We start from the raw sequence: 129,988 nt of genomic DNA, 5'->3' as shown, positions 1-129,988 counted from the left end.
GAATAAGAATAGTTCCTATAGGCTCATATATTTGAATACATATGTGATCCTCAGTTGCTTGCGTTGTTTGGATTAGGGGATGTGCCTTTGTGAAGAGGTGTGTTACTTGGGGCGAGTTGGAAGTCTCAGAAGCCTGCGCCATTCCCAGCCAGCTCTCTCTACCTCTTAGCTACTGCTCTTAGCGCCTGCCTGCTCCCATGACCTGGCCATGGTGACCATGGACTCTCTCTAGAACCATAAGCCCCAATAAATGATTTTAGTAAATTGCACAGGCCATGGTGCTTGGTCACAGGATTAGAAGAGTAACTGAGACAGTTTTCAATGACTCATCATTTCTTTTAGCTTGGAAATCACCAGATCAAAATTTATTGACTTAACACTGACCAACTTGGAAAATCAAAACATTCTAAGAGATGAAACCCCACTCCCACTCCTCGACTCCAGGCAAGGTTTCTCTGTAGCTTTGGAGCCTGTCCTGAAACTCTCTCTGTAGACCAGGCTGGCCTCGAATTTACAGAGATCCACCTGCCTCTGCGTTCTGAGTACTGGGATTAAAGGCATGCACCATCACCGCCCAACTTGGATTTTTAAGTAGATTTATAAAGTTTAACTTTTACACTGAAGGATTTTTTTATTTTCTCAGTAAATTGCTTTCTAAGCTTTAATTTTTAAAATATTTATTCATGTGCAGAGGTGTTTTGCCTGCATGTATATGTTGCTGCTGAGGTACCTGCATTATATGTTGCCGCTAGAAGCCACAATAGGTTGGATCTTCTGGAACTGGAGTTACAGACAGTTGTGAGGCACCATGCAAGCATCTCGAATCCAACCCCAGAGCCTTTGAAGAGCTGCTAGGTGCTCTTAACCACCGAGCCACCTCTCCAGTCCCTTACTACATTTTTATTGAAAATTCATCTTTCCTCACTAATTCATTAAGACTCTCTTTATGAAAAGCAAACCCTGTGATACAGTTTCTACTTGTCAAGAGCCCAAGTAGAAATCCTTATCTCTTTCCTAATAAGAATTTCATCAAGTCCCTTTGAACACCTTCCATCTGGCTATATGATCAATAAGAATTTTGTTAATCTTTTCCCTTCCCTTCTCCTCTCCTCCCCTTCCTATCACCCCATCTTCCCTTCTCTCCTCTCTCATCCTTTTTAAAAATTGCAAATAGATCTTTTAAACAATATATCTGGTTACAGTTTTAACTCCTCCCAAGTCCCCTCCCCCCCATCCACACTGTTTCTTTAGAAAGCAGATGGCTGGGTAGTGGTGGCCCATGCCTTTAATCCCAGCACAGGGGAGGCAGAGACAGGGATATCTGTAAACTCGAGGCCAGCCTGGTCTACAAAGCAAGTTCCAGGTCAGCCAGGAATATTTCTTGGATTCAGGCTTGATTTGTCTATGTCCTGTAACCAAAGTCTGTCATGTCTTCAGCAATAGTGCCTTGCTATCCAATTACAGTGGCCCTGATAGCAGTAGTCTGTGTTCTTTGGGGGCGATTTATAGAGTGCCCCCAACAGCTGATAGGGAAGTTATCCCACACCTGGCACTGAATCTTCACTTAAAAACCTGTCTTTTGGAGAAAGCATTTTCCACTCGTGCAGATTTTGTCTTTTGAGACAGGGTTTCTCTGTGTCCTGGCTGTCCTGGAACTCACTCTGTAGACCAGGCTGGCCTCCAACTCAGAGATCTGCCTGCCTCTTCCTTGTAAATACTGGGTTTAAACATGTGCACTACCACTGCTTGGCTAATATCATGTTTTAATTAGCTTATAAAATAGCAATCCTCCATAAGGTTTTTCATAAATTCTTCGTTTGGTTTAACTTATTCCATACTTTACTCTTCCTTGTCCCCATCCCCAGCAATATAAACTTTTTAAGATTTATTTTTCGTTTCTGCGTTTGTTTTGAGTGCATGCCATGTGTGTATGGGTGTTCATGGAGGCCAGAACAGTGCTGGAGCTACAGGTATTCCTAAACTGATGGGGGGCTGGAAGCTCAACTCTGGTTCTCTGCAAGAGCAGCAAGTGGTCTTAAGCGCTGAACTATCTCTCCAGCCCCCAATCCTCCATTTTAATGAAAGCATTTTACCAGACGGAATTTGGAAGTCTGGCAGATTACCGGAAGAAGTGGTGGGGACAGGGGGGGAAAGCAAGCTGACAGGTGACTGCACAATTAAAGTTCTGGGACTCACTTGTGCTCTCTTAAGGTGTGGCAGGAAGATCAGGAATTGACTCTCAATCTGGGCTACATGGACAGTTCAACGTCAGTTTATATATAATGAGACTTTGTGTCAGAAAACGAAACCAGCCAAAACAGCAAAACCCCACAGCCTTAATTCTCTTCTCTGTCACATAATGACGTATGGGGGCTGAACCCACGTTCTTGCACAGGTAAGCAAGAACTTAGCACTGACCCAGCTCTGACACCCACGACCTTTAGAGAGTACCCAATTTCCCCATATTCTGTCCAGAATTTACTAGGGTAATATGAGAAGACTGACATTAAATGAAGTGAAATTCAAAATGGGATTCAACATGAACTGGTAATTGTTGAAGTTGGGAGATGGTGCAGGAGTTTTAGTGTATATATTCTTAATTTGTGTTAAAATAGTTTTACCAAGAAGGCCCTGGGTTTGATTTCTAGTGATAGACAGACAGACAGACAGCTTTCACTTCGCCCTACTCTTCTCTTCTTGTATATCACAAACCTTGAAGTGGATTTAGAGGTCAGATCTCATAGACATTCTGCATAGCTGTGCATGAATAGCCATGAAGGTACCCGATGTGGATACCTTCAAATGTCCTACTAAAATTCAAACTTTGAATACAAAATTAACCTCGTAAAGAAGGTAGACCCAAGTAAATTTACACCCCTCTTTAATACAGAAAAGGAGATGTAACCAGGAGCATGTGATATTTGGTTTTAATTGTCAACTTAGGACAATCCTGAATCATTCAGGAAGAGGGTCTCAATAAGGAATTGCTTGGTTTGGGTTAGCCTGTGAAGGATTTTCTTTTTCATCATGTGTATGGGTTTTTGCCTGAATGTATGTCTGTGTGCCATGTGTGCCTGGTGCCCTAGGCCACTGGACCCCCTTGAACTGAAGTTCTGTGGTTATGAACTGAAGTGTGCAAAATGAGTTCTCTATCTAGCCCTAGCGAGGACGTTTCTTAATTGGGGTTGAGTTGGGAAGATCCACCCTGGATGTGGGCAGCACCTTTTCATGGCTGTGTCTGGACTGAGTGAAAAGGAGAGAGGCAGTTGAGCATGGGCGAGCATGAACGCATCTTCCCTTCTCTTGGCTGTGAATGTGACTAGCTGCTTCAAGTTCCCGCCACCCCGACTACCCCGCTCTGATGACCTGCAGCTGGGAATTGAGAGCCTAAGTCACGTTTGTCCGGGTACATTTTTTTTTTAATCACAGAAACTGTCAAGTAAAGCAGGGCAACACTGTCAATGTGTGCATATCCCTTAAAATTGAAGATAATGTAACAACTTAGGAGACTCTGTGCCTCAATAATAGTCCCACCACTTTGTGTACTTCTCATTATTTTTCACAGAGATCTCATAAAGGAGGAAGTTTGGGGTTAAATAAGGGACAAGGATTTAGTAATTTAATCATGACAGTTTACAGCTGGGCTTAGCTACGGGTCACCAGTCTCATGGCCTCAGAGCACAAGGACCTATGCATGAGCTCAGTGGTGGTGGTCTTGTCTTGCATGACTATGGTTTTGGGTTTGACAGAGTTCAGGAAGGTGGAGCACAGGAAGGGCAGACAGAAGTGTAGACCTAGCATTTCTGTGTCCTGGTTACTTAATACAAAGGCGACCTACAGTCAATGATGTTTCATTTATCCCTAATTCTTTAGTTGTGCTCACTTTATTATCCCTGGTCCTTGATTGACTTCAGTTTTTTCAAGGACAGAAAGCTATCCTGTATTTTCCTAGGAGTCAGGTCCAGCTGCAGCACTCAAAACTGGCTAACTATGGATTTGAGTCAGACTCATTGTCTTTCATGGAACAAGAGACAACACCATCCTCGGCACACTAGGAACCATTTAAGATTCATACTGGAGAGGGGGAACGGTGAGGGAAGTAATTTTTCTATTGGTGTGGACTTGAGATAAACGGTAGTAACAAATTACCATTACCCATCTGACAGCTACTTGTCCTTAATTCCATAGTGCCTTTAAATGGTTGGAAATTATGCATATCCTCTGTTTTCTAAATGTATTGGTGGAAGGTAAGGGCCATGTTTAGTTTCCCTTTATACTCTGAGCGTCTATACTAGGCCTCCTTTCCTCTTCAAGGTGATGTACCAGGAAGAAAAAGAAGTGGCTGAAGGCATGTGTGGACAATTTCCTGCGGCAATAAAAGAATGAAAGGCTTCTAAACCCTAATATATAATTAACTAGATGCCCCAAGGACCAGGTGCCCAAAGAAACGGACTGACCCTCATGTCTGCCATTAGAGCTCATATTCCGACTCAGTGAACGAAGAGGCTACTTACCATTCTGAAGGTGAATACATTCACAATTAGCTTCGGGTTCACTTAGATTTTTTTAAAAACTTATGTATTTGAGGGTTTTGCCTGCAAGTATGTATGTGCACTCCATCTGTGCCTGGTGCCTGTGAAGGTGAGAAAGGCATCAGATTCAACAGGACTGGAATATGGAGAAGCAAACCAGGGCCCTCTGTGAGAACAAGTGCTCCTAACTGTTGCACTGTCTCTCCAGCCCAGTCTGAGGGCCATTTAATCCCATTCAAAATAGCAGGATTTTTTTTAAAAAGTTAAAATCATAAATACTCATGAACTCACCACCACAAAAAAAGACCAATAACATCACCCTTGCTGCCTCCTCTTGCTCATCTTCCCACACATTTAAGTAATGACAATCTTTTTGTTCATAAACTTAAGACTGATATTTTCACTCAGCGTTAAATTCTTTCTACCTTCAACATTCAAAATTTCCTTTTTTTATATTTATTTATCATGTATACAATATTCTGTCTGTATGCCTGAAGGCCAGAAGAGGGCGCCAGACCTCTTTACAGATGTTTGTGAGCCACCATGTGGTTGCTGGGAATTGAAATCAGGACCTTTGGAAGAGCAGGCAATGCTCTTAACCACTGACCCATCCCTCCAGCCCCTCAAAATTGCCTTTTTATAAAAAGATTTGTGCAAATGTGCACTCTCTCTCTCTCTCTCTCTCTCTCACCCACCCACCCACCCATAGAACATATAGAGGTCAGAGGACTTCAGTTCTTTCCTTCTACAAACCCAGTTTGTCAAGCTTGGCAGCAGAAAGTTACCTACCGAGTCATCTTGCTAGCTAGCCCTACCTAAACAAATGTTGAATTCAGTATTATTAACTCTACATGAGTATATAGGTGGGCATGCATGCCTATGGTGGATGTGTGGGGGTCAGAGACAACTCTGTGGAACTCTGAGTGTCAGGGATCACATTCAGGTTGCTAGGCTTGCTCAGCCAATGTCTTTCCTCTGAACCATCATGCTGGCCCAAGTTCACCTCTATCCATGTTTTTACTCACCTTGGGAACTTTCTTAAGTACAAGGCTACTTTGCTGCTCCAGTTTTACTTCTAGTAAAAGTACAGCGAGAAGCTGCAACTACTGTAGCAGTAGGAAACCTTGTGTGAGATCCTGTCTGCCTGGAGACTGCCCCATTACTGGGCGTGGTGGCACACGTCCTTGGATAGGTATGAAATGTCCTCTCTGGGTTTTTCTTTCTCTCTAAAGACTAAGTGAAAGGGCATGTAATTTTGACTTAGATTCCACCCATTTTTCGATTGCAGATCTTCTGTAGTGAACAGTGCTAAGGCAGGTATTCCAAACCAGCAAATCAGCACTTCCAAGTTCCCATTCTGCACAATACTTCACATGTAGAGAACAGTATATATATATATATATATATATATATATATATATATATATATATATACACACACACACTGGGCGGCAGAAGTTGATGTATGTGGTGGCCACATCAAATCTCACTTTTAGATCCTGGCTCTGCTGCTTCCTAGCTGCACACCTTAGATAAATCATTGATCCTTTCTGCTTGTTTATTTGCAACACAAGGGCAATAGTATATACATCATTAAGTTGTGAAGAGTACTAAGCTACTGTGCAAAAAGTCAAGCAGTGTCGTCAAATACACGCGTATCATTCTAAGCATTTACGTATCAGTAGAAGCTAATTCTACCTTGTGGAAGCACCTTGGTCGCTGGTTGGTTGTACTATTTTCCTTAAAATCTAAAAAGATGAATATAGAGTTGGGGCATTTTTCATTCATCAGGACACATCTAATGGTCTTCGGCCACAGGAGCCCAATGTTAGACCAGGAGTAAGTGTGTATAATGTGCATACAACCTAACAATCTGGTATTCTGGGACCATGTGCAGAAGCAGCTAAGATACAAATTCCTGAGACTTTTTTCTCAGTCTCATGATGGAGGAAGGTCATTGGTTAAGTAATAAAGAAACTGCTTGGGCTCATAGGTTAAAACATAGGTGGGAGGAGTAAACAGAACAGAATGCTGGGAGGAAGAGGAAGTGAGCTCAGACTCGACAGCTCTGCTCTCTGGAGCAGAGACACCATGCTCCCCTCTCCCGGTCAGATGCAGGTGAAGCGCCGACCCAGGATGGACGTAGCCCAGAATCTTCCTGGTAAGACCGGTGCTACACAGATGATTAGAAACGGGCTAAATTAATATGTGAGAATTAGCCTAGAAGAGGCTAGATAGAAATGGGCCAAGCAGTGTTTAAATGAATACAATTTGTGTGTTATTTCGGAGCATAAGCTAGCCAGGCGGCCAGGGTGCTGGGGACGCAGCCCCGCCGCTTTCTATTACTACAGAATGGCACCCAGACATGTGGACAGCTGAATCCACTGAAAGCCTGAGAAAGCTTGGTAAAGAGTAAAGCGTGTTTTCTTGGTAGCAGCAATTTCTCGGGTCTGCTCTGCTTGCTAGAAGCAAGCAAGCGCTCTCATCTAAGAGAGGCTTCCTGACTCAGCTTCAGCTGCAAAACCCTGCAGCTCTTAAGAGGTCCTGCCACGAAACATTTAAATGGTGTTGATGAAAAGCCGACTGAATGCTTGTTTGTTTTCAGCTGTAGCAGGAAAAAAGTTGTGCTGTTTTAAATGCCGGCTTTCTGGGCCATCCTGCCAGGGCAAACTCTGACTATTTGAGGCAGGAGGGCCGACTACAGAGAGAGGACTTGTGTGTTGTCTGTGGACATAATGCTGCAACTTACTTGCTGGCAGGAACCTTGAAATGCCATAGAGTTGTGGCAGTAAACATGGCTACAGCCAGTACCTCAGCCATGAGGCTGGAAAGCTAAGGAATGGGCTGGATCTAGCCGTCAAAGCCACGGATTTAGTCCTACTGATATTGCTTGGTAAATTAAAGACTCATGTGGTCAGAAAAAGAGAGATAGACAGTAAAGAGAGATTCAAAGACAAAGAAAATTTCTAAATGGTTTACAGTGTGTTAAAAAATATATGCAAGCTAAAAGTTAAAAGTTCTTAAAAGTAAAAAAAAAAGGAAGAAAGAGGATAGTTGGGTGTGGTAGTACACACCTTTAATCCCAACACTTGGGAGGCAGAGGGAGATTGACCTCTGTGACTTCAAGGTGTGGTAGCATACACCTTTAATCCCAATGCCTGGGAGGCAGAGACAGGCAGATCTCTGAGAGTTCAAGGACAGCCTGGTCTACAGAGTTATTCCAGGTCAAAGATACAGAGAACCTGTCTCAAAAAGCAAAAAATAAAAGTAAAAATAAACAAAATAGAGATTAAAATAAAGCACACAAAGATGGAAAATACACAGAGACTTTTGATACTGTATGCTATATGCTCTCTTTGAAATATTTGAATGCTGAGAAAAGAGCAACAGCTGCTAAAAGATATTTGTTTATAAATGCTGCTGAACTAATCCAACATAGATAATTTGAAAATGCTTTGACTTTGAAATTTGGATCTAACGACATGAGATGCTTTGGAAAGGAGTTTCTTATTTTGTTTTCACAGAGGGTGAGAGTCTGTGGATTGCTTCTATTCCAGTATGGTATGATGGACCACGCCCTCCTGAAGGGTTGCTGTGAACATCTTCAGAAAATTGCTTCGCTCAACTGCCAACTGAGATGAAACTAGCACACAGGTCATACCATGAAAGACCTAATTAACGATGCCCCCATTCAGCAGGAAGCAGTTTGGAGAGAAAAAACTGCACCCATGTTCCCAAATATGGTTTATAAATGTTCTTTTACATTTAAAGGGGGGAATATGATAGATATGAATAATTTGCATTATTATAGATTCTGCTTTATTGATAGAGATTTAAGGTCAATTTTGTTATATGTATATGTATTTCTGATCTTGATTAAGGTATTGTGATTGTGTAGTTCACTTAAAAATGTAATGTATATAGGTTATTAATGGATAATCAAGCTTGTAGTCATGTTAGTTAAGATTTTCTAGATGTACATAGATATATTTTAGATAGGTATTCTTCATATTTTTCAAAGGTTATAGAATATGGCATTTTAAATGTTTTAATAACTTAGGACTTTTCATGACAATGAGACACTCTGCTCCTGGCAGCACCAATCTACTTCAAGAGGAAGATGGGCATCGAAGAAGATCCTTATGGAGTTGGTTAGCCATTTCGGCAAGAAACTGCTCTTGCCTGGACTATTGCATAAACTGGACACAGAGAACCCACAGAGAGAGGACTACTGAATTTGCCTAAAGGTGAGATGATCTTTCGGGGTTCCTGATTCATGAAAGAGTCTGCGAGACATTCTGCAGGACACAATAGATAGTGACTGAACTGCCTTTGAAATTTCCTGCTTCATGGAAATGTCTGCTGGAAACTATGGGCCTGTAGGCCGAAGATGGATGCCCCAATGGTACAGAGGAACTTTGGGTGACTGTCCAGGCAGCAAGATGTCTCTGTCATTTCTAGAGTTTGAAAGGTGCTTATTTGTTTGCTTAGGTAATATTGCATCTTTCTGGAGTCTTTGATGGAGTTAAGAATAGTTAGTTATGGTTATAGTTTTCCTTAGTTATGATAAAGATTATTATAATTTTTACTTGATAACTGTTTTGTTATATGTAATTTTGCTATGTTAAAGTTAAAGCCTTTCCTTTTTGTTTAAACAGAAAAAGGGGAAATGATGGAGGAAGGTCATTGGTTAAGTAATAAAGAAACTGCTTGGGCTCATAGGTTAAAACATAGGTGGGAGGAGTAAACAGAACAGAATGCTGGGAGGAAGAGGAAGTGAGCTCAGACTCCACAGCTCTCCTCTCAGGAGTAGACGCCTCAGAGAGAGGCCATGCTTCCAGCTCCCAGGCAGACGTACGCGATGAAGCTCCGACCCAGGATGGACATAGGCTAGAATCTTCCCGGTAAGCTTACCTAGGGGCGCTACACAGATGATTAGAAATGGGCTAAATTAATATGTGAGAATTAGCCTAGAAGAGGCTAGATAGAAATGGGCCAAGCAGTGTTTAAATGAATACAATTTGTGTGTTGTTATTTCAGGGCATAAGCTAGCTAGGCGGCCCGGGTGCCGGGGACGCAGCCCCGCTGCTCCTATTACAACAGTCTCATCCTCTGCAGCACATGGTGACATCACGCACAAGCTTGGACTGGGTATTTAGTGCTGGGAAGAATGTCTGGAGCCCTCCAATCTGTTTCACTTAGGGCTGCATTGTTTCTTAGCCAATAAAAAACCACCCAAACAAGAAAAAGGTGGGCATATGGCTCCTGTCCTATAATCTAGCACCCAAAGGTTCAAGGCAGGAAGGGCATACCAAGTGAGCCCGGAATGGGTTCAAAGAGATTCTGCCTCAAAAACAAAACCCCACAATAGTAATAACCAGATGAACACACACAGGCCTGAAAACATTCTCCCAAGGATCAGACAACACAAGGGCTACAGGCCATGGATATGCACTTTATCTTCTCATCATTAGAAACAGAGACAGGACACTGAGAAACTAGCTCTATAAACTATTCGGAAGGAAGCTACATAGTAGGAGGGGATTATGAACCCGTATTGGAAAACGGGTTTCACCCAAATACCTCCAAAGAACAGCAATGTAAACGTACACATTCACTTCATTTTTAAACAGTAGTGTCAGGAAAGGAGCTGTGCAAGGGGAATTCTGAGTGCTTGTGTGAAAATTCCGAGAAAACAAGTCTCACGACCTCTGTTTCTTCAAAAACACAGACCCGTTCTTGGAATGTGGTTTCATACTCCTCCCAGGTGTGGTGGGTAAGAGTTTAGATTATTCAATACAACTGGATATCGTTGTTTATATGATGCTGCGGAAAATGTTTTTGCCACATGTGGTCTGTCCTTGTGATGTACATTTTACTCAGGTGAGTCTTCTTAACCCTCAGAGTATAAACTGTCTGGTGCTCTGAATGAAATTGGTACTGTATGGTACTTAGTCTATCTCATTTTTAGGCTTCATTCTCCCATCTCCAAGCTCCAGTTAGAGTGGTAAACACAGTAGGGCATGTACCCAAAGGGAAGCAGCACTAAGAACCATGGCAGGGATTGGACAAAGTGGCCTTAGCCTCTGACTCCAAAGACTGGATGCAGTTGCCTCTAATGGCACACACCAGGAAACACATTGTACCCCCACTCCAAGGGGATGCAGTGAAGTCCCAGAGTTCTGCCTCTGCCTTCTAGAAATGGAGCATGATAGTAACCAGCTCACAAACACTCCACGGACATTCTTAGGTGATCTGCACATGCCTAGCACAAAGACAAGCCTTTCAATAGCAGAAAATGAGCAAACTGCCATTGGAAAATCACTGAGACAGAGACACTAGTTAAAACATTATGTCACTACACAGGTGGGGTCATTTATCACCAGTAGTGTAAAGTAATTATAACCAAAACATAAACTGGAATAATGGGGTTAGTAAAATAACTGGAAATCAGGGTAGAATTACTGTTTCACGAAAATAAAGTTAGGAGAAAGGGAGTCATTCAAACAGTCTGTGGTTCCATCCTGGGTTCTGAGAAGGGAGACACGGTCCAAAAACTGTCTTATTCTCTACTGCTATGATAAAACATTGACCAACAGCATCTTGGGCAGGAAAGGGTTTATTTGGCTTACACTTCCACATTACAGTCCATCACTGAGTGATGTCAAGGCAGGAGCTCAAGGCTGGAACCTGGAGGTAGGAACTGAAGGAGAACCAGAGGACCAGTGCTTATTGGATTGCTTCTTTAAACAGCCCAGGACCACCTGACTAGGCATGGACCTGCTCAGTCAGCTGGTCCTTCCCCATATCAATCATTAATCAAGAAAACGCCCCATCAGACTAGTCTCCAGACCAGTCTGCTGGGGGTATTTTCTCAGTTGAGGTTCCTTCTTTCCAGATGATTTTAGCTGGCTTCTTTTGGCACTTGCACTCATGCACACATACACTCACTCATACACCCAGACAAACAGCAATAAAAATATGTTCAAGTTCTATAGGATTTAAAAAATTCAAGCACTTTTAAACTCCAAAATCTCTTTAAATTGTCCAAAATCTCATTAAGTGGATTCCTGTAAAATCAAAATACAAGTTACATACACTTCAAGAGAGCAGAACCAGGGCATAGTCACAAACAAACCAAATTAAACCCAATTTGAATAGTTAAATAACCGTCCAACATTTGGGACTCATGATCTTCTGGGCTCCAAAGGGCTTACACAGCTTCGCCTCTCTGGTTCCACCTTATGCAGCACAAACTCATCTGACAGGCCCACATCTGCTGGTGGACCTGCTGACCATCCTATAGTCCCATCATCGCCAGTATGCCGGGCTCTCCACTGCAACTGGCCACACCTCTCTTCAGGGACTGTGTGGCTACTACAGGACGCCAAATCTCAGCTTCTCGCCATGACCCCTTTAACCTTGTTCATGCAGTCAAACCAAGTACCACATGGGAGATGTTTACACATTACCAAGTTTTGCTACTAGCTTGAGATGCAGGATTGGCCTCCTCTGGACCACAGTCTCTCTGTGCAGACCTGGAGGAAATACTTCCCAGAAGATTTTGCCTCAACAGGGCTAGCCTGTTGTTAATCAGCTGATCTTCACCCCAGTTGACCAGTATCGACTGTCCCAATAAAGCAAAGGTTTCATGTCAGTGGTGCTGGCCTCTTGCTCACAGCCAATTCTTCAGCCCCAGCTGTCCAGAAATCACACATTCTTTTTGTGGTTTTTTTTTAAGATAGGGTTTCTCTGTGTAACAGTATCGGCTGGATGTCCTGGAACTTGCTTTGTAGACCAGACTGGAAAACCACACATTCTTAATTCAAGCGTATCACACAAATGACCCCAATAGTCTTTGCTTCTCTGCAGCTTCACAAGTCGGGTCTCTATCATCTGCGTTTCTCTCAACACTCTTATTTTCTGAGACCCCGCAGCCCATTATACTTTTAATATTCAATGGCTTTTCCAAACCAAAGTTCCAAACACTTCCACAGTCCTTCCCAAAACAAGGCCGGGACTATCACAGCATTTTCATCAGCCTCGTAACAATTTCTCTCAGCTTCTCTGCTGCTGTGATAGACGCGGACCAAAAGCACCTCGGGGAGAAACGGGTTTATTTGGCTTACACTTCTACATCAAAGCCCATCACTGAGAAAAGCGGTTCTCTAAATCCTATCCATAGTCTTCATCAATTCAGTCATGTGTAAAAACCAACAAAAGTGTAAAACACAGGAGGAGGAATCTGGTTTTTATTCTGGGAAACAGCAATACTTCTCATTACATCTCACAATCTGCAAGGGAAGGGAAAGTGTAGTAGAGACCATGAACACACTGTCTCTCTCTGTAAGGGCATGGGAAATGGTAAGGACACCTGGCTTTGATGGACAGGAATTGACAAGTCGACAAGATCCTGTGTGCCTGGGGTAGGATTACAGCCAACAGCACTTGTGGTCTCAGTCCACTTCCTCAAGGGGAGGTCTCCATGGAATGACCGTGATTCCCCACATGACCAGAAAACCCATCAATCCCACTCATAGGGCAGATGATCAAAGGAGCTGCGCTCTTCCCTCCCGAGTAACTGAGGCTGAAGTAGGGCCGGACTGGCCCACAGAAGGTAGCATGAGAGAAAGTAAAGGTATGACATCTCTCTGTCACATTGTAGAAGGAGACCTCACCAGCATCATAGTCCAAGAAAATCCCTACCCGCTGAAGAGGGGTCCGAAGGGGGAGGGCAGTCATCGGGGAGGTAAGAGCCCAGTATTCTTTCCCATACCACAATGACACTGCCCAGAATCCATTCTGGGGCGCTGAGGTCACCCCACCTTTTCTGCACACCGAGTCTTCACAGACACCTATGGTCCACTTGGCTTTATCTCCCACCTCTACCTCCCAGTAATGTCTCCCAGCGATGAAACATGGAGAGCCCAAGACACAGGGAAACAGATTGAACCGCTCAGGGTTGTCTGGTAGATCCTGCTGAAGGTAACTGTACCGCACTTGACGAAGATTATCAGAAAGGATCAGGCTGGGGTAGGCTGTGTCTGGGTCCAGGGTCACATCCACTGTAGAAACAAAGAGGGATGGTCAGCTGAAGGTCGGAGACACTTGAGCCCACCTGGCATTTCACCTACTTCCCTGGAACACAGCAGAGATGCCCACTAGAGGCTGCACTCATTTTATGATCAAACACATTATAAGCTGCATAGTTCAAAAATTACTGTTGGACCCAGGCATGGTGGCACACCAAGGAGACAGAGGCAGAAGTATCTTCACGAGTTTCAGACCAGCCTAGGTCACATAGCCAGTGCTATACAACAAGACCCGGTACCAAAACCTAAAAATTTATCATTACATTAGCTAATTACCCTCTCTGTGGCTAACAATAAAACTAATACAATTTTACTCCCACTCTTCTCCCACATCTAAGGCTCAGTCCCCACTGACTGCATCTGAGATTTCTGTACATATGTCTAAGTCCTGAATTTGAAAATTCTGGCATCAATAGAAGTGATGGAAAATATACATAGTCACATTAGAACAGATAGAGGCTCCTGGTCACAAAAAGTTGCTAGATTTTTTAAAAAACATTATTTATTTATTATATACACAGCATTCTGCCTATAAGTATGTCCACACAAGAAGACGGCACCAGATCTCATCAAAGATGGTTGTGAGCCACCATGTGGTTGCTGGGAATTGAACTCAGGACCTCTGAAAGAGCTGCCAGTGAGTGTTTTTAACCTGAGTAATGTCTCCAGCGCCAGGAGTTGCTATTTTTATTAATTTACTGAATAACATACAACAAAATTTTAGTTTACAGACATTTTGGAGTTCAGAATTTTTGTTAAAGAAAGGCCCAACTTGCCATCTTTCAAACCATTCTTTCATTTCTGAGATTGTCTTGCATATCTACTCTCTATTCATGTTTTCCCCTTCCCCCTTTGAGACAATCTATGTAGATCAGATACCTTAGCCTCAAACAATGTGGCAAAACATAACCTTAAGATCCTGATTCTTCCTGCTTCAGCTTCCCAACTGCTGGAGCTACAAGCATAAACACTATCATATCTGGCCTCTGCATAGAATTTTTTTTTTTTTTTTTAAGACAAGATCTCTCTACATAGTACTGGCTTCCCTGGAACTCACTCTGTAGACGAGACTGGCCTTGAACTCAGAAGTTCACCTGTCTCTGCCTCCCAAGTGCTGTGATTAAAGGTGTGCACCACCTCACCTGGCTGCCTGGTTTGTCTTGAACTCATTACTCCATTACTCCTCAACTTTTAATTGAACATTGTGGATAATTCGCGTCACCCCTGGGTAGTTGGATATGAAGTGTTTAAGAAAGCAGACTGGGCTCAGTGGTAGAGTGTTTGCCTAGCAAGCACAAGGCCCTGGGTTCAGTCTTCAGCTCGGGGGGGGGGGGGGGGGGGGAACAGACTGAACAAGCCATGTCTAGTCAGTAAGCAGCTTTCCTTCATGGCCTCTACATCAATTTCTGCCCTGACTGTCCTCAGTGATGGACAAAGTGCAAAAGAAATAAACCCCTTCTTCTGCAAGTTATTTATGGTCATGGTTGTTTCATCCCAACAACAGAAACCTTAACAAAGGCAGAAATTAGTAACAGAAGCGGGAAATTGCTATACAGTCTGACCATGTGTTCTTGGAGGACTGTGACTGCATTTGAACTTGAGGCTGGAAAAGCCTTTGGGTATTCACAGCTCAGTAGGCTCTTCTGTTTGCACTGGGAAAGCAAGAGTGTTCAGAGAAATGCAAATGATGGGGGCCTGGCTTGTGAAGCTGCCGGAAGAGGCAAAGACTCTCCTGTGGTCGTCTGTGTGGTATTTTTGTGTTAGGAATGAGTGATGTCTGGTCAGCTGGAGCTGAAGAAACAGCTATGATTAACCAGAACCCAGTACCGATGGAGTAAAACCTTTACTTTGCCAGGACAGACATCTCCTTTCTCCATACCTATTCAGTATAGTACTTGATGTCTTAGCTAGAGGACTAGAACAACCAAAGGAAGTCAAGGGGATACAAATAGGAAAGGAAGAATTCATCATATTCTTATCTGAAGAAGACATAATGTTTTAAGCATAAAAGACCCTGAAGAGTATATCAGGAAACTTCTACAGCTCATAAACACGTCAGCAATGTAGCACGATATAAAATTAACACACAAAAAAAGTAGTCTTTCTATATACAAACAACAAACATACTTAGAAAGAAATCAAGGAAATAATCCCATTACTATAGCATTAATAAATTGTTTTTAGCTGGGTGGTGGTAGTGCAAGCCTTTAATCCCAACAATTGAGAGGTAGAGACTGGCGGGTCTCTGAGTTTAAGGCCAGCTAGGTCTACAGAGTGAGTTACAGGACAGTAAGGGCTACACACAGAAAGAAACCCTACCCCTCCCTCCACCCCCAAAATCAATGAAAACAAAACAAAAAGGGGGAAATTAGGAGAATTAAATGGCATAGGCGATGGGAGTGAAGGGTATAAAGGGTTACATGGGGAAAAGACAGCATTAAAGTCGTTAGGAAAGTCACATGGAAACCTAATACTCTAGAAGCTTCCTAATACACACATACACACACACACAAAATTAATTTAAATGAAGTTACCATATAGTGGGATTCTGGGGACAATATCCCAACTAAACAAGAGAAACTACCAAATGACCTCCTCCCAGGACCATGAATGGGGCACATAATTGTTTGAGTTGTTGCCCAATGGTGTCTCAGACACTACCCATCCCTTCACATTACAGGCCATTGCCAACACTATTGGCTATGCTCAACTATCTGATGTAAGTCCCTGTTGCTGAAGACACCACATAGTTATATCACAGAAGAGGAAGAAACTGAGTTGACACTCAACGTGGAAGCTTCACCCAACCTGCTAGTTTAAAGGAGCTATACCTGCTACTGGAGGAGAAAAGTCATCATCAATCTCACTCAACTCAGAGTCCTGTGAACTGCCTGGAAGACACGCCCACTAGTTCAACGGCAGCACACATGTCATGAGAGTAACCAACCACTTTATAGTTTTGGCCTGCTACACAAGATGGAACCCATACTTGACGATGTCAGTAAGATTAAGAATCTGAGGCTATATAGGTCAGAGGTCCTAGGGAACAGTTATTCTGCTAAATAAACAGTCCAATAGAGTGACTACTAATACCATATGCTATATGCATAGATAAGTGCATTGTTTAACCCTTATTGAGGAGTTTCTTTTTGCATTACAACTGTAATTAACACAGTGTAGACTTTGGAATGCTTAGTCTTAAATGGGATGTCTGTATAACACTCCTCCTCTCGAGGCCTAGGAGTCTACTATGCAGAAGAAGGGGTGGAAAGATTTTACAAGCTGGAAGTGGTAGATGACTTCAACAGGGCAGATGCACATATGAACACACCTACAATGTGATAGCATGTACAAAGTCCTGCACAAGCTCAAACCAGATGCATGGAAGAGGGAAAGTGGGCCCAAAGTGTCACCCCTAGAAGAGAAGCTATTCACAAAAGACAGCTGCTTGGAAAGGGAAAATCAGTTTTCTTCAACAGAGTGATACTGGGCATATCAACCACATTCCAGGGTGGCTCCATGCACAGTTATCAGCCAACACAAATTGGATCCCATGGTTTTTGCTGCTGTTGTTTTTTTCTTTGTTGTTGTTTGTTATTTTTAAGAGAAAGAACATGTAGTAGGATGGGTAGGGATGTAAAAGAGTATGTGGGAGGAGATGGAGCAGGGGAAAGACAATATCAAAATATTGAATAAAATTCTCAAAGAATGAATAAACATTAAAAAAATTCATGATAGGTAACAGGTGAGATGATCCTTGTTTTCAACTATCTGTGCACAATAGTCACCTACTCTCACCCACTTTCTTTTAGTGCTATGGATCTAACAAAGGACCCTACCCATACACAAAGTCTACTCACCCTGCCGATGAGCTATATATCCAGCCCCAACTTGTCTTTCTTGTGCCATGGGTATACTTCCAACCAGTCTGTAAATTCCAGGGGCATAGTACTGCTTTCTAAAGCATCTTACGTGTGACATACTCAGCCAATATTAAAAGAACCAAATATCAAAGGCAAGAGAGATGGCTCAGCAGCTGAGAGCCACTGCTGCCTTTGCCTAAGACCTGGGCTTTGTTCCCAGCACCTACATGGCGGCTCACAACCGCCTGTGACTCTAGATTAGGGAAACCTAACCCCATTTTTTGGCCTTTGTGAGCAGCAGACATGTATGTGGTACATATATATATATATATATATATATATATATATATATATATATTCCAAACACTTAAAATGTTTAAATAAATAAACATTGATAACAGCCTTTGTCCCAATTAAGGAAGACCTAATAACTAAAGGCTGGAAGTAAGTAAACATACCTCAGATTTGGGTTTCCTGGAATCAGACTGACTCCGTCTCTGAATCATAACTTAAAGATGGATGTCTAGGGTTTGTTAAATTTTTGCCCAGAGCATACCATTGAAAAGTTAAGAACCCCAGACTCAACAACACAGGGGGAAAAAAAAAAAAGCTGATTAAACCATTTCTGTTGGGGCAAACAAATAGTACACTGCCCCAGATACTGGTGGGAAGGTGCGTCCTAGAGGGGATTTTCTGCTTCTGGGGAACCATGTGTCCATAGAAACTACCAGAGGCTTCTGGGGAACCATGTGTCTATAGAAACAACCAGAGGCTTCTGGGGAATCATGTGTCTATAGAAACAACCAGAGGCTTCTGGGGAACCATGTGTCCATAGAAACAACCAGAGGCTTCTGGGGAACCATGTGTCTATAGAAACAACCAGAGGCTTCTGGCTGTATGTTATTTTGCATATATGCAATCAAAGGATCCAAACTCAGGCAGCCTCGAACCACTTCTAATAGTGGTTAGATTTATAGGGCTTTTACCCCTTTCTTCAACATTGTTCGTCTTCTAGCACGTACCTGAGTATAACTGAGCCTCTCTCAATTCTGAAAGAACAAGAAAGAAAAGTTACTCAACCTCTGTGTCTTTCTAGGAAGCACGTTAAGTGAATTTAATTTGGTTAAAAATCATAAAGCAGTGGAATCTATTGGCATTCCAGAACCCTTACGTCAACGGGGCACTGATTTATTTCTAAGTTCACTGTTAGAACTCCATATCTGTTTATTTACCCAGTAATTTTTTCCTTCTCTCTCTTTCTTTTTCATTTTTTTAAGACAGGGTTTCTCTGTGTAACAGCTCTGGCTGTCCTGGAACTTGCTTTGTAGACCAGGATGGCATAAAATTCAGAGATCCACCTGCCTCTGCCTCCAAGTGCAGGGATTAAAGACATGCCTGGCTCTTCTATTTTTTATTTTATTTTTTTTTAAAAGACAGTCTTACAATGTAACCCAGGCTGACCTGAAACTCACTATTTGGCCAAGGATGGTTTCGAATTCATGACAGTTGTCCCTGATCAGCTGCCCAAGTATCAGGTTTATAAGCATGGCTATTATACTTTGCTCATGGAAGGATTTTTAGGGCTAGAGGGCTTGAAAACCCTGGCATCATCTTGGTAGAACGTAGTATCAGACTGGGTCACAATCAAGAATCCACCTTCCATAGCAGGACTTGACTCTGCAAAAGCTAAAAGTTCAAATGCACGACATACATATTTACAACTCTTAATTTGTACAAATCGTCTGGTGCAGAGGCTGAGTGGCTCAAATGACACCCATCATTAATTTATGGGGGATTTCACACAAGAGTCCTTGAAGTGGCAAAGGAAGAGGAAGAGAAATAAACAAGAATCAAACTGAGGAAAGCCACTTCTGCACTATCCACTGAACTAAATGTCGTTGTGGAGGGCAGCTATGGCACATTTTCAATCTCAGAATTGAAGCTGAGGCAGCAGCCTGGTGAGTTAAGGCTAGACCGGGCTATATATCAAGACTGTCTCAACAAAACCCAAACTCAAACAACAATAATAATGTAAACAGGAAAGTCTGTGCATGATGTAAGTGTGTGTGTGAGGGGGTCACATATCACACTGCACATTTCGGTTCTCACCTTACCACGTCTCAAACACAGGTCAGCAGGTCTGCACAACAAGGCACAGCACTTACTGAGCCATTCTGCTGACCCTCCTGAGCTCTCAATACACTCAGCTGCTCCCCAAGAAACTTAGAACATCAAGAGTCCAGAAAATAGGCAAATTTACCTTGAATTTTCTCCATATCTAACTGCATTTTTTCTAAGGATAAAAGAGAAGAGATTCAGTTTGTATTACTCTGACTGGAAAATGCATCCGCAGATAGATGATCACAGCATACAGACATCAGAATACTAACCCACTTCCTCTCCTCATATTACCTGTGAACTGCTTCAGACTTTCTGTCAAGAACAGACATTTTTGGGCAAAAATATGGATTTTCTCTTGTAGATCTGGAGGTGTGATCCAGGGCTCAGGGATCCTGATTCTTTCAGCCCTAAAATAAAACAACAAACCGCATGTGATTACCTTCTGCAACCTTCTGAGGCCTAGGCTAGGGCTTGACTAACCTGTCTAACACTAGTGGGCAGGCAGTCTTTAAAACTGGCTACCACAAGTTTCCACAACTTCCTTCTAAATCACCTTTAGAAGTGAAAGTGAGAGATAACCTTGCTCATTTTCATCTCTCCCAAAGCACCAGCTCATGGTTTTGTGAACAGTAAGCCCTCAGTGGGGACACTGCTCCTCCCTGCAATTCCAGTCCTCAGGAGGCAAGAACATGAGGATCACTGCTTGCTTCAGAGCTACAAAGTGAGATCTTGTCTTAAAACTTCTAACACCTGCCGGGCAATGGTGGCGCATGTCTTTAATCCCAGCACTCCGGAGGCAGAGGCAGGCGGATCTCTGTGAGTTCGAGACCAGCCTGGTCTACAGAGCTAGTTCCAGGACAGGCTCCAAAGCCACAGAGAAAGCCTGTCCCAAAAAACCAAAAAAAAAAAACCAAAAACAAACAAACAAAAAAAAACCTTCTAACACCTTTATCCCCAGCACTGGGGAGGCAGAGGCAGGTGGAACTAAGTTCGAAGCCAGCCTGGTCAAATGAGTGAGTTACAGAACAGCCAGGGCTATAGAAAAAACCTGCCTCGAAAAACCAAATTGAAAAAAAAAATAAAAAAAGGTATGTTATTTATGTGTGTCTGTGTGATGTCACATATCCGAATGCTTTTGGATCTGAAGTAAGAGACAAACTTCAGTCTCTGGAAGAGTCAGCAAGAGCTCTTAATTGCTAAACTATATTTCTGTGGACCCCAAAACTAATCTTTACAGATTTCTAGGGTCTGAGACAGTGACTCTCATGCAAGGTTGATGGTTTGCCATCCCAGCCCTGCATCAGAAACCAGAAAATAGAGTAGGGCATATCGAGTGCTGAAGGCCGGGGTTCAGTATCTGGTACTGCAGAACAGGGAAAAACCAAACCAAACCCCACAAAAACTCCAAACAAAGAAAACACAAAATTGGGCATTGCAGCCCAATTACTGCCTATAATTTCAGTGTAAGAAACTGAAGCAGGAACACCAGCCCAGCCCATTATAGAAGAACTTATCTCAAAACCAAACCAAACCAAACCCAAATCTGGCAGACATAGCTTTACTTAACTGACCACCCAACTGTGAATGTTACAACTTCCAATTTCTCTTCATCTCAGCAGCTCTGGGGACCAGTCATCTATACACATCTCCTAGCCAGCCCATCAAACTGTATTTTCCTTTGAAGGATTTTAATCACAATTCAGCTTTGCCAAAGTCAAAGTCACTCTCATCCTGTAGTTCTCCCACAGAAAACCTCATCCTTCCAAAGCCTAAACACCTACAGTTACAACTGTCTTGTCTTCCTTTTTTTTTTTTTTTTTTTTTTGAGACAGGGTTTCTTTGTGTAGCTCTGGAGCCCATCCCAGTACTAGATCTGTAGATCAGGCTGGTCTCAAACTCACAAGTGTTGGGATTAAAGGCATGTGCCACCACCATCATCTGGCCCTGTCCTGTCTTCTTTGTCCTGTCTTCTTGCCTGTTCCAAATTCTCCCTTTCTTTAGGTCTGGTCTTTCCCTCCTCTCTTCCCTTCCTTTCTAGTGTGAGCGATCAAACTGTAGGCTTGTTTACGGCAAACACACGTCACACCACTGAGCTACACTCACTTTTCACAGGAGACAAACGACCAGAGCCAGAATCCATGTGAGCGCTCAGTAATTAAATAACTCCAAGCCAGTCACATCTTCCTTAGAGGCCTTATTTCCCTTTATAAAAAATGAGATAAGGAAATGGAAAAAACTCTGAAATTTGCAGACCCAAGAGTCATTAATGTGCTCTTTTCAAGGTCTGGAAGTACCCTCACACTTAAACCACAATATCCCTCAAGTGACTCTTTCACTTCAACGTCAATTTGTCAAAAGTTCCAAAGTGGTTTTTTAAATTAATTATGACAGAGTCTCACTATGTAGCTCTGGTTGTCCTGGAACTCACTATGTTGACCATGCTGGCCTTGAACTCACAGAACTCATAAAGATCTGTCTGCCTCTGCTTAGAAAGTGTTGTGATTAAAGGTGTGAGCCATTGGACTCAGCCAAGTTCTAAAGTTCTCTGGGCAATAAGACTCTTCAGTGAGAGACAGAAACTCAATAAGCTTCTTCTAAGGTGATAGTCTCCAATTCGGATTTATAGATGTGAGCCCAGTCTTGGTTTACAACACAAGGACAGAAAAGTGTACCTGCTCAGTGTGTCTCCAATGTCCTGCAAGAGAAAAGAAAAGGAAAATCATGAGACACTGCACTCCTTGAGTTTTCTTCCAGATGTTCACTGGAAACCAGCTATGTGCCCACTTTCTCAGAGACACTATAGACAAGGTTAACTGGGATATAATTTAACCTCAAAGACCTAGAAATCAGGAAGAGGAAGAAGCAAGGATTCACTAACTCAGGCATCTTACTCTTGGTCCTTAGCTGCCTAAATGTGCAGTTACTTAAAAAAAAACCCAAAAAACCTGAAATAACCATAAATAAACAGAACAGCCATGCATACGATGAACTCCTGTTTCTTTCCTCGTTTACTATCCTTCGTTCCTTTTCTGTATCTCTTACACACAGTGCATATAATGGCATAAGCATCTTCAGTACTTTGTAAAGCTGTTGTTTACCATTTATCTTTTCCAGAACTGCATCTTCCTGCCCAACTTCAGGTGTCATAAAGTTTGGGAAGCTGGGCAATCGTGGTGCACACTTTCAATCCCAGTACTTGGGAGAGAGAGGCAGGCGGAGTTTGGGGACTGCGTGGTCTATATAGTGAGTTCCAAGACAGTCAGGGCTTCACAGAAAAATTCTGCCTCCAAAACCCAAATAATAAAGTTGGGAATCTTAATCTCAATCATTAAACATTAATCTCAATCACAGTCCATACTCCAATTAACTGACTTAAGATTCTTCACAGTCATGGCAGTTAGTCCTACCCTAGGTTATACAGAACATGCACTGGTTACCGTGACATGGAGTCCCAATAGAGCAAATGGTGATACAGACTGTGACCACTTACTATTTTCCCATTAGTAAGTAATGCATTTGTGATACTTTCAGTTCTTATCAAACATTCTCCGTAAGGTTTAACATCCACTGACAAGTTTGTTTTTGTTTTTAAAAGAAACCCCAAAGCTAGGAATTAAACTCAAGGCCTTGCATAATAAGTCACACCTCACAATAATTCTTGTCTAAATTTTTGACTTGATAGCTGCAAAAAGTTATTTTTAACTTTAAAATCCCTTCCATATGACTTAAACACAGAGCTTGAAGAATCTCTCCCTCAATAGTATGGATTTTTCTACTTTTTAAAAATTTTGCTATTTCTTGTATAGGCTAGTTTTGCTTACATGTATGTGTGATTCCTAGAGAGAGAGACCAGATGAGGGCACGTAATCTCAGATTTATAGCTGGCTATGAGCTGCCATGTGGGAGCTGGGAGTCAAACCTGAGTCCTCAGGAAGAGCAGCCAGGACATCTCTTCAGCTCCATCCCACCCCCTTTTTAAGACAGCACCTCATTATATAACCGTGACTGGTCTGAAACTTGAAGATCCACCTATCTCTAGAAATTATAGATTATTTTATTCAATGGGCTGTAACCCATTGCTGCTTTTATTTATTTTGGTTTAAAAACAAAAATCTAATAATTTATTCTCAAGTCCTTGTCACTCCTCCTGACCCCTATTTTATTTCCCCATTCTCCATGATTTTGTTTTCTTTGTGAAACTAGCTCATACATGTAATCTCCAATCTCTCGTTCTTACCCACAAAGTCTGGCACTCTACTATTAAGATCTGTGTGTGAGCTGGGCGGTGGTGGCACATGCCTTTAGCCCCAGCACTTGGGAGGCAGAGGCAGGGGGATCTCTGTGAGTTTGAGGCCAGCCTGGTCTACAGAGCTAGTTCCAGGACAGGCTCCAAAGCCACAGAGAAACCCTGTCTCGGAAAACAGAACAAAACAACAATAAAAAAATAGTGTGTGTGTCTGTGTGTGTGTGTGTGTGTGTGCGCGCACGCGCGCAAAGAGCCTCGAAGAACTAACTGGATCCCTTGAAGCTGGAGTTATAGGCAGCTGTGAGTCACCTGATGTTAGTGCTAGGAGCTGAACTCAGGTCTCCTAGAAAAGCAGGAAACACTCTTAACCACTGAGCTGTCTCCCCAGCCCCCACACTTACTTTACATTTTGATTTCTTCACCCATATCAGCTTACAGGTACCATCCCTGTCCTGTCCTCAACCCCTCTTAAAACAGGACCTGACTATGTACCAGCCCTGGCTGACCTGAAACTGTTCATACCGACCAGGCTGGCTTCAATATTGCATTAATTCTCCTACCTTGGCCTAGGTATGCACTACTACTTCAGGCTCCTCAGTTACCATTTTTTTTTTTTTTAAGTTGCATGACATTCTGCTGGGCATGTGTTTAGCTGACTAAATCAATGTTTTAAGTTTGGAACTTAGTCTATTTCCAGGACTTACACACAATGTTGAGGTAAACCATCTTGCTATATATTTTAATACTTGGGTCTAACAACATCCCAAACACTTGCTATTCTAACTGAACCCAACATCCCAAACACTTGCTATTCTAACTGATAAGGGGCACCTGAGTGTAGTTTTAGTTGGCATTACTCCTCTAATGGTGCCGGTATATTTGCTTACATTCGTGGGCCAATCTTATGCTTCCACAGCTTGTCTGTGACTTCTGCCCATTTTCCTATAGAATATTCCTTCACCCTTCTTTCTCCCTCAGATAGGGTCTCATGTACCCAAGAAGATTCAAATTCCTGATCCTCCTACTTTTACTTCCCAAATGACAGAGTCCCTCTGTTGCCTAGCTCAGCCTTGAACTCATAGCTCTTCTTCTGACTCAGTGTTGGGAAGACAGGTATGAACTACACCAGTTCCCCACCCCAACTATGTGGTCTCTTGTCTAATTCAACTGGTTAAAATTGCCAATAAAGTTTTAAACAGCATGCAACTGTAGCACTTGGGAAACGAGGTAGAAGGTAAATGCGAGGTCAGCCTGGGTTATATGAGACCCATCTCACAAAACCAAACAATGAACAGAAGTAGAGAGTGCACATTCTGCCTTTTGTCCCCTGACCCCTGACGTTTGCTATTTCAAAGGCTTAAACTCTAGACAGTTCTGGAGAGCTGTCAGATTTTTCTTCCTTACTGGATCCATGAACACACACCCTTTGCACACTCCCATTATCCATCTTCAATTTCATGATTCATATAGTAAAAAATATTTTCATATGCTGAGTGTAGCCATGTTGGAATGAAATCATAGCATTTTGGTAATATGCACGTTTTTTCTTAACTATTTTTATTTGTTTGCTTGTTGGAGGTGGGTAGGAATGCAGGCCTAAGACAGTACAAGTGTGTAGATCGGAGAACGACTTGCAAGAGTTGGTTCCCTCCTTCCAGCATGTTGGGTACCAGGGATAGAACCCCGGTCCTCAGGTTTGGCAACAAATGCCTTTACCCTCTGAGCCATCTCACCAAGAAATCATAGCATTTTGGAGGTCAAAGCAGGAACATTCGAGTTTGAGGCCAGCTTAGGCAACACAGCAAAACTTTGTCTCAAATAAGCAAACTAAAACAAAAGGCCATTATGATTCCCCAAAACATGCTGGATGTGGGTGCACACGTATAATTCCATATCTCTGTAAATTCGAGGACAGTCAGGGATACACTGTGAAACCTTGTCTAAAAAAGAATAGGATAAGGGCCTAGAGAGATGGCTCAGTGGTTAAGAGCACTGGCTACTCTTCCAGAACAACCAGGTTCAATTCCCAGCACACATCTGTCTGTAACTCCAGTTCCAGGAGATCTGACACCCTCAAACAGACATACAAGCAGGCAAAACACTAATGAACATAAAATATATATATATATATATATATTTGCCAGGCACACATGTCTTTAATACCAGCACTCGGGAAGCAGAGGTAGGTGAATCTCTGACGAGTAGATTATACTCACAATGAAATATCATTAAGCTATAAAAATATTAATCCATTCCACAATGAGGATGAATACTGAAAAAATTATGCTGAGTAAAAGAAGCCAGAATTAAAAAGTCCACATACTATATGATTTTACTGAACACCCAAAATGTAAAAGCCCAGATACAGGGACTAGAGGTAGAAAGGAATGAAAGGGACTGCTTAATGAAATGGGGTTTCTTTTGGGAGGTAATGAAAGTGCTCTGATCTAAACAGTAAGCTGAAAATTGAATTCACTATTTTAAAATGCTATATTTGTGCTACAGAAATGACATTTTGAAATGGTGAGATTTATGTTTTCCAAGCCAAAAAAAAAAAAAAGAAAAAGAAAATCCTGTCCAAAAAGGCCCAATTGTTTCTCAGTGCTTACATGAGAGCAGTGAAGACCCAAGAAAGCAAGGCAGCCAACATCACCCACAAAGAGCAGAATAGTCCAATAAATGAATTGTCACTGGGGGCCAGTGGGTAAGAGCACCTACCTTGCAAGCCTGACAACCTGAGTTCAATCTCTAGAACCCACATAAAGGTAGAAGGAAAGGACGGAACCCAGGTAGCTGTCCTCTGACTGTCACATGTGTATCATGGCACATACATGCCCCCACCATCACAAGTTCATATCTATCATCAGTCATCATCAAATTGTCACTAAGCTACAATCCTACCGTGCCTCAGAGAGCAGAGGCTTGCCCAGACATTGCAACAGTTTCTTCCCAAACAACCAAGGACCTTCTGCGAGCTAATGTGCTACTCTACCCCCAACCCTTTTAGTAGCATAGACTTCTCATGTCCACCTGATCTCTACCATAGACACCCTCCCCCCACTTTTAAATGTTTAGTTTCTTCAAGTAGTCCCTCCAGATAAAGGCATATTAGTCTCCTTGTCTCTAGGAATCTTCTCCATCGTCATCCTTCAAACAGTCTCTACTGACAGTTTCTATTCACCTAACCTGGTCACTTTTCAACTCTGACATGGTTCCTGCTCAAAATTATTTCTGTGACAATTCTACGTGAAGTCATCAGTCATTTTAAGAGCTCTGCTATTGCTGGGCATCAACTACATCCAGACTGTCATCTACTCCCACCATCCTGGTCATTCTGCCTCACAGGCCAATAGCCCCCTTTTCAAACTCCCCCTTCTCTCTCTAGCAATAAAACAATGACCTTCATCAAGGCTTAAGCTGTCTGCCCTTCTTGTGCTAAAACAGGTTAGGAAATTTTTCCCTGAAGCGTTAGATGGTAAACAGTTTATGTTTCAGTATCTACATAAATACTCAGTCCTACTGACGTACTAGAAAGCAGGGATGAATTTTATGTGTATGAACGAGCATGGCTATGGAAATTGATAGACACTGAACCTCAATTTCATACAGTTTCACCTACGATGAAAAACATTCTCACCTTTCCCAAACATCTTAAAATAAAAAAACCTTAGTTCCAAGCACCAACAGAAACAAAAGGCAGGCCATAATTTGCTCACTATCGTACTATCCTATGACATGTTTTAAAAGGCACTTGCTGTAGGAAGTCTTACAGCCAGTGGTTACCAGCCCACTGGGACGTGGCCTCTTATACTATATATGCTGATGTAGAGCCTGGGTCCAGTCTCTCTTTTCCAGCTGCGGGATTTGGTTTCTGATCTCCGTTTCAGCAGAGGATTTTGCTTTGTGAGTCTACCCCTAAATAAATGTCTATTTCTCAATTCTGAGCTAGTGTGGGATTTCTTTTAAGCATCCTTCTTCAGGCACTTATTAACATATGTGATAACCATTTACACATAACAACTTACTGTCTGAACGTCAAACTAAAACATAATTAAGGAAAGTTTATTTACCTATCACTTAATTCCAGTGCCCACCATAGTGCCTGTATCAATGGGAGACAAGACAGGAAGGCAGGCAGTGGATCATCTACTGTGGTCCTGTCCTGGGAGCACACTGGCTCTTCTCAGCTACACGAGCAGAGGCAAACCACAGCAATGCTCAGGTGAACTGCACCTGTTCTCTACCCCATGTCCTCTGGCTGTGGTAATATACACATATATTTTAAAATTTCAGGATAATGAAAGGGCCTTGAAAGAGATGTGGTGCAAATTCTTTATTATAATTGATCCTGAGCAAATGAGATGCATCAATGAAGCCCCAACAGAGTCAAGGGATGGGCCCACAATCAGATACTGCAGGAGGGGCCCAATGACTATGTTTTCCTTTTGCCCTTTCCATGATGCACTGCAACTGAAGAACTGACTGAGTTGTGTCAGTCACAACTTCTAGCCGGGCGATGGTGGCGCACGCCTTTAATCCCAGCACTCGGGAGACAGAGGCAGGCAGATCTCTGTGAGTTCGAGGCCAGCTGGTCTACAAGAGCTAGTTCCAGGAAAGGCTCCAAAGCTACAGAGAAACCCTATCTTGAAAAAACAAAACACAAAGAAAAAAAAAACCCAAAAACCTAAAAAAACAACTTCTAGTATACAGTTTTCCTTCCAAAATGCCCAACAACTTAAGCAGTTACAAAGGACAAAGGGCATCATGAACACTGCCTGGCAATGGTAAAGCTGCCCTGCAGGGCTTTCCTGCTTACCTGTAAGAGTTCCCTGGTGGGCTGTTGCTGCTTCTCTTCCAGTTGGGCAATTAGGCCACTGAGGTGAGAGATGTTGCAGGAGAACTGAGTGATGGCACCATTGATGCTGTTGTAGATGGCTAAGTCTAGCTCCTCAAGGCGAGCTAACAGGCGATACTCGTGCTCCTTCAAGGAGTGATACAGCTGCTCAAACTCCCAAACGATTTTTTCCCTCTCCATCTGGGTCAGGCTCTGTACATGACATGCAATAGTAGTGAATAGGAAATGGTCACTTCTAGAACTCTTGTAAATCTTCCCAATGACTTAACCCCGAGACCTCATTTCATACTATAACAGCTTCTCTCTCTCCCTCACTCCCTCCCTCCCTGTCTCCAGTCTTTATACACCATGAACTGAATTACTCCAATGGTAATTAAGAAATAGTCCCTACCGTAAAAGACTCAGTCAAGTGATAGTAAGGTTCACGAGACACCGTCATGATGGGTAAAGACAATGGGAGAAGTTCAACAGTCTCCCCAAAATCCATGTTCACACAGGATCCTGTAGAATGCCATGTAGGCATGAGTTAGATAAGCTTTTTAGGCTGAGCAAATGGCACAGGCATTTAAAGAGGAGAGAAGACAAGGTTGGTTCTATATGCCTAGAGTCCATGAGCACTGAAGGACAAGATCAGATCATACCCTGCCTGGTAGAGTCACGAAACACAGCCATACAGAAGTGGCAGGGTTAGCTGTGTACCCTGTGGAGGTGATCCGGAATGATCACGCACACTTTCCTAGACTTGCTTACTTGGTCCCTTTATGTGATCCTTTATGATTTTGGGGGAGTGCTTATGGGTTTGGCATTGAAGCTGTCCTACACAATGTGGCTATTACAGTTTGTCTATCTTTTCCTCTCTACCCAATTCCTCGACTGCCAAGAAGCTGTAGAGGCAGGTGTGCCAGTACATTCCTGGATTCCTAGCACTCGGAAGGCAGGGACGGGAAGATTGGGACTTTAACTAATGAATTCAAGATCAGCTTGTGTTATGGAAGACCTCATCTCAAAAAAACAAGCGTTCTACCTAAGGGATTACAAGTGTGGCAGGGCATACCTGTAATCCCAGCATCTGGGGAAACCAAGCAAAGAATATTCAGAGTTTAAGACATTCCTGAACAACACAGTTAAATTATTTCTAAATAAATAACAAATGGTCAGCAAATGACTCGAGAGCACGCAAGAAACATTTTCCTTGAATCCAGCCACACCCACTCATATATTAGACATGGCTGATTTTGAGACACAGTAACTGAGCTGTTTAGTTGTGATTTGGCTGAGTAAACCCACAAAGCTAGCAATACTACTGGCCCTTTTTTGACCTGAACTTAGCTGTCCCAAGAACCCCCACCCCATCACACCTCTAACCTTAGGCACTCACTGGGCATCTTTGTAGCACACTTGTGTGCACATGCACACACACACCTTGGCTTACCGACACTTTTCCTAAGCTCATACCTCTTCTCAGTTGGGTAAGTCTTTCAAAGGCATAAAGCATACAATACAATCTTAGATGTACAAAATTAAAGCTAAAAGAAACCTTAAAGATCAGTGTTTCCAAAGGGGTGTGACTCACATCCTGGCAGGAACAATTTGCCGGCACAGGTCTGTTTCTCGCTATAAAACACTTACCAACCTTGTCCCATCTTCCCACTCGATCTTTGACTCGGCCCCAAACCAACCATTTACCATTTGAAGGGCAGAAAGAGCAGCACCACAGCTTTCACCCGACCTCTCTATCTAACAAAGAAATTAAGGCCGAGAGAGGCTGCACCACCTTCTCCATTTAAATTGGCAAGAGCCAGAGCCAAGAGGCAAACCCAAGATTCTGGATTCCTAGAGGCTGTCTCTCTCTGGACAAACCTCCCAGAGCTGACACCTCTGTTCGAAGTTTTTCACTGTACCCTGACCAACACTGAGTTTTCTCAAGGACTATAAAAGACTATCAGAAGGTTACTATCCAGATGCAATGTTCTGCAGGCTGGAGAATGGGACTCTTACCAAGAGCTCAGCTCTCGCCTGCTCCCCCTGCGCCTGCCGTCTCTTCTTCAAATCCTTCACTCTTCTTAGATGGTCCAGCCGATTCTGGATTTGTTCCTAAAGAAAGCAAACAGTTGGTCAGTTCAAGACGTTACTCTGCTTATCACACAGGAACCCAAACTACAGATGCCAAGGTCCAGATGGACTGTCCTCAGACCGCAATGCCATTCCTGGGAAGAGCCCAAAGCTTAGGGGTCGGCACAGCTCTGCTGGAGCGGTTTGTTATTTGAACTCTGAGCCACCTACTAGTTCTGCCTAAGTTATGAGGCATCTGGGTAAGGAGGCTCAAAAGCTGAGGAACACAAAGTTCCTTGGAGGAGCACAGAGACAATGACTTATTTTCCTCAGGCACAGAATCAGTAAACATCACTTTCCCATACTACAACCCCTCACTGGAGAGTGAACGGATACAGGTGTCAGCTACATAAACACAACTGACATTTGGATGAGCTCACATTTAAACAAATATAATTCGGGGTGTCTGTATCCCTGCAGTCCTCAAAATAGACTCCTTGCCACTTTAGAGCTCCTTTATAAGCAACGTTTTTGCACTACTGTGTAGCCACGCCAGTGTTTATTCAACAGTCCACAAAAGCCTCTTCAGGGCTTGTGAGTTCACTTTTCATAATAACTGTCCTCTCCCGAGTCTCAGAGTGGCTAAATGATTTACTCAAGCAGGAAAGAGCTGTTCATTTCCATTAGCGTCTAAAACAGGTTACAGGGAAGAGCTGGGGACACAGATTAAGTGATAGGCATTGCTTGACGTGAATTCGCCGGCCAGCAGCGACTGTCTAGTTTGCTATCCCGGGCCGGGTGGAGTTCGAGGTCTCCAAAGCCTATCAAAGTGGACGTGGCTTGATGTGCAACTCCTTTGTCAAATGGGAGGGTCTCCTCGCGCCGTCCGTGCCCCGCACGCGTTGAGGCAGTTAACAGGGGTGGCCCTGGGAGGAAAAGCCTGGGGTGGGGACGCTTCTGGCCCCGCCAGCTACAGGTTCTCCTTCCGAGTCTGAGTGCGGAGGTTCCGGAGCCGACAGGGAGGAAATGACGGCGCCGGGCCCCACGTCCGCCTCGCCATTTTCTCGGCGGCAGGCCCCGGGAAGCCCCCGGCTTCGCCCCTTTGTCCGCCCGGCCCGGCCCTACCTTAAAGCCCTCCACCGCCTCCTCGAGGGGCAGCACGCTGTGGCCACGGTGCTCCCGCGAGCGGTCGCACACCACGCAGATGGGCATCTGGTCCTGCTCACAGTACAGCTTCAGCGGCTCGCGGTGCTTCTCGCACACGCCCATCTCGCCGCCGGGCCCCGACGGCCGCTCGGTGCGCAGCTGCTTCACCAGCTGGGTCACGTTGGCCAGGTGCCGGTTGGGCCGCATGTGGCGCTGCGGGAAGGTCTCCCGGCACTGCGGGCACGACACGTTCGTCTCCGCCGCACCCCAGCAGCGGGCCAGGCAGGCGCAACAGATGTTGTGGCCACAGTCGAGCATCATGGGCTCCGCGAAGTACTGAAGACACACGGGGCAGGTGGTCTCCTGCTGCAGGCACTCGGCCACGCTCCCGGAGGCCATGTCGCGGGCAGGCTGGGCCGCAGGGCATGAGCCCGGAGCCGAGCTCTGGCTGAGCCCGGCGCGCTCGCTCGGCTTCTCCTCTCCGGAGCGGGGCGGGGCCTCCAAGGCCGGGATGGCGGAGGAGCGCCGAGCTCTCCGGCGGCCGGACCAATCCCCGCACCGCTGCACCCCGCCGAGAGCGCGGGAAGGCCTGGATTCCGGAGCCCGGCCGGGGGCCGAGCAGAGGGGCGTCGGGGACCCGGCGCCGCCGGCTGGCTCACAGGGCAACGTGGCCGTGTCGGAACGGATCCCCGGGCCGCGCAGACTCCACGGGCCAAACGGAAGAGGTGGGCCGGGGGCGGGGCCTGGCTTCGCGCGCCGCTCTCTTTTAGGCGAGCGGGCGGGTTTCCTCGGCGTTGTCCTGGAGACCCCGGAGCTGGAGTCCCGGTACCCAGCTTAGGGGTCGGTGGTGGCCGCCCAGTGTACTGTGCGCAGCGTGGCCCTGGCCGTGGGGTCCGGACACTCCAGGCGTCTGTGGATCCGTAGTCTTTTGTTGGGTTTCCTCTTAGTGTCTAGGCCTCGTCTCCTTTAAAAGTAAGATGGCTTTGTAGAAGTCCCGGGAAGCCGGGCGGAGAGACCGCATAAGCTCCTCCCTGTGTGTGAAGCACTAAGAAACACACCCAACTGCCGGCGATTCCCACTGCCTGAAAAAGGTTGAATTATCAGCAACTTTTCTGAATGGCAGAAACGGAGAAGCCCAGGTCTACTTCCGCCCTGGAGTAAGTTGGTTTACCGTTGCGAGCCTCATTTTCTTCTCGTGTGAAATGGGGTTTGGTAGAGTTCAGAGCAGAGTGCGGATGGTCGGAGCCCGATACCCACTGAAGTCTTCCCCTTTCTCCCTAGCGTTACAGCTACTGGGGGGCCGTCCCACCGAGAGCCCGCCTTTGAGTCTGACTTCTCAACAGGCTAAGAGCCCAAACTTCTCACTTCCCCAAGTGAGGCTGCCAGACCAGGCGTCTCAAAGGGCTCCCTCTCCTTCTCCGCCACCTGCTGTGGAATCAGCGGTTTCCTAGGAGACCCTCTAAGAAAGGACCAGGATTCTGCCAGGATTCTGTCATTTGAGCCTCGTTCTCGGACCCCACTCCCCACCCCCACCGGAGCCTGCTCTCTAAGTCGCTGGGGCCTGAAATTCTGAGTGTCCCTCCGTACTGTGGTCCCTCCGAGCGCGGCGTTAATAATTCTTCTAGTAAGTTCTTACACCTAACAACCCACTTCAGTGTCCCCCTTGAGCCTGTGTGTGTGTGTGTGTGTGTTTTCAGGGATATACTCCAGCAAGGAGTTAGACTTGGTTTTCTTTTTTAACTGTTTGAGCCATAAAGGGGCCTGTGGGAGCCAGCCATGATAAGCTAAATAGAAACAGGCCACCCAAAGGAAGTTCTTTACTTCCACCATTATCACGGGCCAGAGTAGGACTCAGCCATCGATAAATTTAATAGAGGCCTGAATCTCAGTAGGTTGCTGACAAACTAAGATTACCTGAGCACCACCCAAGAACAGACCATCCAAAAGAAATGCCTTACGCCTTACATTCCAACCACTGTAGATAGGACCACCTTCCAGCACACACTCACCAGGACACCTCTAGACAAATAAATGTCAGTCAATCAGGGGTCCTGAACCTCAGAAATCCCGCATTCCCACCTTTACTACTATAAAAACCCAACTCTAACTGAGCTCGGGGCTTTCCGTTTGTTCCAATGCATTGGACATGGGGAGAGGCGGAGTTTGCAAACTTGCATAAAACAAAGGCTCTTTGCTTTTACATATGGGACTCAGTCTCCTTGCTGGTTTTCGGGGGACTTCGTAGATCTGGACATAACAATGCTCACCCATCAGTTTAAGTAAAATACCGTGTACATTGGATGGCGTTGAGTAGAACCTAAAACTTGCTTGTTTTTGCTCTATTGAGAATCCCACGATGACCCGAGGTCTTGTAGCCCTGGAATGTCCATTCTCTTGTCACAGAATAGTGTTGCAGCCTGCATGCTGTCACCTCTACCGAGGCATTTCCCGCTTTCTTTTGGAACTGTCTCGGTGTTGCGCTTGTACTTGAGCAACAGGGGCTTCTGCATCCAGAGCATTACCTTAGAGGATTTTACTCAAATCTTCATCGTGGGACACGAAATTCGAGGTACTAACAGGTCTTGCCAAACCAAGCCTCCTTTCTCCAACCTGCCCTTTTGAAACTCCAGGCCCAAATATCAAGAGCATTCCCAGTAAAAGGTCCAATATTTGGCCTAGGTCACACCAGAGTCTGCTCTGGTTCAAAGGAATTAAAAATTCCACTCTTTTTCTCCAGAAGGAAGAAACAAGTTTTGCAAGCCAGTGTGTAAATAGGATATGCAGATGGCAGACACGTGTCCTTAGGTCATCTGCGCAGGCCTAGAGTTTAGCCTTGTCATTCAGGGCTGATGTGGCCTCTGCTTTCTTAACCTTTGGAGACAGATGGCCTGGAGCGGGAGGCAGGCAAACTGGCCTGTTGGGTGAGGTGGGGGTGGGGGAATGGAAGCTTTCTCTTCTGGGATTCCTACTGACCCCCTCCTTTCCCAAATGATGGTTGTTTTCTCCTTATCCACGAAATTTAGTAGAGTTGTCATTTGCTTTATTGCTTAATTTGTCTACTCATTTCCACGTTCCCGGTGTTGGAGATCAAACTCAGGGCCTTGTGCTAGGCAAGTGCTCTTCTACAATTCCATCCACGCCATTTGAATTTTCATTAATCCACCTTGACCTAAATTGTTGCAGTTCTCTATCAGTTTGCAAATGAGTTTGAAATGAACTGATAGAAAGATGAATGAAACTGCTGCCAATCTTTCTTTCCCAGCTATTTCCATACCACTTCCAGGAAGAGTCCTAAAATTCTCCATGTTTGTTTTCATTTTGTCAAATTCTTAAGGACTTTTTTGAGTTAAGTTTTTGCCCTCCCTTGTCCATTATGGCCTTTTCATAATATATGTCGCTGTACTTTCCTCATGTTAGGTACCCAGTACTATCTGTGTGTATTGCTAAATCTAGATTCTGCATATGAGAGAAGCTGTGATGTGACGTTAAAGGTTTTTTTTTTCTTAACCATTTTTTTATTTGTTCATTTCTCGCATTTGAAGTACTCTTTGATGACATCCTTAGCCAGAGATCATTTGCCGTCCTCTTTAACTACTAAACAATAGCAACCAGTCACTTTACAGGGTTTCTTTCCCCTCTCAGTCAGTATTACAGAGGCCCACCCATTGCTTCAGTTTCTCATCACCAACCTTAATTAGATTTATTTGGCACTTGGTGAAGGGGCTTTGCTGTCTTAACCTCGTCAGAGCGGTAGGGCTTTAAGCTTCTATCAGTTAGGCTCCCAAGGCCGAAGCTTGGGGGGTTCTGCTCTCCCAGATAATGACTCTGTTGCTGCCTAAAGGTAGAGTTAACTCAGTCTCAATTGTTCTAATAAAACCGAAGATTCAAAGGCTAGGGTGAAAACCTGTGAGCTCAAAGAGTTAGAGTAGCAACTGACCAACTTTCTTTCTTAGCTGGCTTTCCGGGAAGCCTTTCTCCTTCACAGGGCCCCAACCGAAAATCCATGCTGCGCTCCTACCTATTTCGTGTCGGCGAGCTCCGACCCCACCTCTCTGCACCCAGGTTCATTTTATTTAATTAATGCAAATGCAACACATCTTTACTCAGTTAAACAAATGCAGCATGAACAAATGTAACACGTCTTTGCCTAGTTAAATTCCACAACAAGGCTTCCACCAAGTTGGCATACACAGGCTCATTGCAATTAGATGCAACAACACAAAGATGGATTTGGCATATGTCTAAAGCTTTGGCCACTTTGGGAATTTCATGTACCAAGTCATCATGAATGAGGACAGTCTTCAGCATCTCTTGTAAAGCAGTGTTAAGGACCAGTACACACTGAGCAGCAATGCCTTGCTCAGGCCTTCAGCTGGCGGCATGGGAAAAGTGTGTTCTTTCTCTCTTTCCCCCTCTCTCTTCTCTCTACCTCCTCTCTTCTGTTGTAGGGTATTTTGTTCACACTCTGACACTCCTGAGACTTGCTAATAAAGTTAAATCTTGAATCAGGGCAGAGCCAGCAACTAGCTGACTGGAATTGGCCATAGAAAAGTCAACAGTTTGGATAGCCAGGAAGAACAGGAAGGAAGGAGCAGGTTTAGTGCTTTCCTTTTTGGTTCTGAGACAAGGGAAGAGGCGTGTCTCTTTGCAGTGTCTCCGGCCAAAAAGCAAGGTCAGCTATTTGCCACCCAACCTCTCTGATCTGGTAGGTTTTTGCCCCAGCCTTTGAGTCCCGAGTCTTATGGATAAATAGAACAAAGACTGAATTTAAACCTACATATCATGGTCATAATAGAGCAGCCATGGGACCTGCCAGGATGCATCCTGAGTGGCCGATGACTGACTGAGGGGCCATGGGGTGGCAGATGATAATGAAAGTATCAGTAGATTCATGTGCAGCTGCTAAACCGACAGAAAACATCACTCTTCCTCTTCCCTCATCTTCCTTTCTTCCCCACCTCCTCCCCTCCCTCCCCTTCCCCTCTCCTTTTCATTCTCTCCCTGTCTCCTATCTCCTCTCCTCCTCCTCCTCCTCCTCCTTTCCCCTCCGTTTTCCTCTACCGATCTTGTGGATTTTTTTGAGACAGGGTCTCTGTACACAGCCCTAGCTGTCCTGGAGCTCACAGGGATCTGCCTGATTCTGCCTCCTTGGTACTGGAATTAAAGGTATTTTCTCATGTCTGTTCTTATTTATTTATTTATTTTGCTTTCAAGACATTGCTCAAACCCTTTAAAACACAGGACAAAGATATTAAAACACAACCACATATGGGGTACATGCTTTCAATTCCAGTACTCAGAAGGCAAAGACAGGTAGATCTCTGAGTTCAAGTTCCAGGACAGCCAGGACTATACAGCCATATTCTTTCTCAAAAACCACGCAAGCAAAAATGTTATTAAACTATCACTTATTATGTATTTTGTTTTGTTGAGAGTCTCCCTAAGTAACCCAAGATGGCCTAGTACTTGACAATCATCCTTTCTCAGTATCTTGGCTGCCAAGATTACAGGTATGTACCAACACTTATAATTACAGCGTTTTTTTTAATAAAATGTTTTGTTGTAAAATAAATTCCTATTTGTTGTCTTTATTCTACCTACTCTAAGGAGACCAATGGCTTAGTCTAAAATCTGCCAGGCTTTCACATCTCAGAGGCATTTGCGTCTGGTGACTCCCCTTTATCGGATCCTTCATACAGGCTGCGTAGAACCCAAGAGGCACAGAGTTCTGTTTCCTCTCCTTTTCTCTGCCCTTGACCAAGAAAATTTTCAGAGTTAGTGTGTGTCTTAGTTAGGATTTCTATTGTTGGAAAGAGGCACCACGACCACAGCAACTCTTATTAAGGAAAACATTTATTTGGGACTGGCCTACAGTTCAGAAGTTTAGTCCATTATCATCTTGGTGGGAAGCATGTTGGCATGGTGCTGGAGTGATAGCTGGGAGTTCTACATCCAGATCCGCAGGCAGTGGTCCTAGCTTGAGCTTCTGAGACCTCAAAGCCCACCCCCAATGACACACTTTGTAACAGGTCTTTCTTTGGACTACCAACTCCTGAATAACAACACAAAGGCTTTCTACTAATTATGAAAGCTTGGCCTTAGCTTAGGCTTGTTCCCAATTAGCTCTTAAAACATAAATTAACCCACTTATATTAGTCTATGTTTTCCCACATGGCTCGTTCCCTCTCCTTAGTACTGTATGTCCAACTTCCTCTGCACCTGGCTGGTAAATCTCCTTTCCCAGAGTTCCTGTAAAAGTGTGTGTGCTCATAAAATTACTCCCTGGAAGTAATAGAACCAATGACTCCAGAGGCTGGGTATGCAGCCAAATGCCTTGGGTTTGATCCTAGCACTGAAGAAAACAAAGTTCATCTGTATATATACTCACAGAGATACACATATGCACATATCAAATCAGGCCTATAAGCCTAGTTACTTGAGAGGCTGAGGCAGAAGGATCAAAAGTTTGAGACCAACCTGGACAACAGAATGAGTTTTAGGCCAGTCTGGACAACTTGGTAAGACCCTAGAAGGAAAGGAAGAAGAAGGGGAGGGAGGAGAATGGAGAGAAAGGGAGATTGAACACATGCTGAGGTTACAATTTAGTGATAGATGTGCTTAGCTTGTGAAAGAGCCTATGTCCAAATTTCCAGCACTATGGCTAAGTGTGTGTGTGTGTAAATGAGAGCATGGAGAGTGAGTGGACTTGATTTGGGTACCATTTTCTCCCCCTTTAAAGATTTGTTTATTTTCTGTGTGTGGCTATTCTGCCAGCATGTGTGAATGTTCACATGAATCCTCTGGAACTGGAATTACAGAGTTTTATAAGCCATATGGGTACTGGGAATCAAACCTGGGTCCTATGGAAGAGCAGGCAGTGCTTCTAACCATTCATCTCTCCATTCTTTTCATAGTACTTTTGAAATATTAAAATTATATGCAGACATTCATCAGTAGTTTCCAGGATTGAGGCAGAGAGTGGAAAGCAATACCTGTAGCTTTGCAAGGATGGTGTGGTGATTTGAAAGAAAATGGTCCCCAAAGGGAGCAGCAGTATTAGGAGGTGTGGCCTTGTTGGAGGAAGTGTGTCATTGCGGGGGCAGGCTTTGAGGTCTCTTTTGCTCAAGCTTTGCTCAGTGTGACACTCAGATCACTTCCTGCTGTCTGCGAGATGTAGGACTCTTCAGGTATTTCTCCAGTACCATGTCTGCCTGCACACTGCCATGTCCCACCATGGTGAAAATGAACTGAACTTCTGCACTGTAAGTGAGCCACCCCAGTTAAATGTTTTCTTTATTAAGAGTTGCCTTGGCCACAGTGTCTTTTTTTTTAGTTAGAAACCCTACCTAAAGCAGGCGGCATGGAATTCTTTGGGCTGGCACAGTTTTGCATCTAGAATGAAGATCGTTCACATAATGTCTATGTGTGAACTCAAAATAACAGAGCAAAATTGAAATGATACAAGTCTTTAAACTGTTAAGGCCAATCTCTAGTGATGTACCTTCTCCAACAAGGTCACACCTCTTTCCCCAAACAGTCCCACCAACACAAGACCAAGTATTCAGATGTTTATGGGAAACATCTCACTTAAGCCAACACACAAATAAAAATTTTAAAAAAGATGTATCATTGGGAGGAAGTAAAGGGTGTACTTGATCTTTCAAAGTCTCTCTCTCCCTCCCTCTCTCTCTCTCTCCTCCAGGACCATAGGTGTGAGCCACATGTGATCCACCACTGTATTGTACAATTAGCCTTAATATGAGTTTTGTGACATTATCTCAAGGTCATAAGTTTGAGGTAATATGTCAATTTCATTTTCCCACTTAGAAATATCTGTAGAGAGTTGAGTGGAGCGCACCTGAGGGTGCTGGCCCCCGCTCTCCGCAATCCCTAAAGCGAGTGCTCTCTATGATAATCAATTATCACGCAATGATTATCAGCTGCCTGCATATGCGTGAGCCTATGGGCAGTGCCCACCTGGCAATCGGGGTTGGTAGCCCATGCCTTTTTAAGGGCTGGGAGAGGTTTGCCCAGAAAGAGAGGGGAAGAGGAGAGGAAGAGAGGGGAAGAGAGAGAGAAAGTGAATAAAGTCCTGGAATAAACTGCTAGTGAGAAGAGCTCCAGGTGTCGCGTCATCCTTGCGGGTCGAGGGTGGCCGCGACAAATATCATCTCTGAGACCTCATTATAAAAAAATGTAAAGATTTATTTTACCTTTTTTTCTTATTGTTTATTTACTTTATTTTATGTACACAGGTGTGAAGGTGTTAGATCCCCTGGAACTGGATCTTCAGACAGTTGTGAGCTGCCATGTGGGTGCTGGGAACTAAACCCGGGTCCTCTGGAAGAGCGGTCAGTGCTCTTAACCACTGAGCCATCTCTCCAGCCCCTATTTTCCCTTTTTTTATCTTTATTTATATCTATTTGTGTGTCTGTGTGGGTGTGTGCACAAGAGTGTATATATCCTTGGAAGTCGGAAGAAGGTGTGGGATACCCTGAAGCTAGAATTACCAGCAGTATGAGCGACCGAACTTGGGTGCTGGGAACTGAATTTGTGGCGCTTCGAAGAGAAGCGACTCTTCTTAACTGCTGATCCATTCTTTTATCTAACAACAATCAAAGAAAAGGAGGCCATGAGATGAGAGAGAGCAGGGGAAGAGGAGCACATGGCAGGAAAGGAAAGGCAGATGGTGCAGTTATCATCACAAAAAATAAAACATAAAAATATATGCGTATATCAGTATTTGTGTGTGTCTGGGGGGGGGGGGGGTCAGTGACAAATCACAAGATTCCTGGTCCTCCTGCCTGTGGATCTCAGTCAGGTTGGGTAGCAATGCTTCTCGACCTGCCAAGTCTTCCTGAAGGCCGCTAGCTTACCTGTGGATACTGAACACGTGAGAACTTGTCCCTATGATTGTAGACCTAACAGACTGAGTATGAACTTTCGGGCAGAATTTCTAACTGGAAAGAATAGGGGCCAAAGAACAGGATCAATCCAGCTTTCCAGAAACTCAGTTTCCTACAGACCTGGAAAAGTGCAGCCATTTTATTGAGTTGTTGCAGGGGTAAGGTTTATTAGTCATGAGAATGTTTTTTTTTTCTCTCTCCCCTCACCCCCTACTCCGGGAAATTTCTTATAATTTAAAGAGATTTTCCCATTTAAGATGCAGATTAATGGCCTGTTTGTTCCCAGATATATCCCAATATTACCCTGTATGTGGTGGGTTCTTGTCTTGTGGTAAGAAGAGAATAAAAAGTACTGGGGAAGGGGAACTCATTGGGTAACAGGTTCCTGGGATTAAAGATGTGAGAATCTGTTGTCTCCTGTTCCATGTGTGTTCTTCTGTTGTGTTACCCTCTCTTCTGTCATAGACTGGCTTCTCTCTACCCTGGAAACTCAGCAAGCCTTGGAAGATCTCTTTTTACTTCTTTGTTGTGAGAACGTCACTATTTATGGGATTTCACATGCTTTTATTAAGTCATGTTTGCTAGGACAATTCTCCAGAAACTTCCTGAGAGAGAGGACGTGGGACATAAAATGTTTGGAGTCATGTAAATCCCACCCCCTCGTTTAGGGTTGTAAAGCGACTCTGTGGTGAACGTGCTTGCTCCCAGGCCCGAGTCTGACGCCTGGGTCCCACAGGGCCAGACGGGAGCATTGACTCTGCAAGTTGTCCTTTGACCTCCGCATGCACACCACGCCATCTGCCCTTCCTGGATAAACAAAGGCAATGAAAATAAATGTCTATGTACGCGGTTGTCAGTAGGTCAGTAGTCTGGCTGACTCACCTTGTCTGCTTCGGAGGATGATGTCACGAGTTTAAGGAGTGACTGAGTAACAGCTCCAAGCTTGACTGCACTCCATCAGGAGAAGACCTACTTTGGATTTTTTATTTTTTGTTTAATCTTACAAGTCATTGACTTCTGTCTTATAGCTTTCAGTTATACCGGGTTTAAAAAAGGGCAGCATTCTGAATCCGGATCCTTTATCACTATCTTGCATTTGTCTTTCTTTTTTGCAGACTATCCACGTCGGATAGACAGAAAAGCTGGCCTCGATGTGGGGCGTTTGATGGGTGGTCCCATCAGGCGATCTGAAGTCTTCGTTCTGCTAAACTCTCTGTCTCCTTTCTGTCATTTCCACCTTTTCCTTCCCAGGATGCCCCAGGGAGTGAGAGTACATCTTCTACCATACTTTATAAAAGAGGTTTGTTGATCATCTCCGATTTTCTATACCCCACCCACTTTCTAGGAGATTTCTTCAACTTTGTTTCGTAACTTCAAAAAAAATTCTGTCACTAAACTATTGAAGAATTTTTCTCTTCTTTTACCTCCGGAAGGAGTTTATTATAATAAAACAAATACAAAACTCCAAGTTCGTGTTGTATTTGTCCCCCCCCCCCCCACGCACCTTAGGTCCTCTCAGACCTCCTATTATATTTTATTTTTCTTTATTGTAAAAATATTTCACAAGTACCTGATTTTCCTTGGTTGTTATTCATACTTAAGATTAGAAATTAAAACTGATTTTGGATACTGTGTAGCCTAGAGATTCTTCGGGATTAAACCAAGACCCAGCTATTTGTTTGGAATAACTCAAATGTCAGTGTCTGTTGTTACTATGGTACCATTTTCCAGAGACGGGACAGTTTCGCCTGTTCCTTAAGAAGCACCAGCGGTCTGCTCTGCAAGTCTGCGGAGCAAAGGATGTGGGATTTGTGCTCTGTACCGACATTTCGGTCTCACTCTGACTGTTCCCTTCCAAAGTTCCTACCCTTTAATTCTTGATCTTCCGTCTTCCTCTTAGACCTGCCGTCAGTTTTCACACACACTGCAGCCAGTGTTTCTAGCCTTTCTGTCCATCAACCGGGAGCTAGAGGACACCTTCTGGGAACAGAGCCTGAGCTGTGAGTCCCGGGGTGACGCGGATGAATGGTTCTGAGCCAGACCTGAGCTTGCAGAATCTTTGAGATTTCCAACTCCGCTGCACTCTAGAAGGGCGGCACCCAAGGGCCGATAAACGCTGAATTGCAAACAGGATTGGAAGCAAAAAACCTCGAGAGTTTATTATTTATTTATTTATTTATTTTTGTCTAAGTTCCTGACTAGACAGAGAAAAAGAGTTTACCTTATAGGGATTTGTATTTCTACGTCTACAAACAATTGCATACACATTCATTATCATTGAAAGATTCATTAATTGACAACTTATTGCGGTGTCAGGGTGGCCGAGTGGTCTAAGGCGCCAGACTCAAGCTCAGCTTCCCTGGATGGGGTTTCTGGTCTCCGTATGGAGGCGTGGGTTCGAATCCCACTCCTGACACATAGTCTTTTACTCGTTTTCAATTACTTTCACAGACTGTTTGTCTTCTTTCCTTTTTATTTTCTGTCTTAGTCGGCTTGGGACCTTCACGACGTGTTTTATTAATCACAAAGCGCGCTGAGTCCTGTGCTTTTCCACCAGCGGGAAAACATCTCCGTTTAGGAAACGTGCACAAACTCCATAGTGACACAAATGACAGTTGGGTGTGGAGTTGACAGGGTCAAATATACCTTTTTCACTGCAAGGGCCGTATAGAACCAAATGCTGGAATGCAAAAGGAGCTATTCATTGCATGGAATTCAATGAAACTATGTTCCATCAAAAATATCCCTAGGATTAAGGTTCCACCGAGATTTGAACTCGGATCGCTGGATTCAGAGTCCAGAGTGCTAACCATTACACCATGGAACCAACCCACTATCGCTAGCGCTTCAACGTGTATCTCTGGACACTGATTAAAAAAAAAAAAAAAACTAGAACCATCCCACGGGTGTTCTTTAAAATTTTGTTACAAATTTAGTTTGTTTCAAAGTGACTTATTGTTACCTTCTCGTGAATTTCTCAGCTGTATCCTTGGTCCTTTTATTTATTTAGTTTCCTGTTAGAGTGTTTGCTGTTCTCTTAATCTTTTTTTTTTTGTTAGCATACTAGTAAATGAGTCCAATTGTGACATTTTCAAATATATAAGTTAGTAAACTTTGCTCTTATCCCGAACATCCTTCCCCGTCTCCCTTCTCTTCTGGCTCTCCCCCTGCCCCCAGTCTACTTTCACAGCACAGCTGTCCTTGTGCTCTTTGTAAGCGCAGGTTTGGTACGCAGATGAAGGGGAGTACGACCTTAAATGAAATGTTTATCTCTTATCTCTGCCTCTTGATGTTCCTAATAGTATTTTTATCGGAGGAATTAACTTTTTAAGTGGAAAATCTTCGTCTTCAGTGTCTGGACTACAGAAATGGTCCGGCGCCACGTGGTGTGCACCACACCTCCCGTGTGTTCTTCTGCATCTCGGGGTCTGGCAGCATTCAGAGCAGTTCCTGCTGTTTGTGCGTTTTCCCCCAGCACAAAAAGCAAAGTGACTACTAGTCCTATCGTTAGAAATTGTTCAAAGACATATATAGCCCCTCCTTCCCCCTGCTTCATTTACTCGATACGCGGCATCTGCAGACTGGTCAGGAGCAACTACTATGCATGCCCTCAGCTGCAGTCGTGAACTGCTGCGGCTTGTTAATGGTTAATGCTTTTCCCTTATCACCAGGCAGCTGGTGCCAAGGCGGAGTCTTTCTACCTCTTCTACAGCCCCAGGATCCGCCAAAGTTCACTCGGTGCGTGCAGCGTGAACGTAGAAACCAACACAGTGGGCTCCAGGAAGAACAAAGGAAGGTTCAGTCCTGTCAGTACCATAGAGCAGTTTTAGACTTGCGGGGTCTCTTTTTGTCTTCACAGGCTCAATTCAATGAGCTAAGAAAGTCAATTTCTCCGTCTTTCCCTTTCCCTCCCTTCCCCTTTCCTTTCTTCCTCCCCCACTCCCGGGTTCCCCTCTTCCTGGGGGACAGGCACCCTCTCTCTTTTTCTGTCAGTGTCGCTGAGTTGATAGGAGACCCAGGACAGCCTTCAGGAGAAGATAATTTCTGAGTTGAGGCCCAAGACGGAGGAGCAGGAAGTCCCAAGGGGTCTCTAGCTGGAGGATAAGAGGCAGTGGCGAGGCAAGGCATTTATTTTATTATTTACAAATTTACTTTTATTAACTTTTTCATACAGTATATTTAGATCATGGTTGTTCCCTCCCGCTTTGTTTTTTTTTTTTTCCTTTTGCAAGGTATTAAGTGTCTTACAGCTCAGATGATCTTGGTTCGGGTACAAATGAAATGCTGAGGGCAGGCTTTCAGTCTTCGGGATGGAAAGGAATTCACTTCTTCAGCGGCAGAGGCCCGATTTGGTTGGAAGTCGACTCAGGGAAAGGGAAAGTTTCACACTCGTTCTTCATTCATCGACCAACGTAGCAAGAAAGAAGTGTGGAGTCTTCACGCCCTAGCTCACAGTCGGTGCGTTATAATATTTTTTAACATGAGTGAATTAAAGAAAAACTTGTTATCTGTTGGCAGGTCCTTTTGGCCGGTGAAAAGGAAGAGATTAGGGAAATAAAGGTCACACATTAAGTGCTTATTGACTGTTAATTGAAGTAAATAGTTGAAGGCAAATCCTCTCCCGGGACTGCTGTGGGTGTGGTATGTAGGAGTACGATTTGTAACCCGAGGAAACAGAAAGCAGGAGGGGAAAATCTTAGCCGGTGAGAAAAATATTCTTTGGTCTGAATTGGAAGCGTAAGAAAAAAAATAATGGCAGCGGTGGGATTCGAACCCACGCCCCCGAAGAGACTGGAGCCTTAATCCAGCGCCTTAGACCGCTCGGCCACGCTACCTCTGTGGTTGGGCCGCCTTGTCTTGTCGTCTGGAGTAATTGCACACTTTCGGGCTCCTTTCCCGCAGTTCCTTGCGCACGGCCCCCTGCGGCGGGCTCCCGTTCGGCCGTCTCTATGGTTTTTTTAGCGCAGCCGCGGAGGCTCGTGGGCACAGGGGCACAGCAGGCTCGGTTTCTGCTTTGTGCCTCGAGCTTCCGTAACAGCAGCTGTTTGAAGAGCGATCGTAGCTGTAAAGACTTTTCATGAAGATGACCACAGGTACCTGTTCGTACAACCGTGTCCACAGGCGCCTCCTTAGCGCAGTAGGCAGCGCGTCAGTCTCATAATCTGAAGGTCCTGAGTTCGAACCTCAGAGGGGGCAGCCGTAATGTTTTCTTACTTCGGAGAAGAGACTTGAGCTCGAGTGTGTAGGTGGGCATCTCTCTCTGTCTCTGTCTTTCTCTCTCCCTCTCAAACCATAAAAAGTACAATGTTCTTTGTTTTCGCAAAAAGAAACCCAAACACTATTTAATGAAACTGAACAGGTAATTTTCTGTTTGTGTAATGTAATGGTCGGTTACAAAGTTATAAGATAGTGATTTTTTAATTTTTTCTTACGTATTAAACACTCGACAAACGTGGTGAAGCATGCCTATGATATTTCAACAGCCGAGAGGCAGAGGCGGGTGAATCTCTACATGGCTAGTTCCAGGGCTCTTTCTTAAAAACAAACAAACAAACAACATAAACATTAAACATGTAATCATCATTGACTCCAATTGGAGCCAGGAGAATTTCAGGTGCCTTTGAGATATATTTGGCAATTGTTCATGTTAACACACCATGACCAGAAAATTCCCCAGGCCAGAATGTAACAGAGAGGGAGGTGGGGGTGCAACTGTGACGGGGTAACCGACGTTTAAGGTGTAAAATGTGTGTAATTGTTGGTTTGCTTCTCTTTAACCATTCTTCTGGGATTGCTTACTATCGGGGTCACTCCATTCCACCCATGATCCTCTATGTCAAAGATGACACAAAACGAAAATACAAAAATAAATAAAAACAAAACACAAACGTTCCTCTACAGTCTCACCACGTTGTACCTTTGCTCTTGACAGAATTTCTAAGTTATTCAAACTTCAAGAAAAAAACTCTAAAGGAGAAATAAGTAAAGCAAGCAAGGAAGACAAATGTTCAGGGTTAAGACTGTATTTTGCATCCAGCTTTAGCAGCTCTGTAGAGCCGGGAGAGACGCCTCACAAGTGTGTATGTTTGTCCCCTACCCTCACGTCGTGCGGCCACTGTCTAAATCCGCGTCCCCGTCCATCCATCCCGTCTCAGGCCCGGATCTGCCGGCCGGCGTCTCAGGCTTTCTCTTAAAGTCGGTCAAAAGAGGAGTCAGAGAAATTGGCAGGCAGGAGGAAGGAGGCCGACTTGGGGTCTGAGTTTTTCTTAAACTCTCGAATTGTCCCAACCTCCGTTCTCTTCTTGGGGTCCCAGGACATCTCATTATAGCAGTTACCAGCGGCTGGAGTAGCACACCTGCTCCCCTTCCCCTTTCCTGAGCTCAAAGGGGTGAAGGTTTAACAGTGAGCATCCAGGAAATGCTCTCCGGTAGTTTTCATTTTAGTGGTGAATGACGGATAATAGATTTTTAAATCAGCTGACCAAATAAAATATTAAAAATAATTAAAAAAAAAAAAAGGTAAAACAGATAGTAACACCATGTATCTTTATTCACTCTCGAAAGAGTAAGAGGTAAGAGCCCGGATAGCTCAGTCGGTAGAGCATCAGACTTTTAATCTGAGGGTCCAGGGTTCAAGTCCCTGTTCGGGCGCTAATCTTTTTTTCCTCCCACTTAGATGCCTTAGTAGTAGCATCTAAATTTCTGGGGTTACAGACTGGGTTGTAGTAAGGTTGTGTTTATCAATAACCAAACCGATGTTTTAGAAGTCCTGGCAATTTTTCAGAGCTCTATTTAACGAGACTGAAAACCTAGGTTACATCATGTATCCAGGACGTGGTGGTAAGGAAGCTTCGTATGTGTTCCAAGGACTTCCAGGCATGCATTCCTTCTTTCAAATAAATTTTAGGGTAGAATGCAGTATGAAGAAGGGCCTTGGGAAAATCGCTCCTGTCAACTGGAAAAAGAAGCTACTTGCACAGCAATTAGACAGTTTTGAGTTTTTAAACCACATAATACATTTTTTTTTTAATTAAGAGAAAAGATAGTGCCCCCTCTGAGGTTCGAACTCAGGACCTTCAGATTATGAGACTGACGCGCTGCCTACTGCGCTAAGGAGGCACGTGGCAAGTGGTCTCTGATATATTATTTTAGTAACAAATTATTCTTTGCCTACATTAGCCCAGCCAGTGTTCTTAAATGAGTTTGTTTGTTTGTTTTCTCATTCCTGGAAATACCTGGAAGATTCAACATCTTCCCCAAACTGAAAAGATAAAAAGAGTCTCCCTGTTCTTCTGCTCTTCCTCGGACATACACAAGAGTTTGTAATCTTAATAAAAGCATTTCATCTCACTATCTCACTTCCTTCGTTGCAAGTCAGATTTGCAAGGTCGTCTTCCCAAGTCCCATCGACTTTTCTGCTGTCTCCTTATTACCCCTCGATCCCCAGGAGTCCAAAAGGGACGTAAGAGATCTCAAAGCCTAAAGGATAAATTGTTCTTTACACAAACTCTCGGGAATCTGATAGTGTGAGAACAGGAAGAGGTGAAAACCCGATTTACCTAGACTCTCCCGGGAGTGCCTCTGGTTCCACACTGGAATTTCCCGTTCTTAGCGTTTGCCTGGGATTTATAAAACCATTGAGTGTTTGGTTTTTCGCGTTAAGTGTGGAAGTGAGAGAAAATGCAGAAACCTTTTAAATTACGACCCCCACCTCCACCCCGACCCGCCGCGCGCCAGAAAACAAACTGGTTTGCCAGCTGTCTCTGCCAGCTGCTGCTGAGTTAGTCCCTGGCTTTGATAGTAAGACCCCAGTGTTGCAAGTGACCCAGCCACGGGGCTTCAGTGTATGGTAGTGTGTGTAGTCCTGAGTCTGTCTTCACCCGTGTAAAAGTAGATTAACCGCTGAGACAGTGCTACTTCGCATCAAGGTTTATGATGGTTTATTTTTGAACACGGTAAATATCATGACCATATTTTCCAAGAGTTCGGATAATGAAAATGAGAAAGATTATCAGGCAAATGCCAACACCACCTAGACGTCAGCGGATAACTCTAAGTGATGTCCAATTAAAAAAAAAAATGGAAGGACACACAACTGGATTGCGGAATAGATCGATGATCAAAACAGAGCAAACTGCGGAGCATGGAAAGAAGAATTTAGATGTAGCCATGCATAGGGAGTGTATTAGTCAGGGTCCTCTAGAGGAACAGAACCGATTGAAGGAAGTCTTTATTAGTGTGGCTTGCAGGCTGTGGTCCAGTTAGTTCAACAACGGCTGTCGACCACTGGAAAGCCCAGGAATCCAGTAAGTTGTTCAATCCACACGGTTGGATATCTGAGTTGGTCTTTAGTATAAGCTGGAATCCTAAGAAGGCTCAAATGGCAGGGAAGGAAGGAATTTGCTGGGGAGAGCGAGCAGCCCAAGAGAGAGCAAGCTTCCTTCTTCTAAGCCTTTTATATAAACTGCCACAGAAGGTCTAGCCCTGATTAAAGGTGGATCTTTTCCCCTCAAAGGCTGAGTGAGTCTTTCCACCCTATCAAGACAAGAATCTGTCACAGGCGTATCCAGATGCTTGGGTTTTAGCTAATTCCAGATTTAGTCAAGTTGATAGTTATGAAGAGCCATCACAACAAGACTAAACTCACAAGGCTGCAATGAATTGGATAGTAAAAGTTAGACAGTAAAGAATTTCCAAACAGTACCAATGCTGAGTTTAAAACATCATTGGGCATTAGTAGTTGAAAGCAGATGCTGTTTTGTGACTTCCCTTAGTTAGCTTTCGGTTATTGTGAAAAACACCGCAAAAACAACTTCAGTAAGAAAGGGTTCATTTCACCTGACGGCTGTAGTCCATTATCCAGGGAAGTCAGGGCAGGAACTCTAGGCAGACAGCTGGGGGCAGGAACTGAAACAGAGGCCGTGGAGGGGTGCTGCTTACTGGCTTGCTTCCCCGTGGCTTGTTCAGCGGCTTCTACACCCCAGGACCACCTACGAGGGGTGGTGCCATCTGAAATGCACTGGGCCCTCTACGGCACTCATTAATCAAGGCAATGTCCTACAGACCTGTCTATAAGGGCACTCATTAATCAAGGCAATGTCCTACAGACCTGTCTATAGGGCACTCATTAATCAAGGCAATGTCCTACAGACCTGTCTATAGGCAAGCTGATGGAAACCATTTCCCAGTCCATGTTTTCTTCCCAGGAAACTCTAGCCTGTGTCAAGTTGACAAGGAAAAAACCAAAGCAACAAAACAACCCCGACATAGCTCCTTGGGTTACTATCTAGATTAAGAAATTAGAACAGTTTGGGGGGAGAAAACCGCAGGAAATCTTAATGCCCTGTGCTAGCCCCATTGAAGAAGCTATTCTGACCCTGCTCTCTATCAGGTCATGTATCAAATCAAAACCACCAAAATGCTTTCCCTGGATCTTAAGTTTGGAATATAGCCTTGAAAATCATCTTGACTAGTATGGACACTTAATGAAGCCTCATGTGCCAGTTCATTCCTCTGTCAGCTTGACGGATTTAGCATGCTCAGAGATGGCGCACCTCCAGCATGTCTGTCCTTCCGCAGATAGTTAGCCGATGAAGAAACACCTGCCCTGAATGACGACAGCTGGACTGAGAGAGAAGGGAAAACCCAGGTTCATCATTTTTCTGCTTGCTGGGGACTCCGTGAGACCCCGCGTCTGTGTCTTCCTGCACAATGGACGGCACCCCCACACTGGAAGCTCTTAGTAAGCTGCTTGTTTCCGCTATTTGGACTCAGTGATTGACAAAAGTACCATCCCGTCCAGGAAATGTGACAAAGGGTTTTTGATACTTGGTCAATACTCACTCATATTGTACAAATAGAAATTTCCACAATTCCATTCAGACTCTAAACTTATTACAGAAAGTGAAGAAAATCTTCCTTAGACTCTTTTTTTGCGGGGAGGGGAGTTGTTGAAACCTGGCTTCCTTACGTATCCTTGGCTGGCCTAAAACTCACTGTATAGACCAGGCTAGTCTCCAACTCATAAGATCTGCCTGCCTCTGTCTCTTGGGTGCTGAGATTAAAGGCAAGTGACACCATGCCAATCTTACATTACTTACTCCCTTGATGTCCGCGCATCCTACGCTGTTGCACAAGGTTAGTTAGGACAGTAAGGCTGTTTTCCTTGGCTTTGGCTTACAGCTTTTAGGTTAACGTCATGGGTATAAAGAAGAGAGAGATAGATTTGGAGAAGAAAACAGATACGTCGGAGAAACAGAAGTACGTCAGCTCAAAACAAAAGGGAAGATAGTAAAGTACTGTACAGAAGCATGTTTCATTAAAACAAAAGGAGTAGTCTTGTGTTGCCGAAACCCGGGATCGAACCAGGGACCTTTAGATCTTCAGTCTAACGCTCTCCCAACTGAGCTATTTCGGCCACGCCCTGCATGTACTACATTCTAAGTTCTAATAACTTTGTCACTTAGGTCCTCGTTATGCCAAAGAATTGACAAGGGAACCCAAGATTAAGAATTTTGATATTTGAACATCTTTCAGTATTATAAAGAGAAAAGCAAGAAAACAGTTTAGATTACTCTTTTAAACTTGCCTCAGTGCTGGGAGTTTTGGTGCACGTCCTTAAACCTAGCTTTGGGGAGGCAGAGGCAGGAGGATCTTTTTACTAGCCTTCAGTTCAGGGCTGAGACACTATCTCAAAATAGAAATATGACTTTGTTAAATGCTACAGGATATTTTGGGTCAATTCACACATTTAGGCAGGAGTACCAACCATACACTTTCGAGCCTTTTTAATTTGGTTGACTGGGATTTATAATTAGTTCGGTCAGCTGTAACACAGTAACTGATTCAGTTCACATATCCTACAAAGAGACCTCTCGGCAACTTCCCTGGTGGTCTAGTGGTTAGGATTCGGCGCTCTCACCGCCGCGGCCCGGGTTCGATTCCCGGTCAGGGAAAGTATCTTTTGACTTTTCATATAGCAGCTTTCTGCTTTGTGTCCAATTTACTTTGGGTATTAGAACTGTACATTTTCAAATGATGTCACCATTTAAAAAATTTACTGATAATTATTTTATCTCTTGATATTATGTGATGGACCAAGCGCTCTTGCTAGAGGACGTAGTTTCGGTTGTCAGCACCGACGGGTCAGCCCACAATTGCCGATTACCCCATTTCCTAAGGCATCCGAAGCTCTGCTTCTTGGACACCAGACATCCACGTGGCACAGTGCCGTACGCAAAGGCGAAACACTCACTTATGTATTAAAATATAAACAAAGAAATCCTATTAAGTTTATTTGCAGTGTTCGTGCCTGAGTATACCACGTGCCCGCACAGGCTGGAGTTAGGGGCAGTCGCGAGCTGCCTTGTTGGGAGTTGAGCCTGGAACTCAATCCTCTGGAATAGCAGCAACTGCTCCTTCTTGTCGGGCCCTTTCCCTTCCTTCTCCCCACCTCTCTCTGGGCTTTAGCATTCAACAACTCATGCTGTAGGGTGATTCAGCGAGAGCTGGCTGGGGTTCGCACAGCCCTTTTAAAGATGCTTGTGAAGCAGTTAATTGGGAGTTCTCGGTGCTTCCCATGGACTGGGAAGTTTCGGGGTGAAAAGGGGAGGGGCTTAAAATTTTTCGGTTCTACTGGAACAAGAGAACCACACACAATGTTTTAAATTAGCTTGTGTAAAGAGAGGGCACATTAAATTCTCAGTGCGTCGATTTAACTAGGATTCTAAAACATCGTAAGGCGGGGGACCTGAATTGACCGCAAGCACCAGAGAACCTGACGGAGAAGTTGCCCCGTGAAGGACATCAACCCCCTAAAGGAGAGATTCATGGGTATCAGCTTGCTCCCCTCAGTGATACTGTCTACAACTTCCCTTGCAGAAGGAGAACAGAGAGAACAGTGAGAGCATGGTCTGAGCTGTTCTGAGAACGATGCATACCCCCAAACCTTCTTTCATATAGCACATCATTCACAAAGTTCCCGTTTGCCCTTTGATTATGAACGTGGAATCGTCCAACTCAGTTATCTGCTTTCCAGTGTGGCCTCCTAGATTAAATGCCACTTTTTTTTTTTTTTGGTGACATTTGTAACACAATTTGTGCTCTTCACAAATCCTCTCTGGCATGTGAGACACGGCGGTTGATTCTCGTTTGTTGTCGGGACTCTAGGGGCCAGAACTTAATTAAAAAGTCCAGCAACATACTTGTAACTGCATAATAAATATTTGCTATTGCCGTTCAACTTGACACACTTACGGGCTCCTGACTGGGTTAGGACCAGGTGCAAGGCAGTCCAGGCGGTGGCCAGGCTTCTTCCAGGCATTAGTTCACTGATCATTAGTCCTTGATGTTCAGTTGCTTATATGATCTTATTCTCTGAAATTCTTTCTTCATTTTTCTACTTGTAGTCTACTTTGCCAAAAATAAATAAACAAAATGCAGATACTAGAGAGAAAATCAGTTCCTGGATGGACGTTTTTACAGACAAGAAGCGTTGAAACAAATAACACCAGAAGGGGGCGCCCCTACTCCAGCTCGGTCCCTCAAGGTTTACTTTCAAGCCTTGCAACCTTGCCCTTAGAATCAATCATACAGGGCACTAATTGTGGCGAGATCACCCTTGATAGGAAGAAAAGAGATTGACAGTCAGGTAGAGAACTCAGAGTCAGTCACACAACAGGTGAAAATACAAGGCTTTGGATTAACGGACGGGCAAAAGGAGTGGGGAACCGTGTTGGTTTGGCTTTTTTAGGATTATCTCTCTCCTTTCCTCCCTCTCTCCCTCCCTCCCTTCCTCCTTTTCTTTCACTTATTTTTCTGTTTTTACATCCCTACCGAAGTTTCCCCTCCCTCCTCTCTCCCAAGTCCCTCCCATCTCCCCGCCCTTTGCACTCCTCCGTCTCTCTTTAGAAAACGGCAGGCCTATCATGGATATAAATCAGCCACAGTATACCAACGTGCAGCAAAACTAGGCATCTCCTCTCCAATTAAGCTGGATGGGGCAACCTGGAAGGAGGAAAGGGCCCCAAGAGCAGGCAACAGAACCAGAGACAGCCCGGGATCCCACTGTTAAGGAGTCCCACAAGAAGACCAAGCTACACAGATGTAAGGCGGAGGGCCTAGGTCAGTCCCATGCTGGCTCCCTGGTTGTTAGCTCAGTCTCTGTGAGCCCCTACGAGCCCAGCCTTGTTGACACTGCGGGTTATCCTGCGGTGTCCTTGACCCCGCTGGCTCCCACAATCCCCCTCACTCTCTCTTCCGCAGGAGGAATCCTTTCTCTTCCTGTCTCTGTCTCTGTCTGTCTCTCTGTCTCTCTCTCTTAGTCATTATCTTCATTTCCCCAGGAAATAACAACTACCCAGTGCTGAGAAGGGAGCCCGGGGGTCAGATGCTACCGAGTCAGCCAGTCTGCTCCTACAGAAGGCCTCACGAAGACAAAGCATGCGGAAGATGAACTTGAAGGAACTTTCTTTACCGAATTCTTTTTCCTGTTATGACTCACCTTTTCATTTTATATATATTCCCTAACTGAGTGCCTTAGATTCCTTTCACTGACTCAAGCCTTTCTCCCCGACCCAGAAACGTGGAGGTGGGGGCTGAGGGGAAGGTAGAACTTTACTAACACAGATTATGTCGTAATAGCAGCTGCTCTTTAACGCGTTTGAATCCTGGCCTGTCAAAGTGAGCGGCCTTTTCGCCTGGGGACAGTTTGGTGGGAAGTCCTCTGTGTGCTGTCTCTCTGTGACAGCTGGGCCTCATACTGTAGCGGAGTGGGCAGGTGTGGGACATGAGGACTTTTATCTCACAGATTACAGGCTCACAGGTCAGTGAGGTGTCTTCATGCCTCCCTCCCCTTCCTGGGTGATTAGGGGAATGGAGGCTTTTGGTGTTCTCCACCGCACTGGTCAAATTGGGAAGGGGATAGCACTGAGGGGGCCCTCAAGGGCCCAAAGTTGCACATGGGGGGAAACACAGAGGAAACACTCATGTAGGAGTGTCCAGGCCATCTAAGGTGCCGGGTTTAGGTTTGTATCTGGGAGGAATCACATCACTGCTAAGGATTTTCCTCCTTAACAATGTACCCTAAACTCCCTAGGTTCCACTCAATGTTTTTATGGCAAATACTTCTGCCTTAGTAGCGTTTATATTGCGGTGACAGGACACTGTGAACAAGGTAACTGATGAGAGAAAGCATTTAATTTGGGGCTCATGGTTCCAGGGGGTTAGAATCCATGACGGCAATGGCAGTAAGCATAGCTAGAGCAGGAGCTGAGAGCTCACATCTCCACCCACAAGCACAAGGGGAGAGAGAGAAGAGAAAGAGAGCCTATCCTCAGTGACATTAGTGACACACCTCCTCTTAATCCTTCCCAAAGGGTTCCCCCAATTGGGGACAAAGTGCATATGAGCCTATGGGGTCCATTCTCCTTTAAACTGCCACTCTTCCTAATCAAAAATTAGAGGATGAAGTCGTTCATTTCAACAGTAATTGATGGAAATCGACTTTTTATCTAGTACATAAGTGCATGCTATCATTAACCATTAATATTAGTTCTAACACCTTTACTCTGATCAGAGTATATCTAGAACTGCTAATCTGTAAATTCTGTACAGCGGTTTCCTTCTGTGTGGTTCCTTTTATAGTTTCTTCAGTGTAACTTTGGAACTGGGAGAAGGATAATGGGGGGGGGCTCTCAGAAGGCGCCAGCTTCCTAAGTGTGGGCAGCAAACTGCCCAGAGCAGAGGGCACCATCCAGTCAGAGGGAGATAGGACCCAGAGTGCTCAGGTCTGGGGTTCTGGGGGATGTGGGATGTCAGGCAATCACAAGGCACCACACAGGTGCTTTTCCTAAGGTCACCCCTTTGAGTCCCATCAGACGCTAGCGAGTCGGCTAATAAAAGTGTTTTAGCTGTGCATTATGGGTGAAGAATCTGGGCAGCATTGGTAATGAGGAAAATCCTTGGCAGTGCTGGGATTCAAACCCACATCCCTAAAGAGGCTGAAACCTTAATCCAGTACTCTAGAACATAGAGTGATATCTTCTTTGTGTTTTATTAATAGAGTTTGCCTGAAAATCGGAGTGCAAAGCTAGCCACACTAGTCAGTCATAGAGGACAGGCAGTGGTGGCACACACCTTTAATCCCAGCAGCCACACTAGTGAGCCATAGTGGCTGGGTGGTGGTGGTGAATGCCTTTAATCCCAGCCCTAGCGAGGAATACAAGACTGGAGGAGACAGGAGCTCAGAGTCTCAGTCTGCAGTCTGTTGTCACGGTGAGGACAGGGTCATCCAGCTATGGTAGAGGTAAGACTTCTTTGGTGGTTGGCTGCTTTGCTTCTCTGATCTTCAGCTGGAGCCCCCCTCCATATCTGTCTCTGGGTTTTTATTACTCATGCTACAAAACCACTTGACCACACTGCCACATCTGCAGGTTTTCCTTCTATTTGTAGCTGTGAGCTCCTGCAGGCCTTCCCCCAGGTCTCCCCAACCTCCTCCATCAGACACCTCATTTGTCAAGTGCAGGAGAACACCAGCAGGATGTTAAAGGGGTGGTGTTCAGACACCCCACTAGGTTGTGAGCTGCCTGTATCTCAGTTTTTCTTTGTATTCTATACAGTTTTTACTGATCAACAATCACTTTTTGATCCACCATGTGTGGCGACTGGATGTTCAAGGATTCAGCTCTCACAGTAGACATTAATCCCCACCCCAGAGATTAAGGGGGAGGGGGCTCAAGAAGCCAGTGATAGACTTCATCTTCTCCATTTCTAGCTGATTGGCTATAAGTTGGGGGTTCCCACCAGCCCTCCCCAGATTTGATGTTGTTCTGGAATGCCCTATAGAGCTCAGAAACTCACTTATATTTACCAGACAATACAAAGGGTACAACCACCCAGGAGCAGCAAATGTAAGAGGCAGAATGAGGTGCCTGGGACAGAATCTGCTTCGGTATCCTCTTCAGGATGGGCCTCCCTCTCAGCACTTCGGTCCACTCTCCAGTCCGGAAACTCTGAACGCTTCATTTAGAGATTGTTAGAAAGATTTGATCACCTCAACCACAGCAGCTTTATTAACTCAGACTCCAGCCCCTTCTTCTTCCCTATAGCTGAAGGGTATGGCTGAAAGAATGGGCTGAACCCAAGGCTTGGGCAGTTCCGGTAGCAAGCTCTTGCCTCTAAGCCAATAAGAATAAGAGGCTCTCATTACCAGGAGACTCCATGGTCACCCAGAAAAAATGATAAAAAAAATGTTTAAAAAAACCCCACAAAACATGCAGGAAATCTGGGACATTATGGAAAGACCAAACCTACAAATAATAGGTATAGAGGAATGAAAAGAAACCCAGGTAAAAAAAAAGGCACAGGAAATATTTTAGCAAAATCATAGAAAAAAATTTCTCAATTTAAAGAAAGAGATGTTTATTAAGGCATAGAAGATATACACCAAATAGACAGGACCAAAAAGGAAATTCCCTGTGACACAATAAAAACACTAATTGCACAAAATGAAGAAAGGATTGAAAAGCTTCAAGGGAAAAGGACTATGTTACATATAAAGCCAGGCTCATTGTAACAGTACCCAGCTTTTCAATGGAGACTCTAAAAGGCAGAAGGGCCTGGACAGATATTTTACAAACTCTCAGATAGCACAGATGCCAGCTCAGACTATAAAACTCAACAAAAGTATCAATTACAATAGATGAATAAAGAAAAACCATTTAGCAATTAAAATTTTAAACAATTTCTGTTCATCAGCCTAGAGCTATAGAAAAAACTAGAAAAATCTTTAGTTTGAATAAAAGGCTAACTATACCCAATTGGGGTCATGGGGACCATGGGAGAGGGTTGAAGGGGAAGGGAGAGGCAGGGAGGGGAGCAGAGAAAAATGTAGAACTCAAAAAAAAAAATCTAAGTTCATTCTTTTACCAGTGGACATTCAGTTTTTCCAGTACTATTTGTTTAGTATTCTTTTCCCCAGTGTATATTTTTGGAATATTCATCAAATATCAGATGGCTGTAATTACATGTACTAATGTTTGTTTTTTTTTAATTTTGTTCCACTGGTTTACATATGTATTTTTTTTGCCAGTACCATATTGTTTTATTATTACAGCGCTATAATATACTTGAGATCTATAATATGTGTGGTCTGGAATGGTAATCTCTCCCACATTGATATTTTTGCTCAGGATTGTTTTGGCTTTCTGTGAAACTTGTGGTTCCATATGAATTTTAGAATAGTTTTTCTAATTCTGTGAAAAATGAGATGGGGATTTTCATTGGGATTGTGTTTAATCTGCAATGGCTTTTGGTAGAATGGTTATCTTCACAACATTAATTCTACCATCTTCCTTATCTCTTTCTTCAAGATTTAAAGTTTATATTTTTGACATATCTTACCTGCTTGATTTATGCCTAGATATCTCATTTTCTTCAAGGCTATTGTGACTAGGAGCATGTCCATTATCTATTTCTTACCTCAATTGGTGGTGGTGTATAGAAAAGTTACTGATTTTTGTAAGTTGACTCGGTATACTCCCATTTTCCATAAATTGTTGGCCATTTCTAGACGTATTTTTGTCAGATTTTTTGGACCTTTTATGTATAATATGTACCAATAAGAGTAGTTTGACTACCTCTTTTCCTATTTGTATCCCTTTAATTTCCTTCTCTTGTTTTACTGCTCTAACTAGCTCACTGAGATAGTGGACAAGTCTGTCTCAATTCTGATTTCACTGGCATTCCTTCAAGTTTTTATTCACTTAGGATGATGCTGGCTATGGGTTTCTCATATATACCTTTGATTATGTTGAGATATAGTCCCTGTAGTCCCATGCAGCATTTTAATCAGAACAGTATGTTGAATTTAGTTAAAGGCTTTCTCCGTATCCGTTGAGTTGACCAATTGATTTTTGTGTTTGAATCCACCTATGTGATTTATTACATTTGACTTGCATATGTTCAATGATCCTTGCATAATTCCACATTATTATATGGAATAAATCCAGCATGCTCATGGTGGTAATCTTTTTGATGTGTGTCTGCATTCAGTTTCAAGTTTTTTTGTTTTGTTTATTTTTAGACAGGATTTCTCTGTGTAGCTTTGAAGCCTGTCCTGGAACTCACTATGTAAGGTTTCAAATATTTGATTGAGGCATTGAACCTATGTTCTTCAGGAATATTGGCCTTTAGTTTCTTTGTTGTTGTTGTTGATGTGTATGTATCTAGTTTTGGTATTAGAATAATACTGGCTTCATATAAAGAGTCTGGGATTATTCCCTTTCTTTCTGTTTTTTTGTTTTTTTTTTTTTAATAATTCAAGACATATTGATTGTAGATCTTTGGATGTCTGGTAGAATTCTGCTGTAAATCAATCTGGCCTTGGATTTTGTTTTTTATCTGGAAGGCTTTTTATTACTATTTCAGTCTATTTACTTGTTATAGGTCTCTTTAGGTTGATGATTTCTTAATTAAACGTGGTGGTTTAGTTAAATCTAGAAATTCATTAATTTCTTTTAGATTTTCCAACTTAATAGAGTAAACATTTTTAAATTATTCCCTTATATTTCTCTGAATTTCTTTGGTGTCTCTTCTGCTGTTTCCCTGTTCCTTTCTGACTCTGCTAATTTTGGTCTTTATTATTTATTTTACTTAGTCTGGCTAAGGGCCTGCCAACCTCATTTATCTTCTCAAAGAGCTGGCTCTTAGTCTTAGACCTGTGGATTCTTTGTGTTGTTTTTCTTATTTTTAGCTTTAAGATTTCTGCTCAGATTTTTAATATTCCTTGCCACCTACTGGGTTTGTATGTAATGTATCTTTCTCTGTCCCACCAGCCAGCTTCCAAATCATGAGATGGAGACTTAGTATTAATTATGAAAGCTCAGCTGATAGCTTAGGCTTGTTTTTAGTTAGCTCTTATAACTTAAATTTACCCATTTCCACTAATCTACACGCTTCCTTGAAACTTGTTTTCCTCATCTATGTACTGTCTGTCCATTCTGCTTTCCTGTTACCTCCATGTCTCTTTACCCCCCCCCCCTTCTTCCCAGCATTCTCTGCGCCTGGAAATCTTGCCTAGCTATTGACCATTCAGTTTTTTATTAAACCAACCAGAGTGACACTTCTTCACAGTGTACAAAAGGATTATTTCACAACATATCCCCTGTCTTCCACTGAAGTCTAAACTTCAGTCCCATGGAGGCTCCACAGCTGTCTGTCTGGAGTTCATGAGTTTCCACGAGCTTGGTTCAGCTATCTCTGTAGACTTCTCTATCACAATCTTGACCTCCCTTGCTCATATATTTTCTCTTCCCTCTCTCTGATTACATTCCCAGAGCTCGGCCAGGTGCTTGGTTGTGGATCTCAGCTTGTGGTTCCATTAGTTACTGGATGAAGGCTCCATGATGATAGTTGGGGTATTCACCAATCTGATTACAGGGGAAGGCTAGTTTGGGCTCCCTCTCCACTGTTGCTAGGAGTCTTAGCTGGGGTCATCCTTGCTGACTCTTGGGAACTTCCCTAGCACCAGGTTTCTCCATAGCCCCATGGTGGCTCTCTCTATCAAGATCTCTCTTTTATTGCTTTCCCATCCATCCCTCTCCTCCCTTGAACATTCTGTTCTCTCATGTTCTCATCTCCCCTCCTCTCCCCTTTACCACCCCCAACCCCAGTTTAACCAGGAGATCTTATCTAATTCCTCTTCCCAGGATGATCCATATGTCCCTAATTTTCTGAGAAATCGCCACACTGACATCCAAAGGGGTGGTACCAGCTTGCATTCCCACTAGCAATGCACAAGTGTTTCCTTTTCCCAACAACTTCTCCAGCAGAAGTTTCTTTATAAAAAAATCAGGTGTTTGAAGATGTGTGGATTGATATCTGTGTCTTCTATCTGGTTCCATTGGTCCTCCTGTCCGTTCTTATGCCAATATCAGCCTGTTTTCAGTACTGTAGCTCTGTAGTAGAGTTTGAAGTCAGGGATTTGATGCCTCCAGAAGTTCTTATATTGTACAGGATTGTTTGACTGTGTTTAGTTTTTTGCTATTCCATATGATGTTGAGTACTGTTCTTTCAAGGTCTTTGAAGAATTTTGCTGGGCATTGCTTTGAATCTGTAGATTGCTTTTGATAAGATTACCATTTTTACTATGTTAATTCTGCTTATCCAAGAGCATGTGAGATCTTTCCACTTTCTGGTGTCTTCTTCAATTTTTTTCTTCCAAGATTTAAAGTTCTTGTCAAACAAGTCTTCTACTTGTTTGGTTAGAGTTACCCCGAGATATTTTATGCTATTTGTGGCTATTGTGAAGGGTGATGTTTCTCTGATTTCTTCCCCAGCCCTTTTATCCTCTGTGTACAGGAGGGCTACTGATTTTTTTTAGTTAATCTTGTATCATGCTACATTACTGAAAGTGTTTATGAGTTGTAGAAGTTCCTTGGTAGAATTTTTGGGATCACTTTTGTAGACTATCATATCATCAGCAAACAGTAATTTCCAATTTGTATCCCCTTGCACTCCTTTTGGTGTCTTATTGCTCTAGCTAGGACCTTAAGAACTATATTGAATAGATGTGGAGAGAGTGGACAACCTTCTCTTGTTCCTGATTTTAGTGGAATCCCTGGGAGTTTCTCTCCATTAAGTTTGATGTTGTCTGTTGATTTGCTGTGTACTGCCTTAATTATGTTTAGGTATGTTCCTTGTATTCCTGCTCTCTCCAAGACCTTTATCATGAAGGGATGTTATATTTTGTCAAAAGCTTTTTTGGCATTTAATGAGATGATGATGTGGTTTTTATTTTTCAGCCTGTTTATATGGTGGAGTACGTTGACAAATTTTCATATGTTGAACCATCCCTGCATCTGTGGGATGAAGCTGACTTGATCATGGTGGATGATGGTTCTGATGTGTTCTTGGAATTGATTTGCTAGTATTTTATTTAGTATTTTTGCATCAATGTTTATGAGTGAGATTGGTTTATAATTCTCTTTCTTAGTAATGTCTTTCTATGGTTTGGGTATCAGGGTAATTGTAGCATCATAGAAAGAGTTTGGCAATGTTCTTTCTGTTTCTAACGTGTGGAATAGTTTAAGGAGTATTGGTATTAGTTCTTTGAAAATCTTGTAGAATTCTGAGCTGAAACCATCTGGTCCTGCGCTTTTTTTGACAACTGTTTCTATTTCTTCAGCAGTTATAGGTCTGTTTAATTTGCTTATCTGGTCTTGATTTAAAATTGGTGATATTTATCCAGAAAGTTGTCTATTTCCTTTAAGTTTTCCAATTTTGTGGAGTACAGATTTTCTGTGCTGCTGTGCTGCAGAGTTTGTAGATCAGAAGAATACTCTCTATGTAATAAGTGTAGGACAAATTGATAAAATTTCCTTGGGAAAAATGACTTGAAAAGTTTACTACTAGCTTATTCCATAATCCAGCAGTTCCTATAGTAGACACAAATACACAAGACTTTGACTATATGTTCAGTGATCATTATGTAATCATTATGGAACCATTCACATAAGCTGAAAATCATCATGCGTGAATGTCTTTTAGCACTGGAATCTATAATAATAACATGCTTACACAATGGACTGTGAATGACAGGTGGATACAGTGTAATGAATAAATCATATAAAAATGTCAAGCAAAAGACGAAAATCCCCCAAAGTGGCATATTTTCTTTGCTTAAATTAAAAGCAAATAAGTCTAATAACACATGTTATTTAAACACTCCCACATGAATGTAGGGTAAGAAATATTTTAATTTTTAAAGTGAGTGTGTAATGAACATGATTCATTACCATGACTCCCTTTGAGTCAGATAGGCATGGGAGAAGAGTGGGAAGGCAGAAGTCTCCAATCTATTGCTAAGTTTCCAGTCCTCAAATTGGGGATAGCCTCAATAATTTTTCACCTGTTACTTTAATTCATTAAACAAGGATGATAAAATTCATGCACTAATGATTATGATTACTTCATAAATATGTTAAGAGACGAACTATTTTCTGTTCCATAGATGAAACACTTAGATAAGTTCTTCAGTCTGATATCCATTTCAAAGTCAATCAAAAGACATTTCAAATATTCTTAATTTTTAGAGGTAATGTAATACTTCTAATTTTTAATATGGGCTTAATACAATACTAAGTAAGTAAACCTATAAAACCAACTTCTTATAATTAATAAAATTTATTTTGGCATACTAAAATTATAATTAAAATGATAATTAGATATAAAATATAAATTTATAGTAAAATTAATAAAATTTTATTTTATTAATAAAAATCTAAAACAAAATTAAGAGATGAAACCATTGTCTTAAGGGAACCCCTTTATAAAATTGGAATTTGGACGGGATTCTGACTATAGTTACAGATTTCCTTAATCACCTCTGTGCAACACCATTCCCCTTGGGCCTAAACCACACCAACACAGTAAGTAGCCTTTAGAGTTGTACACAAGTACTTCTTCACTATAGTTAAGTAGCCTTGGAACACAAAGCAAACAACACAGTGCCCTCATGCAAAATGTAAGGTGTAATTATGAATAAGAAAATGCAGTAAACAATTTCAAATATTGAACCAAAATATGGTGAGCCAAAACTGATTTACTCATTTTTTATTTTTTCATATCTAATTTTAATCCAACATTCAAATTAAAAGATATTATTACTATTACATCTTAGTCCAACTATTACCTTTAAGTATGACTAGGTTTGTGGGATGGATATAAAGAAAGCTGGTAGCTAAGCCAATTTTGTGCCAATTTTGGCTCTTTCACATCTTTCTGCACAAGAACTTTCTCTGCATTATTAATGAAAGGAGAGATCATCGTAGTGGGCTCACGGGCACATTTGTCTAGAGAAAAGCATGACAACTTCAAGTGCTTCCTGCCTGGAATCTTATTCTAACCATCCTGTCCTCTGGTGAGTATTGCCTACTGCATCCAACAGAAGACCCAGAACCAGATCACAGACAGTGTGGGCCTCAGCTGAACATACAAACACAATTCTGAAAGGTGTAGCATATATACATAATATGGACACATTGGAGACCTCTTAGGAGAGAGGACAAAAACTTAAGGTCAAGAGTTTGTGTGTTTTGATGTTTCTGAATGGTCTTCAGGCATCAAGAACCTTGATAAGTATTCTAGATTTTTCTGTCACTTAAGCCTCCTCCAAGCATTGAATAAAGCAGGTGCCATTTGAATAGCAGCAGGTGAAGAAACCAAGAGCTACAAAATTCGATAGCCTGATGAAGTTCACACGGTAAAGCAGAGGCAGAGACCGTGGCAGGAGATAGGTTTTCTGAAGCCAGGATCTTAACTCTTTTGACCTGATCCTTTTCTGTTTGGACTTCATATGACAGCAATATACATCTTGGTTTATCATTAATAAATGAACATGTTTTATTAAGATGGTATCTATCTATCTATCTATCTATCTATCTATCTATCTATCTATCTATGCCCAGATATGCTTAGTTAATTTATCTTAAAAACTATTGACTATTGTTCCATTAGTAATTGAAACAATATGTTAAATTACTGGAAACTGAAATATGCCAATGACAAATCAGCTTTGTTTTAAATTGTAGCTGCCACTTTTGACCACCTATGTTTTCAAGTACAGTATTCTAAGCCTTATTTTTAATATTATACTCACTTTTATTAGTTAAATGATGCCCCAAATTTGAGGCCAAAGGCTGACACTGACAAACAGAATGGTTAAAATATGAATGATGCTATGTTTAGGTTACAACATGAAATTACAAAGAGCATTTCTGATGTGGCATTTATACTAAGAATGCCCAGGGTCTTAAGTGATCCAAACTTTATGAAAATCCAGTAAGATTTACATCTGAAAATACTGACATATGTTTAAGAAAGGTATCCGGATCACAGATGTTTCCAGTTTTCTTCCATAATGTTGAATTTCTACGATGTTGCTCTCGTCTTTGACTTCATGAATTTGAGGCATGGGTGAATCATGATAGCCCCTGGACAGGGACAAAACAAACTTGAAAATTCAGGTCAGGCAGCTGAAGGAACATGTGATAAAGTGCTCTTCCTGTAAAGAGAAATATAAGGGTTTATTTGAAAATAACTTCTAAAGCTAAAAGAAACAAGATGTATTTAATGCATCTATCTATCTATCTATCTATCTATCTATCTAATGTATTTATCTATGAATCTGTCTCTGTGTGTGTGATGCACATATTGGTCAAGGAACAACTACTGGAAGTTACTGCTCTCCTTTCACCCTTATGTGGGTTCTATCATGGAATTCAGTCCTCAGACTCACACGATGAGGGCCTTTTAACTGCTGAACCATATTTCTGGACTTCCAATTTTTGATAAGTCAAATGATCCAATACACACTTAGTTACTAGACTGGTTATCTACTCAGCATCTTCCTTATTTTGTCATTGTATCTGTCTTATTTATTAATTAAACCACATTAGATGGGAAGCTATGGTGATTAGACCACTTCTGGTGTTTCTTGTGAGATTAAAAGAAAGAGCTAGTGCCTAGGCTTCACCAAAAAGGAGATTTTGTGCTCAGTGTAAGAGGCACCACTTAAAGGGAAAGCCGATTTCCCTGTCCCTGAGCTGTTGACTGTTCTTTGGAAAGAACATCTGTGCTGCAGACAGCTGGAGTCAGAACTTCTGAGGTCCGTTTCTACCTTAGAAACCGTGGCATTTTAGTTCTGAACATTCTCCACTTTAAGAAACCCAATGAGCACATATAATTTGTAATGACAGCATTTTGGGAGCTGATGCCAGCTCCTGATCCTGCGGTTTCTCTGAACAGAACATGTCTCATACTACAGTTGTGCATACTTTTGTGCACAGAAGAGAAGCACATTTGTACATTTTAGAAGCCAGGTTTAAAAAAGCAAGACATTTGAGTTTAGCTCTAAACCATGATGTAAAACAAGTAGCACAGAAGTGAAAGGGTCAGGGAGAATAGTGCTTATCTGAAGTGTGGGTAGTCTGTCTTTTAAAAATTAAACCTAAGCTCAGATTCCAGAACTTTCATGAGTATTAATGTTCATAACGTCACACTGAAGAAGGGAATAGTATATTCACTTCACATATGAAGATCTTAGTACTCAAACAGGTAAAATTACTGCTCAAGAGTACAGCTTATGCACAGTTTACGACTGGGATTTAATGTCATGTACATGCTTGGAATTTATCAGGGGTGGTGGCACATGCCTGCAACCCCACACTTGCAGCACTTGGGAAGTAAAGGCAGAGGGATCCTGAATTCAAGGTCAGCTTGGGCTATAAGAAACTGTCTCAAAAAGCATCCCCCATCAAAAGAAAAAGAAAAAAAGTTTATCTAATTACTATATTTGACTTCCTATTGATATAAAAATATCCTACTAATACAAAAACTTGATATTCAGCTAAATTTTTGTACTAAGAAAACTACATCTTCACTCCATATAATCTGTGAATAAAACTTCATTTTTTATAATTAAAATATTTTCATGCTCTAAGGTTTATATAACAATGATTTACTTGAGATAATTTATCATCATCTTATTTGAATGAAAATGAGGTTTTATTTTCATACCCATAAGAAACTCTAGAACTGCATGATCAGAGTTCACTGACAAAGGAGATGCTGAATGACTATACTTTGCATGTGTGTAAGGATATGTCACACTATCCAGAAATAGCAAGGCTTATGAAAGTATTATTCCTTATCTCTTCTCTTTTAGAGGTAACCAGGTGATGGTAGCCAGAAAAATCCCCTTGCTACTGAATTTGATAAGGACAGTCATTCTACAGCTTGTCGTATGAACTGTCTCTTGCTGAATCTCTATCCTCTTCTGTGGAATGGGTGAGGGACCAGAAGCTGACAGTGGCTGATACCAGATGGTATCAGTAGCTGATATCAGATGTTATCTGATAATTTATTTATTATTATTTATTATTTATTATGTACACAATATTCTGTCTGTGTGTATATCTGCAGGCCAGAAGAGGGCACCAGACCTCATTACAGATGGTTATGAGCCACCATGTGGTTGCTGGGAATTGAACTCAGGACCTTTGGAAGAGCAGGCAATGCTCTTAACCACTTGAGCCATCTCTCCAGCCCTTCTGAAACTAGTTCAATGTTTAACCCTGAAATAGATCCATAAAATTGAGCAGACTATGTAGCATTTTAAAGGTATTCAAAGTGTCACAAAACACATAAAGGGTTATTTCTTGAGAAACAAAGACATACCATCAATGACAACAACAAAAAAGTGTAGCTGTAAACCCTAAAATAGACACAGAAAGCATAATGCCTAAGATGCTGAATAGAGAAAAACTCATAGGAGAAGGAAGAGGTGATGGTGGTGTGACTATGGTACTTAGAACAGCTGGGAAGTAGGTGTTTGTAACTGAACACACACACAAAAAGGATTATGCTGTCAAGTGGTGGAGCATATAAAAAGTTAAAAACTTTTTGCTTGAAGTTTAGCTCCTTTGATAAAGGAATGCTTTATTATAATCAAGTGATAAATGTCATAGTTCCAGGGGAAAATTTCAAGATCTTTTCCATTCAAGGCCAGCACAGGTAACACTGCAAAGCTCGGAGTCATATATACACACCCACACATGCATACACACACACACATATGTACAGCATATGATATCACTTTTATAGTTATTATGGCTTTAACACACAATCAAAACACACAGAACTATGGGTGAGGTGATACTGAATATTCTTGCTTTTCAGTGATTTCTAATGCACAGGGACTGAGTTCAGTTTAGCACATTGTAGAATCATTTGGATATAAGTAAGCAAGGAGAAGCTCTGGTCATTGACAAATATTTTTAAATATGCTACAATAAGAAGACACACACAAATGGATGGAGTTTAGATACTCATGACAAAAGCCAGAGATTTTCCACGTTTGGTTATGATAGTATTGTTTCCTAGCCTTTTCTGAGGAGCAATGGAAATGAACAGCTCTGGAGAAGACTTCATCCTTCTGGGATTTTCCAGTCTACCCCAACTGGAGCACATCATCTCTGTCCTTGTCTTCATCTTCTATATTGTGACTCTGGTAGGAAACACGACTATCATTCTAGTGTCCTATCTGGACTCTCAGCTCCATACTCCCATGTATTTCTTCTTATCTAATTTGTCCTTTGTGGACCTCTGTTATACGACGAGCATTGTCCCACAGATGCTGGTAAATCTATGGGGTCCAAAGAAGTCTATCACATACGGAGGGTGTGCACTCCAGTTCTTCTTTGCCCTGGACCTGGGAGCCACAGAATGTCTTCTCTTGGCTGTGATGGCCTATGACCGCTATGCTGCTGTCTGTCAACCTCTTCACTATACAGTTATAATGCACCCTGTTCTTTGCCAGAAGATGGTGCTGTCAGCCTGGCTCGGTGGTCTTGGCAGTGCCTTAATTCTTTGCTCCTTGACTTTGAAGTTGCCAAGGTGTGGGCACCGGGAAGTGGATAACTTTTTCTGTGAAATGCCAGCATTGATCAAGATGGCTTGTGTCTATTCCAGAGTAATTGAGGTTGTTGTGTTTACCCTTGGAGTTATATTTCTTCTAGTACCTCTATCACTAATTCTCATCTCCTATGGAGTCATTACTCAGGCTGTGATGAAGATCAAGGCAGCAGCAAGGTGGAAAAAGGTCCTGAATACATGTGGTTCCCACCTCACAGTAGTAACCCTGTTTTATGGAACACTCATTTATATGTACATGAAGCCGCAGAATACCATATCCCATGAGGAAGGACAGTTTTTTACTCTTTTTTACACCATTGTCACCCCCAGTCTTAACCCTTTGATCTACACCTTAAGAAACAAAGATGTAAAAAGTGCAGTGAAGCGAATTCTAGGAACAGACAAGCATTCTGCCAAAATGTGAGACCAGTGGGAAAAAAAATCCAGCCACAATGTGGAGAGCTAAAGAAATAACGGTCCTTGTCGCCGGCAGCTTAATCAGTTGATTCAAGACCATCTCTCTGGAAGTCACTTAGTAGCTAGAATTTTGTTTGGCATGATGTTAACTTTCACGATGTTTAAGTTCATGACTATGGATGCAATGTGACCAGCTACCTCCTGTTCCTACTGTGATGGAGTGTGCATGTTGAAACTGGGAGCCAAAGTAAACCCTTCCTTCCTTAAGCTGCTTTTGTCAGTAATTTTATTAGATCAATGAGAAAAGCAGTTATTATAAGGCAATATGGAAGTGAGAGAGAGACAGAGAGAGAGAGACAGATGCACATACAGAGAGAGAGAGAATGAGAGACAGACACACAGACACATAGGAGGAGGTGGCTATGAATGAATATTAAAGCTTTCAACCCTTTCAAAAGAATGCAAGTGCACATAGTGGCCACATGAAAACAAAAAATCATGTCTTATGTTCTTGTTTGTTAACTGGGCTATCCAAAGACGGCACACATACATCCATTTTTATTGTTGTTACAGAAGGGACACTACCCTACTGGAGCATGGCTCTGGCAGGCCTTGCCCTTCTCCCTCATTCCCTCTGCCTTGCTAAAAACTGTTAGATTACATTCCTAAAGCTAGCCACCAAGGTCTATTCCCTCATTTGGCCACTTCCTCTCCCTGAGGCTGACTACCATGTTCCAGCATTCAGAAGTTCCTTTGCCTCACCTAATTCACATGCACAATTAAAATGAAACACTTCATCCTAACATGGGGTTTCCCTCTTTACCTTTGTAAGCTACTATTTATCTTTGTGATGCATTCATCTTCTCTCTATCCAGAGGCAGTCCTTTGTCCCTCTGGGACAAATACTCCTGCCCCTTTCCCTTGACTGCCCCTTCTCTCTCAACCCATGTCCTTTACTACTGCATCCTAGCCCATTCTAACACAGACCTCCCCTTCTTCTCCTCTTAAGAATTATACCTGCAATGACATTTGTTGCTGTTTTTCTGCCTGACCCAGAAAGCAGCCACTTTAACTTTTCTTCCCTGTTTAATAAAGGATCTCTTTGTGAAAGCAGGTATTTAGATGTAATTTGTGTTTAATCCAAGGTCCCCTTCAGTTATTGTTCTACTAATCCATCATCCCAGGCTTTTAGTACAAAGATAACAGTGGTTCTCAGTCTATGGGTTGCAACCCCTTTGTGAGTCCCCTATCAGATATTTACATTATGATTCATAACAGTAGCAAAATTACAGTTGTGAAGTAGTAATGAAATAACTTTATAGTTGGGGGTCACCACATTACGAGAAACTGTGGGCTGGAGAGATGGCTCAGAGGTTAAGAGCATTGCCTGCTCTTCCAAAGGTCCTGAGTTCAATTCCTGGCAACCACATGGTGGCTCACAACCATCTGTAAAAAGGTCTGGTGCCCTCTTACGGCCTGCAGGCATACACACAGACAGAATATACATAATAAATAAATAAAATAAATATTGAAAAAAATACGAGGAACTGTATTAAAGGGTCACAGCATTAGGAAGAGGGTCTATACTTTAGGTCCCTCTTCTTGAAAATTCTCTAAATTTTAAGTTCTAAATGTGAGTTTATGTCAGTTAATCTAAGACACAGCGCATTGCTGAGACTTGTCCTCATTAGCACAACACCATGGCTGTAGTCCAGGACCTCAGTGCCAACAGTACACTCCATGAGAACAAATCACATCAGGTCTCTGCCTGGCCCATAGCTGTCCTTGTAAGAAGGCTGTTACCTTCTGTCCCTATTTGTAGTTTTTGAATCTCCGAGATACAGTTTGGTCTGAGTGACTGCTTTTAGAGTTGTTAGGGTAAGAGCCTGGGCACTGGTTCAGTCATTAATTGATCAATTAAAGAAACAACAGTGAAAAGCAGAAGATTTCTATGATCTGAAGTGAAAGCACAGAGTCTGAAGCAGCAATCTAATGAGTCTGCATGGGTCGCTGGCTCTATTGCCTGCTCCTGAGACCCTTTTCCTCCTGCCAGATTGCCTTGTCCAACCCTGATTTTTTTTGACTACTCTTATTGCATGTTATTATGCTGAGTTCTGTTGATATCCCTGGGAGGCCTGCTGTTTTCTGAAGGGAAGTGAAGGAGGAGGAGATCTGGGGGAGAGGGAAACGGAGGAATTGGGAGAAGAGGAGGGTGGGGGAACTGCACTTGGGGTGCATTATATGAAAGATTAAAAAAAAAAGAAACAGTAGTGCAAAGCAGGTAAAGCAGATTCAATATGACCACACTAGGAAATGAAACAAAGTGACAACCACCCATGCCTATCTTTCTGTCAGTAGTGTGGGGTTTAGTTTTAAATAGAGGGCTAGTGGCATGCATAACTAAAGCAGTCCTGGTCAGGGTGTGGTACCATCCAACTTTATTGCCACTGCTTTCTCTTACAGTCATTTAGACAAAAAATAAACAGAGAAACATCAGAATTAAATGATATCATATGTTGAAAAAAACTTAACAGATATATTCAAAATATTCCACCCAAACACGAACATACAAACACACACACCATAACAAATTCAGAAAATTGAAACAATTTTCGGTATTATATTTGATCAAATGCAATAAAACTTAAAAATAAATAGCAAAAAATGCCTAATAAGTTCACAAACTTCTGAAAATTAAATAACTCATCACTAAATGATGAACGTGTTAAAGACAAAACCAAGAAGGAAAATAAAATTTCCTGAAAATAAACAAAAATGAAAATACAACACAACCAAACCTCTGGATCACACTAAAATCAGGGAAATTCATAGTTCTAAGTACCTACATTGAAACATCAGAAAGAGTGTAGATAAATGAATTAATAATTTAATTCAAGAATTTGGAAAAACCAAGAACAAGCCAAACCAAATTCAGTAGATGGCAAAAAATAATAAAAATCAGAACATAACTGAATGAAATGGAAACAAAGAAAACAATACAAAGAATCAACAAATCTAAGAGCTGGTTTTTTGAGAAGATAAATAAGATCTTGGCCCATCTAACAAAAATAGAGAAAGAGGGGATTCAATGAACAGAATCAGAAATGAACAAGGTAATAGTACAGCAGACACCAAAGAAATTTAGAATATTATGAATGAATACTTAAAAAACCTGTTCTTGGGGCTGGAGAGATGGCTCAATGGTTAAGAGCACTGACTGCTCTTCCAGAGGTCCTGAGTTCAATTCCCAGTGGTTACAGGGTGGCTCACAACCATCGGTAATGAGATCTGGTGCCCTCTTCTGTGCGCAAGCATATATGCAGGCAGAATGCTGTATACATAACTAACTAAATAAACAAATCTTAAAAAGAAAAACTCCATTAAAAAAAAAAACACCTGTTCTCCATTAAGTTGGAGAACCTAAAAGAAATTATATTATTCTTGTTATTCTAACTTGGCACAAGCTAGGGGCTTTTAGGAAGGAGGAATCCTGATTGAGAAAATGCTTCCATAACCCTGACCTGTAGGCAAGTCTGTAGTGCATTTTCTTGGTTGATGATTGGTGTGGGAGAACCCAGCTCACTGTGGGTGATGTCACCACTGGACAGGACATTCTAGAAAATATAAGAATACGAACTGAGGGAGGCAGGAGGAGCAAGCCAGTAAGCACCACTCTTCCTTAGCCTCTACTCAATTCCTGCCTCCAGGTTCCAGACCTGAGTCCCTGCCTTGACTTCCTTTAATGATGAACTGTGATGTGGAAGTGTAAGCCAAAAATAAACATTTTCCTCACCAAGTTGCTTTTGATCATGATGTTTTATCATACCAATAGAAACCCTAATAGAAATTGATACCAGACTATGGGATTTTGGTGTGAAAGACATGTGATCATGTAATCTTTTGGAGATTTATGGTAGCATTTGAACTTTGGTCTGGAAAAACCATTCAATGCTCAGATCTCAGAGGGCTATTCTATGGGAGCTTGGAAGATAAGGCTATTGAGACTGATGTCTGGTTTTTTTTTTATTTTAATTTATTTATTTATTAAGGATTTCTGCCTCGTCCCCACAACCGCTTCCCAATTCCCTCCCCCTCCCCCGATCAAGTCCCCCCCCTCATCTGCTCGAAGAGCAATCAGGGTTCCCTGACCTGTGGGAAGCCCAAGGACTGCCCACCTCTATCCAGGTCTCGTAAGGTGAGCATTCAAACTGCCTAGGCTCCCACAAAGCCAGTACGTGCAGTAGGATCAAAAACCCACTGCAATTGTTCTTGAATTCTCAGTATTCCTCATTGTCTGCTATGTTCAGCTAGTCCGGATTTATCCCATGCTTTTTCAGACCTAGGCCAGCTGGCCTTGGTGAGATCCCAATAGAACATCCCCATTGTCTTAGTGTGTGGGTGCACCCCTCGTGGTCCTGAGTTCCTTGCTCGTGCTCCATCTCCTTCTGCTCCTGATTTGGACCTTGAGATTTCTGTCTGGTGCTCCCGTGTGGGTCTCTGTCTCTGTCTCCTTTCATCGCCTGATGAAGGTTAATATTCCTGAGGATGCCTATGTGTTTGTCTTTGGATTCACCTTATTTAGCTTCTCTAGGAACATGAATTATAGGCTCAATGTCCTTTATTTATGGCTAGAAACCAAATATGAGTGAGTACATCCCATGTTCCTCTTTTTGGGTCTGGCTTACCTCACTCAGGATAGTGTTTTCTATTTCCATCCATTTGTATGCAAAATTCAAGAAGTCCTTGTTTTTTACTGCTGAGTAATACTCTAATATGTATATATTCCATACTTTCTTCATCCATTCTTCCGTTGAAGGGCATCTAGGTTGTTTCCAGGTTCTGGCTATTACAAACAATGCTGCCATGAACATAGTTGAGCATATACTTTTGTTGTATGATAGGGCCTCTCTTGGGTATATTCCCAAGAGTGGTATTGCTGGATCCAGGGGTAGGTTGATCCCGAATTTCCTGAGAAACCGAAACACTGCTTTCCAGAGTGGTTGCACAAGTTTGCATTCCCACCAGCAATGGGTGAGTGTACCCCTTTCTCCACAACCTCTCCAGCAAAGGCTATCATTGGTGTTTTTTATTTTAGCCATTCTGACAGGTGTAAGGTGGTATCTTAAAGTTGTCTTGGTTTGCATTTCCCTGATCGCTAAGGAAGTTGAGCATGACCTTAAGTGTCTTTTGGCCATTTGAAGTTCTTCTGTTGAGAATTCTCTGTTCAGATCAGTGCCCCATTTTATAATTTTGTTGATTAGCCTTTTACGGTCTAGTTTCTTGAGTTCTTTATATATTTTGGAGATCAAACCTTTGTCAGTTGCAGGGTTGGTGAAGATCTTCTCCCAGTCAGTGGGTTGTCTTTTTGTCTTAGTGACAGTGTCCTTTGCTTTACAGAAGCTTCTCAGCCTCAGGAAGTCCCATTTATTCAATGATGCCCTTAGTGTCTGTGCTGCTGGGGTTATACATAGGAAGTGGTCTCCTGTGCCCATGTGCTGTAGAGTACTTCCCACTTTCTCTTCTATCAGGTTCAGTGTGTTCGGACTGATATTGAGGTCTTTAATCCATTTGGATTTGAGTTTTGTGCATGGTGATAGATTTGGATCTATTTTCATTCTTCTACAGATTGACATCCAGTTTTGCCAGCACCATTTGTTGAAGATGCTCTCTTTTTTCCATTGTATACTTTTAGCTCCTTTATCGAAGATCAGGTGTTCATAGGTTTGTGGGTTAATGTCAGGGTCTTCTATTCGATTCCATTGGTCGACTTCTCTGTTTTTATGCCAATACCAAGCTGTTTTCAATACTGTAGCTCTGTAATAGAGTTTGAAGTCAGGGATGGTAATGCCTCCAGACAAACCTTTATTGTATAAGATTGTTTTGGCTATCCTGGGTTTTTTGTTTTTCCATATAAAGTTGATTATTGTCTTCTCCAGATCTGTGAAGAATTTTGATGGGATTTTGATGGGGATTGCATTGAATCTATAGATTGCTTTTGGTAGAATTGCCATTTTTACTATGTTGGTCCTCCCAATCCAAGAGCAAGGGAGGTCTTTCCATTTTCTGGTGTCTTCTTCAATTTCTTTCTTCAAAGACTTATAGTTCTTGTCAAGTAGATCTTTCACTTCCTTGGTCAGGGTTACCCCAAGGTATTTTATGCTATTTGTGGCTATCGTGAAAGGTGATGCTTCTCTGATTTCCCTCTCTGCTTCCTTATCCTTGGTGTATAGGAAGGCAACTGATTTTTTGGAGTTGATCTTGTATCCTGCCACGTTACTAAAGCTGTTTATCAGCTGTAGGAGTTCTTTGGTAGAATTTTTGGGGTCGCTTATGTACACTATCATATCATCTGCAAATAACGAAAGCTTAACTTCTTCCTTTCCAATACGAATCCCCTTGATCTCCTTATGTTGTCTTATTGCTATTGCTAGAATTTCAAGCACTATATTGAAGAGGTATGGCGAGAGTGGACATCCTTGTCGTGTTCCTGATTTTAGTGGGATGGCTTTGAGTTTTTCTCCGTTTAATTTAATGTTAGCTGTTGGCTTGCTGTAAATAGCTTTTATTATATTTAGGTAGGACCCTTGTATCCCTATTCTCTCCAAGACCTTTATCATAAAGGGGTGTTGAATTTTGTCGATGATGTCTGGTTTTTGAAGTTTCAGAGGGAAGCAATGACTCTATCGTGGCCATATGTCTGATATTTTGAATTAACAGTCTGCTGTTGTGGTCAGGTGTGATTCTTTAAGAATCAGCCAGGATTAACAAGGGCAGAACCAATAAAGTGAAGCTTTTACTTTGCTGGTACAATTGATGCTGGGTAGCTAGAGCTGATAAATTAGCAGTGATTAAGAAGACACCAGTGCCATTGAAGTGAAATTTTCTGGGACGTATTTCCTCAGGTCAGTGCACAGAAGCTGTTTGAAGGGGCAGAGGCTGAATCCTATGCCAGAAGTCAAACTTGATAATCGGCAAGAATCTCCCAGATGGTACTGGTTTTGAAGGCATGACGTGGTCATGGAGAGAAGCTGAGGTTGGTGCCATGAGAGGTTAGGAGAGGACATGGTTGAATATGCAGTCTCAGTTGAGGTAGTTGCCCCAGGACTGAAGAGGTCATGGGGAGAAGTTGAGGCTTGGTGCCATGTAGCAATGTCAGACTCCCTAAAGAGAATCCAGAAAAGGCCATTGGTGAAGATGCAGTGTAGTTCTAGTGGCAAACCCAACATTTTGGAGATGCCAGTAACATAAGACAACCACCAAGGACAGCGGCAACTGTTGAATGGAACTAGTTTGAGCCTAGGAGACTAGGTGTGTGATATTAATGGCAGAGCTGGAGAAATGGAGCCCTTTGGAGATGAGAAAATGGCGAGTCTTCTGCCTGACACTAAACTTTATGCTTTGGGACTCTGGTTTTGCTTTGATTTGGATATACTGTGCCCTGGTTTTTATCTCTTGGAACAAGAAAGTATTTAACTTGTTATTTTGATTTTACAGAAGTCCACAGTTAGAATACACTGAACTGTTAGAGAAATTTTTGGATTTTTAGATAGACTTTGGATATATTGGAGAGACTTTGAACTTTGAAAGAGGTTTTGGATCTTTTTTTAAGGTATTGAACTTTTAAAGTGTTTGGATTTTTAAAGACTTTAAAAGTTGGACTGTTTCATATGGTTATATTGATATTAATGAGACATTGGGGATAAGCAGGCAGGGAACAGTTGTTGTTTAATAGCATTGCATTGGTGTGCCAAATTGACAGGGGTCTGTCATACTTAGGGTCTCTGCTACTGTGATAAAATACCATGACCAAAAGCAACTGGGAGGTGAAATTTTTTATTTCACATTTACTTCTAGTTAATAGTCCATCAGTAAGGAAACACAGGGCAGAAACCTGGAGGGAGGGATTGAAGCAGAGGCTATGGAGGAACACTGCTTACTAGTTCATTCATCTATGCCTTGCTTATTTTGTTTTCTTTTGCCACCTTGGACCACCTGCACGGGGGTGATACCACCCTTAGTCAGCAGTCAACTTTCCCATGAATTGTTAATCAAGGAAATGTGCTACAGACTTGCTTTCAGGCAGATCTTAAGTAGGTATTTTCTCAGTTAAGAGTTCCTCTTCCCAAATGACTATACTTTGTGTCAAGATGACATAAAACTAGCCAGCATAACTGACTCCTTATCTCCTTGATACATGAACATACCACCTACTAATCCATCACCTTTTCTTTCTTTGTAATCCCCAAGATCTCATATTCATACCAACATCACGAGATAAAATACTCCAATGTTTTATTAAAGTCTCACAGTCTTTAAAATCCAAAAATTTAATGTGTTCAGTCTCTTTAAAATATTCAGTCTCTCTAAATTTTCTAATATCTTTCCTAAATTTCAGTCTTTCTAAATTTCAAAACTACCTTTAAAAATCTGCAAAATCTTTCTAAACTATTCAAGGTCTGTGGACCATGGTAAAATAAAAAAAGTTACATTTTGTTACTTGAAGAAGGAAGAGTCAGGGCACAGTCACAATCTGAAAAATCAAAAGCAAACTCTGTGTGTAAATAACCTAGTGTCCAATATCTCAGATGAACTCATGATCTCCTAGCCTCCAAAGGGCTTGGGCAGTCACAGACCCCTCTCTCTGTTGTGCACAGCACACACAGGTCATCCTGGAGGTTCAGGATGCTTCCATTCCACAGCTGCTGCTATTCGTCTGCTGCTACTGGCATCTGCAAAATGCTGGCATCTCTATTGAAACTGTGCTGCACTTCACCAATACTCCCTCTTGGCCTCTCTGATCACGTTTAGTTAAAACTATTTGTTTTAGTTTAGGGTTACTATTGCTATAATGAAACACCATGACTTAAGCAACTTGGGGATGAAGGTTTTTTTTTCCCCCTTGTTTATACTAACAGTTCCGCATAACAAATAATTATCAGAAGGAGTGAAGGCAGGAACTCAAGCAGGGCAAGAACTTGGAGGCAGGAGCTGATGCAGAGGTCATGGGGGGATGCTGCTTACTGGTTTGCTTCTCATGGCTTGTTCAACCTGCTTTCTTATAGAACACAGGTCTGCCAGACCAGGAGGACAATGGCTGGGCCCTACCATATTGATCACTAATTAGAAAATGCCTTACAGCTGAATCTTATAGAAGCATTTTCTCAATTGGGGCTCCTTTCTCTCTGATGACTCTAGCTTGCGTCTACTTCAGTTCCTGCCTCCAGGTTCTTGTGTTCATTTCCACTGATGATGAACTTCGATGTTGAAGGGTAGCTGAAGGAAACTTTTTCTCTCCAATTTGCTTTTATCATGATATTTAATTACATCAACAGAAACCCTAATATAAAAATGGATGAGTTTTTAGAGTCATCCAAACCAGTGAAATTAAACCAAGAAGAGATAACAAAGTAAATAGATCTGTAACTAATGCGGAGATTGAAACAAGAATAAAGATCCTTTTGACTAAAAAAAGGTTATGCCCAGAAAGATTTGCCACAGAAGTCTACCAGACTTTAAAGGAAGATCTACTGCCAACCTTTCCTAAATTTAAAAAAGGAAAAGAAAAAGAAACAAGAGTAATCCCAAACTCCTTCAATGAAGTATTTCTCTTATACCAAGACCAAGTAAAATGAAAAACAGCAAAAGAAGAAAGCTAAGGGCCAATATTATGGATGAATATAGGTTCAAATTTCTCAATAAAATACTTGTAAGTGTAATATAAACATACATAGAAAAAGATTACCCACTATAACTACATTGGCTTTATAGTGGAAATGCATGTATGGTTTAACATGCTCAAGTCAATAAATGTGATAAATCACACAAGTGGACTTAAAAACAACGATCACATGATCACCTCAATAGAGGAGAATAAAACCTCTTTGACAAAATCCAATATACCTTCATGATAAAAGTTCTTGGGTGTGTAGGTCTGGAGGTAATATACATCAACACGATAAAGGCTATATATGGCAAACCCCATAGCCAATACTATAAGAATGGAGAAAAACTTGAAGTCATAACATTAAAATCAGGAATGAGACCTGAACATCCATGTCCCCCACTCCTGGAGCAATTAGGGAAGAGAAGAAAATTGAAGAGATAATAATAGGAAAATAAGAAGCAAAACTCTTTATTTGCTGGTGAGAAAACCACAAAGGGCATCTTGGTCATGGTGGATAACATTTTGATATATGCTCATGTTTGATTTTCAAATATTTTATTGAGGATTTTTTATTCTGTGTTCACCATGGATATTGGTCTGTACTTTCCTTCCCTTCCTTCCTTTTTTTTTCTTATGTTTCAGCTGGTTTTGATATAGCCAAAGCAATCCCAAGTAAAAAGAACAGTATGAGGTATTACAACGACAGAATGTAAGATATATTGCAGATCTAAAGTAAAAACCAGTATAGTACAGGCTCAAAAACAGACTCATAGACAACAGGAACAAAATAGATCACATAAATACATGTAACTATAGCCATCTGATGTTTGCCAAAGATACCCGAAACATACACTGGAGAAAAGACAGACTCTTACGGAAATGATGCTAGGAAAACTAGTTGTTCACATGTAGAAGATGTGATGTATCTATTATTTTGCACAAAAACTAATTTCGTGTTGTTTTGATATCACGAGTGAAGCTTCACTGTCATTTCTGGGACAAACAACCTCACAGGGGTTTTCCTGGTTCTCTGGCTTTAAGTCTTTCTACCCCATCTTCCATGCTATTCCCTGAGCCTTAGTTGAAGAATTTGTCATATATATATATATATATATATATATATATATATATATATATATATATGTGACACTCCACACTTACTTGTTCTCTGTGTTTTGATCATTATTGATTGATGATCTCTGTCTCTTTTTTTTTTTGTTGTTGCAAAGGGAAGTGACTGAGGAAACCTACAGTTTTCTGTGGGATGATATTTAAAAGTACGGTGCCAGGGCTTTGCATAGCCCAAGGGAGCGACTTGACTGTAGTAACTGTGGCACCATAGAAACTCAGTTTGTTTATTGTACACAGTTGAACAAAGAGATGAGATTATTGCAAACAGCTGACAAAAGAGGCAGGGTTTATACATGAAGATAAGCAAGGAAGCAGGTTATTATTTACAGTTGAACAAGGAGATAGGATTAGTTAATTCCAAAAGGAGATGTCACTGTAGGGGAGCAGTCTTCAGATCATAAATATCCAGGGGGTGGGAGAGAAAGCTATAGTAGACATATTCTGCACACATTCTCAGCATCTATACACAGACCTCTGATAAGGGCTTTTCCATCACTGTGAGCCTCATCTTAAGGGGGAAGGCTTTGCTATTTTCCCATGGGTTGAAGCTTTGGAGTCCTTGACATGAGTGTAGCCATGTCACAACATACACCCATTCCAGACTTCACACACTCAGGGCTTTCCCTGCTTTCTACAGTACAATACCAAAAGACATGCTAACACAGAAGGGAAAAGTATCATGGGGCCCCACTCCTAAACAAAGAACTACAGAAAAGCAAGGAATATTGGGAGCAGGAGAAATATTCCTTCCCAAGGATGAGCCATGCAATTAGCTATCCAATAGCAAATGATCAGCCCTGAACTTAAAAGTAACTCTATGGGTTCTCCTTATTTAGCTTCTCTAGGATCACTAATTATAGGCTCAATGTCCTTTGTTTATGGCTAGCATGTATGAAGCCTTAGGTTCAATCCAGAGTACCACACAGACTGGGTGTGGTGGCACATGCCTATAACATGGACTTGGTGTGGTGGCACACACCTATAATACCAGCATTTGAGAGGCTGAGGCAGGAAGGACTAGAAGCTCATGGTCATCCTTAGCTACATAAGTCATTCATGATCGTCTTGGTTTCACGAAAACCTGTCTCAAAAATAGACAGACAAACAAGTGAGCACTTCTTATAATTTGTATATGATTATTTAATTAAAACATACAATGGACATAAAATCATTTGGGTCATTTTGGAATATAGGAGCATTAATACAAAAATACAGAATGAGACAACAGTTTCCATGGGACTGTGAAATAAGTTAAAGTTTACGCTTAGAGCCTATTTGTGTTACATTTTAGCAAACAGATTCTTAGGGACAGGTATTCCCTGAGAATATGCCAATGGTTAGAAACCAAAAGATCTGCTTGATGATGCTCACGTTGTTTGCATCCTTTCAAGTTCTGTACAAAAGAATGACTTCAACCATTGATCTCTATAAGCAAAGATCATTACTTATTCAACCCTAAATGAGATAAATTACTTCATTGCTTTGTCCTCTCTAATACGTTTCCATGACTCCTAGTTTCTCCTTACTTCTGTGAATCTTTGGTAAAACCTCATGAGTTTCTTCAGCGCATCTTTCATGTCTCTGTTCCTTAGGGTGTAAATGAGGGGGTTGAGGCTTGGGGTGATGATGGTGTAAAAGAGGGTGAGGAACTTGCCCTGGTCCTTGGAGGCCTTGTTACCTGGTTGTAAGTACATGTAGATAATAGTTCCGTAGAATATAGAGACCACAGTGAGATGAGATCCACAGGTATTCATTGCTTTTTTTTGGCCTGCCTTTGACTTCATGTTGAGCACAGTTTTGGCTATGTAGCCATAGGAAATAAGAATAAGGATGAGGGGCATAAGGACAATAACAATGCCTAGGGCAAAAACAGACATTTCGACTTTTGTGGTGTCTACACAAGCTATCTTGACCATGGCTGGCAACTCACACAAGAAATGATCCAGAAGGTTGTGTCCACAGCGAGGCAAATTCACGGTGAGTGTGCATAATACTACAGAGTTGGCCAAACTAATACTCCAGACCATGACGATCATCTTGACACACAGTCGTGGATTCATGATTACAAAATAGTGCAATGGCTTGCAGATAGCTGTGAAACGGTCATAGGACATGACAGCCAAGAGAAGACACTCAATAGAGCCTAGCCACATGTACACATAGAGCTGAACCACACAACCCACAGAGCTGATGGTCTTTTCAGGTCCCCACAGGTTAACCAGCATCTGGGGGACAATGCTGGTTGTGAAGCACAAATCCAGGAAAGATAAATTCCTGAGGAAAAAGTACATTGGTGTGTGGAGATGGGGATCCAGGAGGGATGCAAGAATGATAGCTGTGTTACCCACCAACGTAATAATGTAGAAGAAGGTGACGACTCCAGAGAGGATCATTTCCAGTTGAGGGTGGTCAGAGAAGCCAAGCAGGACAAAAACATGTAGGGCACTGCAATTTCCTGGGTCCATAGCCTTTCAGTGTTTATATTCTACAGTGTAGGAAGAGTTGCAGAGGGAGGTAGAGGGGAGGTAGTGGGTAGGGTGACCAAGGGAAACAAGAAAGAGTTTGTCAGTGTAGACAGTGAAAGTCAGTTGTAGAATACTGAATTAAGTGCAGACAACAGTTAGGCTAACAAATGAAGGAATTAGTGGATACGTGTTGCCTACTATAGTCAGCTTGTCTTGATCCTGTTGAGGATTGTTCGATGACAAATGAGTTTAATATTTGGTTTTTCTTTTTGTCTAGATGGCCTTGAAGTGTTGACTCTTATCTCAGGGTCTGAATTCTTCACACATTTATTTGGAAATTTGGAGAAGACAGAGTTGAAAAATAATGTAATTCTTTGGTTTCTTATGATGGATGTTAACATGTAGGGAAGATAGAGTTTTACCTGCCCAGTGAAGTTGTGCATAAATTTAGGTATTTTGTTAATGTCTGATCAAAAGCAAAAGTTTTCTTTTTGTTTTACCTTTTCTATGAGAGCTTTGATCATCTAGCTTTTATGTAAGTATTCCAGAAGTTTTCTCAGGCTCCTTTATCTTTTTTATATACTCAGCCTTTCTTCTAACTAAATCTGATATATGTGAGTATAAAATATGCATTGTATCTCTCCCTTTAAAAAATTTAATCCACTGTCGTCCTAATCTAAACCATTATGGTGTCTTGTCTTGAGTCTTGTCTTACACCTTTATACAATTACAAGGTTCATCAAAATCTTGTCACCCATAAACTTAACCTGTGTCTTCTGAATTTATAAGACTGCCTTCATACACCTTCATGCCTTGTTACCTGTGTAAACCTTATTATTCTTGCCTTTCATACCAGTTTTCATATTCACTGTCGGTTTTATCTCTTTTCAAACATTTCAAAGGTCATGCCTGTCTCAAGTCCTGCTTCCTCTTTTTTCTTTTGAAAAATTTTACTGTTATTTTTATTTATCTGTTAATGTTTGGCATGGTAACCAGACACATGTGAGAACTCAGACATGCATTCTTCTTGTATTGGTCGTGTACACAGAACTCTTCCAGAGAGCCATTATGACACAGAGCTAAAGATCCTGTGTTTGAATTCCAGAAGAAAAGACATTGATTGGGTGACAGAGAAAACTGCACAGAATCTTACCTTGGGACAAGCCAGGCAAGGTGAGTCTGTGGTAGCTGCTGTTTAGGCAAGGTTTCCTCCCCTGCTAGGTTCTGTATTCAACCTTGTTCTGAAGGTTGTGAGGCTGAAGCTTCTGGTGTTTCAGCTGAGCATGGATTACTTGATCTGCTTTACATGCACTTCACGGCCCTGTGATCAGTGACGTCTCTGGCCCTCTTCTCAGTGTGAATTTGCAGTATGATTGCATAAAACCTTAAAGCAGAAGAAGGACACAAGTTGTTCTCTGAATTCCAAGCTCTAACCATCCATTTCTGTGCCCTTTAATCTGGTGTATTGAATCTGCTTTGTATATATTTACACATCTCCCCCTACTGTATAGGGTGGAGGAAAAACTGATTTCTGAAGAACTTTACTATGCTCATAATTGTTTTATAAATATTATTTTCACAACCTGATTGCATACAGAACTTGTAATACAATTTTAACCCCGAGCTGTAAAACTGTAGGGGGCTGCTCACCTTTAGACAATGCTTCAAAGAGCAGAATTCTCTGTTTGCCACTATTTCTTCTCTCCTAAGCACAGTAAGACTAATTTTCACTCTTAAAACGAACCTTTTATTTATGTCTCATCTCTCCCTGTCATTTACTGTGTGATATCAGAAAAAAATTAAAAAAAAAACCCTACTGAGTTCAGTTTTCCATAACTTTTTTTTTTGGGGGGGGGGGAACAATGGAAACACCTATTGTTGGCATTAAAAGTCAAATGAGCAAAATTCATAAATGGCTTAAAATAATTCAGGGTCCACAGAATTGGTATAAAAGTGATTTATAATCATGAAAATGTGGATTAAGATTGTTTAATATTCATGGATCTACATAGGAAGGTAAAAAAACAAGATCTCCTAAGTAAATTGGGAGTGCGGAGGTCATGGGAGAGTGTAGGAGGGGAGAAGGAGGATGGGAGGGCTATGGAGAAAAATGTAAAAAGCTCAACCAAAACATTCAAAAGTTAAAATGAAAAAAAGAGACTGCTTAGTATTCTCCCAAATACTAGTAAAACTCTAAGAAAACAGACATGATTTCCAAGGTTATTTTCTCTATCCACTATATTGCTACATGCCCCCAGTAAATTTATCTATGAATTTTACCGAATGAAAACACACACTAGTAGGAGTACAAGGAGGAAACTGTGGTTGGGATATATTGTAGGAGAGAAGAACCTCTGTTCAATGTAACCCCACACACTGTTAATAACAGTAGAAAGTCTTATACAGTTATTATATTTTTCCATGAAAATTTAGGCTTATATTTTGTAACATTACTTAAGTGAGGTGATAGCAAGTAGTAATCAATTAGAAAATAGTTTTATCTAGATAACACTTATTCAGCTTCCTGAAAATAATCTATAACAGTCATCTCTACTTAAAGGATCAATGAGTTCAACACAACTTAATAGTATTTGTACATAGAGTTCCTTAGATACCCATGGATGCCTAAGAACTGCCAACATGTAAAATATTCTATTAAAAATAATCCCAGCTAAATATAAAACTGGTACCTCTAAGTGCGTTCTTGAGTGCCCCTCTGCATAGATGTGATACAAAAGCTCTGTGTTTTGTTAGCTATGACCTTTCAAATATTTTCATGAGAATTATGAGGAAATTACTTTAAAATTTGGCCCTTATTCAAAAATATGCACATTAGTGGGGGGGGGAAGAGGGAGGGGAGTGGGGGGAGGGGCGATGGGTGCGAGGAGGGGGAGGGAAATGGGAAATTTTTTTTTGCAACAACTAAAAAAATAAAATAAACAAAAAAAAACCAAAAAAAAATACGCACATTCATTAAACTAACTGCCGTAGTGCTTGAAACGTTATTTTGAGAGAGTCATTTCAAGATTTCTTTGGCAACAGTTTCTCACAGTTAACTGAGCCTGAATTCTGCTATTGATCAACCTGCACAGGAAGAAAAATGATTATCTGAGACGTGTTATAGCCCAAAATGTCCAAGCAGAGGAACAAATGGTCTGTGCACATTGATTTTGACTGAAACACTTGTCAGAAATAATGAAAATTCTTTTAAAATTGACGGCAATCTCATGCCGTTAATTCTTTAATAAATGTCACTTTCACTACAACTCAGAGATTAATTTAGGAAAGAATAAAAATCCTTCCTCCCTGTAAGATATACAAAAAGCCCCCATCAAACAACTTTTAATATTCCGTATCAGGAGATGTACAAATGGGTTAAAAAGATTCTGAATCTTTGTCTAACTCCATTTTTTAAGAACAAAATATATCAGTTCCTCATTTTAATTTAATCCACATTACTTGTTTACACCTCTGCTGTGCCCAAATGTATGAGATAAAAAAATAAGATGCAATTTTGTGCTCTCTTCTTATAATATTGAATAAATTCATTTTCTCCTGCATAACATAGACAAGGGGGAACAATTTTTCTGCAGAGATTTAACATATCTTAAACTTCTGGGCAGAAGCTCGAAGAGTCCCCTGTGACAATTTAAGCTCTTTTACTTCTCACATGTTTTGGGCAATGAAGGAAAACTATTTTCCAGGGATAATATTAAGCTTGGCCTCCCTGTACTCAAGAAGCCCCCATTCCCAATGTCTTACCTCTCCCTTGCTGGGTCCAGAATGCTGAACGCAGGACTGCTGTAGTGTTCCCTCTGCAGGGCTGCGGCTGTCTCACCATCTCCAGGTAGCATCTCTGTGAGGAAGCTCTTTCTCATGAGGTTGCTTCAGAGCCTCTGCACAGGCGACTCCAGCCCATGGTTGCAGCTGTCATGGGCTCGCTCTGCTTCCTTTCCCTCTAGATGAACATGTAAACATGCCTGGATTGTAGAGAAATGTGAAAACCAACCATAAAATCCAGCATAAATGCTGAGCAAAATCCACCAGTATGGTCTGAAAGCTGAGAAACCCAGCCTTCAATTGACTTCCCTGAGGGGCTGTGGACACACCAGACAGTGAAACACTGGCACAATCACCTTGATGTTTCCTTAAGACAGCACTAAGAGGTGAAAACTTGCACAGCATGCAGGGAAACTGAAGGACAGAGGAGTAAACAATGTGTATTTTTCTTGGCTATTAATGCATTACAAATAAAAAGTGTTCTCTTCATGTATATTTTGTAAACTAAGGTTATGGCGACAAAACCCACTGCAGAAAAATACCACTCAGAGATGAAGGTGTAATAAATTTGCTTTGAGCAGATCATTTTAAACAAGCTACTGCATTTCCAATTTAATCTATATCTCCTTCTTTTATGACTCAGTAGTTGCTTCAGATACTCAAGTTGAGAACAGTTGCCCCTGAAAGGGAAGATGTGTGCTCCAAAGCCCCAAGCAGTAAGCTCAGTTTCGTTGTATTTATATTTGTTCAGTTGTCTTGGTGATCATGAGGCATGATTCAATATGTCAGTGCCCATTACTATTCATGTTGGTGTCTCACAGGACACTTATTTAAACACAAGTTCCTGGAAATGTAAGTACTCTAAAGATTTTCATGAATTAGTTTGTAATTATTAGCTGCCTTAACTTCCTTGAGTTATAATTCCATGTCACTAAGAATTACTTTAAAATGACACAAATTAATTGCCACACAATAATGATCACATGTGAATGGCTTCTTGTCACTGATCAAGAAAATAACTCACACAATTTTTCTCTGCATGGAACTGGTCATTTTACAATGTGGTGCTTAGATGGATTAAATTGTGTTGCAAGAGTTTTGGGCTTGAAGTCTTTGTGGTTCCCATGATCAGTTTTATGAGCCGGAGACAATTGCCTAACTCGCTGTGCCTTTTCTCAATATCTTGATTGTAAAAGGACATACCTTAAAGTTTTGTTATAAGGATTTAATAAGTTTATGATATATAATAATGCACTGATGATTGGCACATAGTAGTCATTCAAATAAGTCATGCTTTATGATTTCAATGCTTTGAGGTATCTTTAGATGCAATAATGTTTATTTTTTTATCAGTTTGTAGAAAGGTGATACTAATATTTTTTGAAACACTTAAGATAATCTTTTTCTCACTTTAATCCTTTTCTTTATGGTTTTATTTATGATATGTGCATATTTCCTCATGTATTCTTTATTCTCATTTGTTAGATTCTTTGCTTTTTACTTACTTATTTTTTTAATATTTTATTGTTTAAAACAATTTTTAAATATAATATATTTTGATTATATTTTTCCTTTCCCTCAAGTTTGTTCAGGTCCTCCCATCCTCTTTATCTACACAACTTTATATTCTTTCTCAAAAAAACAAACCAAAAACCCAATACAATGAGAAAGTGCCTGAAACCTTGAAAACAAATACAACATCACCATAAAGAGAACAAACTATCTAACAAACAACTACCACAACAAAACCTACAATCTGTAACCAAATACAAGTACACACATACAGACTTCAGCGTCTACTATTTGTTGGCCAAGTACTTCCGAGCACGAGATCTGCTCTGGGGTGACTGATGTACTCAGTGTCCCCTATTAGACAAAACTGATTTTCCCTCACCCAGCAGTTATAAATGACAGTACCATTGTTAACCTTTGCTCTAGTGACTAGGTTTATTATTGTTTTTCAAAAATAACAAAATGAGTAACAGGAGGAAATAAAAACTTCCACATTGAAGATGGACAAATCAGATCATTAGAAGGTAAAGTGTCCAAGAGAAGGCACAAGAGTCAGAGCCCCACTAATTCACACACTCAGGAATTCCATAAAAATATCAAACTGGAAGCCTTAATGCCAGTGCAGAGGACCTGGTGCAGACCCATGCAGACCCTGTGCATGCTGCTTTAGTCTCTATGAGTTCATATGCGCTTTGTTCATGGTGCTTTAGAGGGCCTTGTTTTCTTGGTGTCCTCAATCTCCTCTGGCTCTTTATTCTTTACATCTTCTACAGTTTTCAGTGAACTCTGAAGGGAGGAATTTGATATAGACATCCCATTTAGGACTGACTGTTTCAAGGTCTCATTCTCTGTGTAGTATCTGCCTGTGGGTCTCTATATTTGGTCCCACCTACTGTAGGAGAAAGCCTCTCTGATGATGGTTAAACAAAACACTGATCCTTATTTTCTTTTTGGGCCTGGTATACCTTATTCATAATGACTTTTTTTCTAGTTATACTCATTTGCCTGCAAATTTCATGATGCCATTTTCTTAATGGTTGAGTAATACTCCATTGTGTAAATGTAATACATTTCCTTTATCCATTCTATTGATGGGCATATTGATTGTTTCCAGTTTCTGACTATTATGAAGAAAGCAGCAATGAACTGGGTAGAGCAAGTGTCCCTGTGCTAGGATGAAGCATCCTTTGTGTATATCCCCAAGCATGGTGTAGATGCATTTTGAGGTAGATAGATTCCCATCTTCCTAAGAAACAACTGCCATATTGGTTTTCATAGTGGTTGTATGAGTTTGTAGATTCATGGACAATATATGAGCATTCCTTTTAGTTCCCATCATTACCAGCCTAACCTGTGACTTGTTTTGTTGATTTTAGCCATTCTGACAGGTGTAAGATGAAATCTCAAAGTAGTTTTGATTTCCATTTCCCTGGTGTCTAAGGATGTCAAAGACATTTTATTTCAAGTTATTTTTTTAAATCAATCTATTTTTATTTTACATATTACTTCCAGTTCCCTCTTTCTTCCCACTTCCATTTTTCCCACTTTTCCCCCACCCTGTCCTCCACCACTTCTCAGAGAGGCTAGTGGAGGCCTCCCACTGGGAGTCAACAAAGTCTGTCACTTGAGGCAACACCAAGGTCCTCACCTCTGTAACTAGATTGAGCAAAGTATTCCTCCCTAGGGCATGGGCTCCAAAAAGCCAGGGCTGTCAACAATGATCTTGCACCCAGTCACTTGTATTGCTTTAATAAAATGTTGATTGGCCAGTAGCCATGCAGGAAGCATAGGTGGAGCAACTAGGTAGGAAGTATAGGTGGGGCAACTAGAACAGGAGAATTCTGGGAACAGGAAATACTCAGTCTACAGTAATCACCCAGATGCCAAAGAAACAAGATGAGAATGCTTTACTGATAAAAGCCATGTGACTGACACAGACAAGAATTATGAGTTAATGTAGGATGTAAGAGTTAATAAGAAGGCTGAGCTAATAGGCTAACCACTTTATGATTAATGTAGACCTCTGTGTATTTCTTTGGGACTGAACAGCTGTGGGACCAGGTGGGACAGAAACCTCTCTCAAAAAGTAGCACCAATGTAGACATCTAAATCCACTTAAAACCTGAGAGAGTTTGGGAAGTAATTCTAGACACAAAAGAACAGAATTAAGCATGGCTTCTTGGTAACAGCATTTTCTCAGGTGGGCTCTGTTTACTAGAGGCAAGCGTGTCTTATTTAAGAGAAATTTCCTTACTCAGCTTTAGCTGCAAAACCTTGTAGCTCTTTTAAAAGGCCCCGCCTTGAAACACTTATATGTTGTTGATGAATAGCCAGCTGCATGCTTTTTGGTGGTGGCAGGAACCTTGAAACTCCATAGTGTTCTGGCAACAAACATGTCTCTGGCCAGTACCTCCACCATGAGGCTAGACTCTCAGAAAGCTAAGGAATGGGGTAGAACCTAGCCATATCGCTTAGCAAATTAAAGACTTATATGTTCAGAAAAAGAGAGATATACAGTAAAGATAGATTCCAATGAAAAAAAACTTCTAAATGCTTTATAGTGTGTTTAAAAATATATGTAGGCTTGAAAGAGAAAAGAAAAAGGATAAAGTTGGGAGATAGATAGATAGTTAGATAAAAGTTGGGTGTGGTGGCACACACCTTTAATCCCAGCACTTGGGACTAAAGGACAGCCTTGTCTACAGAGTGAGGTGAGTTCCAGGGCAGCCAAAGGTGCACAGAGACACTCTGTCTCAAAAAACCAAAAATTAAAAAGAAAAAGAAAAAAAAATAGAGTTTAAAATAAAGCCACATAAAGATGAAAAATACACAGAGAATCTGGATACTATATATTATTGTGTTATCTTTGAATTGTATGACTTCTGAGGAAGGAGCAGCAGCTGCTAAAACACATTTGATTATAAATGCTGCTGGATTACTTCAACATATATATTTTGAAAATGCCTTGACTTCAAAATTTAAGTCAAAAAATACGTTGCTTTGGAGAAGTTTTACTTTTATTTCCACAGGAAATAAGAAGCTGAGAATTCATTCTGGGTTAGGAGAAATCAGTATTGATCAAGGAAGACCCCTGAAAAATCTCCAATTGGAGCAGATGACCCAGATGATCCAATGTTTCAGAGGACCTGTGTTGGCGTTTACTCTGAGTTCTACATCCAGAACAGCCTCAAGACTGCTGGCTGAGCACTGATTGCTCTTCCAGAGGTCCTGAGTTCAATTCCCAGCAACCACATGGTAGCTCACAACCATCTATAATGAGATCTGGAGCCCTCTTCTGGCATACAAACATACATTGCAGGAATGTTGTATACATAATAAATAAATAAATCTTTAAAAAAAAAGACTGCTGGCTGAGATGAATAAGCCTCACAGGATATTTCAGTCAGGACTTGATCATAATCCTAAATTTTCTTTAGGTCCCCATAAGATTATCAGCACCCCAATCAGTGGAAAGTAGCCTAGAAAACCACACCCACATTTCCAAAAAAATAGATTATGGGTGTTTGTTTTTGTTTAGAGTGTTGATTACTAGTTCTTTTGGTTAATGGTCAAGAAAAAAGCTAAACAGAGGAGATTAGATTCAGAGTTTTTATGTTGAAAAAAGGGGGATGCTGTGGGACAATGGTCTTGTACCCAGTCACTTGTATTGTTTTAATAAAATGCTTATTGGCCAGTAGTCAGGCAGGAAGTATAGGCAGGGTGACCAGGCAGGATGTATAGGTGGGGGGACTAGAACAGGAGAATTCTGGGAAAAGGAAAGACTCAGACTGTAGTCATCACCCAGACATAGAGGAAGCAAGATGAGAATGACTTGCTGATAAAAGTTACCAAGCCCCGTGGCTGACACAGACAAGAATTATAAGTTAATGTAGGATGTAAGAGTTAATAAGAAGCCCGAGCTTAACTCTTAACTCTTATTATAAACTGGCCAACCAGTTTATAATTAATGGAGACCTCTGTGTGTTCTTTGGGACTGAACAGCTGTGGGACCAGGCAGGACAGAAATCTCAGGCAACAAGCACTATGGGTAATCCTGCTTCCACTGCCTCACAGATTGCCTTAACCACACAGCTGTCACCCACTTTCAGAGGGCCTAGTTCAGACCTATAAAATTTTTCCAGCTGTATGTCCAGAGTCAATGAGCTTCCACTAGCTTGGGTCAGTTGTTTTTGTGGGTATCCACATCATGGTCTTCACCTTTTGCTCATATTATTGCTCCTCCTACTCTATGATGGGACTCCAGGAACTTGGCCCAGTGCTTAGCTGTGAATCTCTGCATCTGCTTCCATCAGATACTGTATATAAGTATGTAAGTGTCTATGATGACTATTAAGGCAGTCATCAATCTGTTTACAGTCAACGACAGTTAATGTACCCTCTCCACTATTGCTTAGATTCTTAATTGGGTTTATTCTTGTAGATTCCTGGGAATTTTTCTAGTGTTAGGTTTTTCTGTAATCCCATAATGCATCCCTTTATCAAGATATCTCTTTCCTTGATCTCTCTCTCTGTCCTTCCCCCATCTCAACCTTCTAATCCCTCATGTCTTCCTTCCACCTTCCTTTACTCACTCCCCACATTCTTTTTCCCCTCTCTCCTTTCCTTCATGCAATTCTCTCTTCCCAACCACCTTACCTATTATTTCTCCTGCCTTGCTATTGGCCATTAAGCGTTTTAGTAGACCAATCAGGTGCTTTAGGCAGGCAAGGTGAAACAAATGAATCACATCTTTACATAATTAAACAACTGCAGCATAAAGTAATACATCTTTACATTGTTAACAAAGGCAGCAGAAACAAGGCTACACACCTTCACATAAAGTAACATTCCACAGCATAAACAAGCAAAACACATCTTTACCTAGTTAAAATAACAATAAAGGCATTTAGTGTTATAAATTTGTCTCTTAGAACAGCCTTCATTATTGTCCCATAAGTTTGGCTATGTTGTATATTCATTTTAATTCAATTCTAGAAAGTTTTTGATTTTTATCTTAATTTTTGCCTTGACTCATTTTTCATTCAATAAAGAACTGTTGTGGGATGTCCTTCTGTATATGTGTTGCTTTATTGATTGATGAATAAAGCTATTTCAGCCAATGGCTTAGCACTGTAAATCCAGGTGGGAAATTTGAACATAGATATACAGAGAGAAAGAGAGAGTGAGAAAGAGAGAGAGAGAGAGAGAGAGAGAGAGAGAGAGAGAGGGAGAGAGAGAGAGAGAGAAGGCAGAGTCAGGGAGACACCATGTAGCCATCGAAGGAGAAAGATGCCTACCTGTAGGTCACAGCCTTGTGGTGAAACATAGATTGATAGAAATGGGTTAATTTCAGATACAAGAGTTAGTTAATAATAAGTCTGAGGTAATCGGCCAAACAGTATTGTAATTAATATAGTTTCTTTGTGATTATTTGGGAATGAGTGGCTGGGAAATGAAAGAGCAGTCTCTGCTTACAGAACTGTTTAGTTTCCATGAGTTTCTGATAGCCAGCTTTGATCTGTGGTGGTCAGAGGGTTTGCACTGTGTTGTTTTGATTTTCTTGTATCTGTTGAGACTTGAGGCAATGGACAGTTCTGGACAAAGTTCCATAAGGTGCAGAGTAGAAAGCATATTCTTTTGTGTTTGCGTGAAATGTTCTGTAACTATCTGTTAGGTCCATTTAGTTTATAACTTCAGTTATTTCCCACAGTTCCCTATTTAGTGGTTTTCTGCATGACTTGTCTATAGCTAATAGTAGGGTATTAGTCTCCCACTATCAGTGTATGAGGAGCAGTATGTGATTTAAGATGTAGGATTTTTTTTTGCTTACAAACTTTGGGCACTTGTGTTTGGGGCATAGAGGCCGAAACGTCCTCTTGATGGCTTTTTCCTTCCCCATTTCTTTAGTTTTGGTCTGAAGTCTATTTTGTCAGAATTAAAACACTGATACTAGCTAGTTTCTTAGGCTCATTTGCTTGACATATCTTTTTCCAACCTTTTACCCTGACTTGTTGTTAAGATGTCTTTCTTGATTCAGCAGAAGGATAGTTTCTGGTTTTGCATCTACTCTGTTAATTTGTGTCTTTTGGTTGGGGAATTGAGACCACTGATATTGAGAGATATGTATAAACAATGATTTTTGTTGTTTATTTGTTTGCCTGTGTGTGTTCTGACTTTACTTGTCTAGGATTATTTATTCCCTGTATTTTCTTGCATGTAGTTAAACTCTTTAGGTTGAAGTTTATCCTCTAAAATCTTCTTTAGGGCTTAAATTTGGTTTTATCATGTGTGATATTATTTTCTCATCTACAGTGGTTGAAAATTTCACTTAGTACTCTGGAATGCCATCTATGGTCTCTTAGAATCTGAAGAACATTTGTTCAATCTCTTCAGGCTTTTAGAGTTTCCATTTAGAAGTCAGATGTAGGGGCTGAAGAGACGGCTCAGCACGAGCACTGATTGCTCTTCCAGAGGACCCAGGTTCAATTGCTAGCACCCACATGACAGCTCACATCTGTCTGTAACTCCAGTACCAGTAGACCCGACACCCATGGCAAAACACCAATGTTTAAAAATAAATTAAAAAATAGAAGTCTAATATAATTTTAATAGGCCCATCTTTATAGTTCCCCCTTCAGCTTTTAATATTTTCTTTATTTGGTACCTTTATTGTTTTGATTATTATTATGCTGAAGGAACTTTTTTCTGGTCCACTCTATTTGATGTTCTGTGTGCTTCCTGTACTTTGATAGTCATCTCCTTCTTTAGGGGAGATGTGCTGGAGATCTGGACAAGGGACTGGGTGATTGAACTTGAAGGAATAGATGGAGAGGTGAGACTCTGCAGTTTGCCTACCAGCTCCCTTAAGAGACTGGCCTGAGGGTTTCCAGGGATCCACCCATAGGTGTTAGGAAAATTTTCTTCTGTAATTTTGTTAAAATTACTTTTCTGTGCATTTGACTTGTGTTTCTTCTTCTTCCACTATTTCTATTATTCTTAGATTTGATCTTTTCATGATGTCCCAAAATTTTTTGGAAGTTTTGTGATAGGAGTCTTTTTTATTTAACACTTTTTTGACCAATGAACCTATTTTTTCTACTGTGCCTTCAATGCCAGATGTTCACTCTTCCGTCTCTTGTATTCTGTTGGTAAAGTTGGCCTCCACCAACTGTTCAGGAACCAGCTTGTTTCTTTTGAAGTTCCTAAATTTTCTTTTACAGATTTCCCTCTGTTTGAGTCTTCTTTATTGATTTCATTAATATTTTTACGTCATTTATGGTTTTATTCATTGTTTCTATTGAATATTTTTGTGTCTTCATAGATTCCTTTAAGGGTTTTGTTTGTTTCTTCTTTAAAGAATGCTATCATATTCCTAAAGAATGTTTTAAGGTCTTTTATTTGTGCTTCAAATGTTGGAATATTCAGGGCATTCAAGGTAGGGTTGTTGATTCCTAGTGAGCACATACTGTTCTTGCTGTTACTGTGTTTTTGCACTGGTGTCTAGGTATTTTGGATTGGGAAGATAGTAATTCTAGGTGCTGATATCTGGTGTTGTCCTTGTTGAGTAGGTGTTTTGTTCCTTTGTTTCTGTTTCCTCTCTGGTTGTTAGGAGAGTGTGGTGGCTGTGTGTTGTCTGTAGGAAAATCCATTGGGGGGTCTTGATAGGTTTGGCAACTGGGGGTACCAAGTAAAATGTGTTTCTGGGATCTGAGACTGAGGTGTGCTGATGGGCTAGAGGGCAGTGGCGGGGTTTCACAAGAGGGAGGAAAACTGTTTGTTTGGTTGTTCTACCAGGATCTGCTGTTTAGTCCTCTGGGAATGGGGAATGGGGAGTGAGGAGAAGGCACAGAAAGTCTGCCAGAGGTCTAGGTATTAGACTGGGTCTCTTAGAACTGGACTTGGAGGAATGCAGGACGAGTGACGATCTGCAGTGAGTCTATCTGCTTCCCTGGCAGAAGTTGTCATTGGGTTCTTAGGGTGTCCCTGCTGGAGTTTGGGGCTGAGTAAAGAAAGAAAGAAGTTGGGGGAAGGTTAGGAGGAAAAGATCTGTGGGATCCATTAGAGATGGAGCGGGGTTTGAGGCTGCAGAGGTAGGGAATTGGAGACTGTGGGATTGGATTTGGAGAATAAAGTTGTAGGTGAGGATTTGAAGTTAACCTATGTACTTTTTCCTTTAATGTTTATGCACTGAAAAGTGTTGATCCTGCTGGGCGGTGGTGGCACATGCCTTTTATCCCAGAACTTGGGAGGCAGAAGCTGGCACAGGCGGATCTCTCTGAGTTCAAGGCCAGGCTGGTCTACAGAGTGAGTTCCAGGACTGTGATTATTATACTATTGAACTTCATTAGTCATAAGCCTTACAAAGATTAGAGGAAACGCAAGATGGAATAGTGGGTTGGGTGGCATTCATCCCAGAACATACAAGCTGTGCTGTGGGATGCTGAAAACAATTTTCCAAGAGATATGAGGAGGAAAACAGAGAAATTCACAATATCCTATTCTGTATTAAGTGCATTTTATGCGAGTTGTTATAGTGTTCTGTGATTGGCTAAGTAAGTAATTATCCAATGACTTCCTTCTTCTCATTTCATGAATTATGAAGCAACAGAGAAAAAACTATCATGATAGTTTTAGATTTCACTGAGGTTTTCTGCTAATTCATTTTCATTTAAATTATCTAAAAGTAAGTTTTTAGAGATGTATATGTGATAACAGAATGTATCAAAGCTTAAATAAAATACTATTTTCATAAAAGCTAAGTGTCATGATATATGGGAATAAAGATTTTATTTACCTTTTGAATTTTCATCACATACAAGCACTGAAATGTGACCTGTTAACATTCAAACACATTTCATAGACAAATAAAAAGTCTAATTGTTATCAAATTTATCATATTACTTTTTTCATTAAAGTTAAGATAACCATGGAATGAATGAATACACACACACATACACATGGGGGTACAAATAAGAAATAAGATAGTGTTGTCACCTTTAAAAATTTATTTTATGTGTATTGGTGTTTTGCCTGAATGGATGGCTGTGTACCACATGCGTGGTTGGCACACTTGACAGCCAGAGGAGAGTGTCTGATCTCTTGGAACTAGAGATAGAGACAGTTGTGAGCCACCATGTGGGTGCTGGGAATCCAATTCAGGTCCTCTGGAAGACCAACCAATGCTCTTAACCACTGAGAAATCACTCCAACCCTTTGTCTGTCACTTTTAAGACAGTTTGGTCTGTGAACTTTCATTCACTAATCTCAAAAAAAAAAAAAATTAGGCAATTTCAAAAGATGTTAGTTCCAAATATAACTGAACCAATGGTAAACAAGTGACTCTTTAGGTAGGGTTTAAGATGATTGTGAGCATACATACTGCATTTTCTAAGCTAAACATAAATAAATGGATTGATGATATCACAGAGTATTTAATAGGCAAAATTATTTATAGGCCTGGAGGTATGGTAGAGTTGGTAGGGTGCTTACTTAGCATGTATGAAGCCTTGGGTTCAATCCAGAGCACCGTGAGACTGGGCGTGGTAGCACACACCTGTTTCCCAGGACTTGGCAGATTTAGACAGGAGGAAGAAAAAACTCATGGCTATGCTCAGCTATATAAGAAGTTCAAGAGAGTCTTGTTTTTTTTTTGTTTTATAAAAACATGACTCAAAAACAGACAGACATAAAGAGAGACAGACAGTCATATTGACAGACAGACAGAAAGACAAATGAATACATCAAAATATTTGTAAATTGTTATTTAATGTACAAAATACAATACACATAAAATCATTTGGGTCAATGTTTTGGAATATGTGAGCATTAACATAGAAAATCTAGAATGAGACAAAGCAGTTTTCCATGGGACTGCCGAATAAATTAAAATGGATTCAAGTTTACAGTTTAGCAAACAGAGATTCTTAAGGACAGGTAATCCCTGAGAATATGCCAATGGTTAGAAACCTGAAAGACTTGCTTGCTGATGCTCAAGTGGTTTGCATCCGCGCAAGTTCTGTATGAAAAAATTACTTCAGTCATTGATCTCTATGAGCAAAGATCATTATTTATTCAAACCTAAATGAGATAAGTTACTTCACTGCTTTGTCCTCTCTAATACGTTTCCATGACTCCTAGTTTCTCCTTACTTCTGTGAATCTGTGGTAAAACCTCATGAGTTTCTTCAGCGCATCTTTCATGTCTCTGTTCCTTAGGGTGTAAATGAGGGGGTTGAGGCTTGGGGTGATGATGGTGTAAAAGAGGGTGAGGAACTTGCCCTGGTCCTTGGAGGCCCTGTTACCTGGTTGTAAGTACAGGTAGATAATAGCTCCGTAGAATATAGAGACCACAGTGAGATGAGATCCACAGGTATTCATTGCTTTTTTTTGGCCTGCCTTTGACTTCATGTTGAGCACAGTTTTGGCTATGTAGCCATAGGAAATAAGAATAAGGATGAGGGGCATAAGGACAATAACAATGCCTAGGGCAAAAACAGACATTTCGACTTTTGTGGTGTCTACACAAGCTATCTTGACCATGGCTGGCAACTCACACAAGAAATGATCCAGAAGGTTGTGTCCACAGTGAGGCAAATTCACGGTGAGTGTGCATAATACTACAGAGTTGGCCAAACTAATACTCCAGACCATGACGATCATCTTGACACACAGTCGTGGATTCATGATTACAAAATAGTGCAATGGCTTGCAGATAGCTGTGAAACGGTCATAGGACATGACAGCCAAGAGAAGACACTCAATAGAGCCTAGCCACATGTACACATAGAGCTGAACCACACAACCCACAGAGCTGATGGTCTTTTCAGGTCCCCACAGGTTAACCAGCATCTGGGGGACAATGCTGGTTGTGAAGCACAAATCCAGGAAAGATAAATTCCTGAGGAAAAAGTACATTGGTGTGTGGAGATGGGGATCCAGGAGGGATGCAAGAATGATAGCTGTGTTACCCACCAACGTAATAATGTAGAAGAAGGTGACGACTCCAGAGAGGATCATTTCCAGTTGAGGGTGGTCAGAGAAGCCAAGCAGGACAAAAACATGCAGGGCACTGTAATTTCCTGGGTCCATAGCCTTTCAGTGTTTATATTCTACAGTGTAGGAAGAGTTGCAGAGGGAGGTAGAGGGGAGGTAGTGGGTAGGGTGACCAAGGGAAACAAGAAAGAGTTTGTCAGTGTAGACGATGAAAGTAAGCTGTAGAATACAGAATGAACTGCGGACAACAATTAGGCTAACAAATGAAGGAATTAATGGATACATATTGCCTACTATAGTCAACTTGTCTTATACCTGTTGAGGATTGTTTCATGGCAAATGGATTTATTATTTGATATTTCTTTTTGTCTAGATGGCCCTGAAGTGTTGACTCTTATCTCAGGATCTGAAATCTTCACACACATATTTGGAAGTTTGGAAAAGACAGAGTTGAAAAATAACATAACTCTTTGGTATCTTATGACAGTCGTTAAAGTGTAGGGAAGATACTCTTTTACCTGCTCAGTGAAGTCATGTGTAAGTTAGGCTAGTTTGTCAATGTCAAATTAAAAGTAAAAGTATTCCTCAATCTTCCTTCTTCCATTTGAAGAACGCTTTGGTCCTCCTGTTTATTCTTAAGTAATCTAGAAGTTTTTCCAGGCCCCCTTTTTCTTTTTATATATTCAGTCTCTCTTCTACCTACATCTGATATATTTGAATATATAAATATATATTATATTTCTCACTTTAAAATATTTCAGCCACTGTCATCACATTCTAAATCATTGTGGCATCATGTCTTGATTCTTGTTTTACACCTTTACACAATTCTAAAGCTCACCAAGGTCTTGTCAGCCATGTGCTTAACAATGCATCAACTGATTTTAGAAGTACTCTCATTTTGGAACACTTCCCTGATACACCTGTGTTCTTTACTACCCATATAAGCCTCAGCATGGCTACCTTATATTCCAATTTTCACATTCACTGTTGGTTTTCTCTTTTTTCAAACATTTTAAAGGTCATTTCTCTCTAAAACCCTAACTCCTCTTCTTCTCTGGTTGCTCATCTTTGTTTTGAGACAACCTGTTAGTGTTTAGCATACTTAATAGGCGCATGCTCAAACACATTCACACATTTTTTTCTCTTCTACTGATTATGTATGCCCAACTCCTACAGGGAGCCAACATAACATGTAGCTAAAGAAACTGTGCTTAAGAGTTTGAATTCCAGAAGAAAGACATTGATTGGGTGAAACAAAAAATTGCACAAAATCCTACCTTGGGGCAAGCCAGGAAAGGTGATTGCTGCTGCTTAAAGAAAGGTTTCTTTCCTGCGAGTCGTGAGGCTGAAGCTTCTGTTGCTTCAGTTGAGCATGGGTTACTTGCTCGGCTTCACATGTACTCCATGACCTTGTGATCAGCGACTTCTACAGCCCTCTTGTCAGTTTGAATTTGTAGAATGATTGCATAAACCTCAAAATAGAAGATAGAAACCAATTATTCTGTGTATTTCAAGCTCTAACCATCCATTTCTGTGCCCTTTGGTCTGGTTTGTTAAATCTACTTTGTTATATATTTACACACATCCCCTACCCTATAGGTCTTGTGGCATTCACTAGTAGGATGGAGAAACTGCTTCAGGAAGAGCTGTACTATGCTCACAATTCTTCTATAGATATTATTTTTGCAGCCCGATTGTATACAGAACTTGTAACAGTTTTAACACCAAGCTGTAAAACTCTAAGGGGGCTGCTCATTTCTAGACAATACTTCAACGAGAAGAATGTTCTTTCTGTCACTATTTCTTCTCTATTAAGCACAGTAAAGCTAATTTTCACTCTTAAAAATAAATCCTTAGTTTATGTAACAACTCTCCCAATTGTTTACTATGTGATACCAGAAAAGGTAAGAAAACTGCTGAGTTCAGTTTTTCATAAAGAATTGGGAACAATAGAAATACCTATTGTATGGGCTAAAGATCAAATAGGGGAAAAATTGCAAGTGGCTTAGAACATCTCTGGAGACAGCATTTGTCAGTAATCTTTTCTACCTGAATTGGTATAAATGTACATAATCAGGTAAAACTTGGGTTAAGACTATTAGAAATTCTCTAAAACACTGGTCTTAAAACTTTAAGAAAGAAAATATGATCTCTGTGGTTCTCTTTTGTATCTAATATATCTACTACACACTCAATGTATTTTCTAATGATTTTAACAAATAAGAATCCACTATGAAGACTCCGTGACCCTTATTTTCCAGTTTTGTGGCATATAGGTTTTTGTAGTAAGATCTAATGATTCTCTGAAATTCCTCTGTGTCTGTGGTTATGTCCCCTTTTCATTTCTGATCTTATTAATTTTCAAATTCTCTCTCTGCCGTTTGATTAGTTTGGATAGGGGTTCATCAATCTTGTTGATTTTCTCCAGGAACCAGCTTTTTGTTTCATTGATTCTTTGGATTGTTTTCTGTGTTTCTATTTTGTTGATTTCAGCCTTCAGTTTGATTATTTCCAGTCTTCTACTCCTCCTAGGTGAGTCTGCTTCTTTTTTTTTCTTCCAGAGCTTCCAGGTGGGCTGTTAAGTCTCCAATGTGAGCTTTCTCTGTTTTCTTTAAGTGGGCACTTAATGCCATGAACTTTCCTCTTAGGACTGCTTTCATAAGGGTCACGGAGTCTACAATTGGTGATCCTAAAGAAGCTAAGTAAGAAGGTGAACCAAAGGAAAAACATATAGTTGTCCTCTTGGCTATGGGAAGTAGACAAAATTGCCGGGGACAAAATTGGGATCTTGGGGGTGGGGTGGGATGGGGGTTAGGGGAGATGGGGAGAGAAAAGGGAGAAGGGGAGGATGGGGGGAACTTGGGGAAAAAGGAGGATTGGGATAAAGGAAGGTTGGATAGGGGAGCACGGAAGCACAATTCTTAGTTAAGGGAGCCACCTTAGGGTTGGCAAGAGACTTGAACCTAGAGTGGCTCCCAGGAGCCCAAGGCGATGTCCCCAGTTAGTTCCTTGGGCAGCTGAGGATAGGGAACCTGAAATGACCCTATCCTATAGCAATACTGACGAATATCTTGCATATCATCATAGAACCTTCATCTGGTGATGGATGGAGATAGAGACAGAGACCCACACTGGAGCACTGGACTGAGCTCCCAAGGTCCCAATGAGGAGCAGAAGGAGGGAGAACATGAGCAAAGAAGTCGGGACCACGAGGGGTGCACCCACCCACTGAGACAGTGGAGCTGATCTATTGGGAGCTCACCAAGGCCAGCTGGACTGTGACTGAAAAAGCATGGGATAAAACCGGACTCTCTGAACATGGCGAATAATGAGGGCTGATGAGAAGCCAAGGACAATGGCACAGGGTTTTGATCCTACTTCATGTTCTGGCTTTGTGGGAGCCTAGCCAGTTTGGATGTTCACCTTCCTAGATATGGACGGAGAGGGGAGGACCTAGGACTTACCACAGGGCAGGGAACCCTGACTGCTCTTTGGACTGGAGAGGGAGGGGGAGAGGAGTGGGGGAGGGAGAGAAGGGTAGGAGGAGGGGGAGAAGGGTGGGAGGAGGGGGAGGGAAATGGGAGGCTGGGAGGAGGTGGAAACTTGTTGTTTTTTTTTCTCCTTTTCTCAATAAAATAAAAAAAATAAAATGTATAAAAATAAAAAAAAGAATCCACTATGAAAATAGTAGAAAAATAACATACCACTATTGCTTTTCAATTAAAACTTAGGCTTATATTTTGTGACATTATTTTAAGTGAAGTGGTAATAAGAGACTTGACCCTAGAGGGGCTCCCTAGTGCCCAAGATGAGGTTCCCAGTTAGTTCCTTGGGCAGCTGAGGATTGTGAACCTGAAATGACCCTATCCTAGAGCAATACTGACGAATATCTTGCATATCATCATAGAATCTTCATCTGGTGATGGATAGAGATAGAGACAGAGACCCACACAGGAGCACTGGACTGAGCTCCCAAGGTCCCAAGGAGGAGCAGAAGGAGGGAGAACATGAGCAAAGAATTCGGGACCACGAGGCGTACATCCACCCACTGAGACAGTGGAGCTGATCTACGGGGAGCTCACCAAGGCCAGCTGGACTGTGACCGAAAAAGCATGGGATAAAACCGGACTCTCTGAACATGGCGAACAATGAGGGCTGATGAGACACCAAGGACAATGGCAGGGGGTTTTGATCCTACTTAATGTGCTGGCTTTGTGGGAGCCTAGCCAGTTTGGATGTTCACCTTCCTAGATATGGACGGAGGGGGGAGGACCTAGGACTTGCCACAGGGCAGGGAACCCGGACTGCTCTGTGGACTGGAGAGGGAGGGGGGGGAGAGGAGTGGGGGGAGGGGGAGAAGCGTGGGAGGAGGGGGAGAAGGGTGGGAGGAGGGGGAGAAGGGTGGGAGGAGGGGATGGGAAATGGGAGGCTGAGGCTGGGAGGAGGTGGAAACTTGTTTTTTGTTTATGTTTTTTTTCTTCTTTTCGCAATATATATATAAAAAAGAAGTGATTGATGAGAAAATTATTTGTATATATAACACTTATTCAGTTTGCTGAAAATCATTTATAACATTCATCTGTACTCTAAAAACTCAGCACAATTAAATAGTATTTCAACAAAGATTTTCTTCATTACCCATGAGCGTCTAAGAACTGCCGACATGTATATCAAGTGAGCGGCTGACTAACATCTATTGTCCAATGTTACATAGATAACTTGCCATCTGAAGAAAAATATAACAAGGGCTGCACCCTACTGTACCATATTGACACAAGAGTGATATTTGACAGTGCATATCACACTTCCAATAGGGATGCATAGATGAGGCAGAAATCAGCTTCTAAAGGTGATGGATAACATTGCAACAAAGGTTGTGGTGATGACTTCCTGGGCATTTTCATGCCATTCAACACATAATGTATAAAATGTTCTGTTAAAAAGAATCCCAGCTAGATATAAAACTGTTGTTTCTATGTAGATCCTTGTGTGCCCCTCTGCACAGATGTAATACAAAAGCTCTGTGTTTCTTAGCTGTGATCTTTCATACAGTTTCATGAGGATTATGAGAATATTTACTTCAAATTGTGGCCCTGATTCAAAAGTATGCACATTCACTTAACTAACTGGCTATAGTGCTTGAAACGTTATTTTGAGAGAGTCATTTCAAGGTTTCTTTGGCAACAGTTTCTCACAGTTAACTGAGCCTGAATTCTGCTATTGATCAACCTGCACAGGAAGAAAAATGATTATCTGAGACGTGTTATAGCCCAAAATGTCCAAGCAGAGGAACAAATGGTCTGTGCACATTGATTTTGACTGAAACACTTGTCAGAAATAATGAAAATTCTTTTAAAATTGACGGCAATCTCATGCCGTTAATTCTTTAATAAATGTCACTTTCACTACAACTCAGAGATTAATTTAGGAAAGAATAAAAATCCTTCCTCCCTGTAAGATATACAAAAATCCCCCATCAAACAACTTTTAATATTCCATATCAGGAGATGTACAAATGGGTTAAAAAGATTCTGAATCTTTGTCTAACTCGACTTTTCAAGAACAAAATATATAAGTTTCTCATTTTAAATTTAATCTATATTACTTGTTTACACTTCTGCTGTGTCAAAATGTATGAAATAAAAAATAAAATACAATTTTGTGCTCTCCTCTGTTAATACTGAATAAATTCATTTTCTTTTGTATAACATAGACAAGGGGCAACAATTTTTCTGCAGAGATTTAACATATCTTTGACTTCTGGGCAGAAGCTCGAAGAGTCCCCTGTGACAATTTAAGCTCTTTTCTTTTACTTCTCACATGTTTTGGGCAATGAAGGAAAACTATTTTCCAGGGATAATATTAAGATTGGCCAAAAAAAAAAAAAAAAAAAAAGATTGGCCTCCCTGTATTCAAGAAGCCCCCATTCCCAATGTCTTGCCTCTCCCTTGCTGGGTCCAGGATGCTGAACGCAGGACTGCTGTAGTGTTCCCTCTGCAGGGCTGCGGCTGTCTCACCATCTCCAGGTAGCATCTCTGTGAGGAAGCTCTTTCTTATGAGGTTGCTTCAGAGCCTCTGCACAGGCGACTCCAGCCCATGGTTGCAGCTGTCATGGGCTCGCTCTGCTTCCTTTCCCTCTAGATGAACATGTAAACATGCCTGGATTGTAGAGAAATGTGAAAACCAACCATAAAATCCAGCATAAATGCTGAGCAAAATCCACCAGTATGGTCTGAAAGCTGAGAAACCCAGCCTTCAATTGACTTCCCTGAGGGGCTGTGGACACACCAGACAGTGAAACACTGGCACAATCACCTTGATGTTTCCTTAAGACAGCACTAAGAGGTGAAAACTTGCACAGCATGCAGGGAAACTGAAGGACAGAGGAGTAAAGGATGCATTTTCAGAATTATTTTTCTTGGCTATTAATGCATTACAAATAAAAAGTGTTCCCTTCATGCATATGTTGTAAACCAAGCTTATGGCAAAAAAACACTGTATAAAATGATCTTACCTTAACACCACACATCGATGATAGTGTAATAAGTTTGCTTTGAGCAGATTAACTTAAATAAGCTACTGCATTTCCAATTTAATCTATATCTCCTTCTTTCATGACTAAGTAGTTGCCTCAGATACCCAAATATCTGAAAAGTCACTCCTAGAAGGGAAGATGTGTGCTCCAAAGCCCCAAGCAGTAAGCTCAGTTTTACTATATTTATATTTTTATTCAGTTGTCTTGGTGATCTTGAGGGATGATTAAACACGTCAATGCCCATTAATATTAATTTTGTTGCCTCATAGGATGCTTATTTAAACACATATTTCTAAAGATTTTTATGAATTAGTTTGTAACCATTGGCTGTTTTATCATCCTTGAATTTTAATTCCATGTCACCAAAAATCAGTTTAATAAAATGACACAAATAAATTTCCATGGGACACATAATCCACATGTGAATCGTTTCTCATCAGTGAGCAAGAAACAACTTACACTATTTTCTTTTGATGGCCATTTTACAATGTATATCTTAAATGGACCAATGGTGGGGCAAGAGTTTGGGATTTAAGTCTCTGTGATTTCCCTTATCCGTTATATAAACTTAAGACAATTGTCTAATTCCCTGTTCTTTATCTCAATATATGGATTATAAGAGGAAATACCTTAAAGTTTAGTATAAGAATTAACTAAGTTTAAGGTATATAATAATACACTGGGGATTGGCACATAGTAACCAAACAAATATAAGTCATATTTTGTGATTTCAACCCATTTAGTCATCTTCTAATGCAATAATGTGTACTTTTATCAGTTTGAAGAGAGCTGACACCAATATTTGATAAAACACTTGAGATAATGTTTTTACAGTTCACCATTTTCTTTAGGGTTTTATTTCTAGTATGTGTACATTCGTACATGTACTCTTCAAACAATATCAGGAATATTGCCATCAGAAATATAGTCAGTTGACGGTCCATTTTTGTCTGTCCAGACTGTACATGTGCCGTTGAACCACTCTTCTTTCCTGTCAACCTGCGGCATTCATGTGTGTCTCCCTTTTCCACAAACACCCCAGGTCATCCTTGTTCTTTCCAAATGACTGTATAGTTAAAGGTGAATGTCACAATGGAAATCCACCTGAGCACATTCTCTGTTTCTGCTTGAAGGACAAAATGAATACAAACTATCCTGCACAACATTTCTATTCTGATCGCCTCGATTGGCACAGCGAGTGTCCTTGCTTCTCTATCTCCTTTTCATTTGGTAACTATACCCAAAGGCTTGTTACATTGAGGAAAGCAGAGATAAGTCACTTACAGCATTAGATGAATCTTTGACAGTATTTTCATTGGTACACACAGGTTATGAAAAAAAAACCTTATCACTCACATATAAACTTTTTTTTTTTTTTTTTTTTTTTTTGGTTTTTCGAGACAGGGTTTCTCTGTGGTTTTGGAGCCTGTCCTGGAACTAGCTCTTGTAGACCAGGCTGGTCTCGAACACACAGAGATCCGCCTGCCTCTGCCTCCCGAGTGCTGGGATTAAAGGCGTGCGCCACCACCGCCCGGCCACATATAAACTTTTTAAATTAAAAATGTTTTCCTTGTTCATTTCTGTTTCCCATCTTTTTCTTGCTTGTTTTAACCTTTATTTATGAAAGCCATTTTGAATTGAGACAAAGCTAGGTATGGTGTCTCACTTCTTTAACCACAGCACTCTGTGAGTTCAAAGTCAACTTGGTCTACATCAAGAGCTCCAGACTTTGTCCCCCAAATAGTGAGACTATTAGTGATGTTGCACAATTGTTTGTGTATTAGAAAAACTAGGCTATGTGGAAGTTTAAAAAACCCGGAGTCCCTACATCCCTATTTCTTCCTCAGGAGAGCTGTTCTCTGTTTATAGTCTTTTCCTGTTCCAATGCTTTAAAGCCCATTATCTATTTAGTAACTTTCAAAATCATTTAATTCCCTCCCCCCATTTTGCATCAAACAGGTAATTTTAACTACCTTATTTTATTCACTCTTTGATGTGTAACAAAAACATGGACCTCAACACACCTTATATAGAAGTCTAGATTCCCATCACATGGGATCTATCACATATTCCACAACAATCAATACCATAAGAAATTTTAGAAGAATCATTGCAGCAAGTATAAACTAAAGGACCTCTCTCATGATTAAAATGAGAGGGACTGATCAACTTCCTGAATGATTACTATAGTAGACTTCTGTGTTCTCAATGGCTTTGTTCGGACAGAGGTTGTATGTCTTCAGTTTTCACATAGGGCGGGATTACATCTTCAATTGCTGCACAGGACAGCATAGGCCTTCTGCTGCCAGACCCAGAAGGTCTGAAAGGTTTTCCTGTGGATGAGGATCTTTGCAAAAGTGGCCTCCCTTGACCTAGGCAGAGTAGGGAAGTCAACCCGAGCACCCACACAGAGCACTGCAGCAAGCAACATACGGGGCAGTTTTCTCCATGAATTAGTGTACTACAGTCCAGTTCCATGCCCCTTTTGTCTTCTTTGGAGACCTTAAATTGCTACCAGGAGACAAGGCAGCTAGCCATACATTAAGTCATTCTGTGAATGCATGTTAGGTAAGGAGAGACATTTTATATGCTCTTTGCAGATTGCTTAGGCCATTGTCTTACTGCATCACAAGGTAGCAATATCTCAGTGTCTGGTGTTTGGTGTTTGGTGCTCACAGTGTGACACTCACTCTTCGGCCTTTTATTTATTTATTTATTTATTTATTTATTTAAGATTACATATTAATAAAAACATCATAGTATAAAATGTTTTTTTCATAAACTTTAAATGTCCCATAGCCTTATAAATTTAAATATATTTAAAGTCGTCTCTTAAATACTCAATTTTTTCATTTAGATTTTTTTGTAAAACTCAAAAATTTTGTTTTTCAAAGAAGTTCAAAATCTCTCAGTATCAAAATAAAATAAAATAAAATCCTACATATCAAAAAATAAATTAAGTATCTGTTTTACTTCAGGAGGGAAGAAATAGGTCACAGGTCACAACCACAGTCTGTATAATGTAAAACCAAGTTCAACAATTTAATGCTCAACATCTGGGATTCATTCATAATCCTCTGGGCTTTGCCCAGGGGCCTGGGTCATTTCTCTTGCTCCACGCTCAGCGGCATCCACAGCCATCTTCTAGGTTCTCGCTAGTTCCATTTAATTGCAATGGGAGTTTCTGTGACCATCATATAGCAACAGCATCTCCACACTGCCAGGTTCCCCCATTGCAACTGGGCTCTCTTTAGGAATGTCAGCCCTGCCACACACTGGCAAGCCTCAACTGTTCTCCATGACCCTTTCATGCCTTTTAAACCAATACCACCTGGGTGACTCTTATAACATTCAGCTGCCGGCATGAGGTACATTGTTTATGAGTGCGTGGAGGTATAGTTTTAATACTGTATTAAACAAGTATTGTTTTTAAATCCTATTTTCATAAACCTTGTTTTTATGAATTTGTTTTTAGTAGAATTATCAGACCAAAATTCATTCTAATCCAAAATATCTTGAAGAACTGTTGTTGCCTTCTTGATTGGTTTATACCAGGTGGTCACCTTAAATTAAGATGGTGCAGAAGCCACAGACACTGACCCTCTCTAACCTTAGTAAAGTAAAATGTGTTCGTCTGCATTTCGATGGGGATCATCAGCTAAGATGGCAGCAAGCCACATGTTGCTTTCATCTGAATAAGGTGCCACACTATATGGTTCCTTTAAGATTACCTATGTATAGATTTTAAGTATCAACCCCCGGTGTTATGATTTTAAGTTCATTTTTCATTACAGATACAGCAAGCCGACAGCTAACATCAAATTAAATGGAGAGAAACTCAAAGCCTTTCCACTAAAATCAGGAACAAGACAAGGCTGTCCACTCTTTCCATACCTCTTCAATATAGTGCTTGAAGTTCTAGCAATAGCAACAAGACAACATAAGGGGATCAAGGGGATTCGAATTGGAAAGGAAGAAACCAAACTTTCGTTATTTGCAGATGATATGATAGTGTACATAAGCAACCCCAAAAACTCTACCAAAGAACTCCTACAGCTGATAAACACCTTTAGTAATGTAGCAGGATGCAAGATCAACTCCAAAAAATCAGTTGCCCTCCTATACACAAAGAACAAAGAAGCAGAGAGGGAAATCAGAGAAACATCACCTTTCACGATAGCCACAAATAGCATAAAGTATATTGAGGGTAACTCTAACCAAGGAAGTGAAAGATCTATTTGACAAGAACTTTAAGTCTTTGAAGAAAGAAATTGAAGAGGATACCAGAAAATGGAAGGATCTCCCTTGCTCTTGGATTGGGAGGATCAACATAGAAAAAATGGCAATTCTACCAATAGCAATCTATAGATTCAATGCAATTCCCATCAAAATCCTAACAAAATTCTTCACAGACCTTGAGAGAACAATAATCAATTTTATATGGAAAAACGAAAAACCCAGGATAGCCAAAACAATCCTATACAATAAAAGTACTTCTGGAGGCATTACCATCCCTGACTTCAAACTCTATTACAGAGCTACAGTAATGAAAACAGCTTGGTATTGGCACAAAAACAGAGATGTTGACCGATCGAATCGAATCGAAGACCCAGATTTTTTGAAAATTTATTTATTTATTTATTTATTTATTTATTTATTTATTTTTGCATTGGTGTTTTGCCTGCACGTATGTGTGTGGCTGTCAGATCTTGGAATTACAGAAAGTTGTTAGCTGCCATTATGTGAGCTAACCTGGGTTCTCTGAAAGAGCAGTAAGTGCTCTTAACCACTGAGTCATCTCTCCAACCCCCAGATTTTACAGATTCTTAACCATACCCTATAAACTTACATATCCAATGTGCAGAAAGTTTGCACAATAGTTTTATAACGTTTATATCTTAGCAAAAGTTTTAGGCAGTTAAATGAAACCAGTAGTCTTATTTATTTTATTTATTTATTTATTTTTGGCTGTTTTGCTTTTCTCTCTTTTCCTTGTCACAGGTCAGGTGACTTGTCTGACGCAGGACAGAGAGGAAAGTCTTAAATAAACATGCTTGGGTCTGGAGAAGGGAGATTCACAAGCCAGTTCCAGAGACAGCTTTCCAATAAAGTAGGACAAAACAACCAATATTATCCACAGCCAAAAGACATTTGACTCCCTGCCAAAACTGAATCCAGTTACTGGAAAGCTCAGAGATAAAAACCTCTGAGACCTGTCCACAAAAGCAGCCATAGCAAGTGGCAGCAGCTGTTGCCAGAGGTTGGTGGAAGCAAAAATAAAACCAATAAACATAGAACACCAAATGTACAAGAGACAGAGACAGTAAAAATGAAATCAAAGACAAGATGTATAAAGACAAGACAAATAGGACACAACACCATACCAAAACCTTCAGGTAGACAGAGCAGCATCTCGCTTTTCACCCTGGATGGAAGAGTACTGGGTCTTGTCAGAATCCTTCTCATTCCTGGTTGGAATCAGATGTAGCAGAAAATTACAATGACTTTCCAGGGGACACTCTGCAGATGCTTGCTGCTTTTCTCAGCACTGTAGATCACTCTGATAGTCTGCAAAACCGAAAGCATGCCTGGGGAACTTGGGGAGCTTGGAGCATTCAAAGGTGCACACCTCCATAGGCAGCCCGCTCTTCAGCCCCAAAGTTCTGCTGAAGGTCCAGCTTCAGAATTTGGGAGGGTGGTTGATGTGGGAGTCCCCGCTAGGTGCTGTGATTACCATTCATGAATAAAGAAACTACCTTGGCCTGTTGATAGGGCAGAGCTTAGGTAGGCGGGGAATACTGGACTGAATGCTGGGAGAAAGAAGGATAGAGTCAAGAGACGCCATGGAGCCGCCACCACCAGAGATAGATGTGCTAAAACTTTGCTGGTAGGCCACCACCTCGTGGTGATGCACAGATTAATGGAGATGGGTTAAACTAAGATGTAAGAGTTAGCCAATTAGAAGTTAGAGCTAATGGGCCAAGTAGTGATTTAAATACAGTTTCTGAGTAATTATTTCTGGTCTAAGCTAGTCGGGCAGCTGGAATGAACAAGCAGCCCTCCTCCTATATAGATGGTCTGATCTTACGGTGGCCTCCAGGAAATGTTAATACCACCAGGCAAGTATAAGACCACTACCACAATTTTTGAGCCAAATTTGAAACAAGTTTTATTAAATACTGGACAGGACCATGGATACTGGCAAGGTCCATACTGGGATTCCCAATATATGGTTCCAAATTACATTAGTCAGGGGCCAATAAAGGCAAAATCCACAAGGTTGCATACTTTTTGCCTTTGTCCAGTCAGGGGCAAGCATATCCCCTGACATGCTTCCTGCCTTTGTACCTCCCACTTATAAGAAATCAAGCACACATCTCGGGCAGTTGGGACAACCAGTCTTGTTTACAGAAGCTAAAACACGGGTAGCTTATTATTTTACATGAACAGTCCCCACCATTCCAGGAAGCTCTCTGTCTTTGGGCATGTAGGACTTAGAGATTAGACGTATTTTTGTTCTTATAGATCTCTTAAGCATAGCAATTCAAACTTAAAACATAGCTTGAGCTATCACTGCAGCCCTGTAACACACTGCCTAAGTGGTTCTTGGAAACCACAGAGCAAGAACCCATGGCCCATTCTCACTCTACTGGCTTTATTGCAGGAGTAGTACTGCCAAGGTCACTCAACTTGGGATGACTCCTCACCCCTTTGAATCACATCACGGGAAACTTTTAAAGTTCAATTTCTTTATAGCAGTATAAAACCCTATAGGCCTTTATCTTTCACTAGTTGCAGTCTTAGCTGGGTGGGGTCATCTGAGGGTAGCCATGTCTTTGTTCCAGGGCAAACCAGTCTTCTTCCTACTGGGGCTAATCTTAGCAAGTACAGTCTTTTTTCTGGCACAAACCTTGGCTGTAGCTTTGTTTCCCGGAGCTTTTTCCCTCCAAATTGCACATTTGCCTTTCTTTCTGACCCACTTTTTTGTTTATTTTTATTTTCATTTTAGGTTTGCCTAAGTATTATAAGTAACAACCACAAAATAGACTAAACATTATTATATCTTGGAACTTCCTCCATCAAAAATGAATTAATCTTACTTTTTAATGTAGCCTTAGGAACGTTCTGTTGTTTAGTTCTCTGTTATCTGTACTCCATCCAGCTTTTATTGGGTTACTTGTTATTTTGGTGATCAATTTCTTGAGTTCTTTGTATGTTTTGGAGATCAGACCTCTGTCTGATGTGGGGTTAGTGAAGATCTTTTCCCATTCTGTAGGCTGTCATTTTGTTTTGTTGACCATGTCCTTTGCTTTACAGAAGCTTTTCAGTTTCAGGAGGTCCCAATTTCCCTAGATCCTTCCCCTTTCTACCTATACAACATCATGTTCTTTCTCTTTCTTAAAAATAAAACCAAAACTAAAAAAGGACACACACACACACACACACACACACACACACACACACACCAAGGAGTCTATTTTGTGTTGATCAACTCTTCCTGATCATGAGGGTTACCTTAGAATGGATTGCTATACCCAGTGTCACTGGTTGAAGAAAACTGGTTTTCCCTCTCCCAGCCGCTATCAATTGCAAATAGTTTCTTGTTTAGGGTTGGAACTTTCTGTCCACTTCCTCTTCTTTGTTCTAGGATTTTTGTCTGACATGAATTTGTAGAGGTCTGTGAATGTTCCTACAGTTTTTTAAAGTTTGTATGCATATCAGTTTCTTTAGAGTCATCCTATATTTCTGGCTCTTAGAATCTTTCTTCTGCTCTTCTACATAGAACTCTGAGATCTGAGGGGGAGGGCTTTGATGAAAACATCCCATTTATGACTGACTCTTACTCTCTGCATGTTGTTCAGTTATGGATCTCTTTTTTAGTTACCATCTATATGAGAAGCTTCTATGATGAGGGTTGAGTGATGCACTGTTTTATGGATATAGAAATATGTCATTAGCAGTCATTTTGTTGTTGTGTTTGTTTAGCAGAATTATTGTAGTAAAATTTCCCCTACAGTCCATGAAAAATCTAGATTCAGGTTCTTGGCCTCTTTAATAATGTCAGGTATAGGTTTATCTCATGGGATGAGCTATAAATATAATCAAGAAGTGACTGGTTACTCCCATAACATTTGTGCCACTATTGTATCAGTGTATATATCCTGCAGACAGGTTGCTATTGTGGCTCATACGATTTGTGGCTGGGTGAGACTGTTGTTTACTTTTCTACTCTGGTAGTTTAGTTTCTTGTAGCAATATGCTTGCTACTAAGTAGAGTCAAAGCTTCTAGTTGAGAACCAGCCCAATTTCTTTATGTTCTCTAACACAAATATGTCATGTCTTCAGCAATAGGAGCTTAACACTAGGTTGTGGAGAATTATCAACAGAATTGGCAATAGCTTTTAATACTTGGAGTGTTTTTAAGAACACTTTTGGCCAATGACTTAAATGGATGTAACCCATTCTTGATATTGGGAGTTTTATTTGGAAGCAAATAATGTCCTTTTTGTGTATCTTTGTCTTCTCAACTATGTGGTAACTTCATTTAAATTCCTTTTATATATTTACTTAGGTAGCTTCTAGAGTAGTGTTTTAATATAGCTTTTCTAAAGCCTTTAGTGTTAAACATCCATCCTTTCCAACATCCTCTCATCTTCATTTGTCCTCCCATTCTACTCCCCATTTAATATTCCTCATTTTCCTTTTATTCCTTCATAAGATTATATTCTCTTTCTCTTTTTGTGGAGAGTCTCTTCTCCCATGGTTTCTTACTAGCTCCATAACCTCTGTGAATATTCTGAGCTAAACACACGTATCTAAAGCTTACAAGTTAAAATCTACACATAAGGGAAAATACATGCTATTTTTTCTTCCTGAGTCTGGATTACTTCACTTAGGCTGGTGATGGAGGAAGGTCATTGGCTAATAAAGGAACTGCCTTGGCCCATTTTATTGGTTAGAAGATAGGTGGGAGGAGTAAACAGAACAGAACGCTGGGAGGAAGAGGAAGTGAGCTCAGACTCCACAGCTCTCCTCTCGGGAGCAGACGCCTCAGAGAGATGCCATGCTCCGCTCTCCCGGGCAGACGCACGCAATGAAGCAAGCCACCAGGTTAGACATGCTGAACCTTTCCCGGTAAGACCGGTGCTCACAGATTATTAGAGATGGGTTGATTGGGATGTGAGAATTAGCCTGTAAGGGCTAGAGCTAAAGGGCCAAGCAGTGTTTAAATGAATACAGTTTGTGTGTTGTTATTTCGGAGCATCAGCCAGCCAGGCTGCCTGGGTGCTGGGGATGCAGCCCCGCCACTCTTATTACTACAGGCTGGTACCTCAATTTTCAGGTAGGTATCATTTACCTTAAAATTTTTCTTAACCAATTAATGTGTCACATTTTTGATATCCATTCTTCAGTTGATGGCTATCTAGATTCGCTCCAATTCCTGGCTAATATGAATAGAGCACCAATAAATGTAATGAACAAGATGTCTGTAGTAAGATACAGAGTACTTTAGGCATGCCACCCACTGAGAGTAGTAGAGCAAATCTGTGCTGCATCTATTTTCAGGTTTTGAAGATCCTCCACACTGATTTCCATAGTTGCTGTACCAGTTTGGACTCCCACCAGGAATGATAAATATTCCTCTTTCCCAACATCTTTGCAAGCATATACTGTTTTATTAATTTTAGCCATTCTAACTGGGGTAAGATGTGATCTCAAAGAAATTTTAATTTGCATTTCCTGAGGGTTAAAGGTGTTGAACATTTATAAAAGTGTTTCTCATCCATTTGTGTTTCATCTTTTGAGAACTTCGTTTACTTCTATACTCTATTTTTTTATTTTATTTTTTTTTATTTTTCGAGACAGGGTTTCTCTCTAGCTTTTGGTTCCTGTCCTGGAACTAGCTCTTGTAGACCAGGCTGGCCTCGAACTCACAGAGATCCGCCTGCCTCTGCCTCCCGAGTGCTGGGATTAAAGGCGTGCGCCACCACCGCCCGGCTTATACTCTATTTTTTAAGTTAGGTTATTTCTTTATGTTCTCACGGACTGAAAGAATGACACATTGTTTTAAATTTAAATTTATTTTGTTAAAACAATCTTTTCTTATTTTACATACCAATCCTAGTTCCCACTTCCTCCCCTCCTCCTGCTCCTGCTGTGTTCCTACCACCCCACCCCCATCCACTCCTCAGAGAGGATAAGGCTTCCCATGGAGAGTCTATAAAGTTTAGCACATCACTTTGAGGCGGGACCAAGGCCATATTCCCTATATCTAGGCTGAGCAAGGTATCCTTCTAAGAAGAATTGGCCCTAAAAAGCCAGTTCAGGCAGTAGGGCTAAATCCTGGTCCTGTTGCCAGTGTCCCTACAGACTGCCCCAGCCATACAACTGTTACCCACATTCAGAGGGCCTAGTTTGGTCTTATGCAGGTTCCCCCACTGTCACTACAGAGTCAGCAAGTTCCCGCTAGCTCGGGTCAGCTGTTTCTCTGAGTATAGGCATCATGGTCTTGACCCTTTTGTTCATATTATTACTCCTCCATCTCTTCAACTGGACTTTGGGAGCTTGACCCAGTGCTTGCTGTGGATCTCTGCATCTGCCTCCATCAGTTGCTGGATGCAGGTTCTTTGATGACAATTAAGGTAGTCATCAGTCTGATTACAAGGGAAGGGCAGTTCAGGCACCCTCTCCACTATTGCTTAGGGTTTTAGCTGGGGTCATCCTTGTGGATTCCAGGGAATTTCTCTAGTGCTAGGTTTCTTGCTAGCCCTATACTTGGCTCTCTCAGTCAAGGTATCTTTTTCCTTGCTTTCCCTTTCTGTCCTTGCCTCATCTAGACCATCCTAGTCCCTCATGTTCTCTTCCTCCTTCCCTCTTACCCTCCATTCTCTTCACCCAATACTCCCAATTTTCTAAGGAGATCTTGTCTATTTCCCCTTTCCAAGGGGATCCATGTATGTTTCTCTTAGGGTTCTCCTTATTACTTAGCTTCTCTGGGGTTGTGGAGTATAGACTGGTTATCTTTTGATTTACATCTAATATCCACTTATGAGTACATACCATGTGTGTCTTTTTGGGTCTGGTTTACCTCACTCAGGATGTTTTTTTCTAATCCCATTAAGTTCCCTGCAAATTTCAAAATGTCAAAGAATGACACATCTTTACAACTTCTGTTTAGTAATAATCTCTAAGCCTTCTTGAAGCAGTGCATTAGACTGATAATCATGTATGGGGCGTATGTGCTTGGGAAATAGATCTTATTCTATTTAAAAGATCCTCAAATACAATTTTCTCAGATTGAGTGGACATTTCTTACTTCCTTCTTTAATATGGAATTACAGAAATGCATCAAAAGACTTATACATACATAACACACACTTATGAACCAGAGAAAATACGGCCATATAAAAGATAACTTGTTTATTGTAGAATAAATATTGATACAAAAGTTTCATCGAGTTTGGAGGAATTAGCCACACTTTCACCCAGTTACATAATGTAACCACTCTGACATGCATGCGCATAATATGTAATCAGGTTAATGTTGTACAGTAGTGAATATGTGCTTACAAAATAGAATCTACTCATTCTGTGTGAACCATTTCTCATTGACACACTTCAACTACTGGAGGAAGCTTCTTTCAGCTTTACATGTACCTCATTGTAAGTGCCAGCACATACTGAACCAAGGGTACTTGATATGGCCAATGAGAAATAACTTAACCAGGTCGTGTTGGGAAGATCACAGCATGACTAAAGCTGTGACAAGTTCATTGAAAGCAATTACACTTCCCGTACCATTACAGAATCAGAATACAATGGAAATTGCAGGATCAACACAATGATAGTTGCCAGACTGTATTGATTCATGCAAGCTATACAGGGCAAACAAGAATAATGTTTAAGACTAATTTTCCAGCAAAGGTTCTATATGCTTTGACTTCTAGAGAACACAGAGAAACAAGGCAGCCTGAATGTTTTACTGTATGAGAGAGTGCATCAGTTTCTCAGGAATTGGAAGGCACATAGTGGCCCAGGAGTCATGGACTCTAACCTGAAAAACCAATGAAACATGCCTCTCAAGGCTACTATCAAGGCTGCCAGATTCCCTATACTTCATTTCAAATTTTTTTCTAAGAGCCTTCTTGTCCACAATACCATAAGATTTAGACTTGCAATAGCAAGTGTGTCCTTTTACTATGGTCTCTACATTATAGGTGCAGAATCCAGAAGGCATCATATATAAACTTCAGTCATGGAAAACAACATTTCATTTCCTCACCTGTCATATGTGACTGCATATGATCAATGTCGTAACTACTCATTCACAGTGTGAAAATCTCTTGATAGCACATATTCACATGTTAAATGTCCTACAATGGAAATAGACAGTCCTGGCATATAAAAGAGACTATATTTATTCATGACAAAATTTTAGCATATAAAAGGTTCTGACATAAAACAAAAGACAGAAAGTGTCTTTTAAGCACAATGGGACTGATGAACAAATGAACTTAAAATCTGTGGCAGAACACACAAAATGTGCAAAGCCCCAAGCTACGTAGGGCTCCAGCACAGAGAGCTGGTTGAGTGGACACAGGTTCCCATCCCTAACCTGGAAACCACCTGTAATTTATACCCACCATCAAAGGGAAAATCTCTTTTCTCTAATAGAGTATCACTGTTCAACTGTAGTTGGGCAACACAAAATAAATTCCAGGGTTTTTATATATATGTTAGTTAGAGGGAACTTTTTGTTTTTGTTTGCTTATATATTAGTTTTGTGAAATATTTTTAAAGACAGAAAGAGAAGGGAAAACAATCTTCAATAAGTCAGGTAGAAAGGAGGATCCAGGATGATTGGAGGAAGGAAAAAACAGGATCAAAATATCTTGTATGGAATTTTAAAAATATTGCTTTAAATGTTAGCAAAAATACTACCATTTTAAGAATAAATATTTTTCAAGATGTAAAAAGTATAATTAAAAAGAACAATAGATAGTTAATGAGTACTGAAATAGGGAGAATTAGTCTCTTCTATGGATAAATGCCCTAACTGGTTATGCAACACATTGTAATTACACACTGTACCTAGCCGGCCCTCCCACTTCTTTCTCCAGGCTCTAGCCCAGTGAACTTCCTGTGACTTCCTACTCAGACCTTCTTATCCATGCATTTTCAGTCATGCCCATTGCTCTCTTTACAATAGGAAGCGGAAACAACTTTAATATCCTTCAAACGATGAACGGATCATGAAAATGTGGAACGTGTGCACACGAGCAACATAACACCACTCAGCAGGTTGCGTTTATTTCTGTAGAGGGTGTGGGGTGGGCATGACAATAATTTTAAAAAGAGGCTATCAGTTTGAGAAGAAATGAGAGGTGCTGGGGTAATTAGGAGGGTGGGGTCACTAGAGGGGAGCAAGGAAAAAAAAGAAAAGGGTGAGGTGATGTAATTTATATTTATTCAACATAGTAACATGCAGTTGAAAGGTCTGTAACTTCCAAACTGGACAGCGTGGGCAGTTGTTAAAACATTTCTTGCTCTTCATTAGAACTAAAGTTCAGTTCCTAGCACCCACATCAAATGGTCAAGGCTTCTTGTTATTCCAGGGAATGTGACACCTGATTTAAGCCACCTCAAGCACCTGCACGTCCATAACATATGGAAACACACACCCAACGAGAGAGATTTAAAATTTTATAAAAAATAAAATTAAAAGTAATTAGAAATAAAACATCACTTCAGTGAAATTCAGGAGAAAGAGTGTCAAAACTAATGCATCAGTTCCCATGGAAATCCCTATACACTAAGCATAGAAATTCTGTAACATCAGCAGTAGACAGAATCAAGCAGAAGAACAGCAGAACTTGAAAACAAGGTGTGTGTATTAGACACTAACAAATTCAAAGTAATGAGCACACCTTTCAAGCTATCTGGGATATTATTCAGAGACTGTACTAGTTAATTTTCTGTTTCTGTGATAAAACACTATGGCCAGAAAGCATCTTACAGAAGGAAGGGCGGATTTGGGCTCCCAGTTTCAGAGGCATTAGTGTTTATCATGGTAGAGACTTAGCAGTAAGTGACAGGCACGGAAGCACGGAAAGGAACCTTAGAGATTGTAGCCCAACCACAGGCAGGAATCAGAGAGCAAACATAGCGGGCAGAGACTGTAAATAGTCAAGGCTTGTCTTCAAGGAACAGGTATCTATCAAGGCTCCATCACCAGAACTTACTATGGCATCCCCAAAAGCACCACCACCTGGGTCCAAGAGTTCAAATATCTGAACATGTGCAGGACAATCTCACTAAAAGCAGCTCAGAGACCAAATCTAAAGATCTGACACTGGAGATATTGTGGAGATACTCAGGGCAGGAAAAGCATGTTCTATGAGGTAATAGCAGAAAGTTCCTCCACTCAAAGGAAATATATGGATCCAGTTTTACAGAAGACATTTAGAATTTCAGCAGCCATGGCTAGAAAGAACCTCTCCTCATCGTGTTAGAATGATGTTAAAAAAATTACAATGTTTTACATTATTTCTTCCTGAGACAGGTTCTATGTAGCTCTGGCTTACCGTATACCAGGCTGACCTCAAATTCACAGAGATCTATGTATTTCTGCCTTCTGCCAAGTGTTGGGGTTAAAGGAACGTAACACTACTCCTGGGCTCACAAAAAGTATATCTTTAAAAACTTTTCACTACATTGAAAATTCCAAGAACACAGAACCAAAAGCCCCCAGAAAAGCTTCCAGAGAGAAATTCCCTTTTCATATAAAAGAAAAGCCCACCCATGACATCTTAAAGAAAAGAAAAAGATTTTTAATAGAATGAAGAATCATACCTTGCTTCTTGCCCCCAACAAAAACAATTGCCAAACAAGATTATTGTGGGGGATAAAGGAATCTTTCAACTTTGAAGAAAAGACAAAGACTGGGCAGAATAAAATTCTTCTTCTTCTTCTTCTTCTTCTTTTTCTTCTTCCTCCTCCTCCTCCTCCTCTTCCTCCTCCTCCTCCTCCTCCTCCTCCTCCTCCTCCTCCTCCTCCTCCTCCTTCTTCTTTAGCGAAGTGTGCACTTCTTGTTTCATGAGCTGTCAGTTATGCCTAAGGAAGAACCAGAATACTTTTTTTTTTTTTTTTACCAGAGCTGCTTAGCAGAGACTGCTCCACAACCAGCTGGTCAAACCAGAGCTTATCACTTCTGCATCTCAGAGATTGGTCCTAGTTGGTAAATGGATGTGTCAGGGGTTAAAAGTTCATATTGATTCTCTCTCTCTCTCTCTCTCTCTCTCTCTCTCTCTCTCTCTCTCTCTCTCTCCATTACCCTCCAAATACCCTCTAAATAAACTCTATAGCCCCCATAAAGTTCATTATGATTAAAGAAAATTTAGCATCGAGCTGAGATAAAACTGACCACAACGGTGTTCTCGACCACCACAAGAAGAATCTCTTCTGTTTGAAGAAAAAGCCGAAACCCATCGTGGGGTTCTGTGAAAGCCTAAGCAGTGCAGAGGAGAACTTGTTCTGTGGCAACTGTAATATTGAAGATAGGTACAGCAGAGTACTTGCTGCGAAACAAGTTTCATATTGGTGTTTGCCAGCATTGGTCTGAAAAACAACGCAAAGACGAAAGGAAACAGTGAGAGCTCCTGGATGCTAAGGATAAGGTGCCATGAAGAAACAGGGTGACAGGAGAAGCTACCTTTCCTAGCTCCACAGAGGACAAGGGGTGGACAAATCAAATTCACATTCTGTTCTCCAGTCTCCCTGGCACCTTTAATCACAAAGAGGTCTAGTGTCTAAATCATTTTCTGGGGCAGAAGAAGCACAAGACCAAATCTCCAGCAGACTTACTGTCTCTCCAGAGCCCCCTCCTTATTGAGCATTTTTAGTAAGTATGCAATAGAATAAAATATGAAAATACAAAGAAAGGATTTGCTATGGTTCAGGGGATAAGAGTCATGCCTTGGCTGAGAAAGCACAAGAGCTGGGTACAGTCTGGCCCATGGGATCAGGAGCTTATATCTCCTCTTCCTCACATGTCTACAGAAGCAGAAGCAGAGGGCCCTGGAGAAACTCAGGTGTCCCCTCCACACTGCCCATATACCAATAGTTCAACCATCAAAGATCCATGTCTAAAAGTTTACACAACCTCCCAAAAATTGTGACCAGCTTGGCCAGAATGTCAACTACTTGCTCCGATGAGTGATAGTTCAAATTCAAACTGTTATCAAGGACTGTTTTATTTTTTATTTTTTTTGTGAGTAAAACATGGTAGATTATACTAGCAATATTTTATTTGCTCATATTTATTAGTGTGCATGCATCAAAGGTTAAAAAGATTATTAAGTTAACCTATTAATGGGAGTCAGTGAAGTCCATCCATACCTTCAGCTTCCTAAACAAATGCAGTGTACAATCAGTCTCCAGGAGAATAGTGAAAACCCTGACTTCATTCTGATCTTAAAAAGAGGACTCTAAAATGGCTGAAAGAGTCTTAAGGAAATGTTCAACATCCTTAGTCACCAGAGGAATGCAAATCAAAACAACTCCGAGATCCTATCTTACACCTGTAAGAATGGCCAAGATCAAAAACACTGATGACAACTTATACTGGAGAGGATGTGGGGTAAAGAGAACACTTCTGCATTGCTGGTGGGAATGCAAGCTGGTACAGCCCCTATGGATGTCAGTGTGGCGATTTCTCAGAAAATTAGGAAACAACTTTCCTCAAGACCCAGTAATACCACTTTTGGGTATATATACACATATCTGTGTGACAGTAATAAAAAAGAGGCCATGAGTTTGAGAGGGAATGGGACAAAAGAGGAGCTGGAGAAGTGATGGGGTAGAAATTATGTAAATATAGTACTCATGCAAGAACTTATAAAACAGTTTATATTAAAAAGTTTTAAAAATCATGTATTGAGCTTTCTAAATTCTTAGACAGCTTTCATTTTATAAATGGAAGAATCTATTTTAAGGTAAGCAATCAAAGTTTCCCTGAGGTCTCACTCATTTTGAGTCCATTTCTTTGGTGAAATTCCTGTTTGGAGCTGGAACCTGACCCAGGGAACCAGGTTTCCCTGGGTCCTTCCTCAACACAGAATCAAGCAAAGCTTCCTCTGTGTCCTCAGGAAACTTCCATGTCATCACTAGGCTCTGTTAACCCTGTCTCTTAAATGTTACCAATGTTTTCCCCTCAGAAGATTTGTACAAGGGTACTTTAGAAAATACTTTCGAAGGCTGGACAAAGGTGGTGCACACCTTTAATCTCAGCATTCTGGAGTCAGCAGGAGGATCTTGAGGCAAGCCTGGTCTGCACAGCGAGTTTTGGGAAATTCCACAATTTTATCACAATTCTTAGTAGAATTTTTCTTTTGGGAAATGGTGCATTTGGCACAGAAATGTTTTTTGCAATGTGGAAGAACTTCTGACAGAGAGAAGAAAATTTTACTCATCTGTGTAACAAAGGATCGAAAACCCTTGCTACTGCTGTGTTGGTTTGGGCCTCTTGAGATAAACTCTCCAGAAATTTTCAATAGAAGGGAAGAGTAACATGACTCCAAAATGCCATGATAATGCTGTGACAGGAAGCAAAAGCTATGAGACCAAAATGTTTCACATTCATTTTGGAGAAGACTAGAAGTCTTGTGACAACTGCAGGCAGGGTTGGACCACTGCAAGGCTGAGAAGGAAAAAAAGTCTGTTCTCTAGTCTATTCTGTTCATGGGGCTAGCTATCTGATTTTCAGTTCAGTATGTTGGATTGTGAATTATTCATTGGTATCCTTACAGAATGCATTTGCACCCATCAGCTCTCTGTGATAGGAAACTTCACTGCCAAATATTTAATAACCTGTGGGACAAACATTCATACCTGTGGTAAGCAATAAAAAAAAACTTTAGTGAAGATAAAATATGGTAAGTGGGTGGTAGAGAGGCCTTAGTTACACCAGACAGTGTTAGTTCCAAAGTTTTCAAGTTTTCAGTCATGCAACTCTGGGAACACTAATGTCCAAATGTGTTTTCGTGGAGAGCAGAGACAGAAACACTACTTGAATGGCCATTGTGAACTTACTCACGTGGCATGCAGAGCTCACTGTCTATTAGCATCAGTAATTGAAAGCACTAGGCAATTGTTTTTTTACCACCAACATTATTTTATAACTTTACTACTTTTGTTGTAGACAAACAAATTCCTTAGTCGACAGTGAATTATATTACATTAGACTAGGAAGAAAATGGCATTTTTTTTTTTGATGAGGATTCAGAAAAAAGGAACTTTATTCACGGTCTTGTATTTTTCTGAGTCATTGATCAGTGTTGTTCAAGAGACTCCCCAAACATACAGCCTACTAGAATAAATCCATCCATTTCTTTTATGTTTTCCAGCTTAATGGAGTATAAGTTTTAAAAGCATCCCCCTTTTTTATTCTGAATTTTATTGGTATTGGTTGTAATGTATTTAATATTTCCGTATTCCTGTCTGATTCTGTTAATTTGGATCCTCTCCTCTCCTCTCCTCTCCTCTCCTCTCCTCTCCTCTCCTCTCTTCCCCTCCCCTCCCCTTCCCCTCCCCTCCCCTTCCCTTCCCTTCCTCCCTCTCAGTTAGACCAAGAGCCTGTCAATTTTGTTTATCTTTTCAAAGAACCAGCCTTTGCATTCATTGATTCTTTATATTGTTTCCTGTATTTCTATTTCACTTATTTCTGCTCTGATTTTTAACTGCTTCTTGCCATCGATTGGGTTTTAATTTGGTTTGTTCTTGCTTTGCTAAACTTTTGGGTTGTATCATTTAGCTGTCATTTTTAATCAGGAGGAGGCACTTGGAGTTATAAATTTCCTTCACAAGATTCCTTTTAATATGTCACAGACATTCTTGTTCTTTTGTGTTTTTATTTTTATTTAGTTCCAAGAAATTTTTTATTTCTTGATTTCTTCTTTGACTCATTCATTATTCAATTATGAGTTATTTTTTTTAATTAGAAAATGGCATTCTTCACATAAATCTTTCTATCCTTTTTGTAAATGGTCTCCATAGTTATTCAGCATAAACAAATTCAAATAGAACTCTACTATGTAAAGTACAATAGTGGGCCAAAAAGTTTTTGTTTCTTTTGTCTTTTTAGCCTTGGAGAAAATTTACAAATCTGAACTCTGTGCTTTTAAGAAACCCAAGTCTGTTAATAGATGGCAATTCTACACACTGGTAGTCATTTAGTATATAAGATGTATTCACTTAACGGTTGAAATCATTTAATATTTTTTTCTGTCAGCCTAGAATAATCCTCATATATGGAATTAAGTGAATTCAGAAGATATTGTGGAACTCCTATTGAAACAAGGCACTTGACTAAAGCACAATCCCGTATGATAAAGCTGTAAAACACAAAGAGTAATGATACACATTAAAATGCTAATTAATACCAAGTTTAGGTACAAACTAATTACAACTGTTGTATGTTACATATGTCTACAGTTCATTGTTCTGGTGCAGTAGTTTTGGAATGGAAGTATGTGACTCAACTGTGACTGCCAAGGAGCAAGCAAAAAGAAAAAGTAAGAAGTAAGAATGGATGAGCAAATTTCATCTCAGGGTGAAGATATTTATGGTGATGTTGGGAATCACACCCAGTGACCTGAATGTACCAGGCATGTGTTTTACCAATGAACTGCATACCCAACTTCTCTTTCTGAAGCTTTAAGATCTTTATCTTTGAAGATCATGCTCCATTTCATTCTAAGTATAACAACCATTCATTGCACAGAATTTTATTTTTTGAATTCTTTGGTTCCTTTTTAATTGATTTTTATTGAGCTCTACATTTTCTCTGCTCCCCTCTCTGCCTGTTCCCTCCCTTCCCCTAAGGCCCCCATGCTCCCAATTTACTCAGGAGATCTTGTCTTTTTCTACTTCCCATGTAGATTAGATCTATGTATGTCTCTCTTAGGGTCTTCATTGTTGTCTAAGTCTTAAAATATGTAGTTTGACATAAAATCCTGTTACTTTCCTCTGGAAAAAATTTTATCCATCTTACTCTGAGTGCCCAACAACCTAAAAGCTCCCCTAAGTCCAAGGTTGTCAAAAATTCTGATATCTGTAGCATTGGGAATAGGCCCATAGGTGAACTACACAGTGGTTTTCATTTGGGATTCTCATTAGTTCAAGACTAAAAAGAAAATTATATATTGCTTTACATATTTCTGTGCATATTTTAAGTGATCAAATTTTCATAGCAATTTAGTGAACTAAAGTATAAATCTTAAGTTGTGGAAGCCTAACTTAGGTGCCCAAGAGAAACACTGTCTCAGAATGAGGAGACTTAAGGCACTTACTATCAGGGTACTTTCCATTTTGTCAAGATAATCTATGTCTATGGTTCTCAACCTGGGTGTTTCAATCCCTTGGGAAGGGGTTGAACATGACCTTTCACAGGGATCCCCGAGACCATCGAGAAACACAGATGTTTACATTACAATTCGTAACAGTTTCAAAATTACCATTAGGAAGTAACATTAAAAGTAATTTTAAGGTTGGAGGTCACCACAACATGAGGAACTGTATTAAAGTGTCCTCCTATGTGTGACTAGTTCCCTTCCCAGTCCTTTATCCTGCTCGAAGGCCTCTTACCTGTTTAAAACATATGTGCGATCCACCCTGTAAGCGCCCACGCTGAGAAACTGTAGCCCTATGTCTCTTGACTCTGAGAGCTGTTTGTATCCCATTTCCAGGATTGTCCGAGGCATAGCTGCAGAAACTTCCAGGTCAAAAGGACATGAAGCTCCCTGTCTTTAAAGAACTCCGAAGGGTTTTCATATTTTGTCTTAACGCCCTGTATGGGAGGAAAGGTAGAGTTTAAAGTCTTATAAAGTTTAAAGTCATCTAAAGTCAAGGACCTCAAAACCGCTTCCACAGAAGCCTCCTCCTCAGACTGCGTGGGACGCACCTTAGGAGTCCTATCCTGTGCCTCATTCTTACGGCAATCAGACTTTATAGCCGGCCCCCAGTGTTAAACTTAATGAGCACAGTTTTCCATACTCTGATGTCATCATTACAATGAGCTGAATCTACAGGTCTTCATATTGTCATTATAAAGCAGGCTGCTGTCTGCTCAACATCAGGGTACGGAGCTCAAGAGTTGAGAGTCTTATCAGTTGACGATATGTTTGACGAAATGACTGTTGCAAAGCCACGTTCTTTAACGAAAAATGTTCTGGCAATTCCAAGCCGTTACACGCACGTATGCCCGCGAGAATGTGCAGCTGCGCACATGCAAATCCACCTTAGTGCACATGCGCGAACGCATGTTCATGGCTACCAGTGTGAGTACCTGGGCGTACTAGTTGTCATGAACTTGACCTCATCAATAGGCGCGGCCTGTAGTCAGTGCACAGGTGCAGAGTAAAGCCTCTCCCCGCTGCTCCTTTATGGCCTTGTGGTCAAAGGGCCACATCTTGATGACGGAGGCTTGTTAACTGGTTCACAGCTCTGAGAACGCTGTCCATGTACAGGACTCTCTTGAAAACAAGGCGAAGGAGAGGAAGTTGAAGCAAAGTTTACAAGAAAATTCAAATGACCCTCTGTAGGTATCTGTGTATTTCCCTTTCTTAGACTCCTGGCCCTGCTGACTACAGGAGAATTTAGCAGTTGAAGTAGAAGCTTCTGCCCCGTGATTTCAGCGATAGCTGAGGTCAGGCACCAAGTACAAGCCTTTGAGGAGAAGTCAGTGCACGTTGTGCAGGTGAGACGAACATGCAGCAAAGCAGCCTCTCTGTGCAGCAAACCTTGGGTATATAGTCTTGCTGTCATATTGTATTTCTAAATTTTGTATATATGTGCAGCATTTGCATCTTTCGTCTGCCACTCTCCAACTCCTCCCATTTCTTTCTGCCTCCCTCTAAAATTCATGCTCTCTTTATCTTTATTATTGTTGCACATATATAGATACATATGCATACATAACACACACATATATAAATCCACCTACTGAGTCCATTTAGTTTTGCTCATATGTATATAATCTTAGGGTGGAAGACTTGGTATTAGATAACCAATGAGGGCCTCATCGCTAGGGAAAATTAATCCTCTTTCTCTCGATCATCATTATTTGCTTGAGCTTGTGATATAGAGGTGGTGTTCAGGCAGCCATATTGTCAGGTTGCCTGGGTTCAGGTTCCCTGTTATACAGGAGACACAGGCTTTCAGCAGATGCCCTTTCCCTATGACTATTACAGCCCTCCCTCTTCTATGGTGTTCCTTGAGCCAGCTAACAGGAAGCTCCTCCTCCTGATGACACAGTTTCTCCCCTCATTCTTTTTCTGCCTTCTCCTCATCCTCTTTCTCATCTTTTTTAGGCATCTTAGTCTCATCCTCCCACATCATCCAGGTTTTGGCAACAGCAGACCCCCAAGATTCCCCACACCCCAACTCTCCTGAAAAACCCAACTGTGAGTACAGCCTATCTTGTTTCTTTTTCTTTTTCTCAGCACACTTGCCCTCTCTGGCCTCCCTCCTGGTCCTTGCCTTGTCTCTGACTCCCATTTAGATAGAAAATGCCTGCAGTTTTTTCTGCTCCGAGCTCACTGACTCTGGGTCAGGCCGACTCAGGATCTTACACCAGCAGGGCATCAGTCTTCTGGGTGATAAAGGACTAGGAAGATGAACAAGGCCACCTGGAACATTCAGTGTTGAACTTCCTACCACGTAGTAGAAATGTGTTAACAAAACTCTAGAGGTGCAATGGCACAGTGCAAAGGTTCCTATATTTTATGTCTGAACAGGTTTTAGAAAGGGAGAATCCACAGACTCTTCGGTCAGGATGGACCATTAAGTCATATAACATAAATTCTTTGAGGACAATGGAGGAGTGTTTTGAAATTATTTTATATTCTTAATTGAAAATAAAAAAGCTCGTACTTTTGCAACAAAGGCTCCATTCTGGAATCAAACTTCCTGTTACAGGTAGTGCAACTGAGTATATGACCATATATTTTTCCTAAATGAAGACTTGGAATAATCCATTGACCATAAACAAAAGTATACACCTTTTTTCTTAGCATATAACTTTTTCTCAATGGGAATTATCACCCTTTCTTTCTTATTTCAAAAGTAGTTTTTCCTCAAAAGTCGTATTCTAGTTATACTTTCCCTACCCCAACTCCTTCCAGATCCTCCTTGCTTTCTAGACCTCACAGATCCACACCCTTTCTCTCTCATTAGAATCCAAACAGGCATCTACAAATTGATAATAAAGTAAGATACTGAAAGAGAAATGGAGGCTTCACCCTAGCACTAACTTTTGACCCACATTCTGTCTTGCCTGCACATATACTACAGCAATGATGGAACAGAACTTGTGGGAACACACCACCAATGTCTGATTTGAGTTAAGGCCCACTCTGCAAGAAGGAACCCATACCCAACATTGCTTGGGTAACCAAGAACCAGACTAGATAGCCCAGAAAGAAGCCTAGGGTAAAATCAAATACTACAAAAAATCATTTAACTGACTCCTAATGATATTCTGTTATACTTATAGATCAGTGGCTTATCCAGTCGTCATCAGAGAAGCTTTTTCCTCTGGCAGCAGATGAGAACAGATTCAGAGACCCACATACAAACATGATGTAAAGAAAGAGTCAAAACTGAAGGTCTTGTACTCATTCATAAGTGGATTTTAGACATAAAGCAAAGAAAACCAGCCTACAATTCAGTCCCAGAGACCCTAGACAATAATGAGGATTCTAAGAGAGACATACATGGATCTACATGAGAAGTAGAAAAAGACAAGATCTACTGAGTAAATTGGGAGAACGGGGACCATGGGGAGGGTGAAAGTGGAGGGGAGAGGCAGGGAGGGGAGCAGAGAAAAATGTATAGCTCAGTAAAATCAATAAAAAACTAAAAATTCTTCTCCTTGGGATAGTTTTTTATTGTGCAATGAAGGAACTGTGAAAATACCTTTAAATTTCAGATTTAAGGTTTATTCATATAAATATGGATACAATGAAGAAGGACTTAGAGCCAAAGACAATTAGGACTTTAAGATGTCTTGGCAAAGAAAGTAGTACAAAATTTGCTTCTAAAAGTACCCTTTATCCTAGTGTTAGTAGTTTCCTATTGAATGAACAGAATTAGCCACAACTGGGATTTCATCTTTGACTCTTAGTGATTAATTATTTCCAATTCTTAATGGAATCAATTCCTCAGTTATTTTCCTCTTGAAACTCTTTGAAAATGACTGCAAATTAACAACTGAACTTGAGTTTACTAAGTGATCCCTAGGAGAAAAGGCTTTTGTAGTTCACATCACCAGGGCTGCCACTGTAGTTTTAACTGCTTGCACACATCTATCCTGAGCCTTGTTAGGACGAACACTTAAAAATGAATGACTATGTTACTGCTAACTACTTACTTGCTAATAAATTTTATTTACACAAGCATGACCCTTAATATGAACCATATATCACTATATGGTTATTTTTATTATTTTGTCTTTGAGATTATAATACAATTACATCATTTCACCCTTCCTTCTCCTCCTCTATCCAAGCCATCCCATATATACCTACTTGTTCTCTTTCAAATCCATGGCCTCTTTTTGCATTAATTGCTGCTTCATTATATATGTATATATATATATATGTATCAGTACATAAGTATAACCTTCTCACTCTGTATAATGTTATAATGTTATTTGTATGTATGTTTTGTGACTGACCATGTGGTATTGGATAATTCATTGGTGTGTTCTTCCCTGGGGAAGACTATTTCATTTTCAGCATTCCTTACTTACCTTCTTGATTTGGCATACCACCTTTATTTATTTTTATATGTTGACCTAGTTTTGAACTTTTGGAATGAATTTTACTTGTGTAAATTACATTTTTAAAGTATTGTGAATTTGATGACACTTTGTGTTTAGTATTTTTGCTTTTGCTACATATTGCTAAAATATTGACCTACCAGACATGATGTGATGCCATTGTTTGCAACAGTATCATGAAAGTAATCATGCACATGGATTACTAAGTACTTTCTGATCAATAAGAAGCCTATTCAATAGGACAGAGTTTATAACTATAAACCTGGTCAAAAGTCCATGGCTTAGTATAGCTGAGGCCCCTTTTGCTATTTTGCTAGATGGCAATGTCAAACTGCCTTATAAATATGATTATATCTACAGATCTCAGC

The 129,988-nt window shown here is 41.2% G+C and overlaps 4 protein-coding genes, 8 non-coding genes and 1 pseudogene across 12 annotated transcripts; 5 read left to right on the top strand and 8 right to left on the bottom strand.

Annotated features, from left to right (window-relative positions):
* Positions 1-12,766: 12,766 nt before the first annotated feature.
* Positions 12,767-32,634, bottom strand: Trim27 (tripartite motif containing 27). Its single transcript, XM_041645716.1, has 8 exons — positions 31,887-32,634; positions 30,708-30,803; positions 28,671-28,901; positions 22,281-22,303; positions 19,900-20,015; positions 19,748-19,780; positions 18,510-18,536; positions 12,767-13,597 (listed from the first exon to the last, which is right to left on the bottom strand). Exons 1-8 carry the CDS (start codon positions 32,304-32,306, stop codon positions 13,002-13,004), a joined length of 1,542 nt encoding a protein of 513 aa, XP_041501650.1. The 5' UTR covers positions 32,307-32,634; the 3' UTR covers positions 12,767-13,001.
* Positions 32,635-35,430: 2,796 nt separating this feature from the next.
* On the bottom strand, positions 35,431-46,958 carry LOC121443939 (annotated as a pseudogene).
* On the top strand, positions 43,125-43,229 carry Trnal-caa. The gene is made up of 2 exons: positions 43,125-43,162; positions 43,184-43,229. It is a non-coding gene; the product is annotated as a tRNA-Leu (tRNA).
* On the bottom strand, positions 43,569-43,640 carry Trnaq-cug. The gene has a single exon. It is a non-coding gene; the product is annotated as a tRNA-Gln (tRNA).
* On the bottom strand, positions 45,567-45,648 carry Trnal-aag. The gene has a single exon. It is a non-coding gene; the product is annotated as a tRNA-Leu (tRNA).
* Positions 45,937-46,009, top strand: Trnam-cau. The gene has a single exon. It is a non-coding gene; the product is annotated as a tRNA-Met (tRNA).
* A 433-nt stretch (positions 46,959-47,391) lies between the features above and the next one.
* On the top strand, positions 47,392-47,464 carry Trnak-uuu. The gene has a single exon. It is a non-coding gene; the product is annotated as a tRNA-Lys (tRNA).
* A 395-nt stretch (positions 47,465-47,859) lies between these two features.
* Trnam-cau lies at positions 47,860-47,932 on the bottom strand. The gene has a single exon. It is a non-coding gene; the product is annotated as a tRNA-Met (tRNA).
* A 3,225-nt stretch (positions 47,933-51,157) lies between these two features.
* Trnaf-gaa lies at positions 51,158-51,230 on the bottom strand. Its single transcript has one exon. It is a non-coding gene; the product is annotated as a tRNA-Phe (tRNA).
* Positions 51,231-51,696: 466 nt separating this feature from the next.
* Positions 51,697-51,768, top strand: Trnae-cuc. The gene has a single exon. It is a non-coding gene; the product is annotated as a tRNA-Glu (tRNA).
* Positions 51,769-67,769: 16,001 nt separating this feature from the next.
* LOC121443969 (putative olfactory receptor 2W6) lies at positions 67,770-68,708 on the top strand. The gene has a single exon (XM_041645725.1). The coding sequence runs from the start codon at positions 67,770-67,772 to the stop codon at positions 68,706-68,708; it is 939 nt and encodes a 312-aa protein (XP_041501659.1).
* A 12,299-nt stretch (positions 68,709-81,007) lies between these two features.
* LOC121443972 (olfactory receptor 2W1-like) lies at positions 81,008-81,961 on the bottom strand. The gene has a single exon (XM_041645727.1). It carries the CDS (start codon positions 81,959-81,961, stop codon positions 81,008-81,010), a length of 954 nt encoding a protein of 317 aa, XP_041501661.1.
* Positions 81,962-97,386: 15,425 nt separating this feature from the next.
* On the bottom strand, positions 97,387-98,340 carry LOC121443971 (olfactory receptor 2W1). Its single transcript, XM_041645726.1, has one exon. It carries the CDS (start codon positions 98,338-98,340, stop codon positions 97,387-97,389), a length of 954 nt encoding a protein of 317 aa, XP_041501660.1.
* Positions 98,341-129,988: the final 31,648 nt, after the last annotated feature.

This window comes from Microtus oregoni, unplaced genomic scaffold (genome assembly GCF_018167655.1).
Source record: "Microtus oregoni isolate MIOR12 unplaced genomic scaffold, Mior012 000115F_ref0000277, whole genome shotgun sequence".
NCBI classification, from domain to species: Eukaryota; Metazoa; Chordata; class Mammalia; order Rodentia; family Cricetidae; genus Microtus; species Microtus oregoni.
The sequence above is the reverse complement of the archived record's forward strand: the minus strand, read 5'-3'. Positions and strand labels throughout refer to the sequence as shown.

What these genes read in the sequence shown, in the direction of transcription:
- LOC121443972 (XM_041645727.1), bottom strand. Translation starts at nt 81,961, where the DNA reads ATGGACCCAGGAAATTGCAGTGCCCTACATGTTTTTGTCCTGCTTGGC.
- LOC121443969 (XM_041645725.1), top strand. Translation starts at nt 67,770, where the DNA reads ATGGAAATGAACAGCTCTGGAGAAGACTTCATCCTTCTGGGATTTTCC.
- Trim27 (XM_041645716.1), bottom strand. Translation starts at nt 32,306, where the DNA reads ATGGCCTCCGGGAGCGTGGCCGAGTGCCTGCAGCAGGAGACCACCTGC. An exon ending in AGGCGAGAGCTGAGCTCTTG is followed by an intron (nt 28,902 to 30,707) that starts GTAAGAGTCCCA and finishes TGTCATGTACAG; the next exon opens with AGCCTGACCCAGATGGAGAG. An exon ending in AGAGGCTCAGTTATACTCAG is followed by an intron (nt 13,598 to 18,509) that starts GTACGTGCTAGA and finishes TTGTTTCTACAG; the next exon opens with TGGATGTGACCCTGGACCCA.
- LOC121443971 (XM_041645726.1), bottom strand. Translation starts at nt 98,340, where the DNA reads ATGGACCCAGGAAATTACAGTGCCCTGCATGTTTTTGTCCTGCTTGGC.